At 54.2% G+C, this 140,333-nt stretch overlaps 1 protein-coding gene and 1 pseudogene across 1 annotated transcript; one reads left to right on the top strand and one right to left on the bottom strand.

Annotated features, from left to right (window-relative positions):
- Window positions 1-27,128: 27,128 nt before the first annotated feature.
- LOC150010886 (small ribosomal subunit protein eS8 pseudogene) lies at window positions 27,129-28,364 on the bottom strand (annotated as a pseudogene).
- A 2,159-nt stretch (window positions 28,365-30,523) lies between these two features.
- On the top strand, window positions 30,524-138,250 carry ATXN10 (ataxin 10). The gene is made up of 12 exons (XM_090272263.1): window positions 30,524-30,874; window positions 47,461-47,652; window positions 51,171-51,253; window positions 60,173-60,269; window positions 62,191-62,349; window positions 70,952-71,032; window positions 80,422-80,587; window positions 87,300-87,408; window positions 87,873-88,042; window positions 120,141-120,204; window positions 136,449-136,635; window positions 137,010-138,250. Exons 1-12 carry the CDS (start codon window positions 30,759-30,761, stop codon window positions 137,014-137,016), a joined length of 1,431 nt encoding a protein of 476 aa, XP_090128389.1. The 5' UTR covers window positions 30,524-30,758; the 3' UTR covers window positions 137,017-138,250.
- Window positions 138,251-140,333: the final 2,083 nt, after the last annotated feature.

Below are 140,333 nucleotides of genomic sequence, written 5' to 3'. Positions count from 1 at the left end.
AACTCTTATCCGATGAAACTTTCCCCAAAGCCCTTACCTACCTTTTTCTTCTCCTTATTGAAATGTCAGCCTGAGATGAGATGTTAGGATGGGGTCTGAGGGTCCGTAACCTGCCTGCTTCTCAGATCCCTGGCATCTGCATAAATTGCCCCTAAAGGTTCGATCAGCTATTGTCTCTACTTACTGGTTCTGGTGGCGACAGGCAGCACGAGAGGAACACTGACTTTCCCTCTTCCAGAAGGAGTGATACACTGAGCAAAAAAAATTAAAAATAATATGACGTGCAGCAGAGTTAACTGGTCTGAACTCCACTCCCAGCGCACCCCGGTGTGGACATTTTTACGTCTTTGAAAGAGTCCTTTCTCTTTCTTTCTTCTCCTTCTCCTCCTCCTTATTCTTTTGTGGTGCTAGTTTAGCTGTTGGGGGCACACTGAGTAAAATCATAACATTTCTTTAGGGAGATATGGGATTCTGTCATTTAAAAATGGCTCCAAGCAGATAACCCACCACAGGAAAAACCCAGAGGCCTGGCGGTGAGGCAGACCTGAGCTCGGGCAGCCGCCTGCCTGACGGCTGTGTGGGTCTGAAGAAGTCGTTCACCTCTGAATCTGCTTCCTGGGGCCGGGCGGGACATCAATGCGGCCTGGCGCTGCGGTTTCCGTGGAGAATACAGCCCGGCGGCCAGTCGGGGCTTCCTGAATGGGAGCTGGTGATCCCTGGGCACCGTCACGGCATTGGTATAATTTATTATAAGTTCTCACCCTCCACTTGAACCACAGATGTGGATCTGAACCCTAATTTCTACTGAGAACCTCCTAGAGTCTCAGTAGGGACAATGACATCTTATAATAGATTGTTTAAATGAATTGCCCCAGGTCACAAAGCTGGTAAGAAGCTGAGCTGGGATGAAAAGGTATAGTTTCTTTGTCTTCCTTTGCTGTTTAAATCCTCTCCTCCACCCCTCAGGGTACTGATGAGGTCAGGTTTTCTAAATGGGACCTTTTATACTCAATTTGTCATGTGAATAAGCTATGAGAGGCTATGGTATGAAAAAGTCTTCTAGTTTATTTGAGCCAAACAGACAACAATTGCCAGGAAGCGAAATCCCAATGGGTTGAGAAAATGCTCGGCAGAAAGGCAGTTCTACAGCTTGGTTCATCCGTTAGAATCAGAGGAGACGTAGGGGTTACATGACGTCCCCTGGAGGGAGGTGAGGGTGCGGGAGAGAGCGCCGCGGGGACATCTCCGGGACTGGGTAGCAAGTGAAACAGACGGACACATACTTCTTTCATCCTGGTGTGTACAGGATCGTTAACAAAGAACATGTACAGCCGCAGAGGTGCCGTCAGGGGACAGAGTAACAGGGAGGGGCTCTTTGGTCTCCTGCTATGCCCGCAGCTTGCACCACCCTGAGGGGTCCAGAGAAGAAGATGACCTTGACATTTCAAAAGTATGTTATCTTAGATGCAAAAAGCACAGACTCACTTACCCGTCAAGATTCACCTTTGTCAAGGAAGCTATGGGCCTAGGACGTGGCTACCCACCAGGACTGGCTTTTAGCAAGGAGTTTCATGTTCAGACCACCCCGTTAGGTCATGCTCTGTCTCTGTCTCTGAGTTTGTAGGGCCGCCATGCAGACCTCCCCGGAGCAGGTCAGGGTTAGTGTGTGGCCCCTTTTTCATCCACACCAGGTCAGCTAGGGTTTATACACTTGATCTTGAATTACACCCTCAGAGATGAGCCCCCCCCCCCATCTACACACTGTTAATTTCAGAACGTAGTCACACTTCTTCCAAGGGATCTTTGGGGAAAGGGAAGCCATTTGAGCTACTTAATAACTAGGGAAAGGTGTGGACCTCAATTAGAATCACCTGCGGTTCCAATTTAACAATTGGAGGGGGGAGGGGAAGAGCGCGCGGCTGCCTCGGGCACCTGATGGGGGGGGAGCGGAGAGCCGAGTGCCTGCCAGGCCTCCGCGCGGCGGCGGGAGCGCAGCCCCAGCAGCGTTGGGGCCGCCCGAGGACCATGCAGTGCTTGAGCTTCGTGCACGGCCTCAGTGAGCATCCGGGGGACCCCAGAGGCGAGCCCTGCGGGGTGGGGGCGGGTAGGGGTAATCAGAACAGAGCTGCCGCCTCCCAGTTAGCCAGAGGCACTGAGTGAGTCTGGGGGACACGTAGGTCTAAGTCGCCTGGATCTTGTGGAGAAACAGGACAAGCACAGGGCAGGGCAGAGGGAGGGCCTCCTGGGGGGCCCACAGCACATCTGCGGGGTGTGGGGGGGACCAGGAAATGCCAGCCCGTGAGAGAGCAGGCAAGTGGGCTCTGGGTTGCCTGGCAACACAGCGACTGAGGAGCACGGAGGAATTATAATGAAAAAGCCACATGCAAATGAGGTAAATTGCAATTAGGGGGAATCACACTGGTGGGTCCTCGAGGAAGGGCTGGGTGGGGGAGGTCTGGGAGGGATCCGTGCAGCAGACAAAGGAAGGACTCGGGCGTTGTGTAAAGTGGCACCAGCCTGGTGTGCCTGGGGGTCCCTGCAGGCCTGGCGGACCCCCCCCACCCCCAATGGGGGGCAGTGAGTGAGCTGAGGTGCGCCCAGCACGGTGCAATGCCCGCACCCCATCGGCCATGGGGCAGGGTCAGCAACTCTGCAACTGGACTTCTGGATGCTGCCGGCCTCTCTGAGACCAACCCAAAAGCTGGTTTCAGCCACCCACTCCTGAGAACCCCGGTGGTTAGGCATTTGCCCCCTCCCCTCACTCAATTTCTTCTCTAAAGACCAGCATCCCACAGCCTGACATTTAGGGGGCCCCTGCCCACCCATGCAGGGCTCCCATGCGGCTGGCTGATGCCCCACTAGGAAACGTGAGAACCAACCGAGGTGCATGGACTTCGGGGAGAGCCTCTGCTGTCGGAACAAACAGAAAACAATCCCAGAGTAACAGCATTAAGGGAATGAGTGAGAGCTACATCCGCCGCGAAGGCCCCCCGCTGGGATCCTTAGTGAGACCGTGGCCGCTGATGCATTTGCAGGACATGAGCGGAATACGTACACCGAGGAAGGACTCCGAGAACAGGGTGGCAGTCCTGTCCCCAGTGACGAGCAGCAGGAAATAAAGGAGCTGGTATCTTGCTAGAAAGGAGGAGGCAGGGGAGAGGAGGAGGAGGAGTGTGGGGAGAAGGGAGTTCCAGGCAGAGGAAGGCCCAGGAGCCAGGATTTCTGGGGGCTGCCTACAGGCCCTTGGAGACTGACTGGCTACCCCCAGACAGGATCGAGTCCTGCAGCAGCGGCTCACAACCCCATTCCCCCCCCGCCCCCCAGCCGAGAAGGGCTCCATCTGTCCTGTCCCCATGGGTCTGGGGCACGTTGTCTAGTTTTGCTCTGGCTCACCCCACCTTGTTCGGGATTCCTTATCCCCCAGAACAGGATGGAAAAGCAAGGCCTTGTGCTCAGGTTCACAGCCTGCCTGCCCTCCACGGGGGGCGGAGGGGGGGGAGTGCCCATGTTTGTTTTCCTAACTGACAGATAGCCTGGGAGGGCGACCTGCTTCAAACCACCCAGGCAGGAATGTGTTTCCATTGTTCTGTCTCAAGAAGCGACCTCGGTGCGCAGTTCAGGGTTGGCCCTGGAAAATGCTAGTCATGGAAACTAAGACTCGACCCGGGACCTGGCTGATAAAGGCTCGCTAATCACGGCTTCCCTGGAGCCAGGGCGCCGGGTCCCACTGAGTCAGGCTACAACGGGCAGCCGCTGCCTGTCACACCAGCCTGGCCCACATGTGGACGCAGGTCACCGGTCCATGCAGATAGAAAGAGCCAGGCAGAGAAGAGAGCTGAAGTCCTACAACACAGGAGGCTGACGGGAAAACTGAGGCACAGAGGGGCTGCCTGAGGTCACACCAGTAGCAGCAGCACCAGAATTTGCTGGGAGGGAAGCGGGGACCACGGCCAGACCCTGCCTTTCCCCTACTGTACTCTAGGGCCTCACGAAACTTTAGACTGTATGTCTCAGGTGGGGTTTAATGAAGACACTGCGTGGTAAGCCACCTGCTTGGCTTACACCGGGCCTTTCCTTTTTAAAAGTCCAGTTGAAGTTTGCATAACTGGGTCTGTAAGGAAACAGTTTCCTAAGGAAGAGCCCAGGCCGGTGCCCACAGCAGGCGCCGCGCAGAAATCTCGCGGCCAGGCTCCCACGGGGCCACTGAGACGGCTCTGAGGGTGGGTCCCAAGAAGGCGGCGGGGACGGCACAGCCACAGGCTCGTGCCGGAGAGGCAGGGACCCCTCACACGTGGGTCACTCTAGCTATAGAGAAATGTCTAAGTCCGCCACTTCCCGGGAATTTAACCCCGTCCGAGGGACAACGGCGAGGTGGGGACCGTGCGATTGACGGGGTGACTTCAGGCAGCAGTTCCTGGCTGTTCTTTACAAGCCTGTCAGGACCCTGCAGGACCTCAGCCGGGTAGGAGCTGGGACCGAGGCTGACTCCAGGCCCCCTACACTCTCCCAGCCTCGCTCCTTTGTGCGGTAGCTGCTGGTCAGACGGGGACAGGCTGGCGAGTGTCCGGTAGGCAGGGACGAGGGGCAGGGGTACCCCGGCTCCTCCCTGCATCTAGCAGATTCTGAGCCCCTGTTCATTTGCCGGCACCTGTCTGCAGGCAACTGCCTGATCGTGGGAAGAGTTTACAAAAATTGCTGCTCACATTTTTACTGGAATACCTGCAGGGGCGGGAGACAGGGCTGGTCTGCGTCATGTCCCCTCCAGACACGAAAGCCTACTCAGGCCCTCCATCAGAACCGGGGTCAGATTGTAGATAAGGGAAGGCCACATTTGGTAAAAACAGTGGACATGTTTTGTGGTTTCTCATAGTTTCGCCTGGGCCGACTGGATTCCGCCCGGGGGGGTGCCCTCGTTCTCAGCTCGCAGCTTCAGATCGCCGGTTAGTTTCAGAAACGCTGGGCCTTGGGAGCCAGTGAAATGGGCCGTTTCAAGCTCCCTTGGCTTTTCCCACTGTGACCTCTGAGCAAGGAGAGCCGGGGCTGTCTCCCTAGTATCGCTAGTCCGAATATGTACTCAGGACCGGCTGGCTGATGGGTAGTTAGGAGCGGTCTTCACTGGCTTTGCGTACAGGAAGGAGCAAACGTGGGAAGGGACATGCTAGTTTTGGAATTAGCAATTTACCATAAAACAATGTCTTCTCCCCCGACCTGTGCACCTGCCAGGGCCTCGCTCAAACTCTGGGCCCAGGTGACGCCTTTGCAAGGTCCTCAGGCCACTCCTGTGCGCTCCTGTCTCTACGACACCACCCCGTTTCATTGCCAGCCAACGGGACCGGGCAATTCCCAAGGCCAAGTGCTGCGTCTTGCCTCTGAGAGGCACCCTCTTTTGGGCATAGGTAAATGGCTCCTCTCGGAGTCGCCCCAACCACTCTGCTTCACCTTGACTGTGACCGGTGCTTCTCAGACCCAAGAACAGCAGCTACCACAGAAAAGGGGACACAGATAAAAATGAAGGGACGTTCCTTGATGTGGCGACACAGCTCTGACCTAGGTTTGTGCCGTGGGAAAGCAATGACTGCCCCTGTTGGCTTTCTCCCTACTCCTCTATTTCTTTTACAGTATTAAGTCCCCAGAAAGGAAAATTGCAAACCCCCTTCCAAGAACATTCCCCGGGGCGGGTCGGAGAAAATATCACTGAGGCGGGTGTGACTCTTACTCTGTACTAACCCCATTCTTAACCACCTACAGCGGCCTGTCGGACTAAATTCCTTTCTAAGTATTTGCCCCAAAGAGACGCGACTTGCTGCCACTTGAGCCATTGTGGATACACGGCCGCTTCACTCGGCATATCCAGAACCTTCCACCCTCCTCGACCAAGCCTTCGTGAGCACTTACGAAGCGCGCGGCACGGTCCCGCACGCAGGCGAGGAGGTTATCGAGGCTTTAAAAGGCAGCTAAGAAAATAAATCAACGCTTGTGTTTGTCAGCAAGGAGCCGACGGCACACGTGTGCGCGCGTGCACACACGCACGTAAATCAACGGCACACACCGGTGAAAGCCGCGTTGTTTGGTTAAGACGAAAGGCGTTGTTGGGAAGGAAGGCAGAGGAATTAGATGTTGATACAGTAGGTGTTCCAGACGTCAGCTCTCAGTGGTAATGGGAAGGAAGAGGGAGGAAGAAAAATGGCTCCTTTAGAATTTATCAATTCATCATTCGCCCCTTCGCAAACATTGAAAAAGGCCGGAGGAGCGGGTGCCTTTCCCTGAGAGGCGCCCCTCGTGCTCGGAGAGACGGAGTTCGGTCTGATGTCAGGGTTACTAAGGAGACACTGTATGCTTATGAGCAGCAAAGCAAATAGACATATACAGCTCGGGTAAATCATTAATTCATTAATATTATTAGTGATGGGATGTGGAGAGACTTACGTTTTCCTTCTTTATCCCAAGTTCTCTAAAGTTTTCTTTCATCGCAAAGCAAACAGGCCGATGGCCACTTCACGGATCATTATTCCCTCTCCGCCTCACTCAAGAGGCCAAGGAGGACTCCCTCTTGGGTTTTAATGGATCAAAGAAAATGGAAAACCGGGCAAGAGAAGTGTGCTTGGCGTTCGGTTTTGTTTTTTAATCGGCGGCTGTGGTTTTTGTAGAGAATGAAGAACGCATTAAGGGTAGTTTGACTTCAGCACAAAGCACCTTTCATTTGGACAAACAGAGGCGAGGAGGGGCAAAGCCGCACTGTTTGACCCACGATTAAGCCAGCTTTAATGGTGGCTTTTTTGGGGACCAGATTTCGTGGCGCAGGGGGAGGAGGAGGTAGTCAGGGTGGCCGGCCATAGGGCGCTATTGGTGCAGAGGCCTGAAAGTTCTCTGTGTGTTGATGTGAACCCTGGGGGGACACAGGCCTGGCTTCTGGGTGAGGTCAGCTCCCCTGGAGGGACACAAACCTGGCCCCTGGGCGAGGTCAGAACCCTCCAGGCGCCGAGGTTCCAACAGGAGTGAGTGTCCCAGCTTCCTATGACTCATGGTCGCCTGAATGAGTCACTGTTTTCTCCTCTGGCGCCCACAGGCCTGGGGAGGTGAGCGAGAGGTAAGCTGTCCCAGCTGGGTTTTGGGCTCTGGCCCTCCCCTGGGCTCCAGCCCAGCTTCATAGAACCCCCCCCCCCAAAAAAAAGAAACCCTCCCTTTGCCACTGCATCTTCTTTCTCTCTCTCGGGACTGCACGTGTCCAGTCTGAAACACATCTCTGATTACTGCCACCCAGAGAGTGTGAGGTTAGAGGCCTCCCACATGGCCACACCTGGGGGCCCCTCCCTGAGAGTGCTGGCCGATAGCGTGTGCCCGTGTGGGGGTCCTAGAGCCCCTCCTTCCAAGCTGTGTGACCTGAGCTATTGGCTGAACCTCTCCGTGCCTTGGTTCCGTCCTCCATAAACCAGGTCCTGCCATCACACCCGCGGTGAAGGGCTGCCCACAGCACAGCCTGGGAGAATGTGCCTGCACCCCTACTGTTAAATCAGCGAAGGGGGCCAAGGCCAGCAGGGTGGCAGCTTAGCGGGTGACAGAGCCACTTTCTGGTCCTGCTTAGGTCCCGGGTGCCTCAGAGCCTCCAGACAACATTAACTGAGGCCTTCAGACCTCCACTCGTCCCCTCCATTCAGGCCCATCACGTGGCAGGTTCAGAGAAGTGTCACAGTGCAGATCTGCTGTTTGGGGGGAGAGCCCAGCTTGCACGCCAAGGTGAGGACCACCTAGTGCAATGCTGACGGAGAGGACGGGCACAGACGTCTATTGATTGAATAAGCACCGGCGTTGGGGGTGGGGGTGGGCTGCCGGGAAGGGAGACAGCAAAGCCCCGGCCAAGTGTGCACGCTCTGGGGCACCAGGCAGAAGCAGAGGGGTGCAGACAGTTCATATTATTGGGGCACGAAAGGCAGGACCAGGGCAAGCTTCCTGGAGGAGGTGGCTTCTGTGGTTGGGTCTTGAATGAAGAGCTGCTGGCAGGAACACAGGAACCAAGGGGGCAAACCCGGGGAGGTGTGGGGGTTGCAGGCCCCTGTCAGTGGCAGGGAATAGAGTCTCATTCTCCCTTCCTCTTCCTCGCCACTCACTCTCTGGGTCACCGGAGACCTTCGCCCCTGCACGCAAGGAGGAAGCTTCACTGTGAGACCCTCAGGTCTCCAAGGGGCACCCGGTCCTGACCCTCCTAAAGCCCCAGGGCTGGGGTGGCACCTGGGAAGCACTGTGGGTTCCTCTGCTGGGGCACTGGTGGCAGCAGGGTCTCGCTCTCAGGGTAGGCGCATGATGTAGCCTCTCAGACCTGGGGTCCCTGGTCCCGCGGGGCCTGTCCCCAGCGGCAGGTCAGCATCAGTGGGGGCAGGCCCTGGCAGCCAGGGCAGGGGCAGGGAGGGCTCTGGGCAGAGTGCCTGTGCTGCAGAAGAAGGGGGCTACGGAGGTGCTGGGGGAGGTAGTGCCCAAATCCCCACCGCGCCCACCCTGGGCCCTCTGGCTCCTGCTCTGAGGCTGCGTGCAGCTGCCCCTGTGACGGGACAGGGTCTGCAGGGGGCCTGCGGGCTCAGCTGGGTGCTTTGTGTTTCTGGCGACCACACCCAGCTCTGAGGGCAGCCCGGCAGTCACATCTGCCCAGAGCGTGGGACCCAGCCCGGGACACTGCTGCGCCCTCCCTGTGGAGAGCGCCGCTGATGCTGAGGAGGAGGATGGTGGGCCCTTGCCCTGCCCTGCCCTGCCGTGGCCGGGCCCCTTCAGAGCACTTGTGTCCCGAGAAGAGGCAGGGAGGTGCTCCCTGTCCCTGATTTGCAGAGAGCAGATTAGAGTTTCAGAGACATTAACCGACATGCCCGAAGCCCTGAGATGGGAAGGCCACCGCATGGGCCTGGGACCACACCCCGCGATCACCCTGAGCTCCTCCCACCCTGCTCCCAGCTCAGCGCATGGTCAGTCCTGACATCCTCTCCCAGCAGCAGAAGTCTGGGCTCAGCAGCACCCACCTGTTCCGTAATCATGCTGGGTGATCTAAAGGACAGCGGCCCTGGAACCCGGGCTCCCGCGGGGATGAGCGTCAGACTCGGGCTGGAGCTGCAGGCCCGCCTGTGAAATGGCATGGCCGGCCCACGGGTGTGAAGAGCATTTGGTGGCAGAAGGTGGAGGAGACAGGCAGCAGAGGGGGTGTGCGTGTGAAGCTCCAGGGGACACGGCAGGGGTGGGATGGGACCTCGTAGACAATATTAACATAGTCGTGTTCATGACAGCAACAGAGTCCAACCTGCACTCTGATTCTGTGAGAGGTGACGTTGGAGCCCTGTGGTGTGAGGGATGGTCACGGCTGTGTCCACCCTGGACGAAGCCACGGTGCACAAGGGAGGACTGGGCCAACCACCAATGCTCACCCTGTGTTTCTTAATTTAGTGAGTGGCCAGATCACGAAGACACCGAGATCCTGGCCCAGAAGGTCTGGACAGGGCCGCAGTGCCGTTTTAGCCACCCTGCCAGGGACGGAGCCTGAAGCATGTGGTCTGTGGACGGCCTAGGGCTGGCCCTGGCTCCCAGAGGCGGCCGGGCTGCCTGGGAGCTGGGAGGCCCTGGGAGGATCTGGCCAGTGCTCCTGGTCTCCCGGGCTTTGAGCGCGGAGGCCACATGTGTGGGAACAAGGAATTGGGAATTGTAGGCCTGCTGAGTGCGTTCTCTCTGCTCCCCAAAGTACTGCCATCGACCACACATTGCGGAGCTACAGACATTTCAGAATCACCAAATAATGGGGTTCAAAACCAAAACCCACGCCTTCCTCCTATCCCAGAAAGGCCTATCTAATCTGGATCCCAATGGGGACCAAAGGGGCTCTGTCCCGCCTTCTCTTTTCAATGAAACACTTTTTACTTCGGCTTTGTTTATTTAGGGTCCATGTTTCCATTGTCATGTTCATAAAAGTAACAGATTCTATCTGTGCTCTGATTGTATGTAGCAAAAACTCGCCTGGATGGGAGGGAGGCCGGGTGAGCGCAGAGGCTCATCCACACGCCGCCGCGGGCCTGAGAGAGGCCCCCTGGGTGAGCGATGAAGGCGCAGGGTGGTAAACCGAGGAAACCCCCCAGAGCTCTCCCCACATTCCATCCACGTTGCTACCGCAGGCTCTCCGCATTGCTGACAGCTCTGAACAGATTCTTTCCACAGGGAATCAGGCCCTGCGACATGAACGGGCTCGTTTTATATCAGAAGGCTGAATTTTAACTGACAAATTGGACAGGTTCCCTAAGGCAAGGGTTACTAAGCTTTGTCATTCTCACTAAAAATGTGATTTATAATATATTCCTCTTTGCTAGACACTCCTGCTCCCAGGAATGAGGGCCCAGTGCAGAAACAGGAGGTCTACTTACTATCTTGAGCCCCTATAAAAAGACGCTCTCCCCCAGTCTCCCGGAGCGTAAAACAGGTGTGCGCACCTCGAGATGCCACACCGCCAAGTGAGTTTAATTTCATTAAGTTTAATGATAGTTTAGGCAGGCAAGCACTTAAAATTCAGGACAGGGCAAGAACAACCGACAATTTACTTTAGGGTTTTCTATTCTAAAGGAAAGACCTAAGGGGCTGGTGAAAGGAGATTCATTTCCTTGGCTTCCAGTTGATGAAAATAAAACCAGTATTTGTTGTCCCGTAAAATACTGACATTTGTGAATGCAGAAGATGTTGGCTATCAGAGATCAGTCTTCACCTCCCGGCAAGCTTCCTCCGGGAGCCTTTGTAAAAACCACACACAGAAATCAGCCGCAACGGCCTGACTGCTGAAAAGTGGCTTTAAAGTTGCAAACTCACTTTGCCGGAGATAAACAGCCCGCTCTAAGCTAAGTGGGCTGAGGCGGATTTGATCTCTGTATCGGATTGCTTAGCAGACGTCAGGCAGCCACTTTTTCAGCCACAGCTCGGTATCATGAAACTTCCTAAAAATCTTCAAGGGGGTAATCTGAGCTCATGAAAAATGATCCCGAATGTCAATAGGACAAAGCTTCCCTTCCAAGATGTAATTAGGGGAGCTTGGAGCAGCCTTTCATATCTTACTTGACAAGCATCTTTTTCTTTGTTCTGCCTGCTCTGGAGGGCTTCTGCAGGGCCTCGCCATCGCTTTGTGAAGGGGAATGGTTAAAAAAACATATTTAGGTAATAGTGATTGTTTAAAATTGAGCCTGCCTAGTAGGACGGTTCGTCTTACCCAATATTTTTGTGTGTGAAAATACTACCAACTGTTCTCGGTAACGTGTATCTTTTATTTAATTGTACGCACGCTTGAGTTCCTAAGTTCTCTGCGCAGGAACGTTGGGGACAGACAAGCGTGCGAGAGAGCTGATAGGAGTCTTTAGGCTCCACGGACCAACGTGCAGGGTGCAGACCCCGACGTGGTCAGAGTCGGTCTGGACTGCTGTAGCAGAAACGGCAATGGCCAGTCAGGGGTGTCCACGGAAGGGACGGGGGTGCTGGGACGTCTCGGACTCCAGCAGGCCCCATGGGCGCGGCGCTCGCGCCTTGGGGCCTGGAGGCCCCTTTGTGCGCGCCTGGCGGGGGTGGGGCGTCCTGCGCGTCCTCGGCGCTTTCCGCGCCCTAGTCTCCCGCCACTAGGTGTCAGTAGCAGCCTCTCTCCTCCACGGGTGACCCCCAAAAGGGCTGCAGACCCTGCCGAAGTCCCCTGGCCTGGAGGCTGGGGCAACGTTTGTCCTGGATTGAGAACCACCGCCCTAAAGAACAAAGGACGTTGGGCACAGTTTGCCCCAAATGATACTGTTTACGGGGCACAGGGAAGCTGTTTGCAGGCATCGCATGAAAACACGTTGCTCTGTATTTCTTCAGAGCACTGAACAAGGACAAATGGGGCAAAACTGCAGAGGCCCATTTTGACTAAGGCACAGGGAGAACTTTCTAGAAGAGCTGTGCCGCTTCCAGCCGCCAGGGCGCTTATGTTTAGACCGGGCTCGAATCCTAGCTCGAGGTCCAGGGCTCGCTCGTCCAACAGATCTTTCTGGAGCTGAAGGCCAGCAAAGCACGGGGCTGCCCCGCGATGGGAGGCTGTCCTGTGTCAGGAGCGCTCTGAGAGCCTTCGAGGTGGGCTGCTGGCGCTGCGGGCGGGCTCCCTCCGGCTCTGCGGGCGAGGGCGCAGGGCTCGGAGAGGCGGGCTGGGGGTCCAGGGCCCTGGGAGCAGGAAGCTGAGCTGTCCCTGCTCCCTGATGGGCAGGCGGGGGTCCGGCCGGAGGGCGCCCAGCCGGGGTCTGCGCCGCGATGGAGCCCAGGCACCCGGGCTCCGCGCGGGGCGAGCTCCGCAGGCGAGCACCTGGCCCCGGCTGCGTGCGCCCCGAGCGCCCACCTGGGCGCGTCCAGCCCCGCGGCGGGCGGCAGCGCCCCAGGTGTCCGCTAGGTGTCGCTCTGTGGTCTCGAATGGCTGCCCGCGCGCCCCGGGCAGAGGGAGCGGCTTTTCCAGACTTTTCCTCCTCTGCCCTCCGGCGCGAACATTCCAGAATTCTCTGTGACACATGTCTTTGCTTCCCTGCGAAGTGGCCTTCCCTCTTTCCTCTCTGCCCCTGCCTCCTCCACACACTTCCTCCCCCTGTTGGGGACCTTCCACGGGTGCGCTCCTGGGTTTGACGCACCGGAGAAGGGACCCGTGCAAACGCCCCCAGTGGGTGCCCCTGGGAGCCGCAGAGGCTTGCCCCCGCCGCCGCCATGTGTCCCCTGCATGTCGCCCGCCTTCCAGCACACCTGACTCCGTCGGTCTCACCTCCTTCGTTGGGAGCCCTCAGGAGCTCCCACTTCCTAGTCCCTGCGCCACAGAGCACAGCATAGGGTAGAATGTAGTTTGGGGGTGATACGAAGACGAAAAGAAACATTTCAGACATCCACCCCTGAGACGAGGAGACGTTCCAAAGCAGCACCAGTGCTCACCCTGAAAGTGAAGAACCCGAGGAGGCGTGTGTCTGCAACGAGGAGGCCCCGGCGCCGGGAGGAGCCGGCTCGGAAAGCCTTGGTGGGCGGCGGGGTGGGCCTGCGAGGTGCCCGAGGCCTGGCGCGGGGCGGGGGCGCGCGGAGAGCCGCGGCAGGGACAGGCCTGGGCTCTGGCTTGGGGAGCAGTTACCAGCGACGCAGGGAGGCCTGTCAGAGCAGAGACGGGGTGGCCAGGAATTCCTGTTGGTATGGGAGCTGCTCCAACTCGCTTCCTGCCCAGGGTCCCTCATCCTGTCCCAGGTCATGTACAAACGTCTCCTGTCCCAGAAGCCTGGGCTTAAAAATCGCCAAACTATCAATTACTTAATTTTTTTTCTGGGCCGAACTGCCTGTGGGGATGGGTTTGTATGTGGCATAAAAATAACAGAAAAAATAAGTGGGGGAGCTTGGAAGAAGGGGGGGTGTCACTCTGTGGATGAGTGTCCAGCTCTGGGGGCTTTTAGCCAGGATGTCAAGTTGTAGGACCTTCCATGCATTTGGGGGAACAAGAGAACGTGTTCTAGGGAATGGGGGGGAATCATAAAGGACCTGCTAATAATAACTAACATTTATTGAGCACTTACTATGTGCCAGACGCTGTTCTAAGAGCGTCCCTTGCCCTCTCATTGAATGCACACAGCTACCCAATGAGACAGTGACATTATATGTCCCGGGCACGTGGCTCGGAGTGCTCCAGGCAGGGTTTGGGCGCAGGCAGCTTGGCACCTCTCTCAGACACAGCCCACAGCAACAGCCTCCGCTGTAAAGGTTCTGAGTGCTATGAATAAAACAGCGTTTAAAGGACAGTTTTCTTCAGCTTGGACCCAGACTGCAGGGGTGCATATTGGCAGTACTGCCTGGGACAATCATTTGCTAGCTTACTTGAGACTAAAACATCACCATTTGCAAAGTACCTTCACATGTGTAACCATAACTGATTCTCCCAACAGCCTCATTCGGTTGGCAGAGCAGACGAAGGAACTGAGACGTGGAGGCCAGTCGGGTGACCTGGAGCCTAGTCTGCCACCTGGGGCAGTGAGGGTGAGTCTGCAGCTGCAGCTGTTCTATTGGAAGGGGACTAGCACCCTTCGGGTACCTACCGCGTGACAGGCAGGGTCATAACTAACAACCCGTATGCACAGGATCCCCTGTTCAGTATTGTTTTCCCCCCACTTACTGAGGCTGAGAGAAGAGACTTGTCCGAGGTCCCCCCAGGCCAGCCTGGACCCCACATCTGACTATAAAGGTGCGCTATTTGTCCCCCACCCAAGGGCTTCTTCCCACCTGTTTCCCCTGCACCCACGACAGACTCAGCCCGTGTCTCAGCCCTCACTCTTTAGATCTGGGCTGCCGACGGGGGAGCGGGGTTTTCTCTCTGAAACGGAAAGAAGGGGCTCAGTCGAGAGCTGTTCTGGACAAAATAATTTGTGAGGACTCATCGCAGACTAGCTGATGGGAGCAAAACCAGCAGCCTAGGAGAGGAAACCAATGACATTAAAATTGGGGCATTGAGAAGACAATGATAGGGTGGTCAAGAGAGGGAAGGATTTGGTATAAAGAAAATAAGTTCCGTCTGAGGAATGTTGAGCCCTTGGCGGTGGCGAAGCCTCGTCCACATGTTAGGTGGCAGGAAAACATGAAAGAGGGAGTGAGGGTTACAGGCGGGGCAGAGGAGCGCTTCTGTGAGTCAGCGGGGGGGGGACAGACAGAACCCCAGCAGCGGGGTGCCGAGGCCTGGAGTGGGGGCAAGGAGCGAGCAGAGGAGAGGGCCGGAGCTGCCAGCCCTGCTGTCCCCCCCCCGCCCCCCCACCAGCGACTTTCACCTCCGCTCCCCTCCGGCCGCCCACGCGCTGGGCCTTGTCACCACTTGGACAGCTCCAACTGCACTCCAGGGTCCCACTCCCTGACCACAGCTTCCGATGCTGCTGCCGTCCTCTCACGCCTCCGTCCCGCTGACCTCATCCTGATCTCCCCTCCCTGGACTTTCCCGGGCGGACCGGCAGCTCCTGGCTCCCCACCTCCAGCCCTCCAGACCCCCGGGCCATTGTCACAGCCATTCCCTTGCCAGGACCCTCCACTGCTTTGCCCCTTCGTCCTTCCGCCCTGCGCATCCGGCCAGGGGTTTGCACAGGCACCTGTCTCGTCCGCCGACACCAGCTTCTGCGGCCCGGGAGGAAGTCCCACGCCGAGGATGTTGCCGCCCACAGAGCCACGCTGCCCAGAGTCAGCTGCTCACTCCGTACTGCTCCTGCTCCTCCTCTCCTCGGGGTCTATTCCGAGCCTCCACTTCCGCCCTCTTCTGCCTCCGGGCCCACAAAGGAAACGGGGTGCATGGACATGTGGGCTGGGCGCCCCCTCCCCACGCAGGCGGCCTCTGTGTGCGCACGCGCGCGTGAGCTGAGGGCTTTCCCCGGTGCTCTCTCCTCGCTCCTCGCGAGGACCCTCCTCTCTTCCCACTTCATAGCCCAGGAGCCCGAGGCTCAGTGACTGGCCCGGGGTTCCGCGGCCTGGGGGTGAGCGGCGGCTGAGCGGCTCCGAGTGTGTGCCCTGAGCCCACAGAGCCCTGTGCTGTGCTGGCGCCAGGCGTGTAATGGTAACCAGGGTGGACAAGTTTCCTGCCCTCCTGAAGCTTACATTTCAGAAGGGCCGACAGACAGTAACTAAGTGAAGGGATGAAGGGAGCCGCTATGACTGGAATGCAGGCAGACCGGCTTAGGGGGTGGTCGGCAGAGACCTCTGCAGGGAAGTCTGCGAAGGGCCTCCTCCCATCCTTCCTCACTCCCGGCCTGTCCCAGAGGAGACACCTCCACCTGCCCCGGGTGGGGGGCACTCACTCTTGCCCTGGGTAGGACCATTAGCAAGACGGGCCCACCGTGCTGGGAGCAGGTGTCTTCTCTGCAGATGGTGGCTTGGGGGGGGCGGATTTCTCAGTCAGCCAGTCAATTGTCCAGGGAAGAAATGGGTCCTTAGAGACTTGGGTCACTAGCCTTGGTGGCTGCCTCAGCTGCGTTCCTCCCTGGCAGCGGAAAGGTGACACGGGTGGACCACAACAGAGTCAGGCTGGTTCAATTCCATCCAGCAAATAGTTGCTGAGTGTCTTGTCCTGGGTTAGGTTCCCTAGGGAGGGGAGGGATAGAGATCTGGGTGCAAGAAGTTTACTGGGCAGAGCTCTCAGGACCCCCGCCTGTGGGGAGCGCGGGACGCAGGACTGCGGGAGGGAAAGGGTGGGACATTTGACAGAGCCAGGAAGTAGATCAGCGTGGGGTGACCATGCTCTCGGGTCCCTCATAGCCTCAGTTCCTGCCACCCTGGCTAATCGTCCATGAGAATATTGAGTCAGTCCCAGGGTAGGCGACAGCAAAGGCTGGTGGCTTGCGTCATTCTGCCTACTTGGTTGTTTAGCGCCCCTTTTGTGTCGGTGGCGTTAACAAAGGTCTGCTTTTCTTGGTGCTGTTCCCTTAGGTTCGTTCCCTGGACTTCTCCTTCCCCCTCTTCCAGTATTTCTTCTTTCAGGCCTCTGACCAGGCGGCCAAGCTGTGTGCCATGGCTCCTGGGCCTGGATATATTCTAACCTTGGGCCACTTCTCTTTCCACATAAAATGGATGAACAGGTCTGCCACTCTCAGCTCGGTCCCTTAAGATTTCCCCTCACTGATGTCTTTCAGAGCCCACCCCTGAATGGGGCTGCACCTCAGCCCCATTCCACTCTGGGACCTAAGCAGAATCATGGTCCCCCAAAGATGTCCCAGCCCAATCCCTGGCGCCTGTGACCATGTGAAATTACGTGGCAAGAGGGGATTAGGGTTGCAGATGGAATTAAGGGGACCAATCAGTTGTTCTTGAGGTGGGTGATTATCCTGCATGATCTGAGTGAATGATTGGAATCATCTGTGAATGTAATCACAGGGGCTCCTCTAGAGAGGGAGGCAGGAGAATCATGTGACAGTTAGCAAAGGAGATGTGACGAGGGAAGCAGAGGACCAGAGGGTGGGCAGTGGGAGAAGGACCCTACCCTTTAGGCCTGTGTTTCTGGCTTTGAGTCTGGAGGAAGGGGCCATGACCCAAGGAATGTGGGTGGCCTCTAAAACCAGAAAAGGCAAGGAATGGACCCCTCTCCTGGAGTCTCCAGAAGGAATACAGGCCTGTCCCTGTCAACACCTCATTTTAGCCCAGGGAGCGATATTTCAGTCTTCAGAACAGTAAGATACTAAATCAGTTCAAGACAGTAAGTTTGATTTTTTGTTACCGCGGCCGTTAGAAACTCATATTACACCAAGCAGTCCCGGCTGTGACCCGAGCTATTTTCCCTTCTCCATCTGGTCATAAGTGACTCCCATCCGTGTGGCCAGAGGTGGTGAGCGCTTGGGGACATGTGCCAGCACAACAGCAGTGGATGTCAAGACTTTGGGTTGCTTGCTGGTGCTACTTACGTCTGCCCTCTGGCCTTGCTCGTTCTCAGTCCCAGACGTGCTGCTGCCATCTTACAAGTTGCTGCGGCACCTCGGATGGCCAGAAGGACCTAGCTCATGACGGGCGGTAAGGCCCCGTGGGCATGTGACGTCACGGTCAGGTGCTCCGTATCGCACAGGGCCTGCCAGGAACATTTTTCTTTAACACTTTGATGAGTTTTCATACATTTTTTTGTTTTGAGCTACTGGGTTGAAAACTCTTCTGTGTGTTCTATCTTTTAAAAAAATCCCCACCATAAGAACATTTTTTCCTTTGCTTTGAGAGAGAGAGAGAGACATCAATCAGCTGCCTTCCCATACACTCCCTGATCAGGGATTGAACCCACAACCTGGGTATGTGTTCTGATCAGGAATCAAACCCATGACGCTTTGGTCTGTGGGACGACACTCCAACCACCTGAGCCACACCAGCCAGGGCAGTTTTCATAAATGTATTCAGCTGTGTAATTATCTCTCCTCCCATATTAGAACCCTTCCATCACCCCCTCCCCAATTCCCTGTATCTATGCACAGTCTGTCCCTTTTCCTACCCCTCCCTCCGCCCCGGGCAAATACAGATCTACGTTCGGTCTCTATATTGTTTGCCTTTCTAGAAATTGCATATAAATTAATGGTCTTCTTTGTCTGATTTCTTAATGTTTTCTGAGCTTCACCCATGTTGTGTGTATCTACAGTCGGACTGGCCGAACCTCAAACATCTCCCGGCCCTGGGTGAGCTCTGGGGTGTGTTCTTTGTCTTGCTTCATGGACTTTCACCCCATGCATGCTCAGTTTAATATTTAGTCCGAGACTCAGATTCCTATTTGGTCCCTGGCAGTCCTTCTCTGCAGCACTCCCACCTCCGCAAATTCCAGCTACTCCGGTTTGCTGTCTGTAACCTCTATCTCCTTAATTCAGTGAGACTGTCTTGCGATCCTGGAGCCTTACTTTGTGCGCTGCGACGAGGAAAGGGAGTCCAGGCAGAAAGACAGTCTCAGGGGTCCCACTGCTGGGTCGCCTGGCAGCTGATGTCTGAGAATGCTTTTTCCCCATACGTTTTCTAGTTTCCTAGTTGTTTAAAGCAAGGGGACCATTCTGCTACTAGTTACCCATTATGGCTGGCCATGGTTTTCTTGTTGAGTTTTTTTAACTTAGCTATTATTTATATACAATCAATTCAGCTTTTTAAATGTAGAGTTTGAACAATTTTGGTAACATTATACAGCTGACAACCACCACCACCATTACGACAGAGAACAGTTCCCTGACCCTGAAATGTTTCCTCCCGCCCCTCCCACAGGCAACCTCTTGCTGTTATACTGCCTTTTCTCTAGCTTTGAAATTACACAGTACATAGTCTTTTGTGCTTGATGTCTTTCATTTAGCCTGATATTTTTAGATTATCTACATTATTGCATATGTTAGTATTTTGTTCCTTTTTATTGCTGAGTAGTATTCCGTCATGTGGCTACACCACAATTTGTTTATTCATTCACCAGTTGGTGGACATTCGGTTCCTTCCAGTTTGAGGCTATGAAAATGTTACTTTGCATAGAAAGACGTATACATATACTTTGTGTGCATGGAAATGCTGGGACATACAGTAAATATATAAATTTTAACTATATCGCCATAATGTTTTACAAACTAGCCATATCAATTTGCAGTCTCCTCAGCGATATATGACCTCTAGTTGCTCTGCATCATAAGTGGCACCGTTATTATGTCTTTTTAACTTTAGCTTTTGTAATGGTTGCATGGTAGTGTCTTACTGGTTTCCCCTTTGAATTACCTTAGTGCTTTTGACAAAAATTAATTGACTTTTTAAGTATGGGTTAATTTCTGGTCTCTCTATTCTATTCCATTCCTCTACACTGTCTTTTTCTTTTTTAAAAAGGTTTTATTTATTTACCTTTAGAGAGAGGGGAAGGGAGGGAGAAAAAGAGGGAGAAATCAATGTGCAGTTGCCTCTCGTGTGCCCCCAACTGGGGACCTGGCCCATAACACAGGCCTGTGCCCTGACTGGGAATCAAACCAGCGCCGCTTTGGTTCACAGGCTGGCACTCAATCCACTGAGCCACACCAGCCAGGGCATCTACACTGTCTCGATGACTGTAGCTTTATACTAAGTCTTGAAATCAAATACTTAAGTCCTGCAACTTTGTTCTTATTTTTTTAAGTTGTTGGGATATTTTAGGTCCTTTGTCTTTTTAAATAAATTTTATTTAAAAAAACATTTTAATTAATTTTTTTAAACAATGATCACTTCTTTTACATTAAAAAGCATTTATTGATTTGAGAGAGAGCAAGGAAGTGGGAGTGGGTGAGAGAGAGAGAGAAACATTGATTTGTTGTTCCACTTATTTATACATTCATTGGTTGCTTCTTGTATGTGCCCTGACTAGGGATCAAACCTGCAACCTTGATGTATTAGGACAATGCTCTAACCAACTGAGCTCCCTGGCCAGGGCCTCTGTAAATTTAAAAATCATCTCATCAATATCTTTTTACAAAGTCTGTTAAAAATTTTATTGGCACCCTGGCCAGTGTGGCTCAATTGCTTGGAGCATCATCTCACACACCGAAAGGTTTAAGGTTTGATTCCCAGTCAGGGCACATACCTAGGCTGCTGGTTTGATCTCCAGCTGAGGCGTGTACGGGACGCAGCCAATTGATGTTTCTCTCTCTCTCTCTCTCTTTCTCCCTTTCTCCCCCTACCCTCTTCCTCTCTCTCTAAAAGAAAAAAAAAATTTATTGGAATTGCATTGAATCTATAGATCATTTTGAGGAGGACTAACATCTGTCATCCAGTCTAGTAGCACGGCACAGTACATCTTTTCATTTATTTAGTTCTTTTACAATTTCCTTTTGTGTTGTTTTAGTTTTCATCATATAGGCCTCATACAACAGTTATTAAATTTACTTCTAAGTATTTTTGATGTTGTAATTGAAGTTGTTTATTAAATACAATTTGTAATTATTCATTCCTAGTATATAGAAATACAATTGATTTTCATTTATTAACCTTGAATCTTCCAACGTTGCTACATTCACTTATTAGTTATAGTACTGTGTTTATAGATTAATCAGGGCTTTCTATATACATGCCTAAATAGTCTTCAAGAAAGATATTTTCTCTCTTTGCCTGATTTGTACGTGTATCTTCCATTTCTTTTTCTACTTTTGGCTGGGTTTACAGTAAAACGTTAGATGTAGGGAGAGCAGATATCCTTATGTTACTGCCTTATGTAGAAAGCACCGATCTTTTATCATTGACTATGATGCTGCGTGTAAGTTGCTTTTGTGTGTGTGTGTGTATGTGTGTGCACGTGTGTGTGTTTGGGGGGAATTCTAGATACTCTTAATGGAAATTCCCTTCTATTTTTAGGTTTCTGGGTTTTTTAAATTTTGTTTTTTACAAAGGAAGCATGTTGAATTTTAACAGCTGTTTTTATCTACAGCTATTGAAATGATTGTATGGCTTTTCTCTTTTATTCTGTTAAGATGGTGAATAATTGAATTTTGGATGTTAAACTGACTTTTATTCCCAGAATACGCTCCACTTGATCCTGAGTTACCCTTTTTATGTCTGGTTTCATTTGCTAATATTTTGTTAAGGATTTTAGTGACTGTGGTCATGAGGTATACTGGTCTGCAGTTCCTTTTTCTTGTGGGTGGGAAAGTGTTACCTTTCTATTTTCCAAGTTTGTGTAGGACGGGTAGTATTTCTTCCTTAGGTGCATCACAGTGTTTCTCACTGAAGCTGGGTCACTCTGGGGTGTGCTTTATGGGGAGGGTTCTATGAATAAATTCAATTTATTTGATTGCCATCAGCCTGTTCGAGTTTCATATTTTTTCTTGGATGAGTTTTGCTAATTTGTGCCTTTTAAGCAATGTATCTGTAACATGTAGATTACCATGTTTATTGCCATAAACTTGTTCACAATATGCCTTTATTATCCATTTAATGTCTGTAGAATCTGTACTAATGTCTTATTTTTTATTCCCAATACTGAAGATTTTGTGTCTTCCTTTCTCTTAATCAATTTTATTCGTTTTCTCAAAAAACTGGCTTTTGCTTTCATCGATATGCCATATTGATTTTTTCTATTTTGTTGGTTTTTTTCTATCATTATTATTTCCTTTCTTATGCTTATTTTGGATTTAATTTGTTCTTCTTTTTCTAGTGTCTGAAGGTAAAAGCTTAAATGTATATGAGATCTTCTTTTTCGAATCTAGGCATTTAAAACCATGTTTTCCTCTAAACACTGCTTTAACTTTATTCCACAAATTTTGATATATTTTCATCATCACTCAGTTCAAAACATTTTCTAATTTCTTTTGTGATTTCTTTTTTGAGTCAATGATTATTTAGAGGTTTGTTTTAAAAATATTTGGGGGTTTTCTGTGTTATTTTATTATTACTGATTTCTAAGATAATTCCATTGTAGTCAGAGAACATATTCTGTATTATTTCAATCTTCATAAGTGTATTAAAATTTATTTTATGGCCCAGAATATTGTATACCCATATGCATTTGAAAAAAAGACACATTTTATCATTGTCGGGTGTTGCCTAATATAAATAGTAGGTAAAAGAGGTTAAGAGAATTTTTCAGGTATTCTATGTCTTTGTTAATTTTTGTCTAGTTGTTCGAGACATTGCTAAGGTAGGGTGGTTAAAGATTCCAATTATGATTGTGGAACTGTCTGTCTCTTTTTAATTCTGTCCATTTTGCTTCATGCATTTGAAGCTTTTTTATTGAACAAATACACTTATGATTATTATGTCTTCCTCCTCATATACCTTCAGGTGATTGTTTTTTGTGTTATGTCCAGGATTTATGATTGTTGTCATGGTGTGAGTGTGTGTGTGTGTGAGAGAGAGAGAGAGAGAGAGACAGACAGAGAAAGAGATGAGAGAGAGAGAGAAAGAGAGAGAGAGAGAGAGATCTCTGGTAGGAACTTCATCCCTCTTAGAAGCAGAATCTTATGAATTGGTCCATAAAGAGCACTTTGAATAGCACTGGTCTAAACTACTGTCTCAATGATGGCTACATTCAGAATAGCATTTGTAAGTTTCTCTTCTATAGATTTCTGCTAAATGTTGTAATTAAGGGCTTAATGCCAGACAATGCCCTGGCTGGTTTGGCTCAGTGGATTGAGGTCGGCCTGCGAGCTAAGTGTCGCTGGTTCGATCTTCCAGTCAGGGCACATCAGAGAAGGAAAACTCTGACTCCAAAAAACCTCTGCTGCCTTGCGGCATACCTCTTCAGGGCAAAGGCTAAGGGAGTAAACCCCGACAGAAAATCCGGAGCCGGAGTCCCTAAGGCGGTTCGACGTTGTAGTCAACACTGGCAACTCCTGCGGCGCACCTGAAGCCAAGCTGTATTGACTCCGTCTTTCCCTTGGACCCTTCAGCTGCGAAGAGAGGGGGGGTCTGCTGCATGGGCAACAGCAGACCCTCCATATCACCCTGCCCAGGCTCTGTAGCTTCAGCTTCACTTCAACACGAGAGGAGACAGATACCGTGTCACTCCCGAGTCGGACTGCACAGCCATTCTCGGCGGTGCAGATAGACTCTTAAGAAGCTACACCATCGTCTCTCGAGACGGAGGGCTGCCGACGACGAATGCCAGACAATGTCAACCCAGTGGAGGAATTCCAAGTTTAGGCAGAGAATGTAGGAGGAGTGCTATTAATATCTGAATATTGTTTGGTACTGATTGACTCAACAAAGCTCATTACATATAAAGCAATTCTGACTTTTGTGGATTGTTCTCAATGAATTTCTCTTTTCTGCCAATAGACTTTTTTCTTCACTGGTTTTCAACCTTCTGTGATGTTAGCTGCTGGGAAGTGTAAGCAGGGGAAGTTTTCAGGCAAGAGATATACCTGGGCCTGTGTCCACAGAGGTAGCCTTTTCCTCCCCCAATTTTTAAATTTGTGGTAAAATATCCATAATATGGAATTTGCTATCATAGTCATTTTTAAGCATACAGTTCAGTGGTATTAAATGCGCTCACAATGTGGAACCATCACCACAATTCATAATTCATTTCATCCTGTAAGACTGAAACGCTATCTATTTAAAACTCCCCACTCCTCCCTCCCCTCAGCCCATGGCAGACATCGTTCCACATTCTAGCTCTGTGGGTGTGATTACTCTTAAGTAGCCTGTGTAAATGGATCACACATTACTGTCATTTTTTGTGACTGGCTTATTTCACTTAGCTTAATGTCCTCAAGGTTTATCCATGTTGTAGTATGTGTCAGAATTCCCTTCCTTTCTAAGGCTGAGTAATGGTCCCTGTGTGGGTAAGCCGTGTTTTGCTTATCCGTTCATTTGTTGATGAGCACTGGGTTGCTTCCACATTTTAGCTATTATCAGTAATGCTGTTATGAATATGGGTGTACAGGTAACCCTTCAAGACCCTCCTTTCAATTCTTTTGGGTATACACCTAGAAGTGGAATTGCTGGATCATATGGTAATTCCACCTTTCGTTTTTTGAGGAACTATCATTGCTGTTGAGTTTTAAGGGTTCTTTATTTTTCTGGATATTAATACCTTATCAGATATATGATTTGTAAATATTTCTTCCCATTATGTGGGCTTTTTGTTCTGCGTAGTCTCTTTGATGCACAAAATGTACTTATTTACTTTGTTGCCTGTGCAGAGGAGGCATTTTGAGAGGCCTGAGAGCATGCATTGGGACATGCGAGGGGCAACAGTCCCCAGGTGGTTTCATGCTGGTCCGGAGCAGGACCATGCCTTCAATGTTCCAATTCTTTCTCTATGTAGACCCACGACACCTTGTTGCTTTACTTTTACTTTGTGCTTTGGATGGTCGTTTAGATGAAGCTGAATGTTTATCATTCTTATTGCTCTTTATTCCTCCCTTTGACCTGGGATGTCTGGTCTCTTATTCATAGTCTTTTGTCTTTCCTTAAGCACGTCTGCTGGCAGTTATTATTTATATTTTTTTGGCAATTTAAGGTAGAATTCCATGATTTTAGTGTTTATTTAGTGTTAATGTTTAGTATTTCTGTAGAGAACCCAGTATAGTCAAATTCTTACTCCTTTGAAAAGAACTTGTCTTTTTTTTCCCTATGATTTATTAGATTTTGTCTCCTGCAGTTTCTCTACGATGTGTCTCTCTCTCTGTTTCTTTTTATTAGTTTTGTTTTATAGTCATCGAGCTTCTTGAATCTGTGGTTTGGAATCTTCTATCAGTTTTGACAAACTCTCGACTACTTTAAGTATTGTTATTAACCTGTTTCTTTCACCTCTCTGAGACTCCAGTTATGTGTGTTAGATTTTCTCAATTTCTTCTCTGTTTCTTAGCTCTTTCTTATTTTTTATATTCTTATGTCTTTGTGGTGAATAATTTCTTCTGATCTATCTGGCAGTTCATTTATTTTCTCCTTAGATCTCTCTAAATTGCTGTTAAATCTATCCATTTAATTTTTACTGTGCTAGTCTCTCTTTCAGTTCCAGAATTTCTATTTACTTCCTTTATAAATATACTGTTATATACATATACATATTATATTTCAATTCCTTGCTTGGACTTTTGAATTGTGTTTTGTTTCTTTTAATATAGCAAACATTGCTTCATTGTTTATGTATGATAATTCAGTGTCTTAAATCTTCATGGGTCAGCTTGTGTTGTATGTTGTATGTTGCTGATTCCTCTCATAATGTTAGGCCTAGTTATTTTTGTGCTATTCACTATATTTGAGTATTATTTGTAGGAATAATTTTATGCCTAGGATGTCACTGTCCTCCAAAGATGGTTTTCAATTGTTTCTACCACATGTCTAAATGCACTATAACTCTGGGTTTGTCTTAAACGCAATTCAGATTTTTTTGTTGCTTGGATCAACTAGGAGACAGGAAAAAAATTGAAATATTTCATTTTTTAAAAAATTTTTCTCATTCAGAGGATTGCTTTAAATAACCTAGGCTGTCATTACTAAAAGCGAAACTTTTTCCATTTTGTGAAACTTCTTGTATAAGACAGAGGTTGTGTCTTTTCTTTGTGCTTGGTGGAGCTCACTGTAAAACCAAATGGTCTTAGGCCATTTTTGGTGCTTTATTTTCTGGAATGTACGTCCCCTTTTGCCTGTCCAGCATTCACCTAATCACTTAAGATCCAGCTTATATGTCTTCTTTAGTAGTCCTTCTAGTTCCCTAGCCCTTTGTATTTCCTTTCTGGTATTATTACATTGTATCATTAGTATGCATTTATATTTCTGGATACCGTAACAGACCAAGAGCTGATTGATGGCTGAGGCACTATATTATTCATCTTTGTAATACTAGACTCTAATATAGTTTGATAGATGCTAAAAAATATTGGCTAAATTGAAATATGAAAATTAAATTTAAACTTGGTATAAATCACAGGAAATTAGGTTGCTAACTTTACAAATAGCGTAAAAAATGTTGATCCCTACAATGTAACTATAACTAGGAAGGTCAGAATTATTGCTTTGAATACCAGCAGTCTGCTGTCAGTCACTTACTACCAGTTATACCTTGAGCCCAATTAAGTAGGTATTATCACTATTTTATTTTACAAATTAAAAAGAAAGGCTTAAAGATATGGTTGCTTGTGCAAGGTCAGGGGCTAACAGATGAGAACATGATTTACATTATCCAGATTTGTCTGATTCCAGAGCTCATCCCTTTACCAGAGATTGGCAAACCTTTTCTATAAAGTACCAAATAGTTAATATTTTAGGTTCTGTGGGTTATACAATCTCTGTCACAGTTACTCAACTCTGCTATTGTAGCATCAAATAAGCCATAGTAAATATGTAAATAAATGACTGTGACAGTTTCCAATACAAGTTACAAAAATAGATAGTGGGAAAGACTTGGCTCGCAGGCTGCAGTTTGCTGGTCCCTGCTCTTAATAATTACACTAGTCTACTATTTTTTTCCCTTCAGTCTCCAAAGTTTTCAGTTCAATACATACTTATAACTTTGCTTCTAAGGACAAGGCACTGAGCTTGGTCTTGATGGAATAAGGAAGATAAAATCTCTGCCTCGAGGGACCTCAGATACAGAGAGATGGTACATAAACACAATTATAGTACAAGGATGCCTATGAAAAATCAGTGCCAAGAGAGAGATTTTCCTGACTGACACATGATGTCTTAGTGGAGTAAGTGGCAATGACATAAGCTTTCTAGTGGGAAAATCATAGGCAGAGATGGCAAGAAGAAAGTGACGTAGAGGAGTTGGCACAGGCAAGAATTTTTCTCTCCATCTCTCACCTTCCATTTTCTTTACCAGTATCCATACTTAATCACTCTTTCCTGTGCCAAAACCATACGCACTTTGGCTCAAATCATTTTGCCTGAACCTCACCTACTTTCTTCCTTGCTTTGCATTTTTTCCCTTTCCTCCTTTTTTTATATTTATTTTTACTTCTTGACTACTGAATCATTGCTGATCCAGTTCTTCTGCAGTAGGCTCAAGACACAAACTCATATAGCAAATTTCATCTGAAGTTTAATTCAGGTATGTCAACATGGTGGCACGTTTATCTAACGCAGTGATTTTCTACCTTTTTCATCTCATGGAATACATAAACTAATTACTAAACCTCCATAGCACGCCAAAAAACAAATATATATATTTTTGCTGATCTGACAAAAAAAAAGTATAATATTGATACAGTCACACCACACAGCTATTGTGTTGGCTGTTATCGTTTTTTAATTTGACAATCTAAGGGAAAAGAGGTCAGTGACTTTGACTAAGTAGTCAGGAGGTACTGCATGTTTTAAGAATTCTTGCAGCACACCAGTTGAAAATCACAGATCTAAGGTGAACAATTACGTAACATTGTATAATGTTAAAAAATGTCTTTTAGCCCAAGTGAAATATTAACTTAGTTTTGTCAATTCCATCAAGGTTGAAAATCCTTCAGTCGATTCCAGGCAGTCAATAACACCCACTGTTTGACAAATTTGATATTCTTTTGTTTGTCCTACTTGCCTATATTTCTAGCCTGTCCTGTTAATCTGTTTTAATTTTCCTTTTATTTTTTTCTTCCTCTCTCCCACCCTTCCTCTTTCCTGTACTTTTTTTGATTGTTGTACTCCTTCTAGAGGCATATTATTTCCTTTGTCCTTTCTGAAAATATCTTTTTTTTTTCCTTCACAGAAGGTAGAACACCTTCATTACATGAGCTAAGATAGGGGAGAGGAGGATCTATGCACTTCTCCAGGCCTTGATTGTCCTCAGATAGAACTCTAGCTCCTTGCCTTCTAGCACATGGCCAACTGCTTAGCCACGCTGGCTGAGACTTGAAGCTATGCGCATGCAAGAAGCTTGCCCTGCTGGAACTGTTCCTCTAGACAACTGCTGATTTTGGCATTCTTTTCTTTCATCATATTTCTTCTGAATTTTCTTTAAATGCTTTTGTTTAGAATCTCTTTCTCCTCAGGAGTCAGCTTGGCCTCCATCTTGCAGCCCAGAGGCAGTGCACAGCAGTGCTTGCTCCACTGTCTGTATGGTATGCTGTCAACCAGCACGACAGGGGTCTTCACTAGGGTGTCGGTGCGGGCCAGTTCATTGCTGGATGCATTGTAGACAACACCGATAACCCTTGTTTGCAAGTACAACTGGTGGAGTCCCAGGAGAAGCTGCCCATATGCAGTCTCACAGCATGGTACTTTTTGCTGCCTCCTCACACATGGACTGTGTATATGCGGTGGGAGCCAAACTTAGTGTTGGTAGTAGGGTGTCCCAGCTCATACTTATGCTTCTTGTGGTAAGGCTTTCTCTTGTTTCCAGCCTTTTGCACTTGTGCCAGTTGCCCTGAGAGATACCCATGGCTTGGTGCCTCCTGGAAAAAGAAACATAGTCATGGTCCTAAAATATCTTTTAAAATATTGTTTATTAATTCTATTAATATTTATTGAATAATTACCTTTTCTAGGTGCTGGAGTACATTCTGGCAGTAAACAAACTAGATAATACTAATTAAATTAGAATTAAACTATGATATAGGAAGTGTTAAGTGCCATGTAGAAAAATTCCTGAGGATCAAGAATTTGGGTGGTATGTTCAGTTTTAAAGATTGCTAAGGGAGTCCTGGCGGGTGTGGCTCAGGTGATTGAGCACCGGCCTATGAACAGAAAGGTCAGCAGTTGTATTCCCTGTCAGGGCACATTCCTGGGTCTTGCAGGCCAGGTCTCCGATTGGGGGCATGAGGGGCAACCACCAATGTTTCTACCGGTCAATGTTTTCCCTTCCCCTCTCTCTAAAATAAATAAATTCTTTAAAAAAAAAAAGATAAGCGAAACTCATTAGATCATTTGGGTAGGTAAGTTGAGGGGAGTAAGGAAGCAAACCCTGTAAGTATTTGACTTGCATTTTAATTAAGAAAATATTTATTTTTAGAGAGAGGGGAAGGGAGAGAGAAAGAGAGGAAGAGAAGCATCAATGTGTGGTTGCCTCTCGTGCACCCCTAACAGGGGACCTGGCCCGCAACCCAGGCCTGTGCCCGGACTGGGAATTGAACCGGCGACCCTTTGGTTTGCAGGCTGGTGCTCAGTCCACTGAGCCACACCAGCCAGGGTTTTGGTTTGCATTTTAAAGGATCTAGAATATAGAGCGGCAAGAGAAGAAGCAAAGAAACCAATCAATATTATATTGCAATAATCCAGGCAGTAAATCTGAATATTATGGGGAATGTTTTCTAAGGATTGTTAAGTATTTTGAATGGTCTTGAGCACTGCTAGGTGATCTAATGCTTGGTACATAGTAGGAACACAAATATTTGTGGGGCGAATATGTAGTCAGTTAAAAGGATAAGGCTGAATTACAATCCTAAGTAACTTGCTTGTGCACGATTCTTTACTTCTGCATACCCTAGTAGTGCTTATTACTGTATCCAAATTTTATTTATGAAGGAACACCAGAAGCACATTATAGACACACCCCTGCTCTTTCAATCATCCGTGTTCCCCAGGGACAAGCCCAGCGTGCGCGCTGCTGCGGCAGGATCTAGCCCCCCGACTTCTAACCGCGCTTTACCCCCCTGACGGCCCGGCGCCGGGCAGTCGCAGCCCGCGGCAGGTGCTGGGAAGAATCCCTGCGCCTCAGGCACTGGTTTCCAGGGGCCGGGACTGGCCAGCCCCAGACGGGCTGCTCCGGTTTCCAGAGGGGAGGAGTCCGGGCGCTGATCGCCTCAGCTGCGGGGCCCTGCATGGCCTCCTGAGGGGGAGGGGACAGGGCCAGGGCCACCTGGTCTCCAGCCTCCTGGAAGGGAGCCTCTGCCCAGCTCCCCCCCTCAGGAGAACCGGTCCCTGTTCCCCTCCCCCTCAGGTGAACCCGTGCCTGTCCCCCTCCCCCTGCAGGTGAACCCGTGCCTGTCCCCCTCCCCCTGCAGGTGAACCCATCCCTGTACCCCTCCCCCTGCAGGTGAACTCGTCCCTGTCCCCCTCCCTCTTCAGGTGAACCCGTGCCTGTCCCCGTCCCCCTCAGGTGAACCCGTCCCTGTCCCCCTCCCCCTTCAGGTGAAGCCGTCCCTGTCCCCCTCCCCCTTCAGGTGAAGCCGTCCCTGTCCCCCTTCAGGTGAACCTGGCCCCGTACCCCTCCTCAGGTGAAGCCGTCCCCGTACCCCTCCCCCTCAGGTGAACCCGTCCCCATACCCCTCCCCCTCAGATGGACCCGTCCCTGTCCCCCTCCCCCTTCAGGTGAAGCCGTCCCTGTCCCCCTCCCCCCTCAGGTGAACCCGTCCCCGTACCCCCCCCCCCAGGTAAACGCATCCCTGTCTCCCCCCCACCCCCGCAGGTGGACCGGTCCCTGTCCCCCTCCCTCTTCAGGTGAACCCGTGCCTGTCCCTGTCCCCCTCCCCCCTCAGGTGAACCTGTCCCTGTCCCCCTCCCCCCTCAGGTGAACGCATCCCTGTCTCCCCCCCACCCCCGCAGGTGGACCGGTCCCTGTGCCCGCCCCTCAGGAATAACCTCGGAACCAGGCCACCGCCCCAGACCCAACACCCTCTCGGCGTCCCTCCCCTCGCGTCACACAAATCTCCGCCTGCGCCCCCTCCCCTCCCGCCATATTTCCGCTGGCGCCGCGTCCCGGCCGCACTTCCGTCTGAGCCCCCTCCCCTGGCGGCACGGTCCCTGCGGTCCCGCGGAGCCCGGCGCATCGTCTCGCTCTCCCGCGCGGCGTCCGGCTGCACGGCGCTGAGACAGCGGCGAGATCCCGAGGCGCTGCTCCTGCCACGCTTGCCCCGCGGCCGCCGCTCCTCCCGCCGCCGCCGCTGCTTCTGCTGCTGCTGCTCCGCGTCAGGCGCGGCTTCGGCAAGATGGCGGCGCCCAGGCTGCCGAGCGTCCGGCTGTCCGGCATCATGGTGCCCGCGCCGATCCCGGACCTGGATGCGCTCCGCGCGCTGACGGCGCTCTTCAAGGAGCCGCGGAATCGGTGAGGGCCGCGCGGCGGGGTGGGGGCGGGGCGGGCCGCCCTCCCGGGGGACGGCAGCGGGCGGCGGTCTCTGCGGCTGGTCCGGGAGCCGCTGCCCTCATGCTCCCGCGGCGGTCCCTGGCTCCCGCGGGGCGGCACCGACACGTGCACCCCGCCCGCCCGGGCGGACGCGGGGGGGGGGGGCACCGCCTGCCGGGAGCTGCTGGCCGGGGGCGGGCTGACAGGCCCCGGGGTCAGGGCGCGGGACCGCCAGTCACTGGGGCGGGGCCGGGGCCCGCGGTGCCCGACGCCGAGCCAGGCAGTGCCGCTGCCCGTGGAGACGCCCCTCAGCCCCTGCCCTGCCCCCCCAGGGGAGACAGCCCGGGTGTGGCGCCTGCCCCCGGTGGCCCCGCGGGCCGTGCGCTGCGGCCAGTGCCCGGGAGTCCTGGCGTCCTTTTCTGAGAAGGGGACTGGGCTACAGAGCTTCGCCCGCGGGACTGTGTCGAGGACCCGTGAGCCGAAGCGAGTGGGACCATCACGGGGGCAACGCCCCGGCCCGGCTGCTGTGGCCCTGTGCTGCTCTCTGGGCCCCGGGCTGTCATCTGTGTAACGGGAGCGGTGTCGGACGGTGCCGCCCTGGTGGGACGGTTTAGTAAGGACTAAATGGGCTGATACTCCGTCAAAGGCCTCAGCACTTAGACCTGTCGCATGGAACCAAGTAAATGGAGCCGATGGTAGCATTTCGGGAAAGCCCTGTTCTGGGAGGACGGGTTCCAGGAAGCCCGCAGGTAATCATACCACCCTGTGGGTACCTGCGTAGGGCTGCGGGTACTGCGGGTGCCTACGTAGAGAGGGCGGGTACCTACATAGAGCTGCGGGTAGTTACGTAGATAGGGCGGGTACCCACGTACAGCTGCGGGTATCCACGTAGAGAGGGCGGGTACCTACGTACAGCTCCGGGTGCCTACGTAGAGAGGGCGGGTACCCACGTACAGCTGCGGGTACCTGCGGGTACCTACGTAGAGGGGCGGGTACCTACATAGAGCTGCGGGTACTTACGTGGAGAGGGCGGGTACCCACGTACAGCTGCGGGTACCTACGTAGAGAGGGCGGGTACCTACGTACAGCGGCGGGTACTTACGTAGAGGGCGGATACCTACGTACAGCTGCGGGTACCTACGTAGAGAGGGCGGGTACCTACGTACAGCTGCGGGTACCTACGTAGAGAGGGCGGGTACCTACGTACAGCTGCGGGTACCTACGTAGAGAGGGCGGGTACCTACGTACAGCGGCGGGTACTTACGTAGAGGGCGGATACCTACGTACAGCTGCGGGTACCTACGTAGAGAGGGCGGGTACCTACGTACAGCTGCGGGTACCTACGTACAGCTGCGGGTACCTACGTAGAGAGGGCGGGTACCTACGTACAGCGGCGGGTACTTACGTAGAGGGCGGATACCTACGTACAGCTGCGGGTACCTACGTAGAGAGGGCGGGTACCTACGTACAGCTGCGGGTACCTACGTAGAGAGGGCGGGTACCTACGTACAGCTGCGGGTACCTACGTAGAGAGGGCGGGTACCTACGTACAGCGGCGGGTACTTACGTAGAGGGCGGATACCTACGTACCGCAGCGGATACGTACTACAGCGGCGGACGCCTACGTACAGCGGCCGATACGTAGAGAGGGCGGGCACCTACGTACATTGTGGATACTTACGTAGAGGGCGGGTACTGACGTACAGCTGCGGATACGTAGAGGGCGGATACCTACGTACCGCTGCGGATACTTACGTAGAGGGCGGATACCTACGTACCACAGCGGATACTTACGTAGAGGGCGGATACCTACGTACAGCTGCGGATACTACAGCGGCGGACACCTACGTACAGCGGCCGATACGTAGAGAGGGTGGGCACCTACGTACAGCTGCGGATACTTACGTACTAGAGCGGCGGACACCGTACAGCGGCCGATACGTAGAGAGGGTGGGCACCTACGTACAGCGGCGGATACTTACGTACCACGGCAGATACGTAGAGAGGGTGGGCACCTACGTACAGCGGCGGATAGTTACGTACCACGGCAGATACGTAGAGAGGGCGGGGTACCTACGTAGAGCTGCGGGTAGAGATCCTAGAAGGAGGGGCCAGTAGACTTGCGCTGGTCCCGGTGGTCCGCGCAGGCCCTGTTGTCTTTAAACCTGGCCCCTTCGTCTAGCGAGAAGAGTGCTAAGTGCCCAGGGCACTACTGCGGGGGCTTCTTGGTGGACACGTTAACGATACGTTTGGGAGATACCGTTGATTGAGTTAATGCTTCCGTAGGTCTGTCCTGGGTGGACCCCGTAATTAGTCACCAGCCGTTTATTCAGCACTTGCTATGAAACAGGTTCTTTGCTAGGGGCTGCAGGTTCAAAGGTGAACGTGACGTGATCCCTTTTTGTTGTCCAAGCACGTTAGGGAAAGTGTTGTGTGAAGAGACTGATGGGGGTCTAGACGAGAGGAGGAGGTGACACTGCGGGCCTTGTAGATGTTTGTCCGATCGATAGAGGGGCCAGGAAAGGCTTTAAATCGTGTCAGCTTCATGGCGTGGAGCCGAGAGGGTTAGTTAGGAAGAGCAGGAAATGCGCAGGGACCGAGTGCTGGTTTGGTCCCAGAGAGGGTTACCCGAGACAGCATGGCGTCTGACTCTCCAACAGCAGGTCCCTTGCTGTAACCTGTAGGGTCAGGTCCAAGACCCGAGGCGTTTACAAGGCCTCTCTCTGTTCTTCTCTCGTGGAAGGTTCCGTCGAGGCGCTCGCTGGGTAGGATCTGCACATTACACAGAGCGCTCTGGCTGCCATTTTGAAGGATAAACGAGAGAGGGCGAGGCCAGAGGCAGGGGACTTTTAAGAAGCTGATGCAGAGGCCCCGCTGGGAAAGTGCCTGAATTAGGACGTTGTCTGGGGGGGTGGACAGGATCAACTTTGAAGAATGCTTCCAGGTGGTAAGGATTGCTAGGGGAGAATGAGGAGACAGGGGTGCTTCCCACATTGGGCTCGATGGAGCGTGGTCCTTGTTCCAGGCCGTTCGGAGGCCAGGAAAGGCGAGCTGATGAGCCCGTGTGGGGACGGGGATGCAGCTGGGCGGCGGCGCGGAGCGCCTTCGGTGAGAGCTCGGAAGGGTGGGCTTCTGGTCCGGGCCGTGCCGTGCCACTGCCTCTGCGTGCCGTTGGACGGGCACTGGTTGCCCCTCGGAGAGGTCTCATGGGGTCCGGACCAGAGCCCAGTAGCTCTGAGGGCATCCCTCCGACGCAGATGAACCCGGAGGCAGGCGGGGCCCAGATGCCAGGGGCTGGATGGAACCTCAAGTGAAGCAAAGGGAGGCCTCAGCGTAGCAATAGAAAGTTCCAGGCGAGCGAAACACAGGCCGATGGAAGTAAGGAAGCAGCTAATGGCGCAGAAGATCTGCGTGTTAGCCGAGAAAATGTGTTTGGTGGGCCTTCCCAGATGGGACGCGACAAAACGCGCCCTGTCTGTGGTAGCGGGAGCAACAGGAGTGTCCCGCAGCGGAAAGAACGAGGGTTGGGGAATGAGGGAGACCTGGACAGGAACCCTGGCTTAGCTCTCTGGACTTCTCGTTTCTGGTCTTGAAAAGGCGGCTGATACTGCCCGTTTTGGGTGACTCTCGTGAGGATCTGTAATATTATATGTGTAGCGTGGGGTTATGCCTAGCAGGTGCTGTGTACTTCGCACCTGCTGTTAAAAACTAAGTGGGCTGTAAGCCCCCAGGAACCCAGTTTGTTTAATCTCCTGCTTTGTAGAAAGCAATGGAAGCTATTTTTAGAAGATGTTAATTCTAATTTTGGGGTTTCCAAGGAAAGGAATCCCAGGATCTTATTACAACTTTTAGCCAACCCCCAAGGGACAGTAATTCTCATATCTCATTGTAGTAGTTTTAGATATGTCCACAAATTTTTTTTCTTTTTAAGATTTTATTTATTTATTTTTAGAGAGAGGGAAAGGGACCTTGTCCATGACTTGGGCATGTGCCCTGACCAGGAATTGAACTGGTGACCTTTTGGTTCGCAGGCCGGTGCTCATCCACTGAGCTGCACCAGCCAGGGCCTACAAATTCTTTGATACGCTGTCCTTCAAGAGGAGGAGAGTGGACTGAATTTAGTGATTTGATTTTCTTTCTTTATTTTTTAAAAATTTATTTTTTAGAGAGAGGGGAAGGGAGGGAGAAAGCGGGAGAGAAACACGGATGTGAGAGAGAAACATTGATTGGTTGCCTCTTGCACGCCCCCAACGAGGGACCCGACCTGTAACCCAAGCCTGTGCCCTGACCAGGAATCGAATCAGTGACCTTGCACACTTTGCAGGATGTCAGTGCCCAGCCAACTGAGCCACACTGGTCGGGGCTTATGATTTGCTCTTTAATAAGAATATGGCAGAAGTGGCAGTGTATGACTTCTGAGACCAGGTCATTCATACCAGGCATTGCGGCTTTCTCTTTGACCTCCCTCGGATCCCTTACTCTTGACCAAGGCAGCTGCTGTGTAATAAGGATACTCAAGCATCCCTCTAAAGAGATGGATGTGGTGAGGGACGGAGGCCTCCTGCCGGCAGCCATGGGATGGATCAGTTACAGGCAGACCGGGTCCTGTCGGTCCCAGCCCTCAGCTGTGCGTGCATCTTCCTGAGAACCCCTGAGCCAGAACCACCCGACCCTGACGGTCACTGTTTGAAATTGCTGAGTTTTGGGGTAATTTATTCAATAGAGATAGATCATTACTGTCTCGATCTAAATTCTTCATGCTCTGGGTTAAACCCACATTCTATAACCTACTTCTTGAATAGTATCTGAATCACTTAAATCCATAAAAAATGCTTATGGTCATAAAATATCAATATCAGTAAGATACTGTCCCTGGGGCTGCTGGGGCTCAGTGGATTGAGCGCCGGCCTGCTAACAGAGAAGTGGCCGGTTCGATTCCCAGTCAGGGCACGGGCCTGGGTTGCAGGCCAGGTCCCCAGTTGGGGACGTGCGAGAGGCAACCACACCTTGATGTTTCTCTCCCTCTCTTTTCTCCCTCCCTTCCTCTCTCTCTTAAAAATAAATAAATAAAACTTAAAAAAACATATATTGCTTAACTGTTTCTTCTCAGAAGGTAATTCTTTTTTTAAACCTATTTTAAGTTTGTTTTACACCTTCTCTTAAATGTACATATTTGCATTTTTAACATTTACAAGTGATTTTTCTTGCTGAGCTGAGTCTTTGCCCGTCACATTAAATTCTTCCTGGAACAAAGTAAGATATAAATATTTTAAAAATTCTATTTTTGGCCTTTTTTTAGAGGTATTAATTTCCAACTTTTTAGTCACCTTTATGATGTGTCCAGATCTCACCCTGTGTTAAAATGTGGAGCCAAGTGAGATTGGTTGTCATTCTCTGTAACTCCACTGTCCACTGAGCAGCAATTAGCTGCGTGTGGCTGCTTACGTTAATTAGGAAGAAGTAAAATCAATAATTCTATTCTTCCTTGCGTTAGTCACACTCTAAGTGCTCAGTGAGCCACGCGGGCCCGTGGCTGTCTCCCTGGTATGCAGGTGTAGAAGTTCCCCAGTGGCCCTGGCCCCAGATCTTCTGTTGGCTGTTCGTCCTGGCGGCCCCGAGGGGGCTGTGTCCCCGGTCGCTAGGCTGGCCAGCAGCGTGGACTGGATTCTCCCTGAAGCTCCCTGGGCGCCTCTGACACCGGGGACATGCAGTTCGTATTAGTGCACACAGGGCCACACTGGGTGCGCTCTTCTTCCGCTTCAGACGCAGGGGCGTCTCCGGGCACCGGGTTCTCCGTAGTGGCCCCTGTCACCACCGGGCGTAGGGGGCTCCGGTTCCCCGTCACACTGCCAGTGTTGACGTGCGGGTGGCCTCTGCCCATGCAAAGCGGGCCCCACCCTTTGGTTCTAGGCCTGATTACAGCTGAGCATTTCCATTCAGTGCTTGGTGTATGGAGATACCTTGTTTTAAAGGTGAAATATTTATAGTTGTTGGAAGTAAATACTACATCATTTGGAATGGAGGGGAGATGTTTAACGTGTGAACTCCTGTCTCATGGCACTTTTCACTTCATAGTGAAATAGCCTCTTACATGTCTTCCTCCCTGTTCTATTGCAGCGTTGTTGAGGGCTGGGACTTTTATTTATTTAAAAGAAATTTTTTTATAGTTTAATGTATTTTAATAGCAAACTTACAGGAACAGCACAGAAGACAGACAACATTAAAAACATGTACTTGCATGCAGGACAACTCAGAACAGTGAGCGAGCGGATGGAATCCTCTGTATGATAAAAATGCTACAAATACCGTTTAGTTGCCATCTGTAAGAAATTTACTTATTTTAAAAAATATCCAATGCTGCCATTGTCCAGAAAATCTTAACAGGGTTACTTAATATTGTCATAAAGTGGAACTGCTGAAGCTTGTTCACGGAAACTTCCTGACTCGCATTAATGCCTGTGTCCCCGCATTTATATTTAAAAAATTCACACACCAATGAAAATGGAAAAACTGCAAATACCTGAGTCCTGTCCCCTATTTTCCACTTGCAGTCATATATTTAGGTACCTTGTGATGCAGTGGGGGGAAAAAATCTAACGTTCAGAACTACCAGTAACGGGAAGAAGGTTTTTCTTTAAAGAAGGAAACGTTTCCCACCACAGTGGACTCGGAGGTACGTTCTCCCGGAGGCGGCGTGCCAGCTGGATGTCTTTCGGCAGAACCGTTACACGTTTGGCAAGGCTAGCACACGGGGTGGTGTCTTCCAAAGGCCAACCGGAGAGGCTTCGCTCGCCCCCTGCAGAGCACCCATAGCTGCCCGCTGGGAGTGCAGATCTGTTTTGAAGTCCTGAGCAATTTCCCGCACCAGACGCTGGAAGGGAAGTTTGTGAATCAGAAGTTCGGGGCCCTTGGATAACGTCTGATCCGTGGAGTGCCACAGTACCAGGCCCGTGACGGTGAGGCTTCTCCCCCCTCCCGCAGAGGGCGCGCTCTCACGAGCGGCTTTGGCAGCAGGTTGCTCCCACGGTGCTTTACCGCACGTCGGTTTGCGGGCGCTCTGCTTTGTACGAGCCGTGTATGGAGACCTCCTCACCGACCCCCGTTTCCTTCGGCTGGGGCTCAGGGAGCTGGAGGACGTGCCGGCCTTAGAGAGCGGCCGCGGCTGCGAACACGGACTGGCGTCTTTACGGGGCTCCTAGCACAGCGCCTGGCCCGTTCTGGGCGCCCAGGCCGCGCTGGACTGAGTAGAGCAGTGAGGAGCCGTGGCTGTCGTGAGCAGACCACCTCGTGCTGTCGCAGGGCCGGTCAGTCACGACTGCTCTGACTGCTCCGAAGCTAGGACTTCAGTCGCCACGTCATCCCTCCACTTACTTCCCCGCTTCCCGAGCGCTGCGTGCTGTGCCGTGGTCAGCGCGCAGGCACCCCGGCCATCGTGCGAATAACTGTGTTCAGCTCGCTCCGAGCCGCCCAGACGAATAGCTCAGATGCTGTGATGCTGAATTTATGAATACGCCTCGTGCCTTTCTCCCCTTGCTCACGCACACTCCTCACTCGCCCTGAAGTCTTAAGGACCATTTCACCTCCTACTGAAAGTCTGTCTGACCTTCCCGACTCCCCTGCCCTGTGTTCCCTTTGGTACTCCACGCTTACCTTTTTCCAAGAACTTCCTGTAGAATCTTCTAATCACTTGATCGTCCGCGAGTCCTGCTAAAGGAGAGCAGCCTGAAGGCAGGACGCTTGTTATTTCCCTCCGTGCCATGGTACCTGCTTTAAGGCCTAGCGCACAGCGAGCACTTCGGAGTATGTTATCGTTCCCTTAAATATTTAGTTTCCTCGCGTCATTAAGTATAAAGTGAGCCCGCAGATGAGAGACCCTAGTAGAGAAAGTATAGAAAGTGATCACATATGGTGATGACGGTGATCTCAAGTGGGAGAAAGTGTCTCGGTGTTGCTCGCTGGTACGAGTTTGTTGACTAACTTTCATAAAGGGAGTGGACAGAACACTTCAGAGGTCCACACCCTACAGAACTCAAAAATAAACCTGGCCATCTGTGTGTACACACAGTCACTAGGTTTCCCCAACCACGGCATGACGGAGCCTCTGGCCAGCAGGAGCCTTTGGATGCACCGGAAACACAACAAAGACCAAAGCAAAACAAAACCCCCAAAGCCCCACACGAACTGTCAGCCTTGCTAAGGGGCTGGATCGTCTTGACTCACCCATGATTCACATTGACTTTGTTGAGAGAGAACATCAATTAAGTTACACTATAAAAAGACCTCTTTAAGAGTGATGACAATTCCCTTTATTTTTATCTGCGCCGTGAGCTGGAAGACCACATGGAACTGTTTGGTAAGGTGTTCTGACTCAACTTCAAAACACAGATGTGGTCAGGGTGAGCCGCCCCTCACATTCAATTATCTTAAATGGACCAAGGAGACAGGAAAGAGTGAGAGCCAGCAAATCAAAATAAATAAGGTTAGCACTGTGACCAGGAGTGCCCTCAGAGGGGAGCTGCTCAGCTCTTCCACCCTTCCAGTCTTTTGTAGTGGTCCCGGGCCCCCGGGTGTGGTCACTGGGCTGTGGCCAAGGACTCACTCAACAGCAAAGGAGCCCTGGGGCTGACTCTAGGCCGAGTCAGCCTCGCTGAAGGCCACAAGCCTGGAGCAGTCACATTAGCGTTGAGAAGCCGATCGGGAAGCTGGTGATAGTCATAGCCATTCAGTTCATACATGTAGTGTTCGGACGAGTGCTGGGCACATAAGAAGCACAATTTAAGTGTCAGTAGCTTGTCGTCAGGGAGGATGTCATAAAACTTTGCCAAAAGATATTAAAACTTAGGCGCTGAGATACACCGTTACACGACAGGGAACCTCAAGAGCACGGACATCAGTTCTCCCAAAATTGAGCTGTGGTTTCAGTGACGCTCAAATTAAAATCTCAACAGGGTTTTTGTTGGGTATTTATAAGCTTATATTCTGTTTTTTCTTTTTTAAAACTTTCAGTTACAGTTTACATTCAGTATCGTTTTGTATTACTTCCAGGTGGGCAGCACAGTGGTTAGACAATCACGTATTTTCCGAAACGTTCCCCCGGTGTCTCCAGCACCCGCCTGGCACCACCCAGAGTTGTTAGGTATTTTTGACTGTGTTCCATGCACCCTACCTTACACCCCCGTGGCTGTTTTGTAACCACCAACGCGTGCTCTTAATCCCTTCACCCTTTTCACCCAGCCCCCAACACCCCCGCCCTCTGGCAGCCGTCAGTCTGTTCTCGGTGTCTGTGAGTCTGTGTCTATTTCATTTCTTTTGTTCTTTAGATCCCACGTATGGGTGAGATCATACGGTGTTTGTCTCTCTCTGGCTGGCTGACCTCACTCAGCATAGTTCCCTCCAGTTCCGTCCGTGCTGCTGCACATGTAAGATTTCATTTTTATGGCCAAGGAACATTCCATTATATAAATGTACCACAGCCTTTTTATCCGCTTGCCCATTGATGGGCCCTCAGGTTGCTTCCATATCTTGGCTGTTGTGCATAAATTCTTTGACTTTAGTGTTCTGGGTTTCTTCAGATATATACCCAGAAGAGGAATCTTTGGGTCGTAAGACAATTTCATTTTTAGTTTTTGGAGGAAACTCCATACTGTTTTCCACAGCGGCTGCACCTGTCTGCATTCCCACCAGCAGTGCACAAGGGCTCCCTTTTCTCCACAGCCCCACTGACACCTGCGTTTTGATTTACTGATGATGGCCATCCTGACAGGTGTGAGGTGGTGCCTCACTGTGGTCTTAGTTTGCATTTCTCTGATCATTAGTGATGCTGAACGTCTTGTCATATGTCAGTTGGCCATCTGTGTGTCCTCTTTGGAGAAGTGTCTAATTCAGGTCCTCTGCCCATTTTTTAAACTTTTTTTGTGTGTGTGTTGATTGTATTAACTCCTTATCAGATGTATGATTGGCATTTATCTTCTATTCAGTAGGTTGTCTTTCCATCTTGTTGATAGTTTGCTTTACAAAATCTTCTTAGCTTGATTAGTCCAATTTGTTTATTTTTTCTTTTATTTTCCTTGTGCAAGGAGATATATCAGAAAAACTAATGCTAAGAGAGATGTCAGAGGTTTTACTGCTTGCATTTTCTTTTAGGAGTTTTCCTGTCTTGCGTCTTAACATTTAAGTCTTTAATCCATTTTGAGTTTATTTTTGTATATGGTGTGAGGAGGAGGTTTAGTTTACTTTGTTTTTTTGCGTATATCTGTTCGGTTTTCCCAACACCATTTATTGAACAGACTGTCTTTACCCTGTTGTGTATTCTTGCCCCTTTGTCACATGTTAATGGACCACATAGGCGTGGGTTTGCTTCTGGGCTCTCAGTTCTGTGGTATTGATCTGTGTGTCTGTTTTTAGGCCACCAGGCTGTTTGTAGCACAGTTTGATGTCAGGTAGCGTGATACCTCCAGCTTTGTTCTTTTTTTCAAGATTGCTTGCTATTTGGGTTTTTTTGTGGTTTCATGTAATTTTTTGGATTATTTGTTCCAGTTCTGCGAAAAACCCCCTTGGTACTTAGATAGGAATTGTGTTGACCCGAGATTGCTTTGGGTAGCCTGGGCATTTTAATAACATTAATTCTGTCCATGAGCGCAGTATGTGTTTCCATTTATTTGTATTTTCAGTTTCTTATAATTTTCCCAAGTAAAGGTCTTTTACCTCTTTGGTTAAACTTATTCCCAGGTATTTTAATTTTTTTTTTTGATGCAGTTGTAAATGAGATTTTATTTTTAGCTCCCCTTTCTGATACCTCATAATTGTTTTTTAAAAATGAAACCAATTTCTGAATTTTTTAAAAATATATGTTTAAAATTTTGATTTATTGATTTTTAGAGAGAGACAGACAGACAGACATTGACATGCTGTTCCACTTATTTATTCTTTCTTTGGTTGATTCTTGTATGGGTCCTGACCTGGGATCAAATTTGCAACCTTGGTTTGTTGGGATGATGCTCCAGCCAAAAGAGCTGCCAGCCCAGGGTTGAATATTTATTTTGTATCCCACTACTTTACTGAATTTATTTACCAGTTCTAGTAGTTTTTTGGTGGAATCTTAAGAGTTCTCTATATACAGTAGCATGTCATCTTCCAATAATAATAGTTTTACTTCTTTTTTTCCAATTTGGATGCCTTTTATCTCTTCTTTTTGTCTGATTGCTGTGTCTGGGACTTCTGGTACTGTGTTGAATAAGAGAGGTGAAAGCGGACATAGGGATGTCTTGTTCCTGCTCTTAAGGAGACGCTCAAGCTGATTTTCTAATTTCTGGGGGGGGCTCCAGGTTTTCTGTTACTGCCTGACTCCCTTAAGGCCTCGTGTGAAGCCTTTTCTGACTCCGTGGCTTTACAGCCCTTCCCACGCGCCCTCAGGAAGATCTCTTACGTCCTCGGCTTCTTTGGAAGCCCCTTCCCCTTGATCTCAGAGGGGTGCGGGCCGCGTCGGAGCACACGCCTTTCCCAGAGCGTCTTCCAGGCGGGAGGCTGTTGCCACCTGCCTCCGTGTGCCGCTGGGCCTGCAGGTGTGGGGGCGTGCGCCTCGGCTGTCCCGCCGCATCCAGACAGTCCAGACCGCTTTCCTTCAGAGCACCCCCCCACTTTTCACGTGGAGAATCTCCTGCTGCCGCCGGAGACCCGGGTCACTCTCCTCGTTTGGAAGAAACCCGGCTCTGGTTGTCCGTTCGCTCTGCTTTACCTTTCCTGCCTTAGGTACAGGTCATCCTTGCGGTGCGCTGGCCTTCTGTGTCCTCGGCTTCCCTTCCGTGAGCCTGGCACCCCTCCGTGCTGCCCTGGCCTCCTCATTACCTGTGGCTGCAGCCCCTCCGGCCTCGTGTCGTGGTCTCACCCGGCCGCCCGCCGCCTCTGCCCCCGCTGGGTCCCTGCTGCAGCCAGGCGTCCCGCACTGGGTCCTCCCGCTCACCTTCCCTCCTTCGTCCAGTTGAGATCTATGGTCTTGGACTTAAGAATGGTTTTCACATTTTTAAATCCTTGAGGAAAATAAATAAAATTTCGTGACACATGAAAATGACATGAACTCGAAGTGTCTGCGTCCCGTGAAGAGTTTCGTTAGGGCAGGACCATGCCAGTTCCTTGGGGTGCTGCCCGGGGCTGGCCCTTCGCAGAAGTCTGCCTGCCCTGCAGAGTGGGACGGCCTGGGCTCCCGGACGGCTGCGGGGTCCGGATGCGGCAGGGGAAAGGCTGTCACCGAGAGTGCTGAGGTCTGCAGAGGTGAATTTCAGAATGTTGCCCGAGGCTGTTTCTGGCAGGAGATAGAAACGTTTTATTTTCTGTTTTTGCTCTGTCAGCCCCGTCAGATCAGTAGGCAGCGCGCACGGTTTTCAGTAACAATCCGTGATCGGTACTTTAATCTCTGAACTTGGGTGTATTTTAATAGTTTTTCTTAGTGACAGAATTTACCCCAAACCACCTATACCGGGTTTTAATTAAATCTAAGGTATTAGAATAAATCTTGTAACAAGTGTTGTAGCGTCCCAGTGAGTAGCACTCGGGTTCCTTTGCGGCAGGGGCCCGGGGAGGAGCCCGCGGCGCGGGGCGTGCGGCCCGGCCGCCTGCTGCAGGTGATCGCGGCCGGGCTTTAATTTACACAAACAGGACTTGCCAGGATTAAACCTCCAGATCTGTTCCAACTTGACGGAGATGAAATTCTACCTTTTGTATAATTCAAAGGCTTTTTTTGGGCCTTTTTTTTTTTGTTGTATAATGTAACATTTCATTTATATGTTGTCTTCAGGGTATGCATTCCTATCTAACAGGAATGTCTAACGGTTGAATTTTAATTGTCCTCTTAAGTACTTTCTGCCTCCTGTGAATGAAGTAGCTAAGCTTTTTCAAGTCCTTGTGACTGTTTGGTGTTAGTTTGGTTAAAGCAGAAATGACAGCGATTTTTATTATTAATAACATTTGTAATATAGGAGCGATTGACGGATCTTTACTAGCTATCCCACTGTCGTTAATCATTACACACATTTAGCTGTGCTGTCTTGACAGTGAACTTAGAATTTGTAGACAGAGTACATTACAACTACTTTGGATCTATAATGCCAAAAAAGCTTTCTTTCAAGGCTATTTAGGAGGTAAAGAATTATATAGGAGAGTTAAAGGCTTTCATAGTTACTGCTAGTGGGTAAAAGCTTTTTTGTCCTCACCTGATGAAAGTTGTTAAAAATATGGTGAATAAAATATATAGCTATTAATTACATGGCTCTAAAGGAAAGGGTTTCCCCTACCCTTTATGGAGGGATAAACACATCTAAGAAGTGGTCTCTGCTTTCAAGAAATGTAATATATAGTTAATCGGGTTACGACTCCTCTTCCTCCCTCCTCCTCTAAATGTACCCATTTGTCACGTCGTGGAGAAGAGGAATTAGATATCTGTTACGTGTCAGTCGGAAGATACCTGCATCCTAACAGGACGTTTTCATGGTTTTGAGTCCAGGGTACGTGGACTTCTTAACGGAAAAGAAGAGTCCAGCTGATGCCTCAGGAGCCCCGTTGTTCAGCTGCTGCGGCCACAAGGCGCTGGCGCCTGGCCCGGTGCAGCCCCCAAGGCCTTTGGGGCGCGTGAGGGGCTGGGGCCCGTCCGAGGCCTCTGAGCGTGCCGGTGCCCTCGTGGCTGTCAGACCTGAATCCACCCACCGAGTCGCTTAGTGCACAAGTGCCAGTGCCGGGCCCTGGAGATAAAGGAAAACACAGTCTCTGCGTCGCGGGGACTCGTGGGCCGAGGTGAATGCGCTCTGATGTGGGCAAGTGTTGCCTGCATCTCCTGGCCTGCGTGCCGGGGGCGCGCGGGTGGGAACTGGTTCACCTGGAGCGTGGGGGGGGGGGGGGTCTCCGCAGGGCCGAGTGTGAAGGAGACGCGAGATTCCTCCGGGCGCAGAGCTGGCGGGAAGGGGGTGTGGACAGGGCATCTGGTGGGCGCACGCCAGGCAGGCGCTTGGTGTGTTCAGGAGCCCGTGGGCGTGCACCCTGGGGAGCGCCGGTGACGGTCTGTGGTCACAGTCCCAGTGTCTTTTCTTTTTGCAAAGATTTTATTGATTTATTTTTAGAGAGATGGGAAGGGAGGGAGAGAAACATGGATTGGTTGCCTCTTGAATGTGCCCTGACTGGGGACTGAACCTGCAACCCGGCATGTTCCCTGACCAGGAATTGAACTGGGGACCTTCCGCTTTGCAGGACGGTGGTGCCCAACCAACTGAGCCACACCAGTCAGGGCTCATTTTGTGTCTGTACCGCAGGTGCGAATTGTGTGCCAGGCAGCCGTTGCCATGGTTACTTTTCAGTGGCTATTAGGACTTATTTGGATTTCAGGAATCTTTTGATTGGTTTTAGCTCAGTTAAACATTTTTCTTTTGGTTAAAAGTGTAGTAAAGGGAAAAGGCATGGGCACCAGTGACAAATTAACATGTCACATTGGGAATCACTCACGGGACAGTTCATGACGTGGGTGTTGGGTTATCAGTGCCCCAGTTTTCCTAAGAGCAGTGCCTTCCTCTGTCTTGTGTTGTCCACCGTAGTCTGAATCCAAAGCTTTCGCTAGACGCCAGCGTCGAGTGCGCTGGATGTTAGGGTTTTAAGGGGTGTCATCAGGGAGGACCGTTCACAACAGGAAGGGGACACCCATGTGAGCAGTGGCTTGCAGGGGCCCAGCTGGGAGAAGAAACGGGTGTCTTGACCGCAGGTGTGGGTGCGTACTTCGCAGCCCTCTTAGGGGGAGCGGGCCGCACTGCGGCCCGTTCCAGGCGTGGAGCCCCACTTCCGTGTGACCGTGGATTACATAAGAAACTTGTTCTTTGTTTCAGACATTGGGCCCACTCTTGGCGTTCTTTGAAAGGTTTTAAACTCTCGGGTATTTCCTTAGCATGTGAATGTCTGCACTGTATTTAGTATTCCTTAAGGCTTTCTTGAGAAAGTTAGTATTGTTCCTTTATGGCGTATTGTCACTAAAAATGGCGTACACACTTAATTGTTCTATGTGGTTTTTGAACCTCGCCCCTTTCTTGGGTCAGTCCCTGTGACACTGAGTCAAAGCCTCATGGAAGATCCGTGTTTAGAGAGGGCTGACTGGGGAGGTACGGGTAAATTATTTTATGTGTGATTTCTCAATTTTTAATTGATTAATTTATACTCTGCCTCTTTCCCAAGACAGATTTGAAGCAGCTGAAAAACTAAATACAGTTAAATAAAATAAAAGATAAGGCAGGGAGATCGGAGAGAAGGGAGAGCCAGATGGGAAAATAAGGTTGGTACACAGTCCTGCTGTGGGATTCGTGGGGTTAAAGCCGAGTTCTAGACCAGGCCCCGGGCACGGTAGAGGCCCAGAGATTGTCAGTGCGGTTTCTATTAGTGCTCCGCAGGCTACAGACACGCCGCGTGCGGTGCGGGGCGTGCGGTCCTGCAGCTCCCCGAGGGAAGCGTCTCTGCTGGGCGGGACAGCAGGACGGCCGGGCCTGCCCTGCACCTGAGCAGCGGCGCCTCCGGCGGTGTGCGGCCGGAGTCCCGCGTGGGCGCTGCTCCCTGGTGCTCTGGCCAGAGCCAGGCTGATGGGCGGGCAGGGGGTTGTGGCGGCCGCAGGAGCGCGAAGGCAGGAGATTTGTCTGGACAGACTTGATCTGCCGGAGTCTCCTACCCCGCCCCACACGGCAGCATTTGTTCTGACCCTGAAATGGACGCTGTGTCTCTGGGGGACCGGGGAACGAGGAAGTTGGCCTGCAGTTGAGTGCCGTGCCGCACAAAAGCTTCTGGCCGTCATGGCTTTGGAATGATAGGCAGGCCCCGCGCCTGGCACGAGAGGCATGCGGGAGCTGCGGCGGGTGGGACGGGGGGCGGCCCCAGGCTCCCTCCCCCCACAGAGGCGCGGAACGAACATGTGCACGCGTGCACTCTCACGTGTGCACACACGGACGTGCCTGCCCACACGCGCGCGCACCCCACCCCCCCACCCCGCACTCAGAGCAGGTGTTGCCGGCGTCTCCGCATCTAGACTGGATCGGACCTTCGCTTCCCAGGCAGGCGGTCCCTCGTGGGTATCGCTTTTCATCATTGTGCTTCAGGCCGTCCTGGGGGACTGGGCCCCACCGCGGGCTCTGTCTGCAACACGAAGCGCAGATACCTGTCTGGAGTAAGGGCAGGCCCAACGCTCGCGCAGGGCCCTGTAGGGGGGTGTGGACTGTCCTGTGGCGTGGTGGCGCAGAAGCCAGGCTGCGTGGTGGGGGCGGGCTCTGCTGGTGTCTGCCGGGGCACCTGGCACGCTGCTGAGCCCCTCCACCGCAGCTGCCTGGGCCCCGAGACGGGGGGGCCGGCCTGGCTCCATGCGGGTAAATCACGCCACATGGAAAGGTTGGCGAGGACAGTGCCTGGCGTGGCGCTCAGTGTGCGTGGCTCTTTCACTTGGTGGTGTAAGTTAGGGAGCTGGACCACTCCCCACAGAAATAAGTACAGGCTGTGTTCTGGACAGGACACTTGGAAGTTGGATTTTTTTTCTAGTTTGTGACAATTTTGTCCTTTTTCAGGGAAACCGCACCCAGGACTATCTTCCAGAGAGTCGTGGACATCTTAAAGAAATCTTCTGGCGCTGTGGAGCTGGCCTGCGGAGACCCACCCCAGGTGGAAAATCTGGCTTCCAGCCTGCAGTTAATAACGGAATGCTTCCGCTGTCTCCGGAACGCTTGCATCGAGTGTTCTCTGAACCAGAACACCATCAGGTGGGCCCTCTCGTCACGGCCGCTCCCAGCTCGTCTCTGTGTGTGCGGCCGGCTCTCTCCTGCTGGCCTGATGACCCCTTGTCTGGGCCGCACCCGTCACCCGGGGGAAGCACTCGCGAGTACAGGAGGGTATAATGCACGACAGAGTGGGTTCAGCGTTGATCCTAGGTCCTGCCTGCTCTGGACCTCCCTTGTCTAGCTGTCAGTGTTTTATTTTGTTCCAGTTTTAGTTAGTGACCCTTGTGTTAACTGTGGACAGGAGCACAGTTCGTGAGCCCCTAAGATGACCGACCCTAAGATAGCCGCAGACCACGTGATGTCCCCCACCGCACCCCGCCTGCTCATAACGTGGCTCGCACGCGCGGCCCGCAGCCTGCCCTCCCGTGCCCTCCTCTCCTCCCAGAGCTCCCTCCTCTTTGATTTTATGGAATCTGCTTCTCATTAAATGTTTCTGCCTGCGATGAAGGTAGAAGCCGCAGAGAGCACACTCACTTTCTTTCCTGAGCTTGAATGCAGACAAGCCTCCAGGCCGCCCTGTCACGGCTGTGATGGGCGAAGTTGGGCTGGTCCAGAAGCCACTTGAGGGACGCCCTGCGCTGCCGAGACAGTTCTGAACCTGAGGCTTCGATATGATTAATGGGATTTTTAAGATGAAAGGAGAGGGGAAGAAAGCTTGGGCTGTTTAACTTCAGCTCTAAACCGCACTGCCGTCCATTTGCAGATAAATGGATAGAAACAATTATAGTCTTGATAATAATAGTCAACATTTTAAAAACATAATGAGTTAGTGGGCCAGAGGCAGGTGTCTTTTGTCCCTTTCTAGGCAGGGAGGCACTCTAGTGTGGGGCAGGGGGCAGGGAGAGCCTTAGAGCAGAACCTGGCTGCGGGCTGGCGGGTGATCTGAGTGCTCTGCCAGCCTGGCAGGGGAGCCTGCCCGGAGCCGCTGGCTTGGCAGCCCAGGGGCTTGACTTGTGTCCGTGCAACCTGAGGACACACTCGAGGGGCAGCGTGCCTGGTGTTCCCATTTTTACCCAGAGAGAAGGAAGAACATGTCCGAGAGCCATTCATTCAGTGAGAGCCCAGGGATGGTCTCTGCGACTCACGACATGGCTCAGCGCAGACGCAGGTGCTGCCACTGTCCCGAGACACTCAGTGACTCCCCTGGACGAGGCCCTGCGCCCGTCTGAGGGCGGGCTTTCTGCTCTGCAGAGCCCGGCAGGCGGCGCCTTCCCCAGGGGCTGCCCTGCGGGTCAAGTTTACGCACAGAAGCGCCCGCTGGTGCCTGCGCGGCTCAGAGGCGGGCGGTGGTCCTGCCCACGCCTGGGAGCGACAGCACAGTAACTGAACGCTGGGAGTGCTGCTTGCTTTGAAAGCAAGGTTTATGTTCTTTTTTGAGAGCAAAAGTAGTATCTGTGAGCTATAAAGATCCAGCATTGCAGCACTCATACGGCGGCAGCGGTCCCCCGGCGGCCTGCGCCCCGTGCGCTCACGGTGTCCGCCGGCTGCAGCCTACAGGCGGGCCGGGGTGCAGGTGAACGTTTAACAGTGGCCGCTTTTCTGCCGCTTTCCTCTTAGGCTTGTACTCGCTCACTGTTGATTTTAAAGGGAAATTCCGACCATTTTGGGCATGAGCTCTCAGAAAAAACATTTTCTAGTCAGAGATACAATAAAGGTCCTACAAGGACTTCAGGGCCAACCTTAACTGAAGTCAGTGTTTCTGAGCCTGTCAGGATTCAGATCACAACCAATGTGTATTTTTCTGGTGTTTTAATTTATTAAGGAGTTTGTCAGAAGGTGTGATGCAGCTGAGGCTTAGACCCTCTCACACCCTCTGTGGACATGCACAGCGTGTGGACGAGGCTCCCATTTCGCTAGGAAATGCGGAGCGGGGTCTCATACGGCAAAGGAAGCTTCAGGAAGGGCTCAGGGAACGCGACTGAAAGCGGTCAGCTCTGCATGGAAGTGGAACCCCTGTTGCAGGGGTTGCTGCGGTCTTCCCGCCAGGATCCCTCAGTGTCCCCTTGTAGCGTGAGAGCAGCTGCAGGTGACATGTGCACAGGGGAGCATGGCCATGTTCCGTGACGTGTGAAATGAGAAAACACGCTTCCCCTTCCACAGCGCAGTGGTGGGACAGGCGCAGGGTGACCATCTTAGACGTGGCCCCCAGGAGAGGAGAAGATTGGAGGAAAAAGGGGTTGCTCGTCCTAAGCAATTTCAAAGTCCAGTTGGGCAAACATAGGCTTTGGGGCTGGTCAGGGAGCCTTGGGGGCTTGAGCCCCTGCCCCTCGCCCGCCCTCAGAGTCCAGGATGGCTACAGAGGAGTTTCAGGAGCCCAACTGCCTTTTACCTCATCTTTTCTCTGTGCCTGTTCAGGCTGGCGGGGTGCCTGCAGGTAAAGTCCCTGTGGGCCCCACACGTACGTCATGGGGACTCCTATTAGACGCAGAGCTTTCGTAGGTAACGCCATCGGGACTCCTGCCATTTGCTGACGTGACGGGGTGGGGACGACACCGGCCTTCTCTGCTGCCGCCCAGCCACAGCTTCCTCTCCAGGGTACACTCTTCCCGGCAGGCGCCTCATCTCGCCACTCTGCAGTCTGGACACGCTCGGCGGTTCCGAGGTCACTGCGACCTGCCTCCCTCTTCGTTCCTGTACTTGTCTCTCCCCTGTCACATTCTAAGCAGCAAGAAGAAGTCAGGCCTTCAACAAGTTGCTTAGAAATCTGCTCAGTAAATAGCCACGTGTATCGTTTGTATGTTTTGCTCCCCCGTGCGTTTCAGCTGAGCTGTGGCTGCTGTGGAAGGAAGATGGCCTTCCCCTCGTTTTCAGTGACTCGGTCCCCCCTGTGTCTGCGTCCTAACAGCAGGGCCTTCAGTGCGCAGCCCGCAGCCTGTGCAGGGCCGTGCGGGCCCTCCTGGCACGCGCCTCACTGTGCTGCCAGGCTCTGCCCACCCTCGGGTATCAGAGCGGCTTCGGCCTCTGTGGGTGTCGGCCACAGTGGCGCCCCGCTCCTGCTGCCCACGTTTGTATGTTCCCTGTGGCTGCCGTGACAAAGGGCCGAAGCTAGCAGCCTAACACGGCACATCTGTTCTCTCACAGTTCTGGAATTCAGAAGTTTTAAAGTGGGTCAGCACGGTGCGTTGTGCCTGGACGCTCCACGGGAGACAGTTCTCGCCTTTTCCAGCCTCCAGGGCTGCCTGCACTCCTCAGCTCAGGGCCCCTTCCCTGACGCTGACCCTCTGTCTTCCTGTTAGAAGGACCATGAGATTCCACTGGCCTCAACTGATACTCCAGGACACTCCTCCCTTCGCAGGATCCTTAGTATACTCCTGACTGTGAAGTCCCCTTTGCCCTGGGAGGTCCCATAATGGCAGGTTTGGGGAGCTCATTGGGGCCCCTCGGAGGCCCTTGTTCTGCCGGCCACGGAACTGTCACCAGCAGGCTCAGTGCTGTGTTTGGATCATTTGAAATGTGGGCTTAGGAGAGTGTCTCACTTTGTCTCTCTTCACATATTACAGGAACTTGGATGCGATCGGCGTAGCTGTTGATCTGGTTCTTCTTTTTCGGGAACTGCGGATGGAACAGGATGCCCTGCTGATAGGTAACTCGCAGCACAACTCACGAATTATTCATGTCTTTGAAAAGGACTTAAAAACCAGCACTTGGAGTGTCATGTCGCTCATTGAAGCAGACGTTCTGTAAGGGCGAAGAGAAGCACCGATGGTGCCGTCCAGAGTGAGCGCAAAAACAGGCGCAGCAAACCCCTTTCTTGCCTCTGCTGTGGGCCGAGCGGCGTCCCGCACATGCGTATGTTGAAGTCCTAACTCCTGGTCCCCCAGAACGTGACTATCTGGAGACAGAGCCTTTAAAAGGGTAATTCAGCTAAAAAGTGTGTGGCCCTAATCCAGTGTGACGGGTGTCCGTGTAAGAAGAGGACATCAGGACAGGGACCCACATGGGGACGACCGTGTGAGGACACAGAGAGAAATTGGCCATGTGCAAGCCAAGGAGGGCGGCCTCGAAGGAACCCGCCCTGCCCACCTTCCTGCCCCGCCAGCCTGCAGGGCTGAGACAGTGTGTGGGGACCGCTGAAGCCCCCGTCGGTCTGCGGTGCTTTGTCACGCAGCCCTAGCAGGCACCCCAGTGTCTCAGCGCTCCTGGGCGTGGCCGGTCCTGATGTGGGTGCTGGGGGCGGGCATGCAGTGGCCACAGCAGACAAAACTCCCTGCCCTCAGTGGGCTGCCCCTCCACCGGGGCGGGGTGGGGGGGAGCCAGACACTCCACACGGTAAAGAAAGAAGTGTGGCGTGGGACAGTGGGACGCAGCTCTGATGGTTGATGGCTGTTGACGTGGCAGTGAGAGAAAAGCCACGCTGCTCACTTTGAAAGCAGGAAGCTTTTCTAGACTTTTAAAAATGTTTTTGGGTCTTTAACTATTAGCATCAATACTTCTTTGAATTTGGGTTATCTTAACATCATATTAAAAAAACATAGAATTTTAATATATGATATCTTTATCCAAAGAATTGAAATACTTTATGAGTAACCGTAAGTCATTTAATAAGAAAATCTTAATGTAAAGATCTGGCTTATAAGTAGATGTAGTTAAAAATTCTTTTTAGTAGAGAAAGTATAACAATTCAACAGATGCTTCTTTAAGTTAGGAATCTCACTTATTTAAGATATTTAAGGTGATTTCATTTGATTTAGAAATCGACTTATTCAATATAAGCAGTTCTTAACCTATACTTACGCAGAGTGCAGTGTGCCGCCTTAGGGTGAACGCGTGCGTGGCCTTAGCATGAGTGCGCCGCCTTGGCGTGAACGCGCACGTGGCCTTAGCATGAGCGCGCCGCCTTGGCATGAACGCGCATGCAGCCTTAGCGTGAGCGCGCATGCCGCCGTGTGTCTTGACAGGCACAGATGCTGTGGCGCGGCGCGGTGCTAGGGGCTGCCTGGCTCGGCTTAGTCCTCGTTCCGTTCCTTGGTGTCCTAGTGTCTTTATTTAAAGCTCATTTGTTAAAAACCCTGTTTCCTTCTATATGACTTAGAATTTTTTTGGGAAATCAGAATGAGTTTTGAATTAAGGTACCTAGGAATGTACAGAGTGCTCAGTTCTTTAAAACAGCAATAATTTTTCAAATAGTCTCAAGAAATCGATAGGATATAAGATTAGTTTAAAGTGTTATAAAGATGTCATAAAGTTACTTTTGTTGACTTCGGTGTACAGTGCAGCGGAAGCCTCAGTGCACAGCCTGGGGGGTTGAACACCATCCGTGGGAGGCAGGTTTCGCCCTCCTGCGTGGGAAGGGGCTGTTTCTGACGTTGGGGTGCCGTGCGGCCATTCAGAGCTCAGGACGCTCTGCGCCCTGGGGTTGCCGACAGGCGCTCGTGGGGCAGGTGTGTGTCCCTGGGAGCTCCGGGAATGAGACGCCCAGCGGAGGTGCCTTGTGAGCGGACGCTGTGCTTAAAGGGCCATCGGCCGGACCCAGCCCTCCGCTCGGCACGCAGACACTCGCCCCGGAAATTGTCCCCTTCCTCCCCACCTCGTCAGCTGTCCCCTCTTTTCTCCCTCTCATCAGAATACAATGCGCTCTCCTCTTCCATCTTCAGCACACCTTCCCCGGATCCATGTCCCCTCAGTCCCTTCTCTCTGCGCTACGCTCCCGCATTTTTATGGGCCCAAGCCCCATGGGAGGTGAGACTCACCACTCCGAACTGTGGCCTCGAGCGCGTTCACAGGGCTGTGCACCTGCCACCCCTGTCTGATTGCGGATGTTTTTATGCCCCCGAGCGGTCATGTTCCGTTTCCTGGCAGCCGCGGCAGCCCCCGCTCTGCGTTCTGTCTTTGTGGATTGACCTGTCCTGGATGTTTCCCTCGTTGCAATCATAGAATTACGGGGTCTTTTGTGTCTGGATTTTTTCACTTATCATAATGTTTTTGAGGTTCATTCACATGGCAGTGCGTATCAGAACTTTGTTTGAATGCCTGACAAACAGTCCGTTAAATGCTCAGCCACATTTTCTTTATCCGTTCGTTTGTCGGCAGGCAGTTGGGTGGCTCCCACCATTTAGCTGTTGTGCCGCCTGTAAATACTGCGTGTGCTTTTCTGAGCGCCTGCACTCAGTTCCTTCGGGCATGTACCTGAGGGTGGAATTGCTGACTTAATTTTATACATAGGTTTTTGAGGAACTGTCAGACTTTTCCACAGCAGGTGAACCATTTCACATTTTCACCAACAACGTACAAGGTCCCAGTTTCTCCACATCCTGGCCAAAATTTACTTCCATTATTTAGATTATAGTCATCCTGGTGGATATGAGGATCTAGAAAGTTGAAGGTCTTTGGAAGCTCCCTAATGATTAATGATGCCGAGTATCTCATGTGCTTGTTGGCCATTTATTAATCCTCTTTGGGGAAATATCTACTCAAGTCCTTGGCCCAGTTTTCAGTTGGGCTGTTTGTCTTCTTCTACTCAAATTATGAGTTACTTTTATATTGTGGGTACTAGGAATTCTGTGGAATTTGTAGGTTTTGGGGGGGAGAATTGTCATGTTAGTGGTACCGTGTCTTCCAGTTTGTGAGCTTGGAACATCTGTTTATTTAGGTTGTCTTTAATATTTTGGTTGTATCAATTTCAAGTAGAAAACTTTGTGTTTATAAACAGAGTTGGAAGGCTAGTACTGAGACAAGAAGGGAAACAAGCTTAAGTTTCCTCACTACCTTCTTGAAAAAGTCAGCTAGTGATATTACTGAATTTTATTTGGGATTTAGCAATAACATTTGGATTCAACAATGAAACTTAAAATCATCTATAGTACGTTAGTTCAAACCTACTGCACATCTTTTAAAAGATGTTCTGGTTCGTAATAAAGTGCCTGTACTATCCTCTGACTGTTTCTCTGTGAGAACCTTTATTCTTAGCAGAATTTTAGCAGCGTTTCTGTGCCAGTTTTTTGTTAACCACTTTTGAGGTAAGAACTATAATTACATTGTCAAAATAATATTTAGAGTATTATTTTCAGAGAATAATTACAGTGGTGTGACGAATATATTATGCTCATCAAATTTTATGTAAACACAAGCATGAGTTATTTTAATTGAGCTATTGGTGTTATTTTTGGCCTTTACTCTTTTCTAATCTGTAAAAATAATGTTGGGATGCTTGAGGGGCTTTGTAACATTTGCAGTATTTACATAAAGATCATTTGATAAGCTGTTTGGTAAAAGGGAACTGCCTTTTGTACTTGTCTGGCGTCTTCTTTTCTTGTTTCCGGGACGTCTTTAAACCTCTCCTTCCCAGAAGCGTGTTCTGATGCAGAGTGCTCCCTTCAGTTGCCTGGTGGGCTGCCGGGTCGGCGGGCTCTCACACCGACTTACGTTGTTGCCCCTTTTTAAAAAAGATTTTATTTATTTATTTTTAGAGGGGGGGGGGAAGGAGGGAGAAAGAGAGGGAGAGAAACACCAATGTGTGCTTGCCTCTCCCACACCCCCAACCGGGGGACCTGGCCACAACCCAGGCCTGTGCCCTGACTGGGAATTGAACCGGCGACCCTTTGGTTCACAGGCTGGTGCTCCATCCACTGAGCCACAGCAGCCAGGGCTGTTGTTGCCATTCCTTATGTGTTAAATTTTATAAGGTTTGAGTGTTAATATTCTAAAATAGTCGAAACATAAATGTTATTTAAAACTATGACATTTTAAAATTAAAATTGAAGATTTTTTTCATCTTAAACATTTATTATAGAGTAATTTTTAAAAGTTTAGAAAAGCAACCATCGTTATCTATATGTTAAGCGAACACTTGTACTTTCTGGTCATTTTTCAGTGTTTGTGTGTGTGCGTGTGTGAGAGCACATGAGGTTTGTGTCCTGTGTCTGTTTTCCATTATACTGTTAATTTCGTTTTGAGGTTCTTGATTCATCACTTTTTTTTCTTTTTGTTTTAGGGTTTTTTTTTTGTTTTGTTTTGTTTTAGTTTTAATTTATCATTTTCTTTGTACACTTTTAAACCTCTGTTCTGATCTTTGGCCACGGTTTCGCAGCTCTTCCCTGCACGGCCAGGTGCCGGGGAGCATCGCCCGCCCCGCCCTTTTCATGGTCACAGCTGCTCGGCCTGCCGTGGTGCCAGCAGCCCGCCCCGCGCCCAGCCAGGCTTCGGGCGACAGGCTGCGAGGGGAAGGCAAGCCCAGATCCCGGGGAGGTCCGGGGTCAGGGGCCGGGCGCCCTGGGGCCACACCGCAGGCCAGCGTCTCTCTCCCAGCGGAGCGCAGCCCTGGGAAGGGTAAGGCCTTCGGAAGCTCAGACGCCCAGAAAAGTGGCTCTGGGCTGGTGCCCGTTGGGAACCCCTTTAATGGAGGAGCATCTCTCATTTCAGCTCAGGCTCTGGCGGCGGTGACCCCTGGTGACGAGCCCCAGTCCCCGTCCCCGGGCCGGGCGCCCACCGCGTCTGCCCGCGGTGCGTACACGCGCACGAGCAGCGTGTCCCGAGGGAGTGGGCGCCCGTTGGCGCTGCTGTCCGCTCCTGTGCAGGGAGGGGAGGCTCTCAGGGCCACTCACAGGGCTGTCACGGTGCAGGGATGGCGTCGTCCACAGGGAGGGGCCCTGCGGCGCTTCTGCCTGTTGGACTCGCTGCCCTTGGCGCTGCGGGGGCTGATCGCCGGCCGGGCGTCGGGCGATGCTGAGAACCGCCAGCCGCGGGAGCCTGGCCGGCGGCCCCCGGAGCCAGCGGGAGGGAATCCTGCTCCCTGGCGTCTCCCCCGTGTCCCTCCCGCGCCGTGGGAGCCGAGGCCCGCGTGCCACCCGCCAGGGGCCGACGCTCGAGGGGCCCAGCTTTCCCTGCGCAGGGCAGGCCCTGTGGGGTCCGTGCGGGGCTGAGGGGCAGCTGCTCATCCCCGGGGCCCGCTCAGATAGGGCTGCGGGCGCCCCTGGGCCCTGGGGCAGGGGGGCCTTGGAGGGGCCTTGGGCTCCTTCCGCAGCACAGCCCGCCCGCACTGAGGGTCCCGACTGTCCTTCCTGCCGTCTGCTGGCTGTGCGGTGCAGCCCGTCTCCTCTGGGGTCGGCGTGGGCGTGGGCGCGGGCGCGGGCGCGGGCGCGGGCGTGTGCGTGCCTTGGCCTCTGATTTCATTACATGGTTTTCAAGTGCTTGGTGCTTCTTGCCTCTCTTTCTGTTGGAGTGTTTGTATTTTGAAATGATCTCCAAGAGCTCTTTTAATCTGTGCTGTATGGGAATCCTGTTTCAGCTCTGTGTTCCGGATCTTCCTGTCCTGTGGGTCGTTTTCTTTGTCATTATTTTTAACTCTCTCTGGGGTGTCTTTTGAGAAGAAATATCTTCTTAATTTTAATGCAATCTATTAATATAATTTATTAATGTTTTCCTTTATGGGTGTTAATTGTGTGTCTTGTTTCAAAATATGTCTTATTCTATAGCATTTTGTTTTGACCTTTACATTTAGGTGAGTACGTGGGGTTGAATCTTCTGTCTGTGTGAGCAAGAAGTCCACTTCCCACTTTGCCCCCTGACACCCCGTTGTCCCAGTCTTACTTTTGAGAAGACCGTCTTTTACTCAGCTCTCTGCTGTCGCATCTCGGTCGTGGACCACATGTCAGTGCAGGCTTGGGTCTGGTTCTTGTTCTGCTGCTGTTTGTCTGTTCCTGCCCCAGCCCCACAGCTGCTTACTGCCCGGTGAGAAAGGCCCTCGCCCCTCGTGGCTTGGGAAGCATCTCAGCGGAGCCGGGCCCTTGGCGCCGTCACACAGATGCTACAGCCCTGGCGGGTCACACGGCCACACAGCGTGTACACACCGCCTGCTGCGGCTCAGCCTGGGACGGCGTTACGCTCCCGTCCTCCCATCTGCGGACATGGCGTCGTCCTGCACTTACTTAGTTCCACTTCGATACCAATCTAATTTTAGAATTTTTTTAATGGCACACATTTGTAGTTGTATTCTTGGTGTTTTTATAAATGGTGTCTTCTCTTGATTTTTGTTCATTATCTGTATATAGAAGTATTAATGCATTTTGTTCCCAGAAACATTTACAAGCTCTTTTATTAATTCAAACAGCTAGTAGGTTTAAAATATATTTTCTACAGAGAGAGGAAATGACATTTCATCTGCTGGGGATGCAACGACAGCGTGGTTTCTTCTTTTCCACTTCTGAGGCCTTTTATCTTGCTGCCGCACTGACTGAGATCTTCAGTGCAGGGCTGACATGGAGAGGTGACCCCGGTGCCTTGGAACCCCCGCCCCCCGTCCGAGGGCGCGCTCGGGCCGCAGCCAGCAGGCAGCGGTGGTGTGTGCTGCAGGGCTCTGTGCTTTGTTTGAAGTTAGGAATTGGTGTTCACTTTCATCAGAGGTGTTTTCTGCGGTGTTTGAGGTGATCATGTGGTTTGTCCTTTACAGGTTAATGTGGTCGTTACACATTTTGGTTTCTAATGTTTAAGCAGCTTTCATTGCAGGTATAAGTTCAGCTTTGTCATGTTACATATCATGGGCTCATTTTGGTAACATGCTGTTTAGGACCGCGAGTGTTATTTCCTTTCTGATACTGTCCTGATCCTGACCTGGGCCAGCCTCGTACAGTGGGTTTGGAGGCCCCCCACCCCCACCCCCCGTGTTCGCTGGGAGAGTTGTGCAGACTGGACTGCTGTTTCCCTGAATGTGAACTGGCCACGTTCGAGGTCTGGGGTCTTCTTTTGGGGGGAAATATTTGACTGCTGATTCAATTTTTTAATGGTTAGAGACTCTTCAAGTTTTCCTGAATATTTTACAGATTTTTTTATAGTTTTTTATAGAGTCAGTTTTTATTAGTTATATTCTAGGGTTTTGGTTATTTTATTTAAATTTTCACTTTGGCATTATGTTATTTGTAATATCTTAGGATTTTCTTTTTTTTTTTTTTTTTTGATGTCTTTATGATCTATGGCAGTATCCTCTTTCACTTCTGAAAATTTTTCTTTGTTATTTGTGCCTTTTCTTTCTTTTAAGCAGTCTTCCCGAAGGTTGATCAGCATTGAGCTTCTTGAGCAATCAGTCTTGGATTTGTTAATATTCTTTGTTTTGTGATTGTTTGTAATTTTAATCATTTCTTGTTCGTCATCTTTACTTTCTGTCTTCCTTTTGGGGGTTATTTTGCCGTACTCAGCTCATCCATCTTCATCAATCCTCTTTCCCAGCATATGCATTTTACAGCTATACATTTCCCTCTATGTTCCAGTTCAGCTGCACCTCCAATGCTTTGGTCTGTAGTATTTTTGGGAACATTTGGTTTGCACTGTGTTACTTCACCGTGACTTCTTTTTGTCCCCAGGGGTTACTGAGAGCTGTATCTGGCTTTAAACAACGGGATGCTCTAATTGTTCGGGGGCTGCTTCTATAGTACACTTGCAGTGTGCGAGTGAGCATTGTTCCTGTCGGTGGTGTCAGGCGTGCAGAGCGTCGTCCCTCCCCTCTGCGGTGGTGAGACGTTGTGACATTGTGCCCAGTGTCCTTGAGGGGCGGCCTGTGCTGCAGCTGCTTCGGTTCCCTCTTGTCACCAGATTCCTTTTAACTGCTGAGCACGGTCACGCTCCTGCCGCACCGGGTTGCTGCCGTCTCAGCTCCAGAATTCCGGGTCTTCATGGTTGCGTGACTTCGGCCGAGTTCCTGGTAACGTCTGTGGGTCTTGGTTTCTTGTGCTCGGTGATGAGGGTTTATACAATAAGCACTCAGGGTTTCCGTTTGGAGGATCTGAACCCAGGACTGAACATACGTTCTAAGTTAAAACCTGAAAGGCGGACTACGTAAGCAGTGTCTGTCAGGTCCGTGCCCTGTGCCGGCGAACGGCGGTGGCCGGGCGAGCGCTCGGTGCGTGCCCCGCGGTGCCCTCAGCACTCACAACGAGCGCGCCTTTCAGCCCCTCGGTAGCCCGTGGGGCGGATTGTGTCACCCCCAGCGTGTGATGGGGAAGGCGGGTCTTCCTGAGGCTCAGTGACCTGGGCACGTTCGTACTACGGGGGGAATTGAATTTGTGTCTCCTTGTTCTCTTTGGTCTCCAAACAGTTTTATTTTGCTGTTATTTTTTTATTTTACTTTTTGTAAACACACCGTATTTTTCAGAGTAGTTTTAGGTTCACAGCAGAACTGAGACGGTACAGAGGTTTCTCACGTGTCTCCTGCTCCCATGCCCACACAGCTTCTCCCCCCTTCAGCCTCTGGCCCCGAAGTGTTCATTTGTTGTAACTGATGAGTCTACACAGACGTGCCATTGTCACCCGGAGTCCATAGTCTACATGAAGGTTCACTCTTGGCGTGGAACGTTCTTTGTATTCGGACAAATGTGTAATGACATGTGTCCACCATTATAGAACCACCGTGAACGTCATGCACAAAGTTTCATGGTGGCGGGAGGCCTTGGTAGTTAAAAGAAGCTAATAGAAACTTTGTTTAATAACATCGGGAATATTTCTTATTAACGTGCGTTCATTCCTTGTGTTAAAATGGTTTTAATCGTGTCTCTTCCTTTCTCTGATGAATCCCCAGCCTTTCGCTGCGGTTTGCAGTTCCTGGGCAACGTCGCCTCGCGGAACGAGGACTCGCAGGCCGTGGTCTGGGCGCGCGCCTTCCCGGAGCTCTTCCTGTGAGTACGCGCCGGGTGTTCCGGGCTTCTCGGCTGCTGATGGCGCTCCCCTTGGTGGCGCTCCAAGGCGGGAAGGTCGAGCCTCAGCCAGCAGAGACGGGGGTCGCGGCTCCCCTGGGGGGGCGGCACCGCGTTCAGTGCCGCTGGGGGCACCCACAGGGCCCCGGGGCTTCTGCGAGGCTCTGCACGCGGACCTGGGGCTGGTTACCCAGGCGTGTGCGGAGTCAAACGCGTGCTGAGCTTTGGTCCGTGCCCTTTGTGTGTGCTAGCTTCACTTTGAGAGAAGAGACGTTTGGGTTAAAACGAGAAATTCTGTTCTGCACGGACGCCGTAGATGATAGGAAAAAGCCGGAAAGCGTTGGAGTGTGGACGACCAGTCCCTCCTTCACGTGTGCACTGCGCGCTCCCGTGCGCTCGGCCCTGTGTGGTGGGGCCTGGTCCGTGTGAACACCTGCTGGTGTGGGGACGCTTGTCTAGCCGGTCCCCTCCCTTGTGTGCGCGTGGGGGGGACGGTGAGGTGGCGGAGGCGGGATGGGGAGAGGAAAGCCCTGTCGGGAAGCAGAGGCCTGGCTTCTAATCCTGGCCGTGTTGCCGCCAAACGGGGTGGCTTTGGTGGCAGTGGCAGGACAGGCAGCAGAGCAGTGGCTGTTGCTCGGATGCCCTGAGCTGGCGTCTCTGTATGTGCTCCCTGTAGCGTGCACAGCCCTGCCGGGTAAGCGGGGGACAGAGGAGGGGACTGACGTGAGTGCTGGTAAGGGGCGGAGCCGGGACAGAGACCCCTTGTGGCTCTCGGGCCTGCGTCCTTCGCTGCCTTCCTGGGTGGCACAGGCTGGTCTGGGTCGCCTGAGAAGAAGGACGCCCGCGTTCCTCCTAGCGCACCGAGTACAGCTGCCGCCCCCGTTCCTGCAGGTAACTCGGGGTGAAGGCACATACATGTCTGTTCCCTCTACAATTACTCACAGGTGAGCTTAGGTGGAAGGACAGATTGTGGAATTCAAGCTACAGAAATAAAAATTACTTCTTTTTGAGAATTCTTTCCTTTGAAACAGTTTGGGCGAGTAGTACTGCCAGGTTCTGAGCCAGGTGCACGGCACACGGGTAACCCGGAGAGACCTAGGGGTCCCGAAGGGCGTGCTGCTTGGGGGGTGGGGTTAGGTGAGCGCAGTGTGGTCTGAGGACTGACCCCCGCTAGATAAGTCCGGGTCACAGGAAGGTAGGCGAGGGGCCCTTGAACAGGCGTAGGGACTCAGGGGAGTTGTGACGGTCACCCGGTGCTCTCCACGGTTCCCTCCACCTCAGAGGCCCAGTGAGGGGGGCCGAGGAGGTCCCGCCACTGTGTTCCGTTTATATATCAGAAAGCGCACTGCGAGGCCAGACGGCCGCTCCTGACGCATTTCTGAGACGGGAATGACCAGATTTGAACTCCGACTCCGGCTGGTGCCGGCGCTGTGTCTTTGGGTGACCGTAGTGAACGCCTCCTTTGTCTGAAGCGTGAGGCCAGCGCCGCCTCCAGAAGAACATTAGGGGGCTAAAGCGGAGAGTGAGGTTCTCCCGTGGTGCGTGTGACCCGTCACACAGTTGGCGACAGCTAAACTGAGACCTTCTCGGGACTGGATGACAGGCAGGTGGCCAGGACTTCCCTGGGGCTCTGGCTCCCGAGTTTCTTTCTGGCCCACGCGCCCCCTTCCCGTCAACATCCTGCCCTTTGGGACGGTTGAGGATATTGTGTTGTGACCAACTTTATACTTGCTGTTTCTACAGTACATGATGGACCTTTTTCAAAGTGCTGTAATTCTTTGTTAAATCCTTACAGGTGGCGTAAGTACTGAATTGTTAATAGGATCGTTATTATGCATGCGCCGTAGTCGCGTCTTACCTTATTGTTCACTTGGGCTCACACTTTCGTTTCTTTACTTGGAAGGTCTTGCTTAAATCATCCGGACAGAAAAATCGTGGCCTACTCGTCAATGATTCTGTTCACATGCCTTAATTCCGAGAGGATGAAGGAACTGGAAGAAAACCTCAACATTGCCATCAACGTCATAGAAGCGCACCAAAAGCAGCCGGAGTCGGAATGGCCGTGAGTACCCGCTTAGGCCCTCGCCGCCGCAGCACTTTCTGACAGACCGCTTTCCTCGCGGACGCTTGGAGGGAAAGTTTGGGTTACCGTAGCCGGACAGCATATGTGGACAAACGAGAGAAGTTCCTTCCCGACCCCAGGGGCTCTGGGAGGGTGCCCGCGGGGGCCCCTGGGGGTGAGGGGGGTGTTAAGGCGGGGGAGCCAAGGGCACTCGTGTCTGACACAGCGGCCGCGCAGCCGGGACCGCAGGGGCCGCAGCAGACGGTTCACACGGATGGAGCGTGGCGTGTGTGCTGTGGCCCCGTGTGGGCGAGGAGCCCGCGGCCATGGCCGTGGCCGGGGAACACACTTTACACACTCGTTGCGGTGTATCGAGGCTTGTTCCGTGGCCTAAGGTCCGGTCTGTCCTGGAGAACATCCGCGGTCAGTCGGGGTCTGTGAGGTCCGGCTGACCCCGCGTGTCGCTCAAGGCTCCTGTCCCCTCGGTGGGCTGCCGTCGGGCTGCCCGTTGCTGAGCGGGGGTTGTTCCCAGTTTCTCCCCGCGCTTCTGTCAGTTTTGCTGCGCTTACCTCGGTCTCCGTCGGGAGGCACATCCGCGTTTGTGATTGCTGTGTCCTCTGAGGGATCGACGCTCTCCTCGTTGCAGACCCGCCGAAGCGTCATGTGGGTGTTCAGTGGTGCCCTTCTGTTCTCCTTAATGTCTGTCGTGACGTCTGTTTCCCCCACGGGGGGCAGCGTGTCCAGGGCTCAGGTCGTCTCCGGGTGGGGCCTCAAGCTGCCCGTAATCACATTTCACAGCCCGCGCAGGAGCTCTCCTAGTTCTGGCCTCTTGCAGTGTGGATTTTCTTGTTCTGTTGAAATTATACCCGATTTTAAAATACTTGTTATTTCTGAACATTGGTTTTGCTTGAATTACCATTCGCACAGAAACAGAAGTTGGTACAACAGAAATTATGTAATTGTGCCCCACTTAGTCTCGCTCAGCACCAAGTGTTTTTAACATGACGGGTGAATTATTAGAGTCAAGTTACTAAGAGAAGTTTTCTGTAGCTGAATTCTGTTTCCATCTGTTACATGTCTCGGGTCTGTATTTTAACCGTCTGGAATAAAGGGCGAAAGGTCATCAAGGGCAGACATAAGATCTGCTTCAGGACAGCTCCCGTTCAGGTTATCGCGGGTCACCAGATGGGCTTAGGCAGGAAGGAAGGACGGAAAGTGTAGCCAAGCGACGTCTTCTGTGGCCCGTTGGCTGAGGCAGTGACTTAGGTGAGAGGAACTCTGCGTTTGGTAAACAGAAACGGGACCACAAAATGTCCAGAGGCGTCCAACAAAATTGTTACTTTTCACAGTTAAATATGAGCCCGTCCCTGAACATGAAGAGAAACACCCGGTTTTGCCCTCCCACCTGCCAGCACGTGATAGGCGACAGTGAGCACAACAGCACGGTGTTAGGGTTCACGGGGGGCGTCTTTTCTGGGAAGGGGGCAAATGCAAGGTTTCAGTAACTCGGAGCCTTTCTGTTTTGGTTCACACAGGAAGGCGTAGGCAGGCAGGCTTTGGCACTCAGTTTGGATTGTTGGGATGATGTCCTAAAAGTGCTCGTTTCTCTTGTTTGTAGGTGTGAAAGGTGTGTCTATGTTCTTAGGTCGCCCTGGATGGATCCGAGGGTTGAATTTTGGCATGTAAATCCCTCTGAGTCCGATGGCCCAGGACACGTGCTTCAGTGGGTTAGAGAGGCACAGGCGGGGTCAGCGCGGCCCGGCGAGGCGCTGCCCCTGTGGGGTGGGGGGCGCAGCGTGTGCGGGGCCTCGTTCCCCTGCCGCCGCCGCCGTCCCGGGTGCTCTTCTGCCACCTGTGCCGGTGCGAGCCCCGGGCCCCAGCCGGGGTTATTAACCAGTGCGACCAGGGTCACAGAGCCAGCGCGGGGAGGAGACGGCATTGACAGGTGGCACTTGGGCTCACGCTGTCTCACTGCGTCACGTAGGACGAGAACGTGTGAGAAGCACCGGTTAGGGGAGGGCCTGCACCCGGGCGCGGTACGGGCGCTTCTGGGTTGGGCCTCCTTCCGCAGCGGCTTCTGTCACAGTTTCAGTACAAAAGCAGATTTATAACTGAGTGCAGTTTTACTTCTGGGTCATGTTTGGGTTATCTAGATAGTTGATTTATTTTGCATGACAGAGTTTCACTCCCAGATTGCTATCTCCTTTGCTCTAGGGATGTTTCTTGCCTTATGCATATAAATTTTACTGTTTCCTTCCCTCTAAAGATATTAGGGAGATAAATACAATGGTCCTTCCTGTTGTGGTTTGAATCGGTTGCCCCTCGTCTGTTTCCCTGCGCACTCAGATTTCATAGCACTGAGCACCTGTCCGTGAGCCTGAGCTCCCTGCTGGCGACGCTGAGTGGTGTTTGCTCTCGGATCCTCCACAGGATGCTGCCCGGCCCGTGACGGGCGTGGTGTTGGGCACGATGCTCCTGAGTCTTACGTGCCAGGAGCCCAGCTCAGGCGGCACATGCAGGAAAGGGCACTGACGGGCGTACAGGGCGCAGGCACCCGAGAGTTCTGGACTCAGGCCCAGGGGGCCCCGGGGCAGAAAGGCGCAGCGCTCTGGCCAGCCGCCTTGTGCTTCCCTTCTGTGCTCGGGGGCCCCTCCTGCCTCCGCGGTGAGAGCCTGCTCTTTGTACCTGCCCCAGGTTGCCTGGGCGACCTCGCCTAGCTCCGCAGCCTGAAATTCCTTGCTAAGTGGGTTATTTCCCCAAGTGCATGTGTCTGGCCTTGACCTCTTGCCAGAGCTCCAGCCTTACGTGCACTCCTGCCTGCTGTGTGCTCGGCGGCGACACCTCACACTTCAGGAGACTTGAGGTTCCCCCGCCCTCAAAGCCTGCTGCTGCCCTGCCAGTCCGTCGGTTCAGTGAGCAGTGTCACCAGCCCCTGTGCTGAGTTCCGGACCCTGCTCAGGCCCCGAATCTGACAGTCAGTCTCACGGGCTGGCACTCACCAGCCCTGTCTGCAACCCGCGTCCTAAGGTCGCCTGCCTTGAGGCGCCATGGACAGCCCACTGCTGGTCCTTTCTCACTCCCGCCTCCCCCTCCCCTCTCCCCATCTTCCCCCTCTGCTCCTCTCCCCGGCCCTCTTAATCCCCAGGGAGACCTTTGCACAGGCTGCTGCAGCGCCTGCCCCTCTCTTGCTTAAAGACCCCGAGTACCTGTCCTGCCTGCCTCCTGACTGACCTCCCTTCTCACTTCTGACCGCCTGTCCCTTGCTTGTGACCTCCAGCTGGTCTCCCCACTTTTCTTTGAAGGCCCCGGGCTCGCTCCTTCCTGAATCTTGGCCCCTGTTGTCCCTCCTGCTTGGAGTGGTCTTCCTATCGGTCTCCGCACGGCCATCTCTTTTCCAAGTCTCTCCATGTGGCTTCACGGAGACCTTCCTGGCACCTTAGGAGAAGTAGTGCCCCACTAACCTGTGCCCGGGGGCGCTCCTTTGTGACCTCTAACAGCACTCATCGCTACTGAGAGTTGCACGTTTTTACTTATTTTCCCTTCTGTTTGTTGCTGGAATGTAGGACCGGCCCCTCAGGGCCCCGGAACGGGCCATGAGAACCTGTTGCCAAATGCAGCCCACGGCCTGTGTTTACAAAGACGTGTCCATCGGCGCTCACCATGCTCAGGGGCGTCCGTGTGGTCCGTGGTGACCCCGTGCGGCCACGGAGGGCTGAGGCTGGCCTGCGCAGCCAGAGGTGTTCGCTGCTCTGCGTGGCCCTGCGTGGAGAGGTGCCTGCTGTGCCCTCCTTGTTGACTGAGCTGGGCGATCGGTGCGTCCTCGTCCTCCTGTTGCCTCAGGCGCACCTGGGTCCCGGGGCCCTTGGAGGGGCTCCCGGGGTCCGTGGCAGCCTGCCCTCGAACACCGCGCAGGCCCCGCAGAGCCGCTGTGGCTCAGGTCCGGACCCTGCAGCCGGCGAGTCCCGCGGTGTTTTTGGTGTCCCTTTGGTTTCCCTTGCCCGTGAAAGTCGCCGGCCCTGCACGGCAGCCTGGCAGTGTGCTTCCCAGAACGGCTGCATTCAGTTCTGACTTAGTTCCAGGTGGAATATGCAGCTTGTGATGGTTTTGTGCACGTCTCTGTGAAATGTTGGCATGTTTGGGATGTATTTTTTCCATGGAAGGTTTGGCTAGCAAATGTGCTGAGAAGGGTTGGGAATTAAGAACGGAGGGCATGCTACAGGAGAAGCGCTCCCCCCGGATCTCTGTGGGTGTGCAGGCGTCCTTCTGGGGTTGTGTTCTTGTGCCCGGCTCCACGCCTTATTTACGGCCACGGGGGCTGCGTGCCGACCTCTGGTGGGGCTGTCGGGGCTGCGTGACTGGTAGCCCCGGCCGACAGGCTTGGGTTCATCCTGGAAAGGAAAGGCTCTGTTACTCAAGGACTCGGGACATTGACAGGGAAACAATGGCAGCCATCTACAAGAGCTCAGGAAGTGTTTGGGGAGTGAATGAGTCATTCTCCTCGTCTGTACTGCCTCCGAAGTTACGTACACAGCCTAACGTCCCTTCCTCGGCTGGAGTCGCATCCCGGTGTCGTCACTAGAAGCAGGAGAAGCAGGCGAGTGTGATGCCGAGACAGAGGCTGCCGGGGGTGTGCGCCCCGAGATGCACCCCAGCGCCCCCCAACGTTACAGCCCGTGCTCTGCACCCTGCGAACGGCGGCGTCTCTGCCGGGGGGCGGCCAAGGAGGGGCGTCAGGGTCCGCGGGGGTGGAACCCGGCCTCGCGTTCAGCACTCGGAGCGATCAGCTAGGATCTCCTGGTTTTCAGAGATTCCCCCCCTTCTGTTTTCCAGTGAGGAAGCATCACCATTGAATCACCAGACCGATGGTTGTTTATCTTCATGTTCTGTTGTACCCACTAAAATGGTATTTCCCTGCCAGGAGAGAGAGGTTATTCGCTGCAGCTGCTTTGAGAGCTTCGTTAAAATTGCTACATGAAGCAACTGAAGGTTGAGGTTCCCAGATCTCAAAACAAATAGGAGAGTGGCATTCATTTTCGGGAGCATGTTTGAATCAAATTCTTTATTTATAATCAGTGAGGTGTAAAAACATTTTGAAGGGTTTTGCAGTCAATAAAACTTATGTTATAAATTTAGCTTTGACAGTGTATCCTTGTGTGTGGAAATGGAGATAATAAATGGCTTTCAGTTTTAGAGATTTCCCTCCAAGCCTGGCTTTGGGGTGGCCGCTGCTTCCCGATGACAGTCACCGTGAATGGTCCTTTTCCATGTTCTCCTCTCTGGTCAGGCGGCTTTTGCCCCCTGCACTTGATGTGGGAACCCTGGGATGCAGGGACGGCCCACCTCTGTGACTGTTCTCACGCTTCAGAGCCAGTTGTAAATGAGAAAGAGAGGTGCGAAGGGGGGCCTTTGGCACCTCGGGGTTTAGCCGGCGTGGAAACTTGTAAGGCTGCGGTCAGCGCTTTGGCATGGCCAGCGCCCGTTGTGAACGCCGGCTGTTTTGTGGCCACAGTCACGGAGGGATTTCCTTCTGAAACTGAGCGGCCCGGCCACCAGCCGCCCAGCGTGTGCCCGCTCCGGCAGCAGAGGGAGGAGCGAGCCCCCCGCCCCCGCGGAGCCTGCTACCTGCACCCCACGCGAGGCCCAGGACTTGGAGAGGCTCACAGGCCTTGTTTTTTTGCTTTTTGGAAAATGAAAGGTGCGGGTGCCCAGTGCCCCGTCCACTCCTGCTTCTGCCTGTGGGTAGAACGCTTCTCGGCCCTCCCCCGAGGCCACGCGCGCCCCTTCCTGCCGGGCTGGAGTGGGTTAGAGGGTTGCCAGCAGCCTCTGAGGGCAGCTCGGACCTCAGGGCAGTGGGGCCCGCCCCCCCGTGCAGCACAGAGGCTCTGAATTTACGGAAGTGGCCCTGCAGGAGGACGCTAATCACGGCTTTGAAGTGTGTGCCCTAGAAAACGTCAGACACGGTTGTCTCTTTGTCGGGAAAGTGTTCATCTGTGGTTTCTCTCACGTAGATGTCGAGTGAGAAAGTCAAGGCAGTGACGTCGGACTGGAAGTTGAGAATTTACTTGTAATTTGGGGCAACATTGTGGAACGGAGAGTATATGTATTCCAGGCAAGCACCGCATGAACCCTCTGCAGCGCCGACGGCCACGTAGATGGCCGTTTTGAGTTGCGGGCATCGCTGCCTCGTGGGCGCTGTTAGTCTCAGTGCCGCCGTGACGTGCTAGGCTGCGAGGCGGCGCAGGAAGGGGTTCCGAGTGTGTGGATTGGGTGCCCACAGCACGTTGTTTCTGACCGTGTGTGTGAATTGAGTGTGAGCCGCAGTTGTTCTATCCTCTCAGCGTGTAGTTGTGAAGTGACGTCAGAATGCCACTGTCGCCGCTCACTGTGCTCAGTAAAAGGAAGAGTGAACTTGACCCCTGACCATGCTGAGCTGAGACAGGGAGCTGCCTGCGCCCGAGGGATGCTTACGGCATGTTATCTCAGCATCCGCAGCACCCCCCCCCCCCCACCCCCCCCCCCCCCCCCCCGTCTTCCCAGCGCCTGTGTGCGCGCCCGGGGGGACAAGGGCCTGCGCTGGTACGGGGTCTGTCGCTGCCGGAGGCCCTGAGGCCGGGCAGGGCGTGTTCTCCCACCGCAGGGGGCCCACGCTGGAAAACTGAAGCAGGAAAAGAAGTAGAAAAAGTCCAGACTTTTGGAAATTAACACATCTAAATGATCCATTTGTTAAAGAAGAAATCACAAGGCAAGTTAAAAACATTTTGAACTGAAGGATAATGAAAGCACACAATTTCCTAGGATAAAGCTAAAGCAGCACCGAGAGGGGGACTTATAGCCGTGCGGTTTCAGATCAGGAAGGTGGTCCGAAACCAGCGACTCAGGTTCCGCTTTGGGAAGGCAGACAGAGGAGCGCACGGTCAGTCCTGAGGAGGAATAGTCAAGGGGAGGGCAGGAGTCAGTGAAATAGAAAACGGAAACGTGATCGGACAGGAATGGACGGAGGCCAGGCTGGTGCTTGAGAGAGAACGGAGTGACCGGTGTCGTGAGGGAGGGCGTGGATGTCAGCGCTTGGGCCTCGGCGGGGCGGCTTGCTCTGGCCCAGGGAGGGCCCCTGACCAGCGGCTGCACCCAAGGGTGTGAGCCTTCAGTCCTGGGTCCTTCTTCACGCCCTGATAGTGTCTTACTGCTTACGGAAGCCTGACACCTGCGTTCTTTCCAGCCTGCTATTTTTCCGAGTCTCTTTGGTCACGTCTGACTTACTGTCCTCCCCTCTCCCTTCAGCTGGGGACTCGGGACACCCCTCAACCTCCTTGGCCTTCCCGTCCTTTCCCCCGTCCCCTAGCCTGTGGCTAGATAAACTGGAACCTGGTTGTGATCCGTAGTGTGTGTGTCTGTTGCACTTCAGACGGTTTTCTGTAAACACCCGTCCGTGCGTGGGTCTTCCTCCTGTTAGAGCTCGGGAATGCGATTTGTGCCGCGGCCTTAGGCGCAGGGCTGGAACTTTGTGGGTCTTGAATGGGTATTTTCACGGGAAAAAATGTTAAGTTCTAAATAGTTGAGTTACATGAATTAGCCTTAGGACCACAGTTTTGTGCACGTGACTTGAAATGCATGAATTTCTCTTGTTGCCGTTTGATGAGCTACTTAAATTGATGTGAAGGTTATTTGAGAATTTTCAATATTAACTCTTACTGTTAGAAATATTTTACATGGGAAGTGTTGATCAACTCTTTTAAAGGTTGTGGCGAAAACAGAATATGTGTATGTGAAAGGAGAGTGAAGCTCTGTGCTTCATTGTGATGTTCTGAAGGCCATACTTTTATTTGTTAAGAAGTGATTAAATCAGCTGTGATTGTAAATATATTTACTACTTAACAGCTGCTCTCATTCCTCTAACCTTGGTTATAAACAGCGTATTCTTTAGTTCTTAAGTCTTCAGATGCCCTCTGGGAGATACGATTCAGAATTAATTAATAGTACTATTCAATCTTCTTAGTTGTCACAGTGGCACTTTGAAGAAATATGCTGATAATCTTTGCCTGGGGGTTCCCAGAGCTGATCTGGAGTTTGGGGGACTGCACTGCTTGACAAGAGCAGGTTTTCTTGGGAACCTGAGAGCCCCTGGGGGGCGGCCCGGCCCGTGCACGGCTGTGCTGCCGGCGTGGGCTTAATTAAAAAGTAGGATGTGTCTGCTTCTCCGGGTCACATTAGCTCGGGCTTCGGACCCAAACAGTTTAATATGTTTTCCCTTTATGCCTGAGCTGGTGCTGAATTTCGTTCTACTGTTAACACTATGGTGAGGTGTTCTCTTTTCTCAGCATAGGTAAACACAGTAGCATGCCCTCCTCTGCAGCTGAATAAATTTGAATCATTTCAATGAATTTTTCAGAGGTAAAATTGGGGAAAGTTTGAGAGTTTTAATTTTCTTTTAGCTGCTAATAGAAAAATAGTATGTGAGCCTCTTAAAACATTTTGACATGACAGCTAATCAAAAATTCAGGAAAAGGGAGTGCTTTTGTATGTAAGATATGCCTATAGAGCAGATAAGGCCACGTCTGTTTTACTACGTTTCTAGTAACCAAACTTTTTCTTTCTTTTTTCTTAGGTTCTTGATTATTACAGACCATTTTCTGAAAAGCCCGGAACTGGTCAAAGCCATGTATGCCAAAATGAGCAATCAAGAAAGGTAACCCCCAAACCAGTGTGGTTTTGAGGATTTAGCATTTCATATAGAGTATCCTGTACACATGACTGCAAAGCTGTGTGGTTTCTCGGTTGGCATAGAATCCCTAAATACATGTTTCTGTGTCAGTAATGATTTTAAATCGGTTGGTTAGCGTTACAGCGTAGCCACAACAGGCCGTGATTACCGTGGGGCTGAGAACCCAGGTCGGCGGCATTGTTCAGGAAAGGCGCACCAGGCCACTAGGAACAGAGTGTCACGCCTGTGCTGTGACCGCACCAGTGACCCGTGCACCTCTGTGCTGCCGCTGTGTACTTGGGAAGGGCCCCTGTGAAGGTTCAGGGTCTACTCTACGGTGATTCAGACCGGCGGGAAGTAGTGTCCAGCTCGAGCTACCTCCCTGCCGCTGGAGCAGGCAGGGCAGCGCGGGCCCCCAGAGCCGGGCCGGGGCTCCCTGCCTCGGGCAGAAATTCTGTACATGACGGTGGTCAGGCCTTTTACCGTGTTTGCCTTTGGTTTCTTGACCTATGAAGTCAGACGATTGAAAAAGATGATTCACAGTTCCCTTTCCATTCCGGTAGGATGTGTTTTTCTGAATCTTACTGAAAATGTTGTCTTAGGGAAATAAAGCTTACTCAGATCTGATGATCAGAAACGGAGCTACATTGATCAAAACCTTTGAAAAAGGTTACATTTTGGTTGTAGCCCCGTTTTCATAATGGCGTGGTGTCCGGGCTCTTCCTGAGCGGGTGCCGGCAGCTGGCTCTGCTTTCTCCTCGCGGGGAGCAGCGCTGCGCCTTCCTCGGTAACCTGCACGGAGAAGCAGGCCCCTGCTGTTCAGGCCGCTCACGCCTCCTGCCACCACCTCCTGCGCGTGCTTTCATTCCTGAAAGAGAGTGATTGGTGGCACAATGCACAGTGCTGTACCCTAGTCATCGTTTCGGAGTAAGGGACACGGTACAAGGGGACACAGTATCGTTGTGTTAACATTCAAGTTTGTATTTTCCACACACCGTCAAGTGATCTATTTTTTAAAAAGACTATTTATTTTTAGAGGGGAAGAGAGGGAGAGAACATCACTGTGTGGCTGCCTCTCGTGCGCCCCCAGCTGGGGACCTGTCCCACTACCCAGGCCTGGGCCCTGACTGGGAATCGAACCTGCAACCCTTTGGTTCGCAGACCGGAGCTCAATCCGCTGAGCCACACCAGCCAGGGCTCTGTTTTTACACTGATTCATTATGTAACCAAATGAGGATGACAGACTAAACATTTTTCATTTTTATTTATAAAAGAGTTGCAGCCACTGCCTCCCTACTTCATGTCAGTTTTCTGCTCCAGCGCTACCTCCTCCTCCTCCTCCCCCTCCTCCCCCCTCTTTCTTCCCAAGGAGAAGGGCCATCATCTCATCACATAACTTTACACGTCGGGCTATGGCACGCACCTGCTTGCGGGGCCGACACTGCGGTTAGGGGGCCGGGTGGGGGGGCGAGGGTTTGATCATCGCCGTTCTGTGGGGGCCCACGTTACCCAGGCAGCGCTTGGCCCAGAGCAGGTGCAAACCAGTGCTTTCGGAAGGGAAGCCTGAGTGGATGAATGGGCGGTTTTGTTCAGGAGAGGTTTGTTTAGGAGGCGGGTCGTGTGCTCTCCTCCGCTGGACTGGAAACGTCAGCCGTGTCCTCTACCTTTCGGGTCGTGCGTCAGTACCCCTGCAGGGCTTGCAGCTCAGGGTCTGCGCTGTGGCCCAGCCCCGGTCCCCCGAGTCTGCTCTGGCTCACTGAAACACACACAGCGTGAAGTGTGCCGCCGGGGCCCTTTTAGGTATGCGGTTCCGTGGTACTAAGTCTGTTCACGTTATTGTGGAACCAGTTTCCAGAGCTTTCCACCTTACAGAGCTGAGACTAAGGAAGCGACTCCCCTTCCCCTAACCCTCAGCAACCGCCGTTCCGCTTCCTGTCTCTGAATGTGACTGCGTCCCATCTAAGTGGAATCACGCAGTGTCTGTGTGTTGGGACTGGCTGGCCATGTCACGGAGCCTGATGTCCTCAAGGTTCATCCGTGTTGTAGCAGGTGTCAGGCCTCTTCCCCCTGAAGGCCGAATAACATCCCACTGGACGCGTATGTCACCTTTTGCTTATCTGATCATTATTGATGGGCAGCTGGGTTACTGCCACCTCTCAGCCTCTGTGGACGTGGGCAAGGGCGAAGGGCTGCTTTACTTCCGCTTTTCCCTTTTGCTCTCTACTGTTCTGCCAGCGTGGGGCTTGCCCTGCCACTTCAGTGGCCCGCGTGGCCCGCTGCGGGCTGCAGGTAAGCTCTGTGGCAGGGAATGAGGCTGCGTTCCCATCTCCTCCTGCCTCCCCTGCCAGTTACCGCGATGGCCACGCATAGCTTCTCGCCGTTCTCCGGCCTTCCCGGGCGGCGGCTGCTTCTGCGTGAGCGTGTGCTGTCCCCAGAGCGCCCCAACCGCCGCCTCTCCTCCGGGAAGGCGCGCGCGCACCACAGGCCCTTGTCAGGCACCGCCTGCTTCCTGCTGGCTTCCCCGACTTGCCCAGACGAGACTCTGCGTCCTCATTGCAGGTTTATCACTAATGATTGCTCCTCTGCTGGTATACGTCGTCTTCAAGGACACAGGCTGAATCTTGTGACCTCTCTGTCCTTGACACCCATGAGAATCGGAATTGGAATAGTCAGCTAGTACCGAACACTTAACCAGGACACATCTTTGGGGGGACGTCTTTACCGACACTTCGGACAGCTGCGGGCTGTCAGTGGAGAGTAGGTGAATCGGGACACTTGTCATTGCTCGGTGGCAATGCTGAGCTCGAGGACCGCCACTGCTTCTCCATGTAACCGTCCCGTGGCCACACTCAGCTCGGCTTCCGTATCTCACTTGCGCTCTGGGGGGAAAGGTGTCATATAGTGGCAAGGCACCCAGTGGGCTTCTGGGCCCCTGGGACTGGGCCTGGAAAGGGCTGCCGGGGCCGAGGGCAGGGCAGGGCCGGGCAGGAGACGGGTCCCTCTTCCAGCTCGTGTGACGGGCAGGCTTGCTGAGCGCACTGCCATCCTCTCCAGGGCTAGCTTGTGCCCGGTGACAGCCATAGTCCTGCAGTGCCCTGGTCTCCAGAGCGGGGCATACAGATGAGCCTGTTGACTGGCAAGAAAGTACTAGAACATCGCTTTTAGTTACTTGTTACCTAAAAAAGTAAGAAAACAACTAAGCTTTACCAACGTTTGATGACTAGTTTGACAGTTGTAGGATATCTGAAAATTACATGTATTGGAAGTGTGTGCAGGGTTTTTAATTGCCCGAAAAGCTTGGCGAATACCAAGCTGCAGCTCGCTGTCGCTAGGTTATTTGTTGTGTGGAGCTTCATTCTTTAGTTTTAATGGAACTTCACTCAGTGAGTGTCTGGTGTGCAAAGTGCTGAGAACGCCAAAGCTGCCCAGCATGCTGGTAATCAGGAAGGGCACACTGCTTTTGGTGGCATCGTTTTGTCGCACCGGTGACGGCATTGTCATTCTGCAGTGACTGCCAGTCAGACACTTGGCAGCCCCTGGTGTTTGGGGGGGCAGCAGAGGTACGCCCACGGCCAACAGGAGGCCGGGGCTCTTAAGGGGGGCAGCAGGCCCGTTTCCAGGACAGAGGCAGGAGAAGGGACCGCTGTCCTTGGGCATCAAACGTTGTTATAAACCTTGCAGGCACAACGAGATACTAAGGTGGTGTTCTAGGATAAGACCTTGTTCTTTTCTTCTTTTAAAAAAAAAAGATTTTATTTATTTTTAGAGAGGGGAAGGGAGGAAGAGAAACATTGTTTGGTCGCCTCTTCTGTGTGCCCTGACCTGGGAGCAAACCTGCAACCCAGGCACGTGCCCTGACCAGGAATTAAACCCACGACCTTTGCTCTGCAGAAGGACGCCCCGGCGATGGGGTCACAGGGTCAGGGCGACCTTGCTCTTTTCAAAATGCTTGTTTTATGTGAGAGTATGTGCCGGCCAGAGATTTAACATATAATCGACCGTATCCTAGATCTAAAATCACGTCCTTAAAGAACCACCTTCCCCTTCCTCTGCACTGGGCGCGTGCGCCATGTTTTCTTTAACAAATTTGTACACAACTCTGGTTAGAAAGTCTGTCTGTGTCCTCAGCAGCATAAGTCTTGACTTAATCAACAGATGAGCCTTACGAGGTTGGTGCTGCTCTTGTCCTGCCGTTGTGGAGAGCACCTCAAGGGACAGAGGCCAATGGCTTGTCCCAAGTCTCAATGTGGTGGGCTCCCAGCTATGACTGAGCTCAGGCCGCCTGGCTCTGGAGTCTGTCTTGAAAGCTCCCATACTCTGCCACCTGCTGAAGGCCACTAAATAAGCATTTACACTTCTGCGTAAAGAACTTGTAACACCCAACGGTAAGTGCGTCGTCTGGGGACACGTGCATGCAATACCTTGAAGAGCAGAGACGACCCTCCTCCCGTTGGGTGGGTTCTCGCTCCTGAGTGTCGGTGCGTCTCTCTCACGTTGCCCGCGTGCCCAGCCCAGCGTTGTCGGGGTCACGGTCGGTCAGCAGATGTTGGCCCGGTGGCCGAGTGCAGCCCGGCATGATGACCTAACCCTCGGTTTCACGGGGAGGCGGGTTTTACCGGAGGTGGGCCTTGTGGTCCCTGTTACACGTGGTTACGTGGCCTCGGCCAGACTTCCAGCTGCAGCAAACTTGTTTTCAGGGAAGAGCAACCAAAAATATTCTGGCTCGATTTGTGCTTTTGTTTCCCGTGCCCTCTAAATTGCACATACACACACATGGAAGCAATTTAATTATGCCAGCAAATCTGTGACATATCTGACCGCTTAGGATGAAAGGAAATGGGGCTGAACGCAGAAAGGCAGGGGGCCTTCCGCAGGCGAGAGGCGTGGGCTCCGGACGCTGTTTCCCGCCCGCTCCGTGGCCTGAGTGCCCGCGGCCTTTCTCCGACGCGCTTCGTTTCAGTAACCTTGACTCCCTGCTCTGGACAGGACACTGTCTTACTTTCTCCAGGGAGGGGCCACGCCTTAAACCAGACACGGTGCCTGCCCTCAAGGGCCCTCTCGCCTTTCTGTGAACTTGGCCAGAGAGCCCTGGGAGGGCGAGGTGATGTGGGGGCGTTGGTAACCAAGACCCAGGGTGCATTTGGTGATGTCACAGGAGAGGAGCGAACACCGCGGTTTAGGGGTATGGGGTGGATGGGATGGGGGCCCCTGTGGTCTTCGGCGTAAGGAAAGACTTGGTGGGACAGGGGGCACGTGACAAGCCCGTGGGCGGGTGGGCTTTTGCCAGGGGCATGTTAAGGGAGGTGGGAACGTTTTCTAGGTGAAGAACAGGACGGGCAGGCCCGGGCGAAGAAACCTGCGGGTGTGTTTGGGAGAATGTGGGGCGGTCCAGTCTGGCTGGAATGAAAGACGCTCGTGAGAGACACTCTTGGCAGGAGGCCGGGGTCAGGCGTGGTGGCAGCGGCACGGGTTTGGCTCATTCACCAGGTGTTCACGGGGCGCCGCCTTAGCCCTCTGCACGGAAAGCCCCGCCCCGTGGAGCCTGTGTCTCACAGGGGACAGTGACACGAGACAGAGACCCGAGGCGTCCCCTCTGCCTGGTGGGGATGCACGCACCACACGAAGGCGGGAGGGGCCTCAGGAGTGCGGTGACACCCCCCCCCCCCCCTGCTCACAGAGCCGGCTGGGAGCGGGGTCCTGGGGTCTAGGCGCGACTGGGGCCCCGAGCCTTTCACAGTGGCGAGCTGCACCGTGGGCAAGGGGCCGGAGTTCGCCGCCGCCGCTGCCCGTGCTGGGGTGGGGGGCGGGGGTGTCTGACAGGCACCCGGTTCTGCGGGCAGGCGGGGCTCCGGGGCTCCGTATGGACACCTCCGGGCAGCAGCGGCCGCCCCCCATGTCATAGCTGTGTGTGGGCAGGCGAGCAGCGTTCTCAGCAGGGCTCCATGGTGAGGCGGCCCCTTCCCTGTGCGTGGGGAATGCTGCTGCGTGCCCGCCGCCCCGTGGGAGCGCAGCGTCCCGCCCTCGGGGCACTGCTGTGTTCTGTGTGGGGACGAGGGACTTCGCTAGAGGGCCCCGGGGAGTCACATGGTGCTTCTCAGGCAGGAGCGCCTGTCAGTCATTCAGGGACAGGGCTGTGCCCTAACCCGCGGAACGCGACTGCCCAGTTGGGATGGGGGCTCCCATCCGGGGGTCCGGCCGTGAAACAAGCACTGCGCTCATTCAGCACCCACGGGGGTCCCTGAGGCACAACGGGGGACAGGAGTCCCGCCTCGGCGGGCGGGCGCGGAGGGCCGGTGGCGTGTGAACCGACCGTGCGGCTCCTGTGCCGGCCTTGCTTCCGCCGCTCGGCGACCCTCATCCTGGCCGTTCGTTCGGGGAGGTAACCCGCGAGGACACTGGATGGAGCCCAGATCAGTCCCCGATCCAGCAGAAAGGGCCCGTTTCCCCTCGGGTTGGAGCAGCCGTGAGCTAAGCTCGCGGCTCTCGGGAGCGGCTCTGGTGCCTTCAGGTGACCGTCTGCGTGGCAGCCGTTCGCAGCAGAGGCGGCTGTCCCGCTCGTGACTTCGGATACGCTGCCTGGCCTTTCGGAGCTCTGCTTCCTCCGTAAGACGGGCGATGGAAGCCGCCCAGGGTAGTCGTGGTGACTAACTGGGATGTGTCTGTAAAGCGCTCCGCGCCTGGCATGTCGTCCCCACGCAGTACATGTGAGTGACAGCTCTGCTACTGCCCCACCGCTGTTACAGCCACTAGAGTTGTCACCACTGTCGTGTGGAAATCGGGCTCCTCCACGGGGAAGCACGCCAAGGACCCACACGTGGGAGGCTGTGGCGTGGCAAAATTTATTCCAGTGGAAATAGACACCTGGGTTACTGTGTCCCATCTCGGTCTGTCCCGCCGCGGGAAGAGTGACCGTGTCCTCAGCAAGTGCCGAGCAAAGGCCAGGGTCCGGTTCTGCTTCGTGTTAAAGCCGAGTCCTCGCGAGCCTACGCAGCCTGCCGCCGCCACGTGGTCGCGTGCTCCTGGGGGCGAGAGTGCTGGCGTGACCGCGTGGGGTGGGGGCCCTTCTCTGTTGCCCTGGGACTGGATTAGCTTGGGTCTGGGGCGGGCCCACTGCTCTTTCCAAGTAACCAGTCAGCTTCCCAAGCCTCTGCAGGCCTCTGAGAGGCCCACAGCCCCGCGTTAGACTGACAGGCCCCTGGTCAGGCACTGCCCCCTGTGCCCCCAGCGATCTGGTACGAGAGCGGGGGAGGGAGGGGTGCTAGTCCCCCTGGCGGAGCAGTGCTGTGTCCCCTGGGCTGTGACGCCGCAGCTTCCTGGGGAAGCCAGAGGCTCCCGCTGCCCGGTGTACTGAGCTCCGTGTCTAGCTCCCTCTGCTCGCCTTCCTTCGTTAGTAACGAGTGAACTACCTCTGGTGACATTGCCACCGCCGTCACTGCCAGTGTTGTTTCTGTCGCCACCACCTTTGTCACTGCCACTGCTGCTGTGACTGCCACCGCCGTGGCCGCCACCTCTACTGTTACTAACACCACTGTCCCTTCCCCTGCTGCGGTTCCTGCCTCCACCACTACCGTGACTTCCCTGATGACCTTGACTTCTTCCTCCAGGCAGCCTGCAGCCGCTGTGGTTCACTCCTCAGTAAGCAAGGCCCTGGGAAACAGGCATCAATCATTCTTGCCGTTTTCCCCGCTGGCGATCCGCGGCTTTGTAGGGTAGGGTGTTTGCCCTGGGTCACTACAAATATGCTGAGGTAGTACGTGGACCCAGTCTGACGCCCAAATCAGTGGCATCAGATGTACGTCTTATATCTGGAATTTATTAAGGGGCCGAGGAGACAGATGCAGCAGCAGCAGCTGTCTGTCTGCCTGTATCTGCGTTGGCGTGTTGTCCCAGGTAGCAGCAGCTCCAGCCTTTGCACAGACGGGACATGTGGCGCACACGTTGGCCCTGGCCGGGCGGCGCCGTGGTTAGAGCTGCGTCCCAGTGCGCCAGGACGCCCGCCGGGCACATGCAGGAACCCCCGGTGATGCATCAGTGCCTGGGACTACAGCTCAGTGTTTTTTCTTCTCTCGTTCCCTTCCTCTCTCCCTCTAAATCAGTCAGTCGGTCAGTCATTCAGTGACAATCGGGCTGTCAGTCTCTGAGTGTGAATCGGGTGCCTTATTTCCAGGGTCACAGAACGTTCTTTCTGCCCCGGAGCCTCAGGAACCGGACTCCCTCCCCTCTTCGCCCCTGCGCCACTCCTCCAGTGAAGAAGCGCTTCAGGGCGGGACAGGCGTGGCTCTAAAACTGTAGCCTGCATCAGTTTAAGCCTAAAATATAAATTTTGCCAAATAATTTTTTCTAAAATGCTTCACACCTACACTGCTGTTTTTCAAACGGGAAACGGGCATCATAATTTTGAGAACAGAGCGCGTGGTGCTTTGATCAGAAGTGAGTGAGGGGCGGGACCTGAACAATGGCCGGCGGCGAGGGGGAACGGGGAATGGGGAACGGGGCCGGGGCGGCGGGGGCGGCCGGGGCGCGGCGCTGCACTGAGGGCCTGTCTCGGGCCGGCGCCGGGGGGACGCTCGCCGGGCTGGTGCGCAGGGACCTGAGGCGGCTGGTCTCCGGCCTCCTTGGCGCGGGGCCCTTCTCGCTTCGGTGCCCTTCGCCCCCGGGGGACTAGGGCAGCAAGTGAGCAGCGTCAGTTAGGCCGCGTGGGTTCTGTGTTCACGGAGGCGTTCGGCGTGCGCCTCCCCCCCGTGCCCGGTTCTCCCGGACCCCACCGTGCGTCTCAGGACTCGCGTGTTCTAAGACGGGAATAGGAACGGCGGAAGCAGCGGACAGTTAACGCAGGTGGTTTTGGTAAAGAAGTCCCGCGTGAGTTGTGTGCCGCACGTGTGATTCCCTTATTGTAAGGACAAGGGTGGTGGTTTGGCCGCGGCTAAAGGCAGAGGGCGTGGGGACGAGGGCCCCCCGCCGTCCGTCCTCGGCCTGCGGCTCGTGCCCGTCCCTGCCGCGGCCTTCGGTGCAGGTGGAATGAAAACGCGTGGGAGGCGCTCTGCTCTGGGGCGCACACGTGTCTGTGCTGTTGCTGTGGTCGCTGCGCTATGAACTGGCAGCGTTTCTGAAACGGATTATTTCGGCGCTCAGGGTGACGGGTATAAAAGGCGCTTCTCTCTCTAGCCGAGCCACGGCAGAGAAATCAGGATTTTAAACAATAGGTAACTGATGAGCATTCGTTTTATTCATAGAAATTGTCTTCCCTAGCTAGACATATAAGCAAAATAAGGAACTTAAAATGTGAAAATATTCTCTTAAAATGTCCTCTGTGAACACGTGGAGCGTGGTAGAGCTTCCGAGTCGTGTGTTCATGCCAAGCCTTTGTTTCGCAGGGTGACACTGTTGGATGTGATGATAGCCAAAATGATGGGCGAGGAGCCGCTGACCAAGGACGAGGTGCCCGCGTTCCTGAGCCACGCCGAGCTGGTCGCCAGCGCCTTCGTGGACCAGTGCCGGGCGGTGCTGACCCTGACCGCCGAGCCGCACGCTGACGACGAGGTGGGCATTTCCCGGCTCGGCCGGGTCCCCGATGAGCGTTCTCTGAAAACCCTTTTAGAGACATCACAGAAGGATCTGCCAGAGCTTGAATGTATGTCTCCCCGTCCTGCCCCCTCGTGTGTTGGAAACCTTGTGACAGCAGCAGGAGGTGGGGACGGAGCCCTGACGGGTGGGGGGTCAGTGTGTGACTCCATCTCTGGAATTCTGTGGCAGACAACTTGCCGGTAGTGACGGAGCAGCTCAGCTGTCACGGGGGCCGGAAGCAGGCGGCGTGGATGGCAGAGGGACGGGCGAGCGCGTCGTGGGGACCAGCAGCGTTACGTGGCCGGGCACCTTGACGTGGCTCAGCACCGTAGACTTTACAGGCGGTGTGTTTTACCGCATGTGAATTCTCCCCCAGTGAAGCTGAGTTAGACCTGTTGGAAAAGCACCGTCGAGGGTCATTTCTGTGCCGATAGGAATGAGGAAGAAGCGGGACTCACTTGGGCAGACAGGTGGGGCAGCAGCTGAGGGGTTGCCCTGATTGGTGGGACCGTGGGGGACGGGTCCCTGCTCCGTGGCACCCGGAGCGTTGTGTATGGTTGTGCACACCGGCGAACCCCTGCTGGAAGTGCAGGATGTGCCTGACCCACAGCGAGGGCAGGCGTCCTTGGTGAGGGTCCCTGTTTCCCGTGGCTACTTTGTGTTGATTTTCACACCGGCCATGCCAGGCCTCGCTGACAGCCGGCGTTTGAGGCTCATTTCCTGTGAGGGAACAGGACAGAGGGAACGGCCTTGCTCCCGGGCTTCCCTGTCCTTTCTGGGGACAGATTTGCCTCTGTTTCCAGCAGGAGGAGCAGTGAGCTGAGCTTCAAGGGAGGTTTAAAATGAATTCTGTAGGAGACAGAAAAGGAGCCTGTGAAATCTCCGCTTCACATTTTCTAGGGCACGTGCGGTATAGAGGAGCTCAGTACTGTAGTAAGTTACCTGCTGTGACCCCATGTTTAGGAAAGTTTGCCTTTTTCCTCCAAGCAGGTTTTTTCTCTATGTGGGAGAAATTATATATTAAATGATGGAAAACTGTAGACAGTTTTCTTTTGATAAGCCCAAATAGTTCGCTTTTCTTTCCATGTATTTTATTAACTAAGCTGTTATAGTTGTCCCATTTCCCCCCCTTTGCCCGCCTCTGCCCGGAACCTCCCTTCTCCCCAGCCATCCTCCCCTCCCAAATAGTTCACTTTTTGATAATGCGTTCATCTGTATACACCCATGACGTGTGCATATTAGTGTATATACATTATCCTTTGGCTTAGAAGTTATAAAAAGAGCGGTGGTCGTTTTTAACAAGACCACCCTGCTTCATTGTTGCAATGCACTGTGATGCCCCTGCGCTGGCCTCTCCCAGCGTCGGGGGGTTGGGGTGTGTGAGCTGCTGGTAAACTCTCCGCGGCCCGAAATCAGCCATGGAGGGGTGATCACACCGTGAAAGTGGGTGAAGAAGCAAGTCAGGGCTTTCGGCTCCTGCTTCCTCCTCCGCCGCCTCTTTACCAGCAAAGCACTGCATTTACCCATTTGTGATATTTTAGGACAAGATACCCAGTCACGTTCTTCAAATGCTATGACGGCAGAATTAGAACGAAAGGGTCATTTTTATAGCATCTGCTTTTTAATCCGTATATTTGTCTGGCTTCAGGATCCTGAGGTTTTATTCATATCTCTTTCTTTATAAAAACAGTCTTAAATTCTCATGTTAATATACATGTTTCTGTCATTTGGTATATTTTTGTGACCTTGTTCCCAGTTCTTGATATATTTTTGTCGGTTCTGTCCTGCTTACTCTTTAAAACTCAGTTCAGCTTTATCTTGAGTCTCAGTCTTTGTAGTGACTCGGGCCCTTCTTCTGAAGGTTAAAAGCGTTGTTATTAGTTCGGCATGTTTGTGCTCGTACGCTCTGAGAATCACCCTTGGGTGCGGCGGGTGAGCACCGTGGAGCAGACCGAGGGGTGGCCGTCTCTTCCACCTGCTGAGAAGGGGCTGCATTTTTGTATTAAGCAAGTAAATATTTGTCTTATTGTAAAAAAAATAATTCAAACTGAAGTCAAACGAAAAGTTAAGAAGTCCCCTTTAATGCCCAGCTGCTGTCTGTTTTATACAGATATAGCAGCATGTACTTTTTTCTTTTCCGTCCAAAGTTTTTTTGTATTTGTACACTTACACATTTTTCGTTTACTTTTTTTTACAATCCTGCATATTCTGTATGTCAGCTTGCTTTTTTTTTACTTACTCTGATATATATCGTGCATATTTCCACTTTATCACGTGTAGGTATATTTATCTTGTTCTTTTTAATAGCCTAATAGTATTTCACTGTATAGATAGACATTTCCGTTGTTTCCAGGGTTTTTTTTTTAATCCTCGTCTGAGAATGAATTTATTTTAGAGACAGAGGAAGGGGGGAGAGAGAGACATCAGTGTGAGAGAGAGAGACATCAGTTGGTTGCCTCCCATGTGTCCCAATCTGGGATTGAACCCGCAACCTAGGCAGATGCCCTGACTGGGGATTAGACCCAGAACGTTCCGTGGTCCCGGACGATGCTCCAAATGACTGAGCCGCTGGCCAGGGCCAATTTTCTGTGTTTGTCTTTTTAAAAAAGCTTTACAAATAATATTATGGTGAACATCCTTGTAAAAATATCTTTGCAATTTTGGACAAGTAAATCTGGAATTATAAATTCCTGGAAGTTGAATTGCTGAGTCAGAGTATGTTTATTTAAAATTTTAGAAATATTTCTGAGTGGCACTCCAGCGGAGCACTAGAATGTGTGGGTCTACAGCCTTCACTAATCTTATTTAATTATGATTTCTCTTTCATTGTTCTTCAGGGACTAGTGTATTAATTTGCTTTCATATTTTGTTTCCTTTTAAAATACATTTATTAATGAGCATTTTCAGAAAAACCGATATTTCATATTTTAGGGAACTTTTTCTTACAATAGTTGGAATTGATTTATGGTATCTTAGCCTTTAGGTGTTTTTTTGTTTGTTTTTCATCTAGTTAGGCTTATAAATTTTATTCTTATGGTTTCTGCAAATTTTAAATATATTTAATAAAACCTCCATGAAGGTGTTGGAAATATACACCTTTATGTATAGTTCTTTCAATACTTTGTCTCTTTTTTCTTTTATCCTCACCTGAGGATATGCTTATTGATTTTTAGAGAGGGAGGGAGGGAAGGAGGGAGAGAGAGAGAGGGAGAAGGAGAAGGAGAGACACATCGATGACGTCAGAGGGACACATGGAGATGCTGCCTCTTGTTTGCGCCTAGCCCAGGGCGGAACCCACAGCCCAGGTATGTGTCCTGACTGGGAAATGAAGCTGCGACCTTTCAGTTCATGGGAGGACGCTCCAACCAACCAAGCCGCACGGGCCAAGGCTTTGTCTGCATTTATGATTAACCTAGCATTTATTTTTGAATAAGGAATGAAGTAGAGCCAAATGAATTATTTATGACTTTTGACTGTCCAAGGTTGTGAAATCTTTGGTGACTGCTTGGTTTTGAATCATGATTTCTTCTATTACCAGGTGTAAGCTTTGGGAAATCTTACCCTCTCTGTGTCCCAGATTCTTCAACTGTAAATTGAATTATATTCTACTTTAAGCATCTAATACACACACTGGTATGTAGCTAACGTTCCCTAAACGTTAGCTATTCATTGTTATATCATTTAGTGAATAAAATCATCCTTTCTACTTAATTCCTGTATCATATATAAAATTCTCATATTTTTGGACCCATTTCTGGATTGCTGACTTTACAGAGGGAAGAAAGACAATATTAGTGCCTGGCAAGGGATTCAGAGAGCTGCATGGGTGGGCTGGGGGCCTGGGGGTGGGCGCGCGCTCCCGGCGCGGGGCGGTGCATCCTTGCCTCCTGCCAGGTGCAGGTTACCCACGTTTCTGTGCGCCGGAAGCATTTGCAGTGTTATCATTTTTCTACACCTGACAGTGTTGTAAAATATCTCAAGGACACGGAAGGTGGAAGACAGATTTTCTAGACAGGAGACAAATCTTTTTTCTTCCTCTACTGCCCACTTTAAAATCTTGTGCCTTTGATTTGCCTGTTTTTTTTAAATGAATCCCCTAGTGCCTGATTTAACGAATATAGCTTATAATACTTATAAATACCAGGAGGGCATGTGACACATTACTCTTTTTTTTTTTTAAGAGGATAACTTATTTCATTGTTCCTTTCCAGATGCTCGTTAGAATACTTTATTAGTGAAAGGATTCTGATTAAAATTGGGGCTGTGTTAGGTGGAGATAAAGTAAGTTTTGGGGGGCTTGTTTTAGTTCATGTCATAGAACTTAGGAGCTGGAAAAAGACTTTCAGATCATCTCTTCCAACCCCCTAATATCTATTCATTCCTGTTCGGGTTTCATCCGCAGTCCATCTGTTCTTATGCCCGTTGCCCTGGATTAAAACAGCTTTAACTATTTTATCAGTTAATATTTTATATGCATTTAAAAAAAAAGAGTTTTCACACAAGTGAAAATCAGTTAGCACATCTAAAAATTTAACAGTAAAATTCTAGCGTCAGATCAACAGTATTTATATGATCCCCATTGTCTACTTTTTCCTAAAGTTTATTTCTTTGAATCAGGATACACGTAAGGGCCATACATGGCCCTTGGTTGGTAGGTCTCAAATCTTTATAGGTTCTCTCTTCCTCCTCCTCCTCCCCCCGCCCTCAGGTCCTCCTCCTTTCCCCCCTTTTTTTTCTCTGCTGGTTATTTGTTGAAGAAGTTGGATGGTTTTCTCTGTGGCATTTTCTACAGTTTGGATTTTGATGACTATATGTCCATAGTGGTATTTAACATATTCTTCTCTTCCTTGAGTTTCCTATGAATGGTGATTCGTTCCAGAGGCTCATTCAGGTGTGAGTTAGTTTCTTTTGGTGATAATGTACGTTTATCAAGAGGCTCATGATGTCTGCTTGTCTTCTGTGATGTTAGCAGCTGTTAATGATTATTACCCTGGCCCATCGGTGGTGAGGGGTGTGAAATGCCATTCATTCTTCACTTATTAGCTGCCATATTTTATAAGGAGACTCTTCCCCTAATCAACCACTAGGTTACACAGGGTACATCCCCCCCACCTCGATGACCAGTATTCAGTGTAGGGAGTGATTCTGTGGTGTCATCCAAGGGTGACAAGGGCCTTGTTCTGTTCTCAGGGTTGTGAAGTCCGGGCTTTGACACCACTGAGTTCAGCCTGTGGAGCCGTAGTTCTTCCTGCTGTTCGGTGCCTGTGCCGGCCGGGGGCTCTCAGAGGCTCCTGAGCTTTTCCTGCCGTGACTGATGGTTTCAGAGAGCGTCTCTGCCACCTGCGCGGCAGGGTGTCAGGGCTTGTCCCGCATGTATCTGTCCCAGACCCGGAACCCAGCCGCCACTTCCTGAAGGAGAAAAGGGTGTTGGGAGGAGACAGTCTGGGCGATGACCCGTTAACAAAAGCGGCTGCTGAAGCCGCGCACAGTGGGTGGGTTTCTCGAGTCTTTTACACGTGGCACTAAGCTCAGACTTCCTGTCTGTTTTCCCCTAACTTTTGAACAAGCAAGTGAAGCTGTTTAATAGAATTAAAGATGCAAGGCATTAAAAATGCGTTGTTTCTTGCTATTTATTTTGAGATTTTAGTATATTAAAATAGTACCTTTAAATTTCTTAGAGAATAATAAATACACATTTAGAAATTATAAAAGGAAGTTTTTTGTTTTTCTTTTGATGAGTGTTATCTTTATTACCTAAATTGTAGCGTCTACTACCTTTTTCAAATAATGTCTACTTTAAAAACAAGTTCAGCCCTGGCTGGTGGGGCTGAGCGGGTTGAGCGCTGGCCCGTGAACCAAGGGGTCGCAGGTTCAATTCCCAGTCAGGGCGCGTGCCTGGGTTGTGGGCCAGGTCCCCAGTTGGGGGCAACCACACACTGATGTTTCTCTCCCTCTCTTTCTTTCTCCCTTCTCTCTCTAAAAATAAATAAATAAAATCTTTTTGAAAATAAAAATGAGGTTCAAAATCTGTACAAAAACTGCATTTTAAAACTTCAGTTTGACTCCCTGTTGCCATTGGTAGTTGGTAGGTTCTTGATCATGTATGTAGTCAGTCTATTTGAAAGTGAACTCTTCAGTAGTTATGTGAACTGCCATTTTCAAATGACAGATTTTCCACTTTACCTAGATACTGTATATACGTTCATATTTATCCAGAAATAATGCACATTCTTGTAGCCAGAGTTCTTTCAACCACAGCATTTTACAGGATTCCTGTGGACAAGAAATTCGTGTAGGTCATGGGGTGTTTGCATCTTTCAACAGAACTTGCTTGCTGGGAGTACTTTAAAAAGAAGGTATTGGCATACGTGTTGTGTACATAGCTAGTAATTCTGGGCACTTATCCCACTGTGGGAAAGTATTTTTGCTCGGACAAGAAGCTGTCGGATTCTTTGCTCCAAGAAGACGGCAGGACATGTCGCAGTGCGTCCCTGCTGGTGACGTCTGCCGTTGGTGTGCCTGGCCGTGCGCGCCGCCTTCGTTCTCCCAGCCGTTTTGTCCGTCCCCCTAGCTGTGGCGGGAGCACTGACGCTTTAATGCTGGCCGCACCCTTCCTTCCCTTGCGGCTGTTCCTAGCAGTCAGAGTCCTCTGCGCGGCTGAGAAACTGAGGCTTCCTTTTCTCTCCAGGAGGCCCTGACTGCCATCAGGCTTCTTGACGTCCTGTGCGAGATGACCGCGCACACGGGCCTGCTGGGCCACCTGCAGGGCTACCCCGGCTTGCTGGAAAGGGCCGTTGGTGAGTAGACCCTCCCACACCGCCACTTAGAACCGAGCGAGCTTTGAGCTGGCCTGCTGTAACGTAAGCTCCAACGCAGATCTGTCATTCTCAGGCTAGTGTTATCTTTTTGAGACCTGGGGGAATATTTTCCCCACTTCCCTGCTGTTGAACCGTGGGGGCCTAAGGAAGATGGCGGAAAATTTTTCTACGAAAGACGATAGAAAACTTTTAGCTAACTTTTCTCTGGATGAATAGAAAGCCCAAGTTGGGGTGATCATTATGGCTTATGTCCCCAAAACCAGCCTTGAAAAGTTTTAAAGCAAGAACAGAATAGCGTTTTTAATCATTATTTAAAGAAAGCTTTCACTTCTTTCCTTTTATTTCATTTTAAGCCATTAAAATCAACCATTTGTTTATGGAAAATTAGTACAAAATACTAAAAATTTCTCTATGGAAAATGAAGTTTGTTCTTTTTGTTCTAGAGCTTTTACGCCTGATCCACGAGGCCGGCAAAGACAGCGCAAGCGTCTTCAGCTCCTCCAGCGACGTGAAAGCGGACGGCGAGGTGTCCGGCGTGGCCGAGGGCTTCAGGTCCCACCTCATCCGTCTGCTTGGAAACATGTGCTACAGGAACAGAGGCAACCAGGACAAGGTACGGGGCCTCTGCCTGCGGGTCGCGCACGCGCGGCCTCGCTGAGGACAGGAACACGTTCGCTTTCGGGCAGTGAGAGCTCGGCGTGCTTAGACAGTCGCCTGGGGCACATGCACGCGTGTGCGTCTGCTCCCACGGGGAGGCGTCGGGTGCCACACCCGCTTGCACTGGGGTTTGCCGCTTGGTGCCTGAGTCAGTCTTCTTTCTCATCAGCGGTCAGCCTCCGTCCTGCGTCTCTGCACTTAACACTTTCATGTGTCACGTAGAGAACCGTCGATAAAAACAGGTATTTTGAAAGCCTAGAAATTGTCAAACACATGGTAGGCATTTAATAAACAGTAGTTATTATTGATATTCTTGACATTATCTTAAGAAAAAACAAATATCATCTTAAGAAAAAACAGGTAAAGTAACTGAAATCTGTACCCTACATTTTGGATGATAGCATCACAAACATTTCTCCTCGGAGTTTGGAAACGGGTGTAATAGTGAATCTGTGGAGCCTCAGTGGGCCATGTTGGAAACCTGCCTTGTGCTGAGCAACTCAGAGGTAACTTTACTGTCACTAGGACAGGGCGATTGAAGGACGGCAGGGGAGCAGGGCCGCGTGCTTCCCGCTGACCTGGCCTGCTGTGTCTTCCTGGAGCATCACTCCAGGGGCGTTTGTTCTGCTCCAGCAGATGGTGGGCTTACATGCGTGTGGCAGGTCAGTGTCCCAGGATGGCCTCACAGACACCTGTCATTCTGCATGTGTCCCTGCAGTGTGGCTTTGCCACTGCTCCGTGGGGGGCTGGCACGTACTTCTCCACCTCCTGAGTTTGGATGATGACTTTTGAACAATAAAATATGGTGGGAACGCTCCTGTACCGTCTCTGTTACAGCCCTAGACTGGCCTGGCAGGTCCCGTTTCTTGCCTCTTAGAAGGAGCCAGTCACCCGTTAGGAGTGCAGACCCCCTGAGGCCGGGAGTGGCCAGGTCACTGTGGAGAAGCCTGGACCCTGAGACGCAGTGCGGGGAGAGAGGGGGATGAACCTAAGGAACCAGGCACCAGTGAGCGAGGATGCAGCTTGGGGGCGGCTCCCACTCAGTTCTCAGTGGCCCAGCTGGTGGCACATGAATCAGGGTGGCCTGCCCCTTGGCTCTCCCTGAGCCCGTCCCCTTCCACACTGTGAGGGAAGGTGGCAAGCCAGGAGGTAACTGAGTCGTGCCAGCTCTGCTGTTGTTAATGGCCCTGTCACCTACCATTGGACTGATCCTCCTACAAATAACAATTATAAACTCTGGACATGACCAGTTACCCTAAAGAATTGACAGTTTAAGCCCTGGCTGCTGGGGCTCAGTGGACTGAGTGCCAGCCTGTGAACCAGAGGATTGCTAGTTTGATTCCCAGTCAGGGCACAGGCCTGTGTGTGGGCCAGGTCCCCAATTGGGGGCTCACGAGAGGCAGCCATTCACGGATGTTTCTCTCCCCCCCCCCTCCCTTCCCCTCTCTCTAAAAATAAACAAATAAAATATTGAAAGAATGTGCAGTTTAAGTCCAACTAAGGTAATTCCCTGCTGAAACAGAAGTGGCAGAGTTCTTTTGAGGAGGATAACAGAACGCAGTGTCCACAGCGTGGCCCTTAGGGTGTCTAGGACACAACCCAGACTCGCCTGCCACACAGGAAACGAGACGGCTCATGGAGACTGACTGCCATGGCGTGGGTGTGGGCTCGTCGGACAAGGGTGTGAAAGCGGCCGTAACTGTGCTCAGGAATGGAGAGGAAAGCGTGCTGCTCAGGCATGAAAAGATAGCATATTGCAAAGAATTGAAACGGAAAAAAAAGAACCAACTGGAAATTCTAGAACTGGAAAACATAGTATCCAAAATAATATTTAAAAAATGCTGCGGAATGAGGTTAACAACTCAGGAGACATGACTGTAGAGAAGAGTCGGTGTATTTGAAATCAATAGACATTATCTAGGGTCAAGAACAGAGGAGACAAAAAATTGAAAATAAAATATTCATCTTCAGATGCTAAATTTGGAGGCCGTCGGTCCTGCAGCATTTGGTAACTAGAATCGTTCCTGTGGGACGTGGCGTGGAACCAGACCCGGACGACCTGTTCTTTTGTTTTATGAGCATGCCATTTCCCGCCGCCTCCTCTGCAGGCAGTGTGAGTGGAGGACTGCTCACCGCCCCCCCCCCCGCCCCCCGGAAAATTACTGGACTGATCTTTGTAAGAGAAAGTTGATAGAGAGGAAAACACTTCCCCCTTTAATGACCAAGACTGTCTTTCTCGAGGAGCACAAAGGAGGTGCTTTTTCTTGTGTTTAACTGCTCTTTTGTGGCTCCTTTGGATTGGCCTCTTATAGGAATAAAATGTAGGAGCCTTTAAAAGGCTTATGAAATCACTCACTGAAGCCGGGCTCAGATTGCAGCGTAGGTAAATATGGAGCGTGTCCAAGAGCGGCTCCGCGGGCCGCGGTGCGCGCCCTCCCGGGTGCCGTCGCTAATAGCACCGCTGCTTTCCGAGCAAACACTCTCGAAGGAATGAGGAGTTTGCTCTTCGATGGGAGGAATGCCTCTGTCTCTCGCGTTTCCTTACGCAGGCCAGCAAGCGGCCTCAAGCTGAAAGCATGACCTTGAGAATTTTTCTTCTTCCAAAGAATCAGACACAGCATCACATCTCATTCTGAATGTGCTGGAAGCTTCTTTACTCTTGTAGTCAAAACCGGGTTCCAGCTGCTCTTACAGACACTGGCTTTGCGCGTTCAAGGGGTGGAGTTCACCAGCGCTCCCGTGACCTCGGTCACAACGTAGGAGAAACAGTGACTGCATAGCAGGTCCTAATCGCCAGCCTCTAACCCTTGTTGGGTTGTTTGGGTAGATTGTCCCACTTCTACCCAAATCGGGGCCGACGGGGAGAGGTAGCGCTGTCTCAGCTCTGAGACTAAAGATCGGGGCCAGCCTAACTTAGTGCGTCCGTCACCCAGGAGGAGAAGGGGGCTGACCGCTGGTTTCGCATCCGCTGCGTCCCGGCGTTGCGCAGTGAGTCACGGGCATTTTCAGTGTGACCTGCCTTGGGCCCCTGGAGCAGGTCTGCGGGCCACCTTGCAGGGGGCAGCCATTCAGTCAGGGAGCGGCGGGGCTCAGAGTAGAGCTTAGACTTGTCTGCCTGGGAGCGCCTGGGTCCCCGCAACCCCCCTCCCCACCCCGCAGTGTTCTCTCCTTCGAGAGCTTTCCAAGGGCTTGGAGGAGCAGGTTTAAAATAGGCTTCCTCACGGGCTTCAGACTGAAGGGGCTTGACTAGCCAGGCCTCAGGCCGTCTTCACACACGTGGCCACCTGGGGACGCGCACATCCATCTCCTGCCCGTCCCTGTGTCCCGTGGGAGCGCTCCCCGCCGTGGGGGTCCTTCGACAGATGAGACAGGCGGCGTCTCCCCTGGGGAAGGTTTCACTCTGGGAGCACCTGGAGACCAGCCTTGCAGCTTAGAGCCAGAATTCCAGAATTATTAACGACCCACGTGCCCAGAACCTCGTGTTTCGCCTGCGTGCTCTCAGGTTCGGTCAGCAGCCAGCTAAGCCCGCCTGGTCTCTGTGCTTGTCAAGCTCACGCATGGCGTTGGGCATGGTGCCCGCCCGGATAACACCCGTTCGACCTGTGGCGCTTCCCCTGTCACAGAGTCCTTCTCGCCTGCGTCCGTTTATCGAGCCGCGCGGCACCTTGTGGGAAGGCTAAAGAGAGTTAGTGCCAGTTTTTAACCAAGAGGCCAAGGCTGAGAGGGACAGCGATTTAATGTGCTCCGTGCTCTGCGAAGGCAGTCACCTTCCGGGGGCGCTCACGCAGGCGCCGGTGCCCCGAGGGTGCGTGTGGGGCTGCCACCCGGGAGCCAGAGAAGGCCGCGCGGCCCTCGGCAGGGGCGGGAGCCGGACGGCCAGGGGCTCCCTGGTCCAAGGAAGGGTGGCCGCTTCCTTCCCCTTGGTGTCCTTGGCGAGACTCAGGAGTCCAGGGGCCCGTCTCAGATGGGACCTCCGCCCAGCAGCGGGTTTTGCCCGGTCTGCCCTGGTGCCTTGAACTCGCACGTCTGTACACACAGTGAACTGAAGCGTTGCCTGAGTTATAAAGGGGCGGCTCCATTTCCCCCGACCTGGCGCGTCGGGGTGCCCTCACGGCCTCCCGACTTCTGTCCTTGCCTTGTTCGGGTGCTTGGCCCACACGCGTGTCCTGCCACAGCTCTGGTGAGCAGCTTGCCTTAAACCTCTGTGGCGTTGAAGTGGCGGTCCTGTCCTGCCTTCTGTGTGAGAAGCACGTGATGTGATGCTGGACCCACGGAGAAAGCTTCCTTGGCTTCTTTGTCAGGACAAGGAAAGTGTCCTTCGCTTTTTTCCTTCTTCTTCACTATTTTTGGAAATTCTTGAAGTGAATGCTTTACTAGGGAAAGAAATCAAACCTAATTTCTTTTTAACAAGGCTACGTGCATTTTTTTTCAGAACGGACAGGCAGGTGGTCTAAATTCCCCACCTTCTTTTTCCTCCAAAGACAACGTGTTGGCTGAGATGGGCCATCCACAGCTTTGGCTCCTGAATCCTTCCTGCCGGAGGTTTCATGGGAGTGCTGTTCAGGTTCTCTTGCTCCTCCCTGGTAGGAAAGATTCCACGTCTGTTTGATCCCATGTGTCCAAACATATGCGCATAGGAAGCTCTCGTTACCGGCACAGCTTTATTTAAAAAATAAGTTCTGCTGTATGGAAAAGCTGTGCCACTCTGTTATCCCCAAGACTAAATTGTACCTCCTGCAGGTAGACATTCCATAAATTTTTCTTGAATGAGAACTTGTTTTTAAAATATTTGTTGAGTGTCCGGAACATACAGAGCACAGTTTTAGATTCTGAAAGTATAAAGCAAATAAGAGACAGCCCTCCTTTTCAAGGATGTTTTACTATAAAATATCCTGACTATTTGCAAACAAAGACGTGGTAAAAATAAAATAACTTTTTCACATGAAAATGAATGTTCCTCTAAGTTCCGGGTATTTACAAAGTTTAAAGTAATCCTCGCGTGTGCTGCTCTGTGTACATTGCTTTTCTGATAGGTGGGCTTTTTGGAGGAAGTAGAGTGTCAGCAGATATGAGCACTGACGCTGGGACAAGAGTCATTTTCCTTTCCTGTCAGTTGCTCTGCAGATGCTTTCTTAGCTGAAGTTTTCTTTTGTTGGGACCTAGCAGAGAGCGGAGTGTTTTCTGCGCGGACGCCAGAACTGTTCCCGCTCACTCACGTGTTAAGGAACTTTTCAATTACGGGGACGTGGCCTGGCTCAGACCGTGTGTTTTCCTCTGTCAGAAAGAAGTTGCATAGCCTCCCAGCTTATTGATTTGAAGGTTGAACGTTTAGGCAAGATCTGACTTGCTTAGAATTCCACTTTCTTTTGTAATGTAATCCCAGTTCAAGAAATATGTCAAAATTCATAAATCAAGCTGTCCCCGTGCGTTTCCTGGACTTACAGCTCCTGTTACAGTCAATGAAATTAAAACTCCTGTCGGGAGGACGCATGTCATGGGTGGGTTCGTTGCAGCTGTACGTTTGTTTAAAGGCCCAGAACCCCTCTCCGTGTCCTGTGGTGGAGGGATCAGCTTGTTCTGCAGGAAGGCTGTCTGTGCATTTATTTATCCGTTCATTCAGTTTTTGGAGCGAGGGGGAGAGAACATCGATGTGAGAGAGAAACCCTGATGGGTCGCCCCTTGCGTGTACCCTGACTGGGACCGAACCCACAGCCCAGTATGTGCCCTGACTAGGAATTGAACCTGCGACCTTTTGGTTCACAGGAAGATGCCCGGCCAGCGGAGCCGCACCAGCCGGGGTGGTGTGCCATTATTTAAAAGGAAGGAGCTCGCTGAACAGACAAACACAGCGTAACGATTCGCTCCCGCCCCTCCCCGGCACCGCCGCCTGCGCCCTGTGCCTCCCCTGCGGCTCCGCCGCCGCCGTCTCGCTCCCTTGGCTGTGAGCTGCTTGAAGGCAGAACACGCCTGCGTCTGGTCCCGCACCTGCCACCACACCCGCTGTGCGGTGGAGGGAAGGAACCGACGGGATGAGCACGCCCTTTTCCTAACCAGTCCAGGCTCCCAGGAGTTCAGTCGCTTGCTTGGAGCAGGAGCCAGCCGAGTCCTGACTAGACAGCCCCAGCTTTTCCCATCGTGCTCCGCACGCAGCAGAAAGACATAGAGGCTTGTCCTTGGGAATCTCTGACCAACACTGTGTGGGTGCCTAAGAGCGGCCGCCTTTTGTGAGACGGCGCACGTGAGATGCCTGTGAAAGTCGTCCTGGCAGCGGCTGCGGTTCTCAGTTCCTGCTGGGCGGTTCCCCTCGCGCCCGAGCTCTCCCAGTGGGAGCTGACTTCCCGGAGCGGCGTGGGGAGACCCGCGTTTCAGGGGCGCGCCCGTTTCTGAGAAGGTGGTTCACCCACATCCTGGGTGTCCGAAGGAAGACGTCATTGGCCGGGGGGGACACCGCAGCCTGTAAAAGCCTGGAACCCGTTTTCTTCACTGCTGCTCGGGGCTCCTCACCGTGCCACCCAGCGACACCTAGACAAACGGGTTTTCAGCGCGTTCCGAGTAACGGGAACGAGTGTTTCACGGCGCCCCTGACTTCCGCGAGGGGGAACCGGCCACAGACCTGAGAGCTGTGCCTTTTTCTTGGTTGGAAATATGGAATATTGTAAAGGTGTTGGTTGTTTTAAAATTCACTTATTTGTTTATTGCTAGACCAGTGAAAATCCCACTGAGGGGGAAAAACCAGAAGGTTGAGGAAATGTAAAGAATTGGGGAGTTGCTTTAACAGCATTAAAGTATGTTTTAAAGCCAGATAGTCAACAGCGTGCAGAAGTCTAGGCTAGCGGGAGAGAAGCAGTCCCCTGAGATGTTATAAGAGGTTACGTGTGATCAAGGCGGCCCGGTGGCCCAGAGAGAGGAGGAAGGCTTATTTTAAGGGGAAAGCAGGGTGGGTAGCTCACTGTTGGGGAAAGTTAACCTCACTTGTAACGCACCCCAAAATAAGTGTGGGGTTGATTAAAGAGTAAAATGTTAAAGATGGAGCCGTGAAATAGTATTTAACTGATTTTTCAGAATAAGCAAGAATGTTGTATGAATTAGAAGTAATGAGGGTTATCATAGATCTGATTATAAATAAATGGGGGACTTAGGCTTGAATCAGCTCAGACAGGGTTAAATGTGGGTCCTGCTGAATAATAGCTGGGCGACCTCGGGCAGATTATTCAGCCGCCCTGTGACTCAGTTTACCCAGCCGAGAGAGGCCATTGCAGGGGTTATGTCAGAGGGTGGCTGTGAGGCATGTCAGGTGGCCGACCGTGTGAGACACGCGACAGCAGCGCTCGGGCACGGCCGCGGTGTTCGCTGGGGGCTCGTCCCAGCTGCCCCGGTAACACCGGCACGGCCTGCTCTCCGCCGGCTGGGAATGTTATAAAGGTTACGGCGATACGATCCACATGCGGGAAAAGCCATGTTTTCTGAGATCAATGCGCTCGTGATACCACGGACCGTGGGGGTTCAGAGCAGGACCCAGCCCTGTGTTTAATAAGCCCGCCTTTCACGCTTTGTATCTGTGTTACGTGTGCATTTAAGGGCCACAAATATGGATGTGTGTGACAAGGTGACCCAAAGGAGATATACGAGTAATAGTAGCCATGGTCTCTGGCTCCTTCAGTTAAGGATAGGTTTCTTTTTTTACTGCATGATTTTTGTAGTCTTTATAGTGAATGTGGGTCACATGAATAATAAGGTGCTGTTTACAAAGGAGAGGGACACAGGTCTAGAATTCCTGGTGTTCTCTGTGAGTGAAAGAGAAATGCTCAGTTCGTTGGTGGCTGGAGTCATTCTTGACTCCTCTTGGGAGGAGCAGACCATCTTAATGTCCCCTTGGCCAGCCGGGGGCTTTGACAGTTACAATGTCAATTATATATATGTGTGTGTGTGTGTGTGTGTGTGTGTGTGTGTATTTATTTGTTTGTTTGTTTGTTTGTTTGTTTTTAGAGAGAGGGGAAAGGAGAAAGAGAGGGAGAGAAACATCACTGTGTGATTGCCTCTCACTCGCGCCCCCAACTGGGGTCCTGACGTGCAACCTAGTCATGTGCCCTGACTGGGAATCGAACCAGCGACACTTGGCTCGCAGGCCGACGCTCAGCCCACTGAGCCACAGCAGCCAGGGCTATATTTTTAATTGAAAGATTTTAAAAACTGAAGCATCAGCACAGGATCTGCTAACCGTTACTGGCTGCGATGGGGGGTAGGTGGCGAGCGAGAGAGGATATGGAGGTCACTCTCCTAGAGCAGGGACACTCTTTTCCCTTCCGAGGAGCGGGAGCCTGAGCGCGGCCTGGACCGTGAGGCGTGCTGACATGGGCGCACTTGCCTCCACTGAGTGCACGGGCGTGGGAGGGCTCTTACGCGTCCCAACCTAGTGCCCATCTGCATGCTTCTGACGCTGTGACAGTTCTGTATCTCCCCAGGCTTCCTTTCTTTGGTTAAGTGGGAAAAGAGCTCTTATTTCAAATGTTGATGAGTTCTCGCCCTTTACAAAGAAATAAAATGGAACTGTCTGTCACACAGTTAAACAGTTTTGATCTCTAGCATAGTTAGTCTTTTTTTCCCCTGGCAGCACTGAAAATTAAGAGGATCAAAGTCACGCTCCTATCAGGACTTCCTTCCGTCGGCCCAGAAGCCACCGCCGTGCCCCGCCCCCCGCCCTTGCTTACGGGCCGCTCGCGTTTCTTGTTCTGGGCCCAACTCCATACCCATCGCATTCGAGGGGACCGGAGGGACTTTTCGTCTCGAGCCTTGGGTTTTAGTTTGAGTTTAAATCCGCTGCTGTGTTGCAGTTAAAGGTCAGGAACAATTCTGGCTCCCAGTTGGAATGAACGTGCTGTTAGGCACGGCACTGGGAGCTTTCGGTTCCGTTCAGCAGGCCTGTGTGTGCCGCGTGCTGTGCACCGGCCAGCGGTCCGGGACGGGGGTGCAGAGGGGAGGTGGCCAAGGCCCCCGGCAATTCTCAGTCCAAAGGGGAGACAGGCGGCAGGGGACTGTCCCCACAGAGGAGACTAGGCGGTGTGTGCAGGAGGCTCAGCAGCGTGCCAGACGCTTGGCGTGGGTGGCGCACCCCGGAGCTTCAGGAAGAGCCTCTAGATGGATCTCTGCTCTGAAGATGAACGAGAAGGAGGTGGGCAGGTGGGAGCACCAGCACCTGTGGGCAGGTGTGTGGGACCGCCTGCTGTGTGCTGGCCTGAACCGGGGACGTGCGGGGTGGCAGGGCCACGGCTGGAGAGCGGGGCTTGGTGCTGACGGGCTCTGAGCCACACGGGAGGAGTTGAAAGTCTTAGGAGATTCAGAAAAGCACCTTTATCTCTGAGAATGATCCCGCGCTCTTTCTCCAGTTACCCCTTCGTTGTGCTAGCTCTGTGTTCGTCTTCAGCCTCACTTCTTTTCTCCTTCAGATGGTTTTTTATTGTTCCTAGTCCTTGGGGCGTCGTTTCTCTCACTTGTCCCCCCAGTGCCTGCCCGTCCTCTCCCCGTCCCCTCCTTCCTCGCTCTGGGGTTCTTCCGCCCAGTGACGGCTGCTGGGGGTCCCTTCCCTGGGGCAGTCCTGCGGGCCCAGGCTGCGCACTGCTTCTCACAGGGTGACTTGCTTTTGCCTCCATCTCTTGGGGTCCTGGGAGTCCCAGTTTTAATGTTAATGTCATTTCTTGACCAGGAACTCTGGTGCCACCCCGACAGGTCAGCTGTGGACCCGGTGCCTACCCGTGTTAGTGGTCCCTTCCTGGCCCCCCACTCAGCGCTCTGGTAACCGCAGCCTTAGTAAACCAGTGAGCAGAGCTTTTCCGTGAGGGGCGGCCTGCGGTGGGCCTCGTGCCGGGCTGGGGTTCCGTCCTCGGACTGCCCCTTGTGGGCCGACGACCACCTGCCCTGCTTGGACCTCGCAGGGTCCTGGCTGGACCCTGGATACCTCCACTCCTGTCTGCCAGTCTGGCTCTCACCTCTGGCGTCTTGGGTGACACAAAGGCTGCCCAGTGGCAGGGCGACACCCAGGCCCCTGAGACGCAACAGGGAGTCCTGTCGGCCCAGCAGAGGTGCCGGGAGACGGCCGAGCGCTGGGGTCCCGGGCCCACCGTGTGGGCCTTCCCCTGCCGCCTGCCTCTGGCGTCTGTATGCTTTGACCTTCAGCAGCGCGAACGGGAGGTTTGGGTTTGGGGGAAGGAGGCTCTCGGGTGCAGTGTGTCCTTGCTGGCAAGGCGTCCTGAGCCGCGATCGTTCTCGGTGGCAGCGGCCTCTCCCCTCCAGCCCTGAGCGAGCGAGCAGCGCCCAGGGTGGGGGCCCGGGGAGCCGAAGGCTGGGTCCGTGCTGCCGGGCGGTCGCTGCCCGCCTCTGCACAAGCGCTGGCTCCCTTGCGCGGCGGCACCTGGAGCTCGGGGGCGCGGGGTGCCTGGGCCCTGCGGGCCACACCGGCATGCGGAGCAACAGCCCCAAGGGCCGCTGCAGGACCCCGCTTCCTGCAGCGCGTGCGCGGCTGCCCCTCCCGGGGGCCCGGGGCTGCCCTACAGCCTCCATGGCCCTGCAGCTTCCCCGCGTGTCATCGCGCGACAGAGCCCGGGTTTCTTCAGTCGCAGGTGCACCCGCAGGGCAGCCCTCGGAGGCGTTCTCGGTCTTTCACGTGCTTACGTCGCGCGTCTTGTCTTTTCCTGGGAGCGGGCGCTGTGGGGATGGCCGGCGGGCCAAGCGTCCTCCCAATGACACCGAAATGCGTGGTCAGTCGCTGCAGCCCAGTCCCCCTTATACTCTTTATGCCGCTAAGAGTCACGGTGTCTGCTTTTGGAAGCACCTACATTTTATTTTGGAGAAAAGGCTTCAGTTACTTAGATTGAAAAAAATAAGATTCTAATCCTTACGACCCTGGAAAAGTGAGAAGCAGGCGTAGCATAGTGCTGCTTATTGTGTGTCAGGCGTTTCGGCCCTCTCCGCGTGACTGTCAGTGTGTTCCCCGTCTTACAGATTTGTAAACTGAGGCCCAAGGTCACGCAGAGCCAACCAGTGGGGGAGCCACGTGAGAACCCAGGAGGTCTGGCCCCGGACCCAGCCTCCTGACCAGGCTCTGCGGCCTCCCGCTCCTGCTTTTTTCCGTGTCGGGCAGCACGGTGTGGGCCAGGTCTCTGTGACAGCTGCCCGCTGGGAAGGGTGCCAGCCAGGGGCACGGAGGAGCCTTCCAGCGGGCGTCGCAGGCCCCGTCCTTGTCGTGCCGGTGAACACGTGCAGCGGGTCTGAATCAGCCCTCCCGCTGCAGGAGTGAAGACGGCCTTTATAAAGAAGTTTAAGCTGGGGTTCTCTTTGCTTATCCAGGCTGTTTTTAAGTAATTACTATTCAGAGTGCAGCCTTGACTGACATGTCCAAAAAGATATCTTTCTTAAAGAAAATTAAAGAAATACAGTCAACTGTTAGTACTAAAAAAAAAAAATAGCTAACTAGGTGTGACGAGCTTCTTAAAGGGTGTTTTCAGGAGTCGTTTGACTGAAAATGTCTGCGGAGGCCCGGAGGCCGCATGGGGGACCCTCTGCGGAGCGCTGCAGGGGGCCCGTCGGAGGTGACTGTGTGGGGGTGCGGTTGTCCTTGGAGGTTGAACTGTTTGTATTGTTGTCCATCTTACGTTACAAATCCTCCCCCGTGCGGCACTCAGCTCGAGTTACTCTCTGGAATTTGAATAATTGGTTTAGCCTGAGACTGATTTCTGGGAAGGAGTCGTTGCTGTTTACTTGGTAAGACTTGGTGACAGTGTTGAATTTAGCCACTGGAAGAATCCAACAGGTGACTGAAAAACTAAGTCGTTTCCGAGGCAGAGCTGGGGGCTGGCGCTGGGGCGGTGGGAACCGAGTCACCCCCTCTTCGCGCGGTTGGTCTGCCCGAGGACCAGGGACAGCGGGAGCCGGCAAGGGCGCAGGGCCGGCCAAGACGGGAAGCTCGCTGCGGGCGCTCTCAGAAGCGGGCCCCTCCTTCTCCTGCTGCGACGGGCTTGGGTCTGTCTCCACCTGCAGCTCCTCCCCGAAGGGACAGCCCGGGTGGGGCTGCGGGGGAGGAGGGCCGGGGCCGAGGAGCAGGGTGTTGAGAGGAAGAAGCGGGCTGGCAGGCTGGCAGCTCTGGCGGCGGGCGTGTGTCACGCCTGCTGGATTTCAACCCTGGCAACTTGCAGCCGCAGCCTCCTCCGCCGGTGCCCAGCAGGCAGCACCAGCTGCTCGCGTAGATGGGCAGTGGCCAGCCCTCCCCTGCCCGCAGGGACGCTGCCTCTGTCTCCCCCAGTGTCGGGGGGCCGCGGCCCCTGAATTCAGTCGGATTTAGAATTTTGTGGTTCCTTCCTCTCTGGGGGCCCCTGGGGAAATGTATTCCAAAAGGGAGAGGCGGGGGCTTCCTTCAGAGTGAGCTCCTCATTGTCGCCGCACCGTTCCAGGACGGCCTTGCCCCCTCAGCAGGATCTGTGCGGGGTTCTGAGCAGAGGCGAACGTGCCCTTTAAGGTGCCAGGAGGCTGCGCACGGAGCCTGTGCGCCCGTCCTCTGTGCGCGGCCCCAGCACGCGCTGCGCCCAGGTGCGCGTTCCGTGCGCTTCCAGGAGGAACAAATGGGCGTTCTTGGCAGCAGGGGCTTCTCCGTTACACTTGCCCATGTTCTCAGCTAATGTTGCGTTTGCGTGTTTTCATCTCCCTCTGGCCTTTCTAGGAAGAGTGGGTACAAGAAGGATCATTGGCAAAATAATCCCACAGTATAACAGGTGTAAACACCGTTTTAAAAGGTGGAAATTAACGTAGTGCAGCATTATAATACATTTGGACTAGAAGATATTTTCCTTTTTGTGAACCTTCTGAATCCAGTGAATGGAATATTTATGCAACTCTTTGTTCTTTTAAAAAAAAAATGTTCTACACCTCTTCCCTGCTTTTGCCTAGTCATTATTAGTAATTACATAAAAATCTGTGTTGAGCTACACCCCAGGGAATAGCAAGAGTGGTTGCTTGTCTCAGTGGTCTTTAATTAAAGTTGAAAAAAATTAGGCCATCACGATGGAGATATTTTAAATGTTGTCTAAAACAGAAGACTGATTTAGGTGCCGTCAGGTTGAAGCTGTTTGTGCTTAAATGGATTAAAGGGTAATCTGGCCTTTTGAAAAGCCACATCTGCCTGGGGTGTTGGAGGTGTGGCCCCCGTTTTAAGCAGGTGAAGGGCCAGGTAAGCCTTTAAGAGCCTTCTGACTCCCGGGTTTTTCTCATTTTAAAAAAATCTCCTATTTAAACATACGCTCTTGCTTCATTTCGTGGTTTAAGTGAGCTGAACAGGGAAAATTGTCCACAAAGGACAATGTTATGCTCGTAACGGCTGCAGAAGCAAAGAGCTCGCAGGGACAGGTAAAAAGGGAGGCGGCCTCTTGGGTCTGGCCCGGCCTTTGTCACGGCGTTTCTGAAGCTGTGTCCGTAGTTATTTTCCCTTTGAACGTCTCCCTTGGCTGTCTGTGTTTCCTTTTTGAGGGGCAGGTTCCTTAGCTGACTTCCCTTTGGGTGTGCCTTCCTGATAGAGAGCCCGACCCAGAGCAGGCCCTCTGGTACCTGTGACCACGGCCCTGCCAGTGATGGGGGACCGTTTCCTGTCTGGCTTTGCCGCAGTGCGGGTGGCAGATACAGTGGGTGCTTTCAGGCGAAGAAAACGTGAGCAGTAGACTTCTGCCTCCTGTGTGTTCTTTGCTCAGTACTGCTCGTTACACACATGCACACACATGCACACACTTCCAGCGGGTGCCTTTGATGTCCTTGCGCTGTGCTTTCTCAGTAAGGGTGTCCTCGCCCTGCTTGGCTCAGCCGTAAGCCAACGCTGGGTCTGCCAGGATGGCGCCTGGATAGGCAGCTGGCGGAGGGGTGGGGGGGGCCGGTTCGGCGGGAGCCTGAACAGCGCCGGTGCATTAGACGTGGGTGAGACCCCAGGAGCCCAGCTCCTGTTTGTGCCGGATTCCTGCGGCCGTTCCGCTGCAGGTCCCAGCCCCGGTGGAGGAGGTTAAGCGAGGACCGGCTGCACAGTGAGCGCGTGGGATCCTCGGGCGGGAACTCGGGGGCCTGGGGGCTGCAGAGCCCTCGGGAGCCAGAGCTGCCCGCCCCCTGCCCTGCCCGGTGGCCACCACCTGACCCCGCACGCAGCCTGCCCTGCCTCTCCGGTGCCTGCCCCAGACAGGTCGCTAAGAGAGGATACTTGGGCTGCTTCTCTGCGGTTCAGTTCCACCTCGCAGGCCCCGGGCCACCTGCAGCAACATCCCCTGGGAGCGCGCAGGCTCAGGCGCCACCTCAGGCCTCTGAGTCAGACGGCAGCGCCCCAGGCGACCGAAGGGACAGCGGCCTTGAGGGAGCCTGGTGTGGGCCACGGGCACTGCTGCCCGAGCAGCGGCGGGCACAGGGTCCTGGAGCCAGAGCTCGTGGCCGTGGCGTTCCCGTCTGGAAGGAGGCCTGGAGAAGGGCTTCGCCTGCGGTCTCGGGGGGGTCTGGGAGATGGTGGAAGAGCGCAGTCCAGCTGGCGGGGGCCCGGAAGGAGGACGGCGGGAAACGGGGTTTCGGAGGCTCCTTAGAGATGAGGCGGTTCGGTCAGGATAAGGGAGGCGCTCTGGGTGACGGCGAGGAGTCGGGGCCTCACCCCTCTGGCCCTCTGGGCTCCAACACCCGGCGCACACTGGGCTTGCCCCCCACCCCGGGAGCCCCTTGTCCTCGCTCTCGCAGGGGCTGCTGGCCCCTGACTCATTTCCTCCAGGCTTTTGCTCCTCTTTCTGCAGACCTTTCCTGCCCCTGTCACCCCTCCCACAGCCCCGCCTGCCCCCTGTGCCTCTAGTGCTCACTCCGCCCTTCCCTGCAGCGCGTCCTGCCTCTGTCCCACTGCGTGTTTACGGGCCCTGTCTGGGTCTGGCTGCTCCCCTCCCCTCCTGTGTGCCTGTGCTGGGAGGAGCAGGGCCCCGTCTCTCCTAGGGCCCCAGGCAGGCTCACCGCATGGGTGCGTGCCCGTGAGGCATCCCAGGGGGAAGGCGGTGTCGCCGCGATGGCCCCGCTGTCCTCCAGGCCCCCCTTGCTGCTGCTCTCAGGTTGCTCAGTGTTCCTGGGGAACCCACGTTCCCTGGTGAATGAGTTCCGATCCGAAGTGTGGCCGGCCAGGCTTTCCTAGGTCTTTCCTTCTTCCATCAGCCCTCATGCCCCCCGCCCCCTGCTCCCCGCCCCCCTGCGCACCTCCCGCCAGCAGTCTTCCCCCCACTGACCTAGACTGTTGCCGCGCCTTCTGCAGAGCATCCCAGCACTGCAGCCAGGCCTGCGGGAGTCACCGCAGGAGCTGGCTTGCTCCCCAGACCCCTCCCTTCAGGGCTCGACCCCGCGCTACCCCCCCAGCACCCACCCAGCGCCAGGGCCTCCCCACTCATCAGCAGGCTCAGCAAGGCTCCCTCACGCGCAGGGGCTGCCCTGCCCCGCCCCCTCGCACCCTGCACCCTTGAGTCTGAACCAGGTTTGTTTTGCCTCATCTTTTCCAACTTCAGAATCTGAGTCGTGTTTATGATCTTTTGTCTTCACCAGTGGCAGCTTTGCTGACTTTCCCCATCATCCTTCGTGGGCAGATGTAAACTCGGACAGGGGTTTTTCTTTTTTGGTATCAAACCCTCGCATGCTTTGGTGAAGAGGAGCTAAACAAGCTTTTAAGGAACCAAAGAATTTATTTAAAAACTGTTAAATCAGACTCTCTTCGTAGAACAAATAACAGAATCTCAAAGCCACACATGTATTTAGCACGTTGTGCCGTTATTGAAATTCACAGGCGCTTCTGCCTGTCCCAGGTTCTGCTGAATTCTCAGCATCGAACAAGGAGCGCGTCAGCCGCACCTGCTGGGGCGCTAGCAACGTCAGGATGCTCGTCTACTTTAAACTTGATTGCGCTTTATGTGTACAGTCTCAGGTCACTGATCAGTCACTTAACTCCCAACAGCCTGTGTTTTACACGATGAGTTTTCTATTTGGTATAAGGGGAAAAAATCCCTTTGGGGGATTCGAAGAGCCGTGCTGAGCACAAAACAAAGTCCGCCCCTTGGAAACATACACGCGTGTTTTCACCGCTGCACGCGTCACACTGAGGAAAAAGGAAGAGAGCAGGTAGGTGCACGCTGTTGGGAAGCAAGGTTCTCGGCCTACGAGATACAGAGGTCAGAGCGAGGACGTGGGCACCTCCTCGGGTGGGGTTAGCGTTGGACCTAGCAGTACGGGCTCTCGAGCAGTCCTCTTTCTTTCCAGAAGGACGTGGCTCCTAGTTTTGTTCTGCACTGCGTTTTGCTGATACCCTTTCCCTCTAGAAAGACCCGGGGGTCCTTGGAGGAATGGTTGCGCGAGGTTGGGCAGGAAGCAGGGAAGGTGTACCTTGGACGTACAGGGGCGCGTGAAGGTGCAGAGACCGGGGCTGCGTCGCAAGGGCTTCACACCTGACGCCTGGTCCCGTAGCCGGAGACGGGACGGGTTGAGCACATCGAATGTGTCAAACTGCTTGTGTCCGTAAGAACGCTGAACAGGCAGGGATTGTCTTTGGTCACTCGTCAGGATTGCAGAGGCACCGGTTCATTATTCTAGAAATCGGTAAAGGGAAAGGGTCAGACATTGACCCTTCTCAGGGCAGTGCGGAGTGGTGAGCGGCACTTCACAGAGGGTCCCGGCCAGCAAGTGCGGGAAGACCAGCATCATGAGAAACCCGCCCTTTACTCCCGCGACCCCTACGTGCAGGGGGGCTTTAGGCGCCGCCCCATCGGTAGTTTTACACTAAACCCCGTTCGGGTGAGAAGTGGATAGAGCCGTGCAGGGGCGTCGTCAGGCCTTCGGACAGCTTGCCAGCGGGGGGCGGGGGAGCCCGGCACCGTCACTGCCCGGCCTGCTGCCGCGGGACGCGCAGCCGCCCTCTTGACGTCCTCTCGCCAGGTAAGCCCGCCGGAGCCCATGGAACCTGTGGATCGAGCAGCCAGTTTAGAGAAAAGACGGGTGACGGAGAGGCATGGGAAGGCCGAGGAGGCCCGCCGGCCCAGGCTGGGTGCAGACGCGCTGGGCGCTGCCCGCTGCCCGCCAGTCATGGCGTTTGAGCCTGGACCACGGTCAGACAGGATTGAGGAATTATGGTTCATCTTACTAAGCAAGGTAGTGGCATTCTGGCTGTTTCTGTGAAGGCGGTACCGACGGCTTAGCCAGTGAAATGACATGAAGCCTGAGAAGTACTTTAAGTGCTCCAGGGCAGCGAGGCCCACGGGCCTGCCTCAGTGCCTGACCCTTTCCCTTAGGTCGTCGGGTAAAAACGACAGCAGCCGGCACAACAGCAGCGTCCAGTGTGAACGAATCAAACTCACACCCTTTTGTTGTTGGTGGTCAGCATAAAGCGTATTTCGGGGTGTGCTGCAGAACGTTAGTAATCGGTTTACCGCTGCCGAGAGCGGAAGAGGTTGGCGTGCGCTGCTGGGGGCAGGCGTGGGGAGAGGAGAGGTGGCACCAGGTCAGCAACGCGTTGGGCGTTTCGGAGGCTGGGTGTTAGGTGCGTGCGTGCTCACTGTACTCTTCCTGTGGTCTCTAAGGAAATTTCCTTTTAAAAAAGGGTTAGACGTTTTTAAAGTGTGTTCTTGTTGATCTTAGAGGGAAGCCGTTGGTGGGTGGGGCGTCCCTGTGGGCTCTGAAAGGCACCTTCCTCCCTGGAGGAGCGTCTGCTGCTCGGGGCCCCTCCCTCCCCACACAGTTCCACGCGGCCTGGCTATGCAGGGCACTCTTTTCGGTTCACGGGGAAGTCGGGGGCGAAGTGGTCGGCGTCCTGCCCTCCGAGTTGGCCTCCGCGCAGGACAGAAGGCCACCAGTACCTCCGCGCGGGGCTGCCTGGGGAAGCGGGCACCTGGCCTGGGCCGTGAGGAAGGCGGGATCAGGTGTGTGGCAGGGATGGGAACGTTCTGACGACATGAACTGCACAGCAGAGGGGCAGCGGAAGGAGAGGGCACACACCGGTGTGGCTGCAGCCAGGCAGACTCGGTAAAAACGTGGGTGGGGGCCGATTCCACAGAGCCTCGGAGCCCGCGCGGAGCACCGCCGACCGGGGCCGTGCCTGTTTGATTCCGTCTTCCTGGTGTAGTGCCTGCTCGGAACTCAGAAAATATTTAATGAAGGGATTTACTCCGCAGACAGTCAGGGAGCCCGATCGGAATACTAACTTGGGAGAGTGTGAGGAAGTTTTAAAAATATGGAAAAATTCTCTGGTGGAACAAAAGGTGTAGATACGTTGGCTGAAAAAATCAAGCTTTGCCACAAGCATTTTGCCGCCCTGTGACCGCGCGTCTGAGCCAGGCAGCCTGTGTCCAGTGTCACAGAGCAGGCAGGCCCCAGGTGGTCTCGGCCTTTCTGGGCTGGATGCCGGCTCTCGAGAGCTCCCGGTGCCTCCGACCCTGGGTTCCGTGCGTGCCATTTGCCCGTGAGGGGCGTGTTCCAGGGGAAGAACCGAAGTCGTGTGAGTCACTTTCCCACACCAGGAACAGCGAAGTGTGACTGGGACCTAGGTCTGTTTGAGCTTTGTCTTAGGCCGAGCTTTTTTAAATGTAGATTGCAGCACGTTAGTGGGCCCTGCACCCAGGTTAATTGACCACAGCCAGAAGTTTCTAAAAAGTGAGCTCACATGGGGTGGAATATCTTTCAAGTATCACATGAGAATTTAGCAAAAACTCCACATACTGTGGCCCGTTGAGCAGGTATGTGAGGAACACGTGCGTTGACTGGACATACGCACACATGTCCCCACCCCGTCGCCACTTCTTGCGTTGCTGCTCTGCTGACGAGCCTTGTCCGACGACGCTGTGATGTCTGCCTCCTGCCTGTCCCTGAACTGGAACGGAAATCACTTTTTAGTCAATGGAGAATTTTTAGGACTGAAGGGAAAATAAAAAATAATCACACAAAAAAACCCAACAAAACAGCCTATTAAAAAAAAAAAGGCCCTGCCATTAAAAGAATAAAAGAAAAATAGCTGCATCTATACAGAGGCATAGTGCTAAGTGCGGGTCCCTGCTCTGGAATTCACTTTGGAGAGGCCTTATTCCGGCCCTTCCGGGGAACGGCAGCTGAATGGTGAAGCAGAGCAAAGCCATAGCAACGGACTCCTCTGCCCTTTGCCGGAGAGGACCGAGGCCCTGGGCGCGTGCGCAGGCTGCTGCGTGGGCCTCGCGGGGGTGGTTGCCTAGTAACCTGTGGGTCGCAACCTCCCTCGGGGTTCCCCCAGGGGAGCCCGGGGCCACTGTAATTCTGTCGCTGCATCCCGGCCGCTCGTTAGGGGATGAGAGCAGGTGCCGGGCCTGCCTGTGTCTTCCCGCGTCACAGTATTGGAGTCAGGACCGTCTAGGGACAGTCACGAGCAGGCTGCTCTGGGGGGGAGCCCTGGGGCCACCCGCCCATCCCCTTTCATGGAAACCAGAGAGCCCGACCCTGAGATTCCGATGCCCCTGCACTACATCTCTGCCTCCCCAAACCGGCCGCTACCCACTCCCAGAGACCATCCAGGCTGAGTTCTGGAAAAGGAAAAGGGAATTTACAAAACGGGGGGTGGGGGACGTCACAGCAAGGTGCCCCTGCTCTTTGCCCTTTTCCCTCTCCCCACTCCTGGGGGCTGCGAAGCGTGCGTGAGCTGTCGCAGAAGCGCCGACTGGCTGGGCAGAGCCGAGGGTGACAGGGTGGAGCCGCCCTAACCGTGGGTCCTCGCTGTCCTGAGAAAAGAGGGCGGGGTGGACAGGGAAAGGCGACGTGCGCCCACAGAAGGACTCGGGGGCCAGCGACACCTCGGGGCGCCTGCTGGGTTTCCCGAGCCGTGAAGCCCGACGCTCGCCAAGCCACGGTGGGCCATGCACCCCTGTCTCTGGGTTCACATTCTGGGCCCCCACCCAGGGACCCTTAGCTTCAGTTCTCTGTCAAGCGACTTCGTTGAGACTGTGACAAGTGAAGCCCAAAGCTGGAAAACACACAGACGCCGTGTGGGCTTATGGACGGGCGTGCGCACGCTGGAAGCCTGTGTGCAGTTCTGCGTGGCTGTCTGTATATACTTACCTTCTCGTTCAGTCCTGTTCAGAAGTAATTGCTCTGTAGTGTTTCAATTTTATTCAAATAGTCAATACTGGGAAATACGGTGAGAAGCAGGTGAACGCCAAAAATGGCTCTGGGCGCCTTCAGCCTGTGTGACAGCCCTTTCCTCTGGGTGTGACTGTTTATGACGCGCGCACAGCTGGGAGGGCCGGCGTTGGTGAGCAGTGGTCCACGGTGCCTCCTGTGGTGGGCGGGGCCTCCAGCTTGGGGGGTCCTAACGCCCCTTTGGCCTGTCCCTAGCGGAGGTGAGGTCGGTATCTGTCATTCATTAGGACCTGGAGCCCTGGGGGCTGAGGAGAGCGTGCCAGTCCTCAGACGGGAGGTCACCATCAGCTGGACCCGGAGTCCCGGGCTGCCCTCGTGGGCCCGGAGCCGCAGGCCCTTGCTGAGCGTCAGGTGTCGCGCGCTCCGCTGAGGTCCCCGCGGTCAGCCAGGCCCTTGTGTGCGGGGGTGGGGAGCTCCCCCAGCGCAAGGGCAGCCGCCATCGCTTCTCTTTTCCATCTGGAAGTTAGGAAGGGGGGCCGGGCCGGGCCTCGCCCTAACCTCAGTCGCCCCCTGACTTGTTACCAGTGACTAAGCCTCACACACTCGCGTCTTGCAGAGCACTTCCGCGGGCCCGTCGCCGGAGCAGGTGTGCCGGATACCTTGTCCTCGCCGCAGGTGCCCTTTCAGGGGTCATGGGGGGCATGTGACAAATCAGTGATGGTTCCGGGTGCCTGGCGAGCGTGAGGCCCCTCCAGACAAACGAGGGTTAGAGAACGAGTCCTCCTGTTTCTGGAGGAGCAGACACGGTTCCCGGGGAGCTGGGCTTCTTGCAGCGCTGCCCGCCTTGGGGCTCCCCTGAGTGGTGAGCGTGTGTCCCTCAGCGCGCAGCCCTGCTGCCCTAGGGAAGGAGAGCGTGCGGTCGGGTTGCAGCGTCACCGGTGTCCTTCCGGCCCGAGAAGGAAGAAGCAGCGCTTGGGGGCGGCAGGTGTTTGAGGGGCCCGCGGGGCAGTGAGCGTGTGTGGCAGGTCCTGGGGGGGCAAACGTTGCTTTGCCGTTCATTGTGGGTACCCGAAGCACAGCATTCCCGCTCGTAATATTATTTACTGATTATGATGTTACTTTTCACATGAACAACTGTAAACCTGCTTTTGCCTCACTTTTGTCTCCTTTAAAATTTTTCCCTTTTGGAAAATGTCACGCGTCATAGCCACACAAGGTCTTTCGTACGGCCCGGTCCGCAGAGGTCCATGAACGCCCGGGGGCCTCCTTTTGGACCTCAAACTTAGAACCCTGCTTTAAGGGAATTAAATGACAGCCTGGGAGAGGTTTGACGTGAGGGCCGGGTGGGCCCGGTTCTGACTCCGGCAGATGCTCGGGCACAGGGGACCCAGGTGCTTACCCCGCTGCCCGATGTGGGACAGGAATGACTGAACCCGGTGTCTAAGCAGAGAAAGATAATGCAAACACTCTCTCCTGCAGGGTTGCTGAAAGCATTGAGGTGACACATGTGACGTGTGTCCTGTGACCCTTGGTCTGTGAGGTCACCCAAAACCCTAAGTGCTGCTCATACTTCCAGCTTTTAAGCATTTGTATGCTAACTAAATTAGTTTTCATACCAGTGAGTCTGAGACAGGTGTGGGCCTTTTAAAGTTTCTTGGTGGGAGGGACCATGCCTTCCTCAGCGTTTTATTTTCCCAAATCATTTACCCATAATTTTTCAGCAAGCGTATTGAGTTGAGTTTTTTGAGTCAACTAATATTTTTTAGTCCAAATAATGGATCTCATTAAACTAGAATGATTTTTCATATATGTGAGTAGTAATCTTAAATAAACCAGAAAGCCACTCTTATCTTTTGAAAAATCACTGATTTGGCTTTTTCTCTGTGAATCTGACTGTGTTACTCCTAAGTGATGCCTTACTGAGCGGCCCCCTTTACAAAGGAGAGGCTCGTCATCCTTTGTTACGTACGGAGCAGCCTGTCATTTCCAAGGTCAGCCACTTAGCACCAAGTGCAGTTTGGTTTCTGTTTTGTAGTTGTTACCATGGCTGGAGTTGGGTGGGTACTTAAACCTTTGTGAACTCAAAATTCTTTTATGATGATGGAATATTTCATGTTTAATATTCTCGGTGCAGAGTATGTGTTCAAATATTTTACCAGGTATGTGTTTTTTACAGGGTCATATAATATATAAAATGCACTTCTGTTCCAAGAAAAATATAAGTGGTAAACAGTTGGGAGAGAGCGTGCATATTTTCCTTTATTATCCTGTCTGATGATTAATGCATTTAGCTGTGTTCAGCCTCACGTTTAACCAGGTTACTGTTTAGTTTTGGTTAGGCTGCTTTGCTTATGAGAACAGAAAGGGCCAATCCTGGGCTCTGCCTGTCTTCCAGGTGGAGTCTTTGCATTGTTTCCAGATCACGGTGCTTAATGTGAGGTCAGATTTTCCTGTGAAAACAGACTGTGGATTAACTCTGTCTGTGCGCTTGCACCGCCCTCCCACCTGCCGGGGCCCTGACGCTCCAGCAGCCCGCTGGGGTCGCGGTGCTCGTTTCAGTTGCCCAACAGGGCTGAGGCCCTACTGTGTGCAGCATGGGAGTGTGGACGCGAAATCTGAGGCCCGGGGTGCAAGCGTCCCCTCATCGAGGCCGCGCGGTTTAGTGGGAAGCCCCTGGTCGCGGCGTCTCTGGTTCCCATGGACCTCCCCGGCTCGGCCGTGCTGAGGGCGCGGTGCGGGGCTGGCACACCGCACACCGCGGGCCTGGCTTTGAAGAGGAAGGTTCACAGTCACAGCTGTTCCTTAGGTTGCCGGTGGCTGCCCCCCCGCCGCACCTGCACAGCTGGGTGGCCGTGACAGAGCGGCCGCACGGCTGGCAAAGCCTAAGGCATGCATTTTCTGCCCATTTCTGGAAAAAAATGTGCTGACCCCTGATACAGTGCATTAAAAAAAAAAAAGCAGTGGCTGAGTCTCAGCTCTGCCCCTCAATGCCTGTGACCTTGATCATGATTTATAACCTCTCCATACCTTAGTTTCTCCTCTGCAAATGGCATTTATCCATTCAGTCAGTGAACAGTGTGTGTGCTTGCCGTGTGTCAAGCGCTGTTCTAGGCTCAGGAAGTGCAGAAGCAGACAAAAGTGACCCTGATGCCTGCCCTCGTGGGGCTTCCCTTCCAGGGCGGTGCGTTCAGCGAGGAGAGGGGCTGAGACAGGGCCGCACGCGGAAGGGCCGTCGGGACGCAGACTGCGTGCTCGGGACCGCAGGCTCTCGGGAGGCGTCTCCGGCATCCCTGGTGAGCGCACCGGTGCCCCTGCCTAGGAAGCCCACCCCGGGCAGGTGACCGCAGGAGCCGGTGACGCCCGAAAGCACACGTGATGTGAAATGGCCACGTCCCGGCGGTGTGTGCCATCACGGACAGGAGAGCAGGGCTCGGACGCTGTGTGTGACCTGGCAGAGAGGAAGTAAAACCCATATATACTATTAGAAAGGACAAAGGAAAAATCAGCTGCTGCTTTCCGCCCCCACGGCCACCAGCGTGGCCTGACCCATGTCCCCACTACGTTTGGTGACGGTGGTGCCTCCTCGCAGGCCTTCCCGTTGCCGGGCCAGCTCCTGCCAGCCGCGCTCTGCTTGGCGGTCAGGGCGACTTCTTAAAAGCCCAAACTGAGTCATCTCATTCACCTGCATAAAACCTTCCGTGGCAGTTTGCACTTAGGGGAAAAAGTAGATTGTTTTCCTGACCTCAGACTATATTTGACTCTGCCAGACCCCCCCAGGGAGCTTTGGCCACACCTCCCCCAGAGCCATGAGGAGGGCCCCAGGCCTCGCTGGTTCGAGTGTTCCCTAGGGGCTCAGGTTCACAGCGAGGACTGAGGTCCCAGCCCTGCCCGCTGGGCCGGGCCGCACGTGCCCAAAGAACAGGCTCCCCGGTGAGGCTCCTGCCGCACCAGGGGCCACGTTGGGAGTGCCTGCTTGCCCCCAGGATGTGGCTCCTTCCTCTGCAGCCACATCTGGTGCCCGCGACCCGGGCACCCTGCGCATGGCCTTGCCGGCCTCCTGGCCGCAGAGCAACCCTTGCACCTGTGGGTCTTCACGCTTTTGCTTCTCCTCACCTTCGGGGATTGTGTTTCCCTCTGGAGCTTTGCGTGCCGATTGCGTGGCTCGGCGCTCGGGTCCAGGGTCCCCAGTGAAAGCAGAGTCCTGCCCGCTCACCGTGTCTGCAGTGGAGCCGCTCTGTGGTGGCCCACCCTGTGGTGTCCTTTAGAGGAATTGCCGTCTCGGGTGTGTGCCGCCACCCCCCCCCACCCCCCGCAGGGTTTCTGAGCGCGGGAACCTCGCTCACCTGTGCACTCGTGCGTGTGCAGGTGGGGCCGGTCCGGAGCTGCTGGCCGCCCCACACACGTGTGTTTTTTCTGCTGATAATCATTGACCTCTTAAGGGCAAGGCAAGGGTTCGGGGCAGAGCGAGACGTGCTTCACGCGGGTGAGAGCCCCCGGGTCCCGGGAGGAGCCGGGCAAACCGGAGCGGCAGCTGCCGTGTGCACCGCAGGCTTCCTGCAGCCAGACTCGCCGGTCTCATCGCCGCCGCCCGGGGAGGGGCCGGCACAGGACCTGGGAAGCCCAGGCGCGGAAATTAGGTTAACGCAGCCCTCCCCACAGCATGGGGGTGGGGGGTGCAGCCTCCGCGGGTTCTGTCTGGTTTTTGTTGTGGTCTGATGTGTCAGGTCAGGGGCGGGAGGCCGGGGTCCCCAGCACTGTCTGCCCCCGCCTTCCTGAGGGCACCCCTGCCTGTCCCAGCCCCGCCCCCTTCCTTCTCCCGCACCCCTGGGGGGGAGGGGGCGGGGCGGGGGGATGGTGCTCTCAGAAGACTCTTAAGTGGGTCAGATGAATATATGGATCAAATTAACCCCCAAATCACTTTGACCTCAGGCAGAAATTCGTTCCATATTAAGACGCTCCCGTGAAAGGCCTAAACTCACTGTAACAGTGAAAGGCCCGCAGAGATGCTCTGCATTTGAATGTTAATTCTATCTCATTATCTAATTCCCAGGGAGATATTAAAATCCAAAGATTACATTTCGTCTTAAATTAAGGTCCAAAGACTTTAAAGTCAAATGCTCTGCCCGTGTGAGTTAGAATTCAAAAGAATTGAAGCTCCAAGTGTATCCTCCCGGTTCCTGCTCTGCTCGGCCGCCCCGCCCCGGAGGGGCTCATCTCCCAGCTGCCGCCTGTGTCGTGGCTTCAGGAGCGGTGACTAGGGCGCAGGTTTATCAGGGTACTGCTCCCCGCCCAGCACCCCCCGCCCCCACACCAGTTAGAAAACAAGCCCGGCCCGGCCTTCTGACAGGCACCTCAGGCAACGGCGTGTCCCCAGCATCCAGCACTTGTCCCCCCTACCAAACGGCAGACCAGAGCAGAAAGGCCGTGACCGCTGAGAGACTGGCAGTGCTGCAGAGAGCCTTGGTTCCCGCTTCCCTGGGCCTTCCGTGCGTTGGGGACCACTGGGGGCCGGTGGCCTTGGGGAGCACGCGCGCCCCTGTTTTCTGGGTCCTGCTCTCCTGAGCAGCTCCAGCGAGCCAACACCAGGCGTCTCCTCCCGCCCCGGCCCCAGCTTCCGTCCTAGTGACAGCGGGAGCATTTGCCCCTTTTCTCGACCTCCCAGGAGGAGCACTCAGTCTAAGGGCGCCGCTCATTTCCCTTGGGATCCTTCGATCCTGGCCTCCTAGGCCATTTTTCTGTTTCACGTCTGCGTGCCCTGCCCTCTGACAGCTCAGTCACTCTGCCTCCGCCTCAGCCCGATCGCTTCCTACGTATCGCTCTTCCGCCGCCCTGAGCTGGCGGTGACACAGACCCTGTCCTGCCACCGCAGCTGCTCTGGGGGCCCGAGCAGGACGCAGCCCACAGAGCCCTCCCGAGACCGCAGGGCTGCGTGGGGCATAGCGGTCTCCGCCAGAGTCCTCCCACCCTGGGGCTCCAGCCCACTTTCCTCTGAGGCAGGACGTTCACTCGGGTCTGGCACATAGCCTTCAGCTTGGAAACGTTCTCGAGTTTCCTGAGAATTAAAAACAAATCCCAAATAGATGATAAACATCAGATGCTTTTTTTGTGATGCTGGGATTAGTTTATTAGTGAGGATTATTACCGTGTGTATTTTCTGGTCTGCACTAAGATCATGATGAGTCTTTGTCGCTTGGGTAATTTAGTTGGTCTAGGATTTTTTCTTCAGGGGTAAAGGGGGTAATAAGTCTGTGATTTTCTTACTGGTCTGTCTTATCCTGGTTTTGGAACCACGTCATAGGAAACTCATAAAATCAGTTGGGAAGCTTCTTTTTCTGTTGTTTTGAACACCTTACATATGTGATGTATAGTCTGTTCCTCAAGCAGTTGATGGTACCCGTTCGGAGAGCTGTGTGGGTCTTCATGTTTGTCAGAGAGTCTTTGGTCGTTTTCATATTTTTAAGTGATTTAAATTTTTAAATTATTCTAATCAGGCTTTTTATTTTTTGTGTCAATTTTGACACTTTCTGTTTTTCTCAGAAATAGCTATTCTATCTAGATTGTCAGTTTTTTATAAAGTTTATAATATTTGATGTCTTCTATACTTCTCTTTTTATCCTTTTTTTAAAAAATCGATGTATCCTTTTTTCCTCATTAGTCTTTCCAGAATTTTTCCATCCTATTGTTTACAAAGAACCAGCTCCAGTTTTAGTTCATCTTTTCTGTTGCGTTGTTACTCTACTTAAGTGACTTTTGCCTGTCCGTCTAGAAGAACAAGGATAAGAGTGAGCAGGTTTCAGAAATAATGCAGAATTGGAATCGATGAAATGATACCTTTAAAATGATAGAAGAAAACTCTCAATCTAGACCTATCCAGCCAAAATCTCCTTCAAAAATGATGGGGGGAAAATAAACACATTTTCAGACCATCAGCAGTGAAGCGCATGTGTCAGCAGAACGGGGCTGTAAGCGCTGCTGAGGGTCGTACAGGGTGAAGGCGTGCGGGTGACCCCAGGCAGCAGCCCGGCTCTGTACGGAGAAATGGGAAGCACGGGGAGAGTTAAGTGAGTGGGTAAAAATAAAACACCTTCTCCTCCTCGGGCACCGAGAGTCTCATTGGCCCTTTGAAGCAGCCCCGACAGGAGCGAGGGCGGTGGCCGCGTGCCGGGCGGGGTGTCCGGCGGCCCCACGCCGACTCAGGGACGCCCAGCAAACGCTCACAGCCTGCCGGGAAGGATCCAGGAGGCTTTATGCAGCCACCGGTGTATTTGTCAGATCGATTCGAGACAAAAGCCTTACAAGGAAAAAACGAACTCCAGAAAATAAACGTTAACAGGATCATGAACAGAAACCATTTTTTTACAAAACAGTAACTAATTGAATTGTGTGCTGTAAAACAACGCATCCTGAATAACGATGGTGTACCTCAGCCGTGCGCTGCTGAGTCAGCATGAGAAAACCAGACACTTTGTTCCCACGTATTAGCACAATAAAAGAAGGAAGGAGATACAACTCTCTCAATAAATAGAGGAAAGGCATTTGACAAAATCTCACGCTCATTCATCATAGAAACTGGCAGCAAACTACGTAGAACGGAACCTCTTTGGCTTGATAAAGGATGCCTGTTTTCTAAAAACCCAGCGGCAGCTTTTATACTTGGTTATGAAGGGTGGCTGCTCTCCCCGCACTTCAGGAGCAGGCAGGATATCTGCTCTCACCCCTGGGTCTGCACTGCACTGCAGCCCTAATCAGGAAAAGATGGATCAGTTGTTCTTCCCCGACGTTGAAAAGTTACAGCCTTTGCAAACACACTATTAAGAAAATGAAAAGGCAAGGCCCCATAGTAGGAGAAAGGACTCAAAATACATATACCTTGTGTCCCAATTACACAGAGAACTCTCACTGCTCATCAGGAGCAACACAATCAACAAAATGGGCGCAATATCTGAAGAGCGCTTTATAAAAGATTTGGGAGTGGCCCTAAGCCGCCGCCGGGGTCCCCCCCCCCGCCGCCGCCCCCCCCCCCAGAGACTGCTCCACCCTGTTGAGTCCTCGGGCAGATTCAAACGAGTCACGCCGTGATGCCCCTAGGAAGTGGGGCCGTGCCAAGGAGGCCTCCGTCCCGGGTTCCCGGGAGGCACCTGGTCTGAGCTTCGTCACACCCTCTTGCTCATCGTCCCCTTCGGCGCGAGGACTCTGCTGGCCTTGTCTTGAGCACTGGTTGGAGGAGCTGTGTGAAGAACGTTTTTCCCGGATATTGGTCAGCCTCGACTCACTGTCCACTGTCTGTCTAAACGGGAGCTCTGTTGCCTGTTGGGTGAGGCACTCTTGCCTTTCGTTGGGTTGTTTTTTTTTTTTTTTTAATTTACCGTTCAATGGGAGAACAGCCAGAATAGGGGAGGCTCTTCTCTCTCCACCTAACGCACGCTCCCTAACGCGTGGGGACCCTGGGGGCGGGCCGGCACACCCCGCGGGGCGCCTTGTCTGCGGTCGGTCATCGGCTACAGTGGGGAAGAACAACTAGCAGATCAGGTAGCTGCCCCTCCGCTCACGCTGCGTGTCCAGAGGCGAGATGTTAGTTTGCGTAGGCCGGCCGGCTCGTCTTGCTGAGCTGTGCCGGCTCAGGAACGCGTCGATGAGCCTGGCTCCTTCGTACCAGCTGCAACCCGTGGCTCGTTCATTACGGGTCCAGAATCAGTTCCCAGCATGTTGGGTAAAAAAACAACTCCCTTGTTTTATGAAGTGAGAACAGAAGGAAGCTTGTTAATTTCCTAACCGGTCTCCCCTCCTCCAGATGTGCGCTCTGCTCACGCTGCTGCAGCCGTGAACTTGACTTGCTGGTAACAGCTGTGCTGGCAGTCACTCCCGAAGGCGTCCACTCGTGGGCCTTCTCTTAGTGTCCTGCCCCGTTGTCGGTGTGTAGTGACCTGCCTGTCACAGGTCATTTATGTCAGACAGCCAGTGGGCTTACAGGAAACCCGTTCTGTGCCCTCTCGTAACTCACTGGTGTGAGTGAGGAGTACGTGACTCAGGAAGCAGACCCCGGTGCGGCCACAGCACTGCTGTGACCGCCACTTACTGCCTGCTGAGTTTCCGGTCCTAGTGTGTGGTTTTATTTCCTTCAGAGAACCTGGTACCCACTTAGCATATATGAGAATTTTCTCTCCTCAGGAAAATGAGATGCTTCTCTTGCATCAAATAATACAGGTCCCGAGTCCTTACCAAAACAAAAATCAAAACAAAACAAGAAACGCTGGTTTTTGAAAATACGCTGACAGCTGTGCCTCGCACGGAGTCGGGGTGTGCCCGGGGCCCGGTGGCCGCCGCCCTCCCCCCTCAGCGCTCAGGCGCCCCTGCTTCACTCCCGCCGCGGCCAGCGGACAGCCGCACGCAGCACGGACATTCCCAGCTTGTCGCCGCCACTCCCCTGCCGCCGCCGGGACTGTCCCATGGGCCCGCCGTTCTCGGTCACCCTTGGCACTGGTCCCCGTCACCTGCATTTTACAGACGAGGAACCTACGTCCTGGAGGTTTGGCGGGAGCCCCGTGCACAGAGGGCCCGGCGGAGCGGGCTTGGGCCCAGCGCTGGGCTCTGCCGCCCTGCGCTGCGCACCTCCCCGTCCTCCGCGCTCCGGGGCTTTCGCGCCTGCCGGCTCCTGCGAGTGCTCGTCCCCGCTGCCTGTGTCTGTTCATTCCCGTCCGTCTGCTCATCTTGAGCAAAAGGTTGCTACTTTAGGGAGCCGTCCCTGTAAGCCCCACGCTGTGTGGCCCCCCGGCCCCAGCAGACCGGAGCGCAAGCCCAGGCTCACGTTTGCGGAGCCGGTGGGAGCAGCCCACCCTCTGCGCCAGCCATCAGGCCTCGCTCCTTTTCGGGGTCTCTCCTCTTCACCCCAAGGCAAGGGCTCTGGGCAGAGCTCGCCTTTCCCACGTGGGGACGTGCTTGTTAGCCCCCCACCCTGCTGGGGGCCGCGTGGCGGGTGTGAGCGGGCAGTAGGGTGGGGGGTTGCGCTGAGGACACGCCCCGCCAGCTCGGCGGTAGCTGCCCTGCGCTTCTCACGCACGTGGCCTCTGCCACGTCAGCCCTCTAGTGTCTTCGTAGCATTATGAGTCATGCAAATGAGTTGCTAGGCAGATACAGATTTGTACAGGATGGAAAATTCAAGCCCAGATTGTGAGATGAGGTTCCGCAGACACAGCTGTTTGCTTCCCTCTCACCGTGTGTCCCTGGAGAAGGGCTGCGCCCGCCAGACCCCGCTTTGAGCCACACTGGTCAGTCACGTGGCCCCAGGGCGGGGGCTGGGCCTGCGAGCCTCACGCCATCATCTGTGCAGTGGAACCAGGAATTCTTACCTGGCGTTGTCGGCAGTCAAATGAAATCAGTCTGGTGTCTGAGAAATAGCACTTCGCTTCCCCTCCTTCTCGGCGCCCAGAAGAAATGACAGAGATTATGTGTGTCCCCACTCCGCTGCCTTCAGCACGGCTGCTGCACAGCCCGGCGGGCGCGGGCCTCTGTGGTGGCACCTGACGTTCGGAACCGTCTCTCTGACGCCGCGGCGGCCGTGGCTGCAGGAGCGTCTGCCTCCAGGCTTCATTTAATAGCCAGAGGGTAAATATTTCGTAGGATTTGTGCTATTATTTCTAATTTAAATGTAAAATTAGCTTTTTTATGCTGGAAATCTTGGTTCCTAATGATTAAGGACCCACTTGCTTTAAACTAAACGTGTAGATAATGGTTCAGGACAGCAGAGCCCGTGTTCTCTCGGAAGGCCCACGCGGCTTTAAGGCTTCTGCACGTTCTCTGTGAGCTCCGGAAATACTGGTTTAGTTCTGGGAGGTGAGTTTTCTCTATTTAACTTGATTAATTTGTTTCTGTTTGTATAACTATCAATTTAATTTTTAAAAATTATATAAAGTTATACAGGATTCCCAAGTCGGGGCTGTGTAGCCTGTGCGTTCACAGAGGCCTGGCCTCTGCTCCGGTCTCTCCCACCTCCTGCTCTCCTGGGCGACCACTGTCCGTTTTTATTTAACGCTTGCTTGTTTCTTCTTGGACTGTAAGAAGTCTGCGTAGTTCCCTTCCTTTACTGCACCAGAGGTTCACATACAAGCCCATTCTGCCCGGGGCTCTTCCCGGCTACTCCTGGATCGTGGCCGTCCCTCCCCGGCGCACATCAGCGACCTCCCTTCATGGTCCCAGCTACAGAGACATCTGCGTTTGTGCCGTGACTTATCGACCTGTCTGTGTCGGCGCACACCGAGCTGTGCCCACGATCGTCGCTGTTAGAAATGTCGCCGGCTTTCCAAATCATCATGAGTCCTCAGAAAAATGACAGTAGCTTGCCTTCCTCTCACTATGGACAGAGTTGAGCGCGTTCTGCTGTCTTCAGGGTCCACTGCGTTTCTTGCTGTCTGTATCGTTGCCGTTTTTCTGTTTCATCCGTTTTTCTATTGGATGGTTGGTCTTTTCTCAATTTTTAGTTCTTTATATATTAAAATATTAACCCTTTGCCTGTGATATCTTACAAATGATTTTCTCAGTTTTTATTTGCCTTTTTAAGAAGTCTGGTAAAACCTGTTCCTTGTTGCTTCTGGATTTTGAATCATAGTCAGAAAAGTTTTCCTACTCTTGGCTGAGAAAAAGAGTCACTTACCTAGTACAAGTAAACTGTAACAAACTCAGATCCACTGGGTGCTTACCCCGGAGAACAGTGTCCGAAAGAGACCGACTTTTGTCCCTGCTTATGCGGCCGCCCGGTCGCCCCAGCATATTTGAGGAAGGGGAAAAGGAAGAGTATCGCTTTTGTTTACATGCCTGTTGTTAAATCTTTCTGGGCTGATAATTGCACAAACGACCCAGCAATGAGGAAGGACGTGAAAAAGCAGAAGCCGATGGTCACTGCCCGTGGTGTGCCGTGTGTAACGCGTGTTCTCCCTTCTCCCCAGGTCAGCGAGCTGGACGGCGTCCCCCTGATCCTGGACAGCTGCAGCCCGGACGACAGCAACCCCTGTATCCTTGCGTGTGAGCCGCGGGCGGCAGGGCGCCACCCCCCTCCCGGCCTGTCTTTGCCGCGTGGCTGGCCTGCTTTCTTCTCGGCTTGTTCCTAAGAGCAAAGCCACTTTCTCAAGGTCATGGCTGGATGACCCCTCGTGCAACCCGGGGGGCGAACAGGATGCTGTAGAGAGAAACGCTGCAGGGCACTGAGTCTGTCCTGGAGCGCTCTGTGACTGCAGCTGGGGGCTCGGGCTCTTGCCCTCGCCTGGGTGGGGACAAGCCTCCTGTAGTCTCAGGTGTGTTCTGGGGTCCCGCGGGGGCACTTGTGCACCCGGGAGCCGTGCTGTAGGAAGCAGATCTGGTGCAGAGACCAGGAGCCAGGGAGCCCATACAGCCTGTTTGAGAGAGAAACGACGTAATTTCAGGGCCTTCCTGGTGAGAGCCAAACCCAGCCCAGTCCTCGCCCGGCTGCTGCGCAGCCTTGTGCTAACTGCGCAGGGGGTGGGGGGTGGGGGCAGATAAGGCCAGGCAGGGGCCTTAGAGCAGAGCCCTGTGGCGACAGCCAGGAGCCTGGCCTGGGGCAGAGGAACCAGCGTCAAAATCAGAAAAGGTGCTGGTGACACTCAAGTGTTTCAGTGTGAGTAGACTGAACATGTCATTTGTGCTCCAGGTACTGTCGTTTGCCTGATTAGCAACAGGAGAACATCTCCTCTCCCAGAGGACGCCCTCGGCCAGGCAGGGGTGGACGGGCGGCCCCGGAGGCCTCTCCTTCCTGGAGAGACGAGGCCGGTTCACCAGGGCACGCGCCGCCAGGCACTCGGGCTGAGCTCCTGCGGGGCCCTGAGGTCCGTTGGCCCCAGAAAAGAAGGAGGAAGGAGAGGAGGGAGCTCTCCGCCACAGGCAGGCGGAGACAGAGCTTTTGGGTGCAGGTGCAGGTGTTGATTTCCTGGTGAGGAAGGTGATTTATTACGAGAAAAAGGAATTCACCGTTTTGCTCGCCTGTGCCCTGAGCGGACCTCCCAGAGGAGGGGCTGGCCGCTGGCCTGTGGCGCCTCGAGGAGCCCGGTCAGACGCTGTCGCGCCCGGAACGCGGGCTGTTGAGGTGCCTTGGCTCCTCGGCGCCGGGCACCCTTCATCCACTCACTTCCTCGGGGACCTTAGTGAGCCCCCCCGTGTCGCACCCGTGGCCTTCCTCGCCCCCGACCACACCCGAGGCACATGCGGGTGCCGTAAGCCCCCGCCGTGTAGAGGGGCACACGCACGGAGCCTCAGCAGCCTGTCCTGGGGTCAGACCCAGGGTCGGGGCCCGGCATGGGCCTCGTTCCTGGCCGCGCGCCTACACTGTCCCCCCACCAGTCCCTGGGTGGGGCAGAGCCTGCACAGAGAAGCCACAGGAGCTCATGCCCAGACGTTCTCTGGGCCCACAGAGTGACGGGCAGTCCTACAGGGTGGCTGCGGTGACCGTCCAGGCAAGAAGTGACGTTGGCCAGCGCTGGGCGGGCGCCCGGCGGGCGGTGCGGCTGAGTCGGGTTCTGAGCGTTCTCGTGGCTTTGAGTACCGTGTGGCTCTCACGCGCACTCTGGACAGACCGCCGTCAGAGCCTCAGGCGTGGACCCAGCCCCCTGCTCAGCACTGTGCTCGGACGTCCTGCCCACATGCCGAACCGGGCCCGGCCAGAGCTAAACTGTCCTTCTCTCGGCCCCGCGGGCTCACTTCCTCGGTGAATGGGTGCCGATCTGCGCCTGGCTGGGTGCTGGCCAGGGACCCGGAGTCGCTCGTGACGCTGTTTCTGTCGCGCACAGGGGCGGGCGCGTAGACGCACGCCTGGGGCGTAGTGAGGTGCTGCGTGCCGTGTGGCCGTGTTGGGGGGTGGGCTCTGAGCCTGAGAGGTTTCTCCTGTGAGTTCTTTGATTCTTTCATGAATTAATTAAGCTTGGCGTGGCAGTGATATCAGTTCACATTTGCTTGGATTAACCTCTTCGAATAATTAACACCAGCCAAGCTTTTATTGAACTGTAACGTCAGAGTTTTGTGTTAAAAAGCAATAGATCTTATGGATATGCTTGGAGTAGAAACAGTCCCGAGGTTAGATGTTCATGAATAAAAGTACATCCATGGTCCGGTCCCTGTGGGTCAACTGGCCGTGCCCAGGAACCTCCTCCTGGGACGGGGGGGAGGGGTTGCGATGCCTTCAGACACCAGTCCTGGCTCCCCCGGGACCCTGCGGAAGACCTCTGCTCTCTGGGCTGTCGGGGGGTTGGCAGCTCGAGACTGGCATGTCGGGGCACACTCGTCCGGGCTGGGGACGGGGCTGGGAGGGCTTGCTGCTGGCCCGTCTCTGGGGGTGGGTTCTAGAGGCCAGTGGGGATCATTCTAGTTTCGGGAAGAGACGTCTCCTCCGGTGGGTGGCTGCCGGGGAGGCCCGTCGGGGACGCTGCGGCCTCGGCAGCACAAGCCCGGCCCGCACCCGGCCGCTCGGTCACCCCCGCACTTGCGGACACCCCGCAGTAATGACACAGTAGCAGATGCCATCGGAAAATTCCATCTCCGCTACCACAGGGCCGACTCCTTATTTGTCAGTTTGTTGTGGCGAGTGGGACTTGGTCTTGTTGTTTCCAAATAGAAACAGCTGAGCTGCGTTTGAGATGTTTTCCTTCCATTCCTTTTTGATCTGTGTTTTGATCAGCTGTCCTTGATGTGGGTTTTTTAATGTTTTTATTGGAGGGGGAGGGGACAGGGGTAGAATCAGAGTCCAAACAGGGTTTTGTTTTGTTTTTTCTGTTCCTTTTTTTCCCCTTCCTTTCACTCTTCTTTCTTTTTTCTTTTCTTTTCTTTTTTTAATTGAAAGACCCCTGTCTGTGAGTCTCCCACGCACGCAGAAATGTAATGGCTCATAGGGGTAACAAGCAGACAGTGTTTTTCCTTGTAATCTTTCATAGCGTCGTCAGCAGCACCCTCTCTGGGGCCGGGCAGACCCAGACTCTGCCACTTCTTAGGAGTTTTAGCTTCTTCGTCTGTAAAATGGGACCCGCCCCCCAAGGTTACGGTGAGTGTAAAATGTCCTCGTGGTTGCCAGCTGTCTAGCATTTAGTTCGTTTCTCACAAACAGGTGTTCCTGTTCAGAGACCCCGTGACGGCTGCCAGTCCCTCCAAGAAGGTAGATTGTCATCCGTGCCTGTCCTGTGCATCGGGCTCCGCTCTGTCCACCTCCTCCACGAAGGGCAGGCTGCCCGCGGTGCCTGGCGTGGCCGTGTGGTCTGCAGGGGCTGCTCCGTGTTGGCTGTGGCGTCTGCGTCCGCGGGGGGCTGGGGACCGGGCCACGTCCCTCACAGGGAAGTGGCGTGCACGTGGCCCTGGAGCTGCTTCCCGGGCCCTCCTGGCTGTCACTTGAGGTGACACAGCGTTTTCTTCATGTTGCTTTTCAAGGGGTTACTCTTACATGTGTGAAGCGCTACCCTGAGCCGGAACCCCAACTCCACGCAGTTACTGTCGTGAGTTCTTACCCTGAAGGGCCTGCTCCTTGTGGCAATGAATTTAACGGATGCTGTCTGTCGAGCGTAACGTTAGGGAAAGAAAGTCGCTGGGGAAACTGAGATTTTCTTTACCTTTAGAGCAAGGGAAAGGGAGGGAGAAAGAGGGAGAGGAACATCCCTGTGTGAGCGATACATCCATCCGTTGCCTCTCTCACGCCCCCAACCGGGGATCAAACCGGCGACCTTTCGGTCCACAGGGCGCACCCCAGTAATCTCGCCTTCCCACTCTCCCGTGGCAGTTGAGAGTTTGCTAGCCTGAGGAAGTATTTTTAATTTAAAAACAACATGGAATATTTGTTTATTGTTAGTCACTCTTTGTTTCTTCCCTCTGTGTTTTTCAGGAACAAAGTTCATAGTTTTAGAGCAATTTTAGGGTTACAGCAAGATGGAGGGGGAGTAGCGACTTTCCCTGACCCCCCACCAGGCACAGTCTCCCCCACTTGTCACCACTGATGAGCTCCGCAGCACCCCCAGGTCCGCAGTTTAAGGGTTTAGTTCCGGTGTTGCACGTCCTGTGGGTTTGGACACACGTGTGGTGACGTGTATCCACCGTTACAGGATCACACAGAGTGGCTTCTCCGCCCAGAGGTCCCCTGTGCTCCGCGGGCTTCCCTCTCCCCACACACACAGGGGTCTCACTGTCCCCGGACACGTGCCTTCTCCACAGTGCCACCAAGAAGTCGGGGTTGTGCACATGTAGCGTTTTCGGATCGGCTTCTGCACTTAATGACGTGCATTGAAGTTCCCTCTGTCTTCTCACGGCTTGACAGCTCGTTTATTTAGTGCCGAGTGATGTTCCGTTGTCTGGATGGACTTCATACAGTGGACCCTCGAACGGTGTGGCGTTCGGGACGCCGACCCCCGTGCCATCAAAATCCACACATCACTTTTGACTCCTTCAAAAACTGACAACCTGCTGCTGACCAGACGCCCTGACAGTTCCATAGAGTCGATGAGCACATGCTGTGTGTGTCATACATGTTGTATGCGCTGTCTCCTTATGATACAGGAAGCTGGAGAGAAGAAACTTACTAAGGGAATGAGAAGGAAGGCACGTTTACAGTATCTATTGAGAAAAAGTGTATGAGGGGCCCGTGAACCCTGTGTTGTTCATGAGCAGCTGTGCTCGTTTTCCAGAGTGGTTCTCTGTGACGGCATCTCTTCACGTCAGAACACTGGCCCGGGTTTTGAGAGGAACCAGACTGTCAGAACCGGCGCCACCTGTGCTGTGTTCGGCCCTAAAGCACCGCGAGACGCTCGGGCAGCCCCCACTCAGGCGCTTCCCCCGCGCAGGGCAGGGAGCCCTGGTGCTTTCTAGAAGGAAGCGGGGCGGCCGCGCCAGCCTGCCCTCCTCCCGCGTGTTCTGAGCGTGGTCGGCAGGTGCCTGGGCTGCAGGCAGCCGCCCCTCCCAGTGCCCTTTGTGAACCCCCACACCGTGGGGCCCACGGGACTCAGCAGAGGGTTGAGATGCTGGGGGTGCACGGTCAGCACCGGCCAGCCAGCCCACCCTTCGGGGCTCGGCCGCGTCGCCCAAGTTCTGCACAGCTGTTGATTTTGAAGCACCGTGTGCACACCCTGAAGTGAACAGAGTGCGTGTGTGCCGTTGGCCAGTAGTTACGGAGCAGACGTGTACCCGCACCCGGGCCCTGCTGCGCCCTTTCCCGTCGGGCCCCGCCTGCCCTCCTGTTAGCGCCACGCGCCCCAGCGACGGGCTCCAGGCCGGCCAGGGTTGAAGTGTGTGTGGTGGGCTCATGGCTCGCGTTGATTTGTCCTCTGTCACTCGAAGTCACGATTGCACCGCTCATCCCGATCGTTGCGTGTGGCTCACTGTGGTGGCCGCCGCCCGGGAGTCCTAACGTGTTTGCTTGCTCAGCCGTCGGCGGCCCCTGGGCTCATCTGCGCTGGGGCTGTCAGAGTCGGCGCTGCCGGGAGCCGCTCCGTACGGTGCGCACGTCCTGGCGCCGCGCGGGGCCTCCGCCAAGGGTGGCGCTGCAGCGGCCTGTGTGGCTCCAGCCCCGTTCTGGGTGACGCCAGACCGCCCTGGGTGCTCGCATCAGTGGGGTGTGAGCACCGCTGTGCTCTGCCTCCCTGGCAGCCCCGATGGGGTCAGACTTGGGAAGCTTTGCCTTTCTGATGAGTACGTGTTGCCGCGTGATCAGTAGAAAGCGCGTTTCTGTTTATTGGCCATGTGGGTTTCCTGTGTCGTGAAGAAGCTGTTCAGATAGTTTTGCCTGTATGTTTTAATTGGCTCATAGGAATTCTTTTACAGTCGGCATATCGCTTCTTTGTTCGTTTATGTGTGTGGATACAGTGCTCCTGTCCTGTGGCCTGTCTTGTTTTTTATTTTCTTCAGAGCACTGTTGCACTGGGACGGAACTCGCGTGCAGTAAGATGCAGAACGCAGCGAAGGGCCCCGCAGCGGCACACGCCCGTGTCGCCCCGGGGGAGGTGCAGGGTGTCACCACCCCTCCAACGCTCTGTTCTGACTGGTGTTCTGACGAGCCTGCCTTCCCTCTGTGGTTGGTGGTTTCTGTGTCTTACCAACGACCCCGAGGTCCTGCGAACACTCTCCTGTGTTTTTATCTAAAACCTGCACAGCTGGGCCTTTCCCATTTAGATAGTCAGAGGCACCCTTTGTGGTTCCGTTTCCCCTGTGGCCACGCACCTGTCCCCGTGCTGAAAGGAGCTTCCCTTCACTGTGGCTCTGCAGGGCCACCTGTCACAAACTCTTGTCCTGCGGGCCCTCTGATCAGAGTGGCCACCCTGGCCTGCCCGTAGCTGTCCCGGCATCAGAGGACCCTCTCAGTTACTCTGACCTGATCAGCTCTGTCCGCTAGAGCACGTTGTGAATGTGAGCCAGCCTTTCACGTGTTATCCCATGTGGCTGGGTTCACCTCACTGGTGTCTTTGTTACTACTGTCACTCCTCCATACAGGGCACCATTCGAGCTGCTGGGACACAGTGTGACCGCGTAGGAGCCCCTGTCTGTCCACGGCAGGCGCCCCAGGCTTGAGGACAGGCACGCAACTCCCCAGAGCCAGGAGCCCTCACGGCACCCCGGGACACCCCTCTGGGCCCCCAGGAGCATGTGCCCTGCCCTCCCGGGTCTGCCGCCTCTGCCCCACCGTGTGCTCCCTGAGCGCAGACCGCGGCCGGCTCGCCTCTGTTCCGCTCGTCCCTGGCGCAGAGAAGGCGTGCTGTGGCTGCCGGCCCTCTCACTGTCCTCTCGGCACGGGGGCCCCCGAGCTCCAACCCCTGACCTGCACCCACGGCTCCTCTGCCTCGAGTCCCCCCATCCCCACGGCCAGACGCCGCTGTCCTTCCCATCAGGTTTCAGCCTCGTTTATGTGAGGGAAGTCATCTGTGCGTGCAGCTCCAACAAGGCCCTTTATTGTTTCATCATGTCCCCCATGTCTCATGGTCGCTGTCGTGCGTTTGTGTTTCCCAGGAGATGGAGGCCGCTGCAGCGCAGGGCCCCTCCTGGCACGGGCACTCACGTGACGCTTACTGAGCAAGCCCACGTGCACGCACCTGCACACCCCCCGTGCCGCTGCCCTCTCTCCCACCCTCCGTGGAAATCTGCAAAGTGCAAAGGAAGGAACCGAGGAATGGAGCTGGGTCCCATGAAGCCTGCGCGTGGCTCCGGGGCCGGCGGGGAGACTGGCTGAGCAGGTGCCCGGAGCGGCCCACGGGGGACGGGAGCAGAGCGGGTGGGTCTGTGCTGACATAGGCGGTCCAGGGGTCGCTGTGATGTCCGCATCCACAGCCCCGCCTGCTGTCCTGTGCCGGCGACGTCCGCAGGTGCACGCGTGTGACAAGGAGCGGCATTTACAGAGGCTCTTTGCCTCCGGGCGCCGCGAGGCCATTCACACGCCCTGGTCTCCGTGGGGTCGGGGCTGCGGCCGTCCGCACGGACAGGCCAGTGACTGGGGGCTGAGGCGCTGCGATGGCCAAGGCCACACGCCGGCGAGCCCCATGGATGGCGGTTTGAACCGGGACTCTCTGGCTCCAGGGTCTGGGGACTTAATCCCTGTCCCACACTGTCACTGTGTAGACGCGGTGACTGAGGAAGGGAAGGAAGGGAAGTCCAGCACCCGACAGAGTAGCCTGGTGCACCCCAGCGCGCCTCGGGCCCCGGCTGCAGGGGCGATCCCTGTGTCCCTCAGATGTGCGGAGTGTTGGGTGCCAGGGCTGGACAAGGTCCGTGAGGAACGTCCCCTCCTGTCACCCTCACACAGGACCCGAGGTGGCAAAAATCGCCCGGAGTCGTCGGCTTATCAAACAGCAGGGCGGGAAGCTGGTCCGGGTCTGTCCTTGCCCCGTCTTCGCCCGCTGCCAGGGACTCCGGCTGACTCCTGTCCCCGGCACGGCTGCCGCAGAGGCTCCTAGCTTCCCGGCGTCAGGCCTCTCCGCGGGCCGCACAGCCGCTCGCTCCACCCCGCGTCCCCCTCCTCTCCCCACACGCGCGCGCGGCTGCAGCGTCCCCGTCTCGGCTGCCGGGAGCAGCCTACCTGACGCACCAGGCGCCGGTGTCTCCTCCTGTGGGTCCCTGCTCCGTGTCCCCCGCAGAGGCCGCCCCTGGGCCCGTGTCCAGCGCCGGGCCCTCCTGGGATGGGCCTTATCGTGCGCCTGCCCAGGTTTGGGCTTTGGCCTCGTGCCGGTCTCGAGCGTGTGCAGGCCATGGGCGCAGGGACCTGACCGTCCTGTGCTCCCGGCCGCGGCCGGTGCCTTGGTGCTGGTTAAATGAGTGAACAGGTCGTGATTTAATTCTCGAGAGACACTCAGGTGTGAGATTAGCACGTTTGTTTGTGTCCAGACCCCTTCCTCTAGGGCCAGTGTGAGAGCCAAGAGGCACACTGCCTACAGGGGAGTAAGCCTGTCGAAGTGTCAGACCCCTAATGACGGAGGGGGGCTTTCCCCCAAAGGGCGTCACTCAGTGGGTTAGAAGTTTTATCAGAGACGTGTCGGGGAGCGTGAGAATTCAGCGTCCCCACGGAGACCCCCCTGGCGTTTCTTTCCACTGAGCACTGGCGTTCTTTGCGTGCTGTGAGCTGGTGCGGAAGGTGGTCTTGACCTTCGCCCGCGTGCAGCGGGGCCCTTCCCTCAGTGGGCAAGCAAGAGCCGTGGGTGTGCGCCGGCTCTCGGCGCGCCCGTGACTCACAGAAATGGCAGCCTCCAGCACAAAAGGGGACCGGCCCCTCTCTCCTGTGTTTGCTCTGCGGCACAGAAGAGTCCTCGGGAGGCGCGCCCCTGCGGAGCTGTGCCTGTTCCAGCCCGCGGGCCCACCCGCCCTTCACTGCCAACCTGTGGGAGCTGCTGGGGGTGGGGGTGGAGAGGCAGACAGGGCCGTGGTGACCTGCAGAGCTGGGCGCCCCCAGGCAACTCTGACGCTTGGACCAAGCGCCCTGAGAGCGATGGGCGGTGAGGAAGCTCTGTCTCCATCACCTGCCGTCAGTGTCTGGTCTAAAGCCTCCCCCCGAGCCCGAGTGACCTCCGCTGCCTGGCCCACGGCTGCGCTTTATCGCTGGTGGGTGTCAGCGGTGTGGGGGGATCACGGGCGCCATTGCCATCAGGACGTGCTGACCGGGTCTATCACATCGAGAAGCCCCACCAGTGGTGGCCCTGGGTGGGAACCCAGGCCCCAGGCAGTGCTCTCTTCGAAAGGTGACTGTGTCCAGACTCCAGTCCTGACGAGCCTCCCTGCGGTGTGGGCCAGGTGCCCCACCGCACGTTGCGTGCAGTGACGTTGCAGGGCCGCCCCGAGTCCAAATGGAACTGCTCGGGGGCCCAGCCTTTAGTGTGGTTGGAGTTAGAAGTGGTATTGGCAGTGCCTGGTCCTGAAACCTGTTCTGTGACGCGGGTGCCGGGCTGTGCTTTCAAGTGGTCAGTAAAACGCTTCCAGAACACGGAGTGGACAAAATTAGTTTCTGGGCTGTGGGATCCTTTACCAGCTGAACCTGCAAGCGCGGCCCTCGCTTGGCCACAGCCGCTTTGGGAGTGGGCGTGCAGCTGGCGGCAAGGGTGGGGGCCCCTCCCCCCCCATTACTTCACTCCCAGCTGCCGGGCTGGAGGGCAGGCGAGTCACGGTGACAGCAGTGCCACGCTCCCCCCTGCTTCTCTGGGATGCGTGCACTGTGCACATCTGGGGCTCATAAAGGACTTCTCTGTGGTCCTCCTGTGCCCCTGAGACGGGGCCGAGGAAGTGGGGGCCTGGGGACACAGAGAGCTAGCTGGCTTGGGCTCCCGGGAGGAGCGGTGGCCCCCCGCATCCTGAAGAGCTGCTCTCGCCCTTTGAAGTGTCAGCCTATGGAAAGGGAGTTGTGCCAGCCGAGGACGTGGCATGGCCTTGACCTTGCAGTCATCAGTTAAGGTGCCGACTGTGCATGGGAGGCGTGTCCCTGGCTGGAGCTTGTTGTCCGTAGTTCCGTCAGTGAGCGGCAAGGCCCGTCAGTGTTGGGCACCATGACGGGTCCTTGGACGTCCCAGCCCCTGGGGAGCTAGCGGCCAGACACGCGGCAGAGGCTGCTTCAGAGGAGCCATGTTCCCAAGACGACTTCTCCTTCAGTCGGGGCAGAGCTGCCTTGGTCCTTCCTGTAGCTCGCGAAGCACAAGGTTATTTTCTAGTTTTCATGCTGTCACCTGTGGTCCACAGACGGGGCCGTTATTTGCTCCCCCACTGTCTCCTGTTAGTCCTTTTGTTTACCACTTTCAGTATTTACAATTAGCCATTATTTGGCAGGTTAGAGAGGCCACATGTTTATCTGCGATCGCCACTAGGACAGGACATGTCCGCACAGCACGGGGACACTCAAACCGCAGATGTTCCCTCGGATTTAAACACAGAAACACGGAGGGAAACGAGACAGCAGAAAGGCCAGCGATTTGCAGCGGGAAGAGGGAGCTGGGCGGGTGGTCCGTGCAGCTTCCTGGCAGGGCGAGCCGGTGCGTCTGTCCCGTGCGGCCTCCTGGCAGGGCGAGCCGGTGCGTCTGTCCCGTGCGGCCTCCTGGCAGGGCGAGCCGGTGCGTCTGTCCCGTGCGGCCTCCTGGCAGGGCGAGCCGGTGCGTCTGTCCCGTGCGGCCTCCTGGCAGGGCGAGCCGGTGCGTCTGTCCCGTGCGGCCTCTTGCTCGAGTGCTCTGACCGACGGGAGTGTGGCTAACAACAGCGCACAGAAGGGGGGGCTGGAAGGAAAGGGAGCTACAGCAGGTGAGAGCCGGAGTGAGGTGGACTTGGCAGTGTTGGGAGGGAGAGCTCACCTCTCCGAGAAGAATGGGTGGCCCTTTGTGCAGGAACAGGGCGGCGCCCTGGAGGCATCTTTCCTCCCAGCACCCCCCCCACCCACCCACTCCCACGTCCACAGGGAAGCCCCCCACCCCACCCCGCAGCGTAGAGCTCTCTTCCTCGTGAGTTGCCAGGGCCCCCCCTCCTCCCTGTCCAGCCTGCTCTGTGGTTGTGGTAGGCCCCTCCTTCCCGAGAAGCAGAGCCTTGGGGAGCCCAGGGGTCCCCGGGCAGCAGGTAGGGGCAGTGCCCTGTGAATGCGTGGAGAGCAGGCTGAGGCTGGTTAGGACTCCCCCAGACGGGGTCGGGGAACAGGGTCCCAGTGCGCTCTTACGGGGGGAGGGGGCAGACGTGTGTCCTGTGGGCAGGAGGACAGGTCCTCCTTTTAATGTCACATCCTGTGTGTTTTTCTGGCTGACAGAAATGGGCCTTTCTGGAAGCGCACTGAGTTTTTGCAAAGTAAAGCATTTTCAGAACAATTAAAAACTTGAATTACTTTGTGCTCTGAGGACCCTGCGCTCTTACCATGGTCTGGGGAGGGCGTGTTGAAGAATCCCAAAGTCTCACCACGTCTGGAGAGACCCTGGTTTAGACGGGCATTCCTGAGCGCCTGGGCCACGGGAGAGCCTTTGGGAGCAAGGATTAAATATAGGTGTTACATGTAGTACATGTGTTTGTTATGTGTGTGTGTGTATGCATTATACGTGTTAAGTATAGACACATTGTACGTTTATAGGTATGTGAGACGTTACAGATAAAAATACATGTATATAATATACACACATATATGTATCCTGAGTAGTGAGTCAGGTGTTCTAACACATTCAGGTGGTTTTCATTTCAGTTACAGTTTTCAGTGACAGTACTTTAAAAGCTCATTTATTCGTTCAGCAGGTATTTACTGATGCCTCCCATGTTCTGGGCCAGAGGCGGGCGAATCTTTTCCGTAGAGGCTGAGGTCCAGGGACCGTTTCTGGCTCTGGCAGCTGCGCGGTCTCTGTGGCCGCCGCAGCGTGGAGGTGGCCGCAGCTGAGCTGCGAATGCACGCAGAGGCTCTGGACCGATGCGGCTTCATTCGTTACGGAGGCTGACGCTTGAGTTTCCAGATGATTTTAACGTGTCACACAAATTAGCGTTCTTATGATTTTTTCCCCACTCATTTAAAAATACAGAAGTCATTTAAACTTGCAGCCGTACTAAAACAAGGGCAACGGTTTGCCTGTTCTCAGCGGCCTCCTAGACACCCAGGCAGCGCAGCGACCAGAGCAGAGTCCCTGGGGTCGCGGGGCCTGAGTTCTGGAAACCGACAGCAAGCACCGCCGCCGCCGCAGGGCCCTTCCCAGGGAGACGGCTCTTTCTCCTCGGCCGGCTCCGGCTCCGGCGCCCGCTGGCTGGGGCCGCGCTGTCCCCGCGTCTCCGTTCTCCTGCCGGCCGGCACCCCGTTCCCTCGCCTGGGCCAGGCCGCAGGCTCCGGTGCTTAGCTGGGCCTGAGTCCCGCGGCACAGCCGCTTGGACCCGAGAACGGCTGCTCGCCTTTGCCTTCCGAGGCAGCAGAATGCTCTGTGGAGGAGCTGGCCCGCCCGCCGTCCCCGCTCTGGGGCTGCAGCGGGGTCCCTCCGCGGCGGGCGGGACACCCAGGCTCACGCCTTCTGCTTGCGGTCGCCACGGAGGCCTCCGGAGCTCGCCCGTAAAGCTCAGCACGCAGGGAAGCGCTCCCCGTGCCGGGAGGGTTGGAGATTTAAGAAGGTGTTTCATTTTCTCCCCCGTTCTTCTTTCTGTCTCTTCCGAGAGGGAACCGGAGGCAGTGTGACGAGTAACTGGGCCTCGCTTTCATCTCCCCGGGGGCGCCGGCCGGGCCTCCCCGTGGGGCCCGCAGGAACGCGCGCACGTCCGTGAGCCAGGCCGGGCCTTAGCCGGGTGGGCAGGTCACTAGGGCCCGCTCTTACCTCCTTGCGTTTCCTCCAGGGACTGCTATGAAAACTCGGTTTTTGAATTATGATTAAGTCGGAGGCTCTAGACAGTACTGCAACGTTCTCACTGGCAACGGGGACAGCAGAGGACCTTCCTGCGGTGTCCTTTTATAGACGGACGACACCAGCCCCCAGGCCGGGAGGGGTGAGCGGCAGGCAGCCTCCCCAGGGCGCGGGGCCCTCCCCTGAGAGGGCTGAGGTCAGCTTTACTTACGTCACTGTTCCTGGCTTCCTAGGGGTCGACTGCCAGGGGGTCATGCAGCCATGTCTCTCCCGGCCCCTCCTCCCCTCGCCTGCTCACGGGTTCCCCCTGATGACCGGCTCTGGAAAAAGCCAGAACCGCCTCTCTGGGCTTTAATGCCGCCTCTGTTAGGGCCGCCCACCTGGTGGCCCTGCCAAGAACCTGGTCCTCGTGGCCGCCCCCCCCCCCCCCACGCGCATCGTTCTTCCAGTCTCGCCAGCCATCATGACAGCTGCCTGGCCGCGCAGCGCTGACGTCGGGGACCCTTCGTTCCCCTCCTCTTCCATGGGCTCCCCCTTCCTGTGTCACGTGGGGAGCGTATCATGGTGTCGATAGAAAGCAGCCACCGAACCCTTGAATGGGGAGGAACTAGTACGATTGTAGATCAGTGTTTTCACAGAACGCGACCGTCACCTCCCCAGAGGAGCACGATGAAGCGCCACACGGTCCGACGTCCCCGTGGGCCGCCCTGGCCTTGACCTGGGCCCTTTGTTTACACAGCTCAGCCTCCGTGCCTGGGTTGCGTTTACATTGGTTTACGTCCCCCTCATCGCTCAGCCCTTCAAAGCCCCGAGTCAGGAAGCCGCGACCCAGACGGAGAAGCCACCGTCCCCCCCTCCCCCCACCCCGAGCGAGTGGGAGACGCGGTCGCTGGGCCGACACCCGGCAAGCCCTTCCCAGCACCGTGCTCGCGGCAGGGTTGGGGCGACTAGGATGTCAGGCTTGCTTGCGAGGCACTCAATGGGGAGTCAGGGCAGACGGGAACGGAGGCGGCTGACCCGCTCGGTGTCAGAAATGGGGCTGGCGGCTGGGGACGGACGCTGGAGGGGCTGGGGGAAGCTTGGGGAACCTGGCACGAGTGTGCCTCCCCAGCTGGTGGCGGGGGGCTTCCCAGGCACGCAGGGCTCAGCTGTGACTGTGAGAAAGGAGGGGGCAGGGGGAGGGGGACACGGCTGGGGCCGGGGACGTGAGGGCCCCTGGCAGGAGGGGAATGCGGGCGTCAGCGGGGTCTGGTTTGCCCTGTGACAGGCTGAGGAGCTGGAGGTCCGGCGGGGCTCTTTCCCCTGTGGGCCGCTGGCAGGGCAGGGCTGCCCTCGGGGCCCGAATGCCAAGACGCCCGGCCCTGCACTTCCACGGCCCGGCACAGCAGTGAGAATCGGGGTTTTCCTGCATCCGTGATGCTTAGTGACTAAGCGGGGGGCCTGGGGAGAGGGGCTGCTCCTGGCGGCTAACGGTGCAGAGCTCGGCACGGGGGCCGCAGCACCCCAGCCTCACAGGCGCTTCCGTGCGTGAGCTGCGCCCTCTCAGGTGTTGGCTCCTCAGGCAGGTCCGATGCATTTGTGCGGTGATGGTTTCATCGGGGACAACAGATCAGCTGCAGCAAACGACTCATTGTACGGAACTCCCTGCCGCTTGGAAGCTTTGTCCCCCAGGTGATCGGTTCTGTTCTCTGTCCCGGCGCAGAGTGAGCTGGGTGACTGTGATGGAGGGAGAGCATCAAGTTCAGGTCTTATGTGCATCTGAATATTTGTGTTTTCTGTCTCAAGAGAAGTAGAGCTTACAAAGGACCTGGGCCTTATCACCCAAGGGTAACAGGTAAATGGCAAAACAAGGCATTTTCCCCATCCAAGGGGGATGACTAATTACAGACTCAGCATCGACACGCACCCACAATTCCTACTCTGTGTCGTCTGGAAAGAGTTGGTCACTTGTACCCACAGTGGCTTTGATGCTAAACCCTCAGAGACCGATGGGGCACTCGCTCAGCAGACCTTTGCTGCGGGTCCCGTCTGTGTGGCCCCAGACCCCTCCTGGAGGAGCTGGGAGCAGCGGGCAGCCAGTGCTGGTGTGGCCTTGACTGTGATCGGGGGACACGGGGGGGAGGGCCCTGCCTGCCTGGGTCGTGAGGGGGCAGGAAGCCTGCGGATGGGAGGCAGCTCGGGTGTATGGGGGGACAGAGATGGGGCTGCCTTTCAAACCCCAGAAAACACAGCCTGGAGGCCAGGCTGCTCGGGGGCTCTGCCCTCTGTGTGGCTTCAGGGACGGCCCGTCTCCCACTGTTTCCTTTGAGGCTCTTGAACGAGGGGGACCGTTCGACACCCTCTTTCTCTGGCTTCCTGGTCCCGCAGGTCGGGGCTGCCAGGAGCCGGCACGGGGTCAGAGGCCTCCGCTGCAGGGCCTGAGGGACCCAAGCGCCCTGGTCCTGGCACTGGGACGGGACTGCTGTCCCCACCACCTGCGTCCCGTCGAGGCCAGGGAGGCCGCTCCTCGCCGGGAAACGTGTTCCTTCCTCCCTGAGCGCTTTGCTGTTCCCTGGGGACTGACGGGCCAGGCCCGCTGCTGCTGGCGTGCCCTCTGCCCCTGCGTCTGACGCCGGAGGTGCTCCTCCAGCAGCCTGTGCTCTGTCCGTGACGGACGCGCGGAGAGCCCGCCCGTGGCTCTTGGTAACCGACTCGAAGGCCTCGGTCAGGGATGCGGCGATGGCGCCTTCCCCATGAGCACCTCCCGGCCGCCGTGCAGGGCGCCGGGCAGAGCACTTAGAGTCCGGGCTGCGCCACGGCAGGACGAGAGCCCACGGGAAGGGGGACCGGGCCGCAGGGTCTGCGCGCACTTACCAGCTTCCACTGTAAAATAGGGAACGAGGGGAAGCTCATGGTGATTCCTGGGAAACACTTATACAAATGGGCTTCCTCTTTAAACAAGATGGTTCTCTTGTCTGATTCTAACCCGGCACCTTTGTGACTAAGTCTGACGTTCTTTGCCTACTGGTGCGTGTGTGCGTTTGCGTGTGTGCATGCGTGCGTGCCACAGTGGTGTGCTTAAACCTCAGGTGTGGCCACTCTGAGCCTTTGCTTCTTCAGCCACTTGTTAGCACGTCCTGACACAGCACCTGTGTGCTCCCGCTGCCCCTCTCTCTCTCTCTCTCTCTCTCTCTCTCTCTCTCTCTCACACACACACACACACACACCACCCGTGTGCTCCCACTGCCCCCCCACCCCCACACACGCAGCACCTGTGTGCTCCCACCCCCCACACACACACATGCAGCACCTGTGTGCTGACGCACATGCACACACACAGGACACTGCACAGACATGGAGCGAGTTGTCTCAAGTGTGGCGGGCAGTCGGAGCACGTGGTCCTCGGGGAAAGCGGCGCCGAGCCCGGCGTCCGAGCGGCCGTGCCGCCTGCAGCGCGTGCGGGAGTGTCTGAGGCCAATTCCTTCACTCGGGTTCCAGTCCTGACGCAGTGGGTGGTGTACGCCATCCGGAACCTTACGGAAGACAACAGCCGGAACCAGGATTTGATCGCCAAGCTGGAGGAGCAGGGGCTGGCCAGCGTGTCCCTCCTGAAGAAGACGGGGTTCGAGGTGGAGAAGAGGGGTGACAAGCTGGTTCTGAAAGCCACCAGTGACTCCCCTCCGCGGTGAGTGTGCGGCGGCCAGCAGTGCCCGGCACCCGGCTCCTTGCTGAGCACACGGGTCGGGTGGGTGTCGTGCCTCCCACGCTGGCAGAGGGGCCCTGCATGTAAGGAGCGGTCATGCTTTCAGGCCTGGCGCTGCCAGTTTCTGAAGAGTTAAAACTTCAAACCGGTCTGGGGGAGAGAGATGAAAAGCACATCAAATACCTGGTGTGGTCTAAGAGTCCCCGGCAGGAATGAGACGTAGCCCCCCGCGGGGCCTGAACGCCTGTCCCGCTGCGCGCTTGCTTCTGGCCGCGGCTCACAGTCCCCGCGTTTTTCCCTTTGGGGATTCTTGGAAATAGACTGTTATACATGCAATTTTTCTTTTTTCTTCTTAGTGAATGAACTCCGCGTCCAGATACCTGAAGTTTTGGAGCGTCTTTCATCGATTTTTCATCTTCGGCAGTACGTGAGATGCAAGGATTTGGAGACCAAGTGCAAACCCAGGGACTCATGATGCCTTTAGATAGTAGAGTTAAATGTGTTTAAGCCTAAAAGTATTCTGTTGTTTCTCTGCTCTAAAAACGTAGTCATCTCAAAGCCTCGTCCCCATGGATACAGTGTGCATTTAAGTCCTAGCGTGTGTGTGCCGTGGCAGCGAATGAAGAACTTCCCGTGGAGGCCGCCCCGACTTGGCAGAGGCGCGGGCGTGCGCGGGGCCCCGTTGGCTACGCCAGACAGCGAGCCAGCCCCACCGCCTTTGTTTCCCTCTTCCGTCAGGCTTCCCGGGCCCCGCGGGCGGCCGGAGGGGTCCTCACTGTGATTAGTTCTCGCTGCCTCTCTTCACCCCCTGCCTTTCCAAAACCCTGACAGACTCGTTTCCAGCTAAGTCGAGAGCTGCTGAAGAATAGAGCTCTGCCCCTTGTCAGCTCAGGTGCTGGGCTGTGTTGCCACCAGGCCCTGTCCCTTCGGCTGTGCAGGGAGTCAGAGAGCATGGGGGCCATTAACTCTTTCCATTCCAAATTATCCTAGAATCACACTTCCTAAAACCCATGTTCAAAACCTCAGGCCTACACCGTACCCACCTCCGTGCCTCCATAAAGGGGCCAGGGTGCTTCGTTGTGGGTGCTGAGTGCGGGGCCCTGGAGTAGAGGCGTGGCCGTGACTTCCTCAGTTTAAAAAGCACCTGTCTTCTGAAGGCCGTCACTCTGTCCCTGGGACTGCAGAAGTAGCTTGGGGGTGGGAGTTAGCGTGACCTAGATCTGTCTGAGTGTGTCTCCATCTTTCCGCATCTGTGTGTTCACATTGGACGTGGAACTGGATCAGGTGAGTGCCAGAACCTCTGTGGCCCTCCGGACCGTTAACATCACCCAGACCCGTCCAGGGAGGGCGTGCTGTGCACGCATAACACAGCTCGTCTCCTGGGCCAGCTGTGTTACGTGAGCAGAATACCCAGAGGTTTTGCACAATTCATGTTGAATCTTCAAAATAAAGGCAGCAAAGAGCCAGTCAGACCTTTTTCAGAAAAACTGAGTGTCCCAGAGTAAGTGTTTCTGCGTCTTCTGTGGCCCTACTTCAATCGCTCTGTAAGAACCGTGTAAACATGTTATGACTGAAATAAAGCGCTCCTTTCTGTGCACCCCCTCCTGTGCTCTGCGTGTCTCTGGGGACGCGTCGCCGTCCAGGACTGCGGTCGGCTGCCAGCAGCGGGTGCGCTCATTCCTGGCGTCGCCAGGACGGAAGCCGTTGCCAGATTGGAGGCGCACAAAGAGGTCATTCTCCGCTGGGACACAAAGAGTTAAAAACCCCGTCTCTTAGGTGGAAGCCTGGCCCTGGGGTGGGGGGGAGAGTGGGAACCCCGTTTCCCTTTTCACAAGCCAGCAATAGACACTTCTCTCTTCCTCTCGGTGGGTGTGAGCAGGGCCCACTCAGTAACACACGCACACGGAAAGGGGCGGGAGGGCGGGTGGGCTGGAGGGCCTTTGTGCACCCGGCAGGCTCTGTGGGGCTGCGGGGGGGGGGGGGGGGAAGCGCGCAGGCGGCTTCTCGGCGCCACGGCCTCCCGTTTTCTCCACCCACAAGCGGACTCGGAGCTCCTGCGGACTGTGCGCTGAGTCTTGTTCTGCGCGCCGCAAGGGGTGGACCTGCCGCCTTGGCCAGCCGTTTGGGGGGTGGGGGGGCAGGTCAGCCTCACAAAGCGTGTGCAGGGACAGGACGGTCACAGCAGGTTTTGTGACTGTATCATGGCTTTCTAGAGCAGGCTGACAGCAGTTCCCACGCCAGCCTGCTTCATGCTGGAAGCCCGCGGGGGTGGCCTCGGCCGGCACTGGGTCCAGGTGTCTGCAGGCGCCTCTCAGACCCCTTCCCAGTGGACACGGCTGTCTCAGAAACACTGGTGTTTACAGTTTTAGACCACACCTCTGAAACTGTCATGTATACACATGTGTGTGCATATACCCATGTTAGTACATCCCATGGGTTTGGTGTTTGGAGGGACACGGATACAGAGATGCATGTTTTTGTTCAGTGACTTTGGAATCTTAACTGCTGGGCTTGGCAAACCCCTCACGTGCGGTTTGCAGAATGGGACAGAGAGGGGATGGAGGGCACTTGGGCTGCCCAGTAGTGACCTTTAGATCGAAATTCGGTTTTATGTCTGTGTATCTAGTGTCCGTTATCTTGAAGGCATTCATATGCTGCTCTTACAGCACCTACGATTTAAATCATTATTTTTTTACTATGTTTCAATTTCTATCCTCAAATGAATAAAAAAGACACTGGAACAAAAATGCCAGTCTTTGCAGGAGGTCTTTGTAAAAAGATATATTCTATCATTGGTAAGTTCTGCACACAAAAACAGAGGAATCCATTTTTCCACGAGTGTCAGTAAAAGCGCGGCGTCTAAAACGCAGAGTGGTTCCGAATAACCTTACCGGTAAGGTCTGCAAACCCGGCCTCGGTAGCCGGCCCGCAGCGCTGTCCAAGGTTCTGACGGCCCGGCCCCTGAGGCCGGTGTGTGCGCCAGGTCCAGACCTGACCCGGGAGAGCCAGACTTGCCCTCTGGCATGTGCGTGATATCACACCCGTTCTCTTCTGTCTCCCGCAGTTTTGTATAGTCACTGGGTTTCTTTAGGTGGAATCTTACTTAGGCGACATTTTACGACATGAGGTTGATTTACACACACAGTATATGGGTTTTTAAAGGTCAGCGTCCTTAGGTGCAGGAGTGGCAGTGTTAACTCGCTCCTCTGACTTCTCACGACAGCCCGTTGTGTCAGTGGCAATGGCTTTGGAGGGTTTGGCCATTGTTCTCGCTTAGAGTGAAACCTTGCGTTAGAAACATTAGGGTCAGTTTTCTTTTTGTTCAAACAACATAATGCGTGTTCTTCACCGACGCCTGCAGTGGGGTCGCACTTACCGTACGTCCGCTGTGCGAGAGCTCGCTGCCTGGGAGCGGGGACCCGGTTTTCCTGAGCTCTGCGTGGACCGTGGTGGCGGAGAGCGGACCCCAAGTCCCGGGCCCCCATCGCCATGCCCCCCACGTGCCAGTTCCCATCACACCCACCTGCAGGAGGGCCTGACATCGCCAGGACGTGGACGTGGAAGTGCCCGGTCAGCACCCCGTGCCTCAGCGCTCACCGCTGCTCTTCGTGGGGCGAGCGTCCCCCGTGCTTGGCCCCTTGTGGTGGCCTTCCCTGAGGGAAGCACGGAGCTGTGTCCGG

This window comes from Furipterus horrens, unplaced genomic scaffold (assembly GCF_987537825.1).
Source record: "Furipterus horrens unplaced genomic scaffold, mFurHor1.1.pri manual_scaffold_4, whole genome shotgun sequence".
Lineage (NCBI taxonomy): Eukaryota > Metazoa > Chordata > Mammalia > Chiroptera > Furipteridae > Furipterus > Furipterus horrens.
Note: the sequence above shows the minus strand (reverse complement) of the source record. Positions and strands in the feature narration are given on the sequence as shown.

Excerpts from the sequence above, each read along its gene's own strand:
- ATXN10 (XM_090272263.1), top strand. The coding sequence starts at position 30,759 with ATGGCGGCGCCCAGGCTGCCGAGCGTCCGGCTGTCCGGCATCATGGTG. Across the intron at positions 30,875-47,460 it reads TTCAAGGAGCCGCGGAATCG|GGAAACCGCACCCAGGACTA; the intron begins GTGAGGGCCGCG and ends GTCCTTTTTCAG. Across the intron at positions 51,254-60,172 it reads ACAGGATGCCCTGCTGATAG|CCTTTCGCTGCGGTTTGCAG; the intron begins GTAACTCGCAGC and ends ATGAATCCCCAG.